Raw genomic sequence first — 135,261 nt, forward strand, 5'->3', positions numbered from 1 at the left:
TATATAAATCAAACCGAGGAATTTAAAATGTAGTCCACGTTCAGTTATTGCTCCAAATTCTACTTCTGTCACTCCTTGTAATAGATTCAGAAAATTTTTACTAGGGGGAGCAATTCTGCAACTATGGACTACGGGAGCGGTATAACTGCGATTTCCGAAAAGAAACTAACCTCTCTCAGGTGCTGTCCTTTGAAAATTCGAAGGAGTACGAAATAGTACGCTTGGGACGGAAAGGATAAAATATAAGCGCCTGTTACTGAATCAAAGTCAACTGGAGAGGGCCCTAGCATTTATTTTATTCTGAGTGAATTCCTGTGAACATGCGGAAGCTTATTACAAGGAAGCAACTACTCGTTATAAAATTTAAGTATAAGCAGATGGAAGGTATTGGATCACGAAGAAAAGGTTGAGCATCTGCAGATGTATATAAAAAAGAAGGCCAGAGAACGCTCAGAAAGTCTTTCGACTGGTACTTGATATATATTCTCTGCCCATTTTCCGTGGGAAAGGAGTAACAGAGCCTTTTATTGAGGCACATTTCAAGGTCCTCTCACGAACTCCGCACATGGCTGATGGGTGAGGAGGCAAATTAGAAGACACAGATGAAGGAGAAGGGCAGCATGCTTGCCAGTGGTGCGGTTTGAAAGAAATAGATGCTTCACATGGCCTTGACACTGGTGGCTGCCGAGATTGCGTCATGCTCTGTGGGTTTCGGAGATTTGGATGTTGATCAAATAAATGGGGTTAACTATTTCATATTCCAGCCAGTGTTAGAGGGGATTGGAGCTTCGGCTGAGATTCGTTTCCATTAACCATTTCTTGCAGATATTATCAAAAGCATCTCCAGGAATCTCATCTTCTGATCATGGCAGCTAATTGCCTCTACTGGGAAGACGACGAGTATCTATTACGCTTATGATGGGGCTGGTCGAAACCACTGCATGAGGGAGAGCTTCGCTTTCTGGAAAAATCAGCGTCGTCCACGTTCTATCTCAGACCATCAATCCTCATCAAGTCAAACATGAGTTTGTTTATCGGAAAATCAGTTGGGCGTCATGAGGCAATCATTTGTCAACTAAACTTAGTGTTCAAGAGAATTGGTCAGGACCTAACCCACCTAAGCAAAAAAAAAAAAAACCATGTGGATTCGGAGCAGGTAAGAGTTTTCATTAAAACTATGAATCTGTATGAAGACACTTGAGGAAAGGAGATAAATTAACTAGAATGGGTCATAGGCTGCTACGGGGATAAACCAGGGATACCCAAGAATAAACAAGGTGAGGGAACTGGGAACGGGCAAAGGTTAACATTTTTAACCCGATCACAGAGACTTGCCAGGGCCCTTAATCAAGGGGTTTGGAGGGGGGGTTGCTCTCTTCCCTCTTGGCACTAAGGGACTCCCGCAGTCCTACTGCCGCACCTCTCCTATGCCTTTTTCTTATCACATCACATTGCCAAGACAGGGGGTGAGGATATTGTCCCATTCTATCAAACTTTTACATTTTACTTTTCCCATGTATATAAATGAACAGAAAGATCAGCTACATTCAAATTCACAAGTATATACGTTGTATATCATTATTACAATATCTAAGAGGGCTGTGAGTGAAAATTACCTTTTATTTTAGGTCACTCAAAATGCTTCTTATGAGACCGACATTCTGAACTTCACATATTTCAACGAAAATCTCATACTAGTTTTATTTTGCATCACAACCTATTGACACGAAATCAAAGGATATGAAAACTGATTTTCTTCCAGTTCATGAGAAACAGAAAAACAAATATAACAAACATAGAGTGTTCAAGAGAAGAGCTGGTTCTTAGATTGTACACCAAGCCTCATTAACGTGTATTTTTTTGCAGAACTGACAATCTGTTATGAAACCACTATATTTACAATGCCACTCTTTCAGCTTTCAGGTACTACACCGAATCATCTGAATCACTAGACCAACTTTTATCAGGCTCACCTGTATTAGTTCCTGCTTCTACTTCAGGAGTATCTTCTAACTTGTGCACTCGTTTGGCTGGAATCTTCTTATGCTCCTAACACCCACCCTCTTCCCCCTCTTCCCCTTGTTCAACACCTGCCTATAAACTTTCCCTGCCAATCAAGGAAGCACAAAAAGCATAGACACAATATTTAACTTAGCAACACGAACACCCCCAGAGTATAAACGTTTTCCTTCAATTCACCACTCCATTGTTCAGTGCTGGAGCTGCAAGTGAAAACAATAAACTTGGATCTAGCCAAATAATGAACTATTACATGAAGCTAGCAATCTTAGGGTGGAGCTGGGTTGCGGCCTGGGGCATTTTGATAGGTGTGTTTGTATACAAATACTTAATAAATATATGTACCAACATTTTTTTGGATAAAAAGTTCTGTGTGAGTAGTTTTTTTCACACAGAATGGAGGTAAGAGAGACAGAACTCATGCATCCACAAGCCAGTGATGCACAGTATATATTTCCAGTAAAATGTGCTTGAGTTTCAGATCTAGGAAAGAGGACAGCTACATACAGGATATCAACACTTTCTAATGTTCCTCCTGCCATTATGCTTAATAGATCTTTCTCAATCTGCAAACATAGGTCTTGTCACCACCAGAAGCAAAACCAATGAGATGAAAGTGAAAAATGAATAGACAGTCAAAAGGCCAATAACTACATTCAGTTCAGGTTCTTGCCGAAATCATCACAACATAAGAATTAGATCATTAAGATGACTTCAAAGTCATGTTAACTGAGAATAACCAGAAAGGTCTCCAAGATAAGGTAAACAATAGTACATATCTTAAACCAGCTTCCCACGGACTCCACCATGATACATTCAGGTTAAAGATGAATACCTACTTTCAAATTTGAGAAAAAAAATGCAATGATAGAATGTAGCTATCTGACCAATGTTGGCCACTTTAATTAGCACATTATCATCATATGTTTTGTAAGCCTCCACAATGCAGGGAAGATCCAACTGAAAAGCAGGAAAACTGTCATTTCCAAATAGGAACGTACCATTTCATCAATCCTCTACAATAGAAGTTATAAAAATTCCACTTTAGTCAAATGTTCAAGTCAACAAGTAAGTGTACAAGATTGATACTAAATTAACTAGTTTCATTGAAAATAACTTGAAGCAAAAGTAATTTCAGAGAAGCATTTTTTTTCTTTAATCTCTAAAAGATCAGTAAAAAAAGGAAAAAGAAGTAAAAGGCTACATGTTTAATCAATGACAGCAAAAAGATTTGACACATACCAGAAAAGCAAAAATGTGATCTATCCGCCTGGCTGTGGATGAAGGGACTCGAAGTATGAACTGTTCATTTATATTCCAAGATCTTTTAGTTGATCAACTCACAAAAATCGGCTCTTTGAAACCCTAAAGGAAAGAACAGAGATGATATTTTTTTAAAGTTCAATAAGAACTTTATCATCATTATACAGACAATACGAAAGAACCATATATGCTTCAATGAAACCAATAAAAAGGAAAACGACAATTGGGTATGATGATAACAAACAGGTTACCAAAACTCAACCCCAGATTAATCAGTTTCTTCTGACAATCACAATTTTTATCCAGTTTGACATTTCATTGCAATATGACCTTCAAAAATCCAGAAAAATAGGAAGGAAGGTCTGACAGAAAATTAAACTAGAGCATTTTCAAGAATCCTATATCTAAATGGTGTTCCAAGGCTATCTTTTCCTTCCTGGAGACATCAGCAAGCCTTTCATCATATCATGGACATTGTATCTGGTTTTCATTGTTTTTTTATTAATGTATCAAGATCGGCTAACCATGTTGTTGACTCATTGAGGGTGTCCCTTTAATCTCTTGTTGTTTGGGTCCTCCTGCTTAAATTTCTTCTTTTAGGCTTTGGGTTTTGGAAGAAAATTTTAGCTTCTTAAAAAAAAAACAAAGAATCAAGTGGGAAACTAAGGAAATATGAATACAAGACAAAAGAAAGTGACTCCTGGTTTTCACAATATATGCAGAGAAAATACTGAAAAGTGACTTGGGCCTTTGGTTGAATGGTCACAATAGGATTTCCAGTGTAAGCCTCAGATTCAGGTCTCACTAGGGGTATGGGGGTGTGGGCAAAAGAAGTTATTTTGAAAGGAATTTAGCAGGTGTTCTGAGAAAGATAACTCCTTCTAATCAAAATTTTGTAAGTTGCACCAACCATCTTTGGTTAAAATCAATTGCATCAGATATATTCAGCTGTCAGCTAGATTTACTTACCATACGAGTAAAACAATGTACCTTTTTATCAATAAAAAAATTGCCCATACTCACTTTAATAACGAGAGAAATCCGACTAACAACTCATTATATATTATCCTGCATCTATCACCCTAATCGGCTTACTTACATCCGATTCCAGGTTCCTATAGTTTGACTGGATTGAAGAATCAGTCCAAGTATAAGTAATGGTAAGAGCGAGATTGGAAATTTGCTCTTCGCTGCTTGATCAAAAAAATAAAAAAAGTAGGCAAAATTTCTTACGAGGATGGTCCAGTGATGAGCTGTTTTGGTCACTTTAAAAATCGTCCATCTGAAGTGCAACTGGGAGACTGGAGACAAGGGCTTTTTGGTCGTCATAATCTCTAATCAATCTCCACGGACCATTGAAGCCGGTCTTGTTGCTACTCTCCAAGGACCACATTGCCAGTAGCATTCGAAAAAACAGAGTGAATTTTGAGGGAGAAGAATACTAAAAATGGCAAAGTTTCAATCTTTCATTCGCCTATCAGCCTTGGGCTTCCTTACAGCGACACCTGCAGCGCCGTGTACAAGACTTCTGCAACATTTAACATACCACGTAGCCTGCTCTGCTTAAACCATGAATTTCATCGGTTTTTTTATCATGACATGCAGATGGTATTGTTTCTGGAGTTTGCAGGTATTGAGGGTGAAGCAGGGATGTACAAACAGGACAACCGTTGCAAAGATGTATGAAGCAAAGGGAATGACAGACGCAACAGGGACGTACCAGATGGACGCGATGGTTGGGCATCAAGAAGCTGCGTGCGGCGCAAGTCTGGAAGCACGGACAAGACATATCCCAGGGGTGTCTGTCGCCAAGAACAACGGCATCGTTTAAGAATGATTCTCTTCACGCCTGCTCAAAATTGGTTGAACACTAAAATGGCTGATTTACCCACGCTTACATTTCCATTTACGATGGCTGAGCGAAAATTGCATTGAAATGAACGGTGTACTATAATTAATGTTGAACTTATGGTAAGAAATAAACATAATAATTATAATAAATTTCTAAAATATGTTTAGTGATTAATACTTAAAAATAGTTAATAAATTATTTGAGTGGTTAAAATGAATAATTGACTAAATTTAAATAATTTCAATTTAATAATATTATTAAATAACGAACTATTATATTATGCTCTAGTGTATATATATATATATATATATATATATATATATATATATATATATATTAAGTTAATCACTTTAATAAATTAAAATGATAATATGTATAGAAAAGTATATTAATAAATTTAATAATATTTATAATGATATTAACTCTTATAAAAGTTAAATCTATCCAAGTATTTTTATATATTAAATTACTAATTTAAGAGTGATAGTTTAGATATGTAGAAGTAAGAATTTGATCAAACATCTCAAGATTATAAAACTAAACATATTTGCTTAGGTATTTTATTTTTATTTTTATAATTAATTAAATTAATTAATTTATTTTACTTTGTAATTATCTTTATTAATTTAGACTAATAAACAAAAACAGTAATTCACTTTCACTTTTATTTTTACTTTCACTAATTAATTCATTTTTACTTTAAAAATACACTAAATACAAATCTGGTTTATAAAATGTAAAATGTCCACACAGAGTCCACTGAAGACCCGTTAATGGAAAAAAATCAAATAGCTGGGATAAATAATCTTATCTGAGTCTACCACGGCAGCAAGGCCATCTTCACTGCCATTCAAGGAAACGTATCTCAAATACAGGTCCCTTTCTCTACCCTTTTCCTATCCTCCTATGGTAATATAGCTGCGGCTATCCATGGCAAGTACGTCTCAGACTACTCTCTAGTCTCTACCCATTCTCTTTGGTGGTGGCCTGTTTGCCCTCTCAGGAAATCAACTCAGATAGTGCTCTATTAGGGAGAGAAAGCCCTCCTCCTCCTCCTCCGTCAAGGAGGGAAAGACAAACAGAGATGCTCGCAAAACCTCCACTCTATCTCCCCAGGCAGCTCTCACAGCGTTTCCCAGTCCCTCAAAACTCTCAACTGCTCCGCCTAGATGCTGCTACCAGGTGGTCCAAACCCAGGTTCTCAATTCGTTGTGGATACACAAAGAAATCCATCGGGACTCCCGGAGCTTATCAACTTATCGATGACGAATCCGGAGAGAAGTTTATTGTTTGGGGAGGTGTCGAGAATGACGAGGCTCCAATTCCTTCCAAAGAAGTCTTGTCGTGGAAAGCTGACTCCGAGCATCTCAATCGTACCAGAGGAGGTAAGCAGTCATGGAAAAATTCACTCTTCTTTTTCATAGCATCGCCTTTTTTTTTTTTTTTTCAACGGAAACGTGGTGCATGTTTCTGTGGCAAGTCCCAGCAAAGAGAAAATTTGCATTCAGACTGCCGTTTGTGTAAGCAAGTGGGAGAAATTAACAAAGTTTCAGTTAGTTTATTCTTCTAGGAGAAGCAGAGTACTGTCGAGTTGGTGAAGAGAACCTCATCATTTATGTGTCTTTTTCTTCTCCTAAGCTACAGTGCCAGTAGACTATCGATGTCAAGCTAAACAATCTAGTTTGTGTTGTTTGCAATTTCTTTGAGCCTACCATTTTCCACGTATGGATTTGTTATCTTAGATTATGGAAATTTTGATGCAGCCGGAGTTAAGCTAGCAACAATTGATGCTGATGGTGATCAGGTCACTCCGAGTAAGGGCACTTTGGCTTCAAGTTTTGGTAGATTGAAGATTCCTCGTATAAAAGCGTTAACTAAAAAGTCACCTCGAATTAAACAAGAAAGTGCTGATAATAGGAGGGGCTTACTATCAGAAGAAATTCTTTCAGATGATGCAAATTCTTCAGACTCAGAAGTTGAATTCACGGGAAGAAAAGCAAATGAGTCTTCTGTTGGTTATAGTGAGAGATTCCAGGCAAAGGACACTTGGAATGAAGAGAAGGTAACAGAGACTAATGGCTATGACTTTCGGCAAGTTAGTTCTTTAGAGCCAACTGAGCAAGATTTCAAAACCACGAAATTGAATGATTCTGTTCCAAAACGCATATCTTCTTTAAGAGGTTGGAGTCCTCCTTCCAGACAGAGGGGTATGGCTGATTTTGGAGATCCTTTCAAGAAGGAAAAACAAAGGGGATATGAAGGTGGATTTTTCAGTAGGAAATTGTTTAAAGAATTAGGCTGTAATGATGATATGATCAAGTCTCTAATGGCACAGAATTTTCTCCGTCCTTCACATATTCAGGTATATTCTAAATATAATCTCTCACAACACTCAATGCTATGGAATGAAAGTCACTGCTGCACTTTAGGCAATTGTTCTGATTATATTATGGGACTGTAGGCCATGGCATATATGCCAGTCCTGGAAGGGAAAAGTTGTGTTATAGCTGACCAGAGTGGTTCTGGGAAGACTTTGGCATATCTTGCTCCAGTTATACAGCATATGAGGGAAGAAGAACTCCAAGGGTTCAGTAAATCTGCAGCAAGGCATCCTCGAGTGGTTATTCTGGTACCAACTGCTGAATTAGCTTCCCAGGTCAGTTGCTTCTTCATTCTTTGGACCGCTATGCATCTACTCTTCTTTCAGTCTGTAGTTGATACTAACTCCACCCTAGAGTCATCATATTGGAAGACCACTAGTGCTTGAACCTATGCATGTGAAGCCGACTGCAAAAGTTTAATATCTATTCACTTTCTGGATGTGGTATTTTTTTTTTATCTAACTCATCACTTGTATGTTTCCTTCTTGAAGTCAGAGGTTTTGTCAAAAATTTATGCGTGTTATTCTATTCTACTATCTGCTTTGAAACTTTTCAAATATTTTCATGCATATGTATTGCTATTGACACATAAAATAACTTAATTTTGTAGGTGCTTAATAACTGCAGATCCATATCCAAATATGGTGTTCCTTTCAGGTCTATGGTGGCAACTGGTGGTTTTCGGCAAAAAACTCAACTGGATAGTCTTAAGCAAGATTTGGATGTTCTGATAGCAACACCTGGTCGATTCATGTTCCTTCTCAGTGAAGGCTTTCTAGAGCTATCTAATCTCAAATGGCAAGTCACTCAGAATTGTGTGTTATGGTCGTTTTAGTGATATTGTATCATATCTTTACCTCTACCACTTGGTGCTAATTTTCTTCCATGCAACCCATTCTCAGTATCCCTATCTTCTTGCATGTACTTGGACTTCTTGCTTTGAATTGATATAGAAATCTAGGTTGCTTGGTCTTATATCTGATCCTGTCCCTGAGCATTTGACATCCTCTAAAATTTTGCATTGGTACATGCTCAAACTTACCCAATTGTATAGAGCTGGCAAAAAGTTTCAAACAAACGGAGTATGAACTAAGATTGATAAAGATTGCATTGCAATCTCATCCATACTTCTGTTTAATGAAAAATATCACCTGCTTCAGAAGGGGATGCAACTCAAGCCTTTGCTATAGAAGCCTTCTCACCAATTGCGGGTGTTGATGCATTTTAGTTTGTGCTGCAGTGCTGTGCTGGATGAGGTGGATATTCTTTTCGGAGATGAAGAATTTGAAAAAGTGTTGCAAATTTTGCTTGATTCAGCACCTGTTACAACACAGTATCTTTTTGTTACTGCAACTTTGCCAATTGACATATATAATAAGCTTGTAGAGGCGTTTCCCGATTGTGAAGTTATCATGGGACCCGGCGTGCACCGTACAAGTTCCAGACTTGAGGAGGTGAGCTCATCTAGTTTTTCCCTTTATTCGTACATCTGTTCAGAGATTGTCATTCAATTCTTTTATTCACGTTTTGTAGTAAGAGGGAAGTATTTACACGATTTAGCCCAGAGGAAGCCTTTACAAAACAACAGACTTTTAGCTGAACGAATCTAAAAGAAACCTGGACCTAGGATCAAGTCAGCATAAGCCAGAGTACAACCAGTGGGGTGTTCGCTGCTCAAGTCCCCAAAGTGTTTGCCAATTGGAGGTTTTAAAAGTTAATAACTGCCTCTACTTTCCATTGAGAAAGTCCATATCCAATACTGATGAACGCTAAGAGTTGAAATTTAAAACCAACTGCAACTATTATATTTACCAATATTACATCCATCTACTTATTTTTCTTCATATAAACTAGAATAGACGAATAACAAAATCAAGAATTCTTAAATTCCATTTATAGATAACATGAAAGACTGAAAGGAATTATTTCAGTATTTACTTGGGACTGAGTAATGTCCACCAGCATGTATGCTCTGGAATACCTGTTTGTATGAAACATCTCGTTACTTGATTTGAGTTATATTTCCAATGTTCGAGATCCCCCATAGATTGTGCTACTGGTTCTAGTTGACTGCATGTATTAATCAGACTCTTCTTGGCTATATATCCAGATTCTTGTAGATTGTAGTGGAGGTGACAGTGATGAGAAAACTTCCGAGACAGCATTCATGAACAAAAAGTCTGCTCTTCTACGACTTGTGGAAGAAAATCCAGTTCCCAAAACTATTATCTTTTGCAATAAGGTTTGTCTTACCAACTAGTATGTTTACCAATGCTGCTAGTTCTCTTGTCTGCTGTGATTTCTGTGCTTTCAAATTCAGTCTTTTGCTTAAAATGGTCTGGCTGTGGGAAAAATAAGCAAGCTCCTATAGAATGTGCTGTAAGTATCCAATTTTTTAATAATCCTTGAGTGAAAAGGTTAAAAATATAAACCAATTATTGGAACAGATATTTGGTTGTTCTTCTTTTCTATGGAACTTTTCTATGTGAAGTTGTCTTTTTGTGTCAATATTTTTCGTTATGCAGATTGAAACATGTAGAAGAGTTGAGAATGTATTAAAACGCTTGGACAGAAAGGAAACACGCATGCGGGTGTTGCCATTCCATGCTGCTCTGGGGCAAGAAGTGCGTCTTGCTAACATGAAGGAGTTTGTTAATTCACAATCAGATGATTCGCTCTTTTTGATCTGTACTGATAGGTACGACATATCAGACCTTTTTTTGATTCGCTCTTTGGTTTAATGTGTGAGATCTGATTGGAACTCATCGGGAATATGGCAGAGCATCACGTGGCATTGACTTTGCAAATGTGGATCATGTTGTCCTATTTGATTTCCCGCGGGATCCAAGTGAGTATGTCCGCCGAGTTGGAAGAACTGCCAGGGGTGCTGGAGGGAAAGGAAAGGCTTTTGTATTTGTGGTTGGTAAGCAGGTTTCTCTTGCACGAAGGATCATAGAAAGAAATCTGAAAGGCCATCCATTGCATGATGTACCAACAGCGTATGAGTTAAGCGCTTCAGCGCTGTAAATATTGTTCAAGCCCTGCTCTTGTTGTAGTTCCCCTTTCTGCTATTTTATGTTGTACCAACCATGCTTCTCATCGGTAAATCTACCAAAAAAATACTCTGTCAACAAGTGAAATCCTCGGCCTGACAGATCTTTTGGCAGTGAGCTGTTGGAAAATGGGTTTTTATATCAACCTTTTTCTTATATTGAACAACAGAGCAACATCAAGGACTCATGCTGTTCACAGTGCTTGCTTTAATTTTGGGAATCACGGATGTTCTGAAGGAGATACTGGACTTTATGCAGACGTGCACGGATCTCCTCGTTCGTACAGTCAAGTAAACGTATCTCTTTAATCTCTTCGGTCCATTTCTCCATCTGTTCTACATGCATTCTGTATAGGAAATAAAAGATGTCTCAATACCAACGCCATTAACAGTGAACACGTAAAAAACCAACAGAAGATATAAAGCTCGCAGCTTCCTCACACTAATTAACGAACAGCTACCTGATCAATTTTTCTTCTAGATCATCGCTCATTTCCTTGAACAGTTTCTTCCCTGCCTCCAGCAGTTCCGATACCTGGAGATGCAGGGACTAATGTTATGTGACAAAACAGAGAGCCTTGAAAGCGGACAATTTACTATATAGAATCTATAAATCAATACAGTTGCATTCGGAAGCTTAAATGGTTATGAGTTCACCTTTTATCACCACTGACGTAAGTAAATCATTGTTATTAAGGACTCAGGGACATAGTTTGACCATGAAATTCTTGTATGCAGTATTGCACACAACAACGAGAGGGGCAACTAGATAAAAATTGGACCCTCGTCTGAGTACTCCCAGGGCTGATTTCCTACCATTCGACATAACTCTTAAATCCTCAACAATGATGTGAATTTCACAGTCTACTTGATCCGGAAACTCCTATTTGTCGTTTAAAAAATTGAATTTTAAAATTTTTAATCCGGTAGCCTCAGTCTGGACTCTGAATTTACTGAGGCAACGAGCTAACAAACTGAAAAAACTCGACAGGAATCACGTACAGACTTTGATTACATTGGAGCCACTTATTACTAGAGAAAGAAGGTCGTATAATCTGTTGAATTTAGCATGAAGACATTCGTATGTTAAGTCTACTTACTCGATCAGTGAAGTGCTCGATCTTCTGTAAGATGCGACTGATGCTCGCCTCCATCTCCTCCGACGCCATCGAAAGCGATTCCTTCTCCTCAACCGCCTCTGACTGCCCATTTCCTTGCCTTCCCTCCTGTTTTTTTTCACCCTCAGGACTTAGACAATCAGATCATACTTGAACGCAAATCACAAAGATGAAACCGCATATGTTATTTTTCTTAACTTGAAACAGATCTGACAGGAAGCAGAAGTGAAACAAACCGTTTCTTTCTTGCGCTTCCTTACGGATTCAATTTCTCGGTTCTCCATGAAGATCCACCTCAATTTCCAGGTCAACTGAGTACTTGGAGCTTCTGTTCCGTCACTGACGCAGTAAAAGTTTATCAAACAGGAAAAAAGAAGATCTACGGAATCAGATTATCATGGAACGCAGCCGTTACAGGAGGAGTCTTAACACTTACCGATCTGAAAGAGATACAAGCGAGAGAACTAGAGATCGAGACAAATGGTACAGAGATCGAGACAATTAGTGCACTGACAAATCCGATAACATTGATCGTGTTAAGCAGAGACTTAGGGAAGGTAATTAACTTGGAATTGAGGTGTTGAAGCTACTCTGGGAGAAATTTTCTCCAGAAAATTACCTAGAAGAAACAACTGCAGTCTGCAAGAAACGAAATATGGCGGACGTCAACGAGTGAACTAAATCACCCTCCTTTCCGATGATATTGGCGGCAAATAAAAAAAAATTGATGTTTAAACTTTAAAGTGAAAGCACTGGCGGGTCAAAACGAAAATTCTAGGTTCGTTTGAGTCGGGTGGTTAAGGACCTCGGACGTTCAAACTATACACGAAAAAACGAACTTGTCGCATGGACAAATTCTCACGACAAACCACGAGCAATTAACGTCCATCGGTTCATGCAAAAATAACAAGATCCTTTCTACTGGACTGTCTTGGTTGGCTGACCGATCGTTCAATATCCGTGAACTTGAACTTAAACAATAACTATCGACAGTGATTAGTTTTCAATATCCGTGCCCGAAATCTGAATCAGATCCGAACTCCCACACACTAGATCCTGAGAATTGACAGTACGAAGTCAAGCTTGTTAGCTTCGATTCGTTCAATCATTCATTATAAAGGACGTGACGCTGGCCATCAACGGAAGAAACCAAACCCGTAGAAGAACTTCAACATCATCAACAAAAAATTGTCATACTCTAATTGATCTAAGTTCATACAGCACTTTAATTTACTACAGGAACAGGAGGCTCTATAAGATTATCCTAAAATGCAAACAAAAACCTCGTCAAGGTAACAGTCTGGTTCAAATAGAGATACCTCTCCTCAAGCAAAATAAAATGAAACAGACTAACGTAAAAAATTAAACCCTCCCAGCCTTACTCAGATTGACCATACGAGCTGATGCATCATGTTGTGACCCCCTCACTGCTGAACCCCCATGGTACGCCCTTCCCGCACTTCCATATGCTTCCTGATAACGGGTATTCTGATAGCCTGATGCATATCCGCTAGTCCCACGAGGTCCCTGCCCAGCGCCTCTATCCCTGGAAACTCCTCCCAATCCTTGGGAATAAACTCCCATCCTCCCTCCCCCACCATAGCCAGTCCTTCCTCCATAGCCTCCCTGCCTTCCTTGAGAAGCGAAGTTATCTTGCCATCTACCTGCACCTACATTTGCATAATCCTGAGTTTCCCTTCGCCTTGGAGGAAGACCATCCAACCCACCACCAGTCCTTGCCTCAAACGCCCTCTCATTGCTATCCACCAGAATAGATAGCTTCTCTGTGAGCTGGAAGGCTAGAGCTTGCAGTCTTGTGTGTTCCACATTGTGGAATACAATACAGCGAGTTGGCTGGTCCCAGCTAGCATGAAGTTCTTCTACTATCATCATTTTGCTCACAATGCTGTGAACATGAGCTTCTGATAGATCAAACAGTGCAGTTAGTTGATCTAAGCTCAAAGAGTTGTAGCTCAAGGAGAATGTAAACAAGTAGGTACGCATGGCCTCTTCCTTAATTTTAGTCCTCAGCATCTCAAGCACTTTCTCACGGTTTCTAATGAGCTTCCAGACTTCAAGAGAATTAATGACATCAAAAGCTTTTTGGAAATCACCCTTGCTCAGGGCCCTAGTAGCAGCCATAACATGGTCCCTCACATTTTCAGGTGGGCCTGTGAAACTCTGCTTCTCACTCACCTCAAGGAGCCTTCTGAAAGTCTTGCTGATGATTTTGCGCTTGGCATCATGGCTGTTGGCAGCCATGTTAGGGACCTCTAACAGCATAGCACATATCAGATGGACAGCCTCCAAAAGCTCCAGGTTTATGTGCATATGGTATGGCATCTGCCTTCTCCTTTCAGCTTTTTCCTGCACAAAATTAAAAGTCGTGATTACTAAAAATTTGACATCAATACTTGAAATACATACCAAAGGTACTGATAAGTAGCCTTGAAATACATGCCAAAGGCCACATTTCTTTTTAAACTTAACAAAATACAAATTAAGATTTTAAATTTGTCCGTTCAATCATGAAAACATAAGATGATGGCTGAGGTGCCCTAAACAAAACAATGTCATTGGAGCAAGCATGTGAAGGAAGAACAACATTAAGAAACAACCATTTTTCTAAGAACCAGTCCCTTCAAATGCAAGTGAGAGACTTCTAATGGTTGTTTAAAATAGATGTTCTTCAGTAAGAAAGTGAGAAAACCATTTTGGAGAACTTGATTAAATGAACGGAAGCAAAGAGAAAGCTGAAGCTTCGAGAAATATTAAAAGCCTCTCCCCCAAAAAAATAGAATATTAATACCTGCTCAGGAGTTTTGTCATGGAAACGGCTCTGTGAAACACCTTGAGCCAGTAACTCTTTCACCCTTCCACCAGCATACAACTCAGAGAGACACCCATGAGCTTCTATAACAAGGCCTACCCTAAAGGCACAGAGACCAAGTTGAGCCATTGCCCTATTGAAAAGTATCTGCGTTGATATGTCCATATGCTGAACTCCATCCTGCAAATGACTCATAAGCAACAAATCCCGAGCTGTCGAGAACTCATCCAAGATAGCATGCTGATAAATATCACACAGCATTGCTCGGGCTTTAGTACGTTCATCACCATACTTGTATATGAGAGATACAAGTTCATCCATCAGTACCCGACTATTATCTGGGAAAGTAGGCCTTCGAGGAACAAGCTCAGGAGTCACTACAAATGCAGGAGGGCCTCGAGATTCCTCAACTACTTCAGGCTCCTCGTCACCCTCTACATCCCCATTTTCTACACCCTCAGTACCATCCCCTCTCTGCTCGCCCAGTTTCCGCATCGCATCATATACCTCTTGAGGCTTATAGTACACAAGCTCAACAAGCTTCAAAGCCACCTTGGCAGCTGATTTGAAATCCCCGATCCTTTCTAAATAGTCCTGAACATTTTGTGCAAGTACAAAGAACATAGGCTCATCTCTTAGCCTCTCAATATACTCTTTGGTGTGGGGATCAATACACTGCAAACTCTTGAAAAATTCAACATCCATCCTTTCAAGAAAAGCCACCAAATTGCCCCAAACACGAATAGTCCCCTTATATTCTGCACCTTTCTGGGTCTCATGCTCATCCTGCTCTACTGAGTCATCCACCACAATATTTGGGTACTGCTCAAGGATGTCAAGTGTAATTAATAAGTTCTGCACACACTTCTTCCACACATTTATGGGCATGTGACCACTCAAACTAGGGTTCACATCAAACTGTGCAGAGACCACACTGAAGAGAATTTCAAGTTTCTGAGCTGGAGTTTTGGCAACTCTTGTCAAGAATGTGAGTTGTTCCACCTGCTCGACCCTTTGGGTACCCTTCTTACCCCTTGCAGCAATAATCTCCTTAAGCTTCTTATCAACATTCTCCCACGTTATCTCACTTGGATCTTTCATAAATTGCTTGTCCATGAGCTTGTCTTTTTTGCTCAACTGCTTCACCCATGGCCCACCAATCTCACTTTGAACGGCATCAGGATCATCTTCTTCAGTATCAATTTCTTCATCTGATATGACTGTAGGATTTTCCTCGATCTCTGAGACATCATCCTCATCTGGCTCCTCTTCCTCTTCTCCGTCATCTTCACTCTCTGGGTCCTCTCTGTATTTGTTTATCAAGTCCTCAAACTGCTTATTGTTTTTCTTCAGCTTCTGTTTCATGGAATTTAAGGCCTTAGCATTGCTACTACTCATCTTTTTCTTAGCATCTTTATTTGCTAGAGCCTGGGCCAAAAAGTCCTCCAACATCACGAGAGCTTTAATATACAGGTTGGGCACTTTCTCTGATTCTGTAAGTCGAACCACTTTCTCTAGCTGTTTATTTATCTTATCAAAACTCTCTTGGAGACTGACCCAATCATTAATCTTCATTGCATTTTTCATCTGATCAACAGTGGCAGACATCTCCTCAAATCGCTTGTCCTTTGCAGAACGTACCACACGCCTTTGACCATCAGAATCATCACTGTCACTGTCACTGTCCCTTAAATACCGGCTTCCAGCCGTAGCTCCAGTAGGTTCTCCAGCGCCACCAACAACCTCCACCTCGTCATCAAGCTCCTCCTCATCCTCCGTATCACTGTCACCCTGTAAATTACAATATCGATTTTCACACAAGCGCATAGATGGAATCGTCTAGCTAAAGAGTAATAGGCTCGGATTAGGTCACTTACGCGTGTCCAAAAGCGTGAAGCCATCGTGAGTGAAGTCCAAGCTCAAGAAGCTGTAGAGTGAAAAAGCCTGCAAGCGGAAAAAAAAAAAAAAAAAAAAAAAACTAGAACGTTCAAGAGTAGACGAAAATATATAAATCGAATGTTATCAGATCTAAAGCAACAGCATTCATAATTCACAACAAACGTGACAAACAATTCATACCAATGAATAAATAACTGGAATTCTTCGCAGAAAAGTAGAAAAACAAAAATACGAGAAAACAAGAGCAGAAATTACATCAAACAAATCCGCTTATTTGAATGATTTTGAAGAGGGAAGACAATAGACGAGGGAAAAGAAGAAAATTAACATGAGAGGAAATGCTTATATTTCAATTAAGGACGATTCACAGAGAAAAAACAATAAGAATGAGCAGAGAAGAACCTTAGCAGACAAAACTGTAAAACAGAGAACAGCCGCACAGAAAGAAGGCAAGTATAAACCCTCCCTTGTCTTACGAGTTTCCCCGCTGATGCTCCTCTTCTCAAACCTCTCGTCGGTCGTCCTCTCTAGGGTTTCCTACGAGAGCGTGCAGTCCGCTATACGGGGAGGGAAATGGAAAGTAATCTAGACTCTTTAACGGTTTGAGATGTGTCCAATCTCAAGTGATCTTTGGATGTTGGCTCGTGAACCGCAAGATCTTCGACAGCATTCCCCGTGGGTGGGCTCCAACTCCAAAGAACGGTGCCAGATTCCACACACCGCTTCTCTCAGTCTCGTCTTCGTTTATGAAAATAACATTCCTGTTTTTGTTTAGGTTTAGTGGATGTAGGGAAGTAATTGGTGGTTTATCATCAGAAAAGTTATTAATCCTTTAGAAAAAACTAAGTAAAAAATAAGAGAAATGAACTTTCAAATAAATGGGGAAATTTAAGCACGAATTCGAAGATGTTTACATCAACTTTACTAGGCCCTATTTATATGCCAAAGATGGATAAAACCCTTTATCCATTATTCAAACTCTAACCAATGATAAATTACTACAGGCAAATCTTAAAATCCCTAAAAAATCCTATCCACATCCCGTGTGGCATGCCCTAGCCTCAATTTTTGAATTTTGAACCTATCAGCCAACCAACCAACAACCATAGTGTGCTTCCCATGCCCATAGGCTAGCCTAGGTCGTGTGCACTCCTAGACCATGCGCCTGCATATCATTCTCCCGCTACAGTAATGCATATGTCCTCATGGCATTACCTTCCTTGATGACCGAGAAGAAACATCTACCAAACAAATGTGCTCCCCCGATCATTCGGCAAACCTCAAAGCCAATTGGGCTCCTCCCAAACTTGCTCGAAAATGTGTCTAAGTGACACAAGGGTATGTTGTCCTGTTGCAAACGCCTCCTCCGTCGCATACTCGTTCAGCACGAATATGAATGTACTTAAGTTAGAAAACTAATCTGTTGGCTCATCCTCAAGTTGCTTCCGACATGTCTTCACATCAAAGTGGATTTGTGTCAAAGTTGATATTTTTTGCACTCTGATTACCCCCGAACATGTTTACAACCTCTTTCCATGAAATTAAGCTATTTGGCAAATCTTTTGGCATGAAATCCTTCTTTAGGACTACTTACTCTTCAATCAACATCGATCGACCTTCAATCCATTGTTCGTCATCTGCCAAATAAACAAGAAGATTGGACTTTACACCGTTAAGACCCCTCTTAAGTTGGAGGTCTAAAAGCATAACCGTGTTCCCCTTTACATAGTCCACTACACCGAAAATTACAAAAGGTTCTTCCTCGTCCATAATCTTCATCATTCCTATATAGGGCCTTACAAAGGCCTTATTTTTATAGAGGAACTCCACCCCAAATATTACATTAAATTGTTCAAATAAGCTACAACAAAGGTTAAAAATCCAACCCACTTTCCAAAGATGAGACGAACATACTTGACCACCCCAAGCACGACTTTGGCTTCCAAATTGACAGACTTTATTCAACTGTTTACGACTTTCCACCTTAAGTGGAATCTTCTTGTTTTCTCCTCCGAGATGAAGTTGTAGGTTGCTTCTGAATCAACAAGAGTTTTCACATTACCATCATTTAGTAAAACATCTAGAAAAATCAGTTTAGGACTTATCGATTTCTCGACCATTGCTCGAATTGAGTTGAGTAACATCAACAAACCAACTCAATATTCTTCAACATGTTGATCACCATCACCATCTACTTTGATAGCATTCAATAGCTTATTTTTACTTGGACAATCCTTCAGAAAATGATCTCCTTCATAAAGAAAACAAGTAATCTTTCGATTTTTTGGATTACCTTTTTCTGTATAGTTTTTCTTATCTTTTCTATTTTTGTGGGTCCCTTCGTCTTTTTCAGAAGTCCGTTTTTAAGAAGATTTATTTTTATAGTTCTCATTGTTCTTGTTTCTACCCATGGATATGGCAGCATTATCATTGGATTTTATCTCAAAATCCATTAACTTCTCTGCAGTGGCTAAAGAGGTTGCAAACATTTTCATCTCTCAATGCCTCAACTCTTGTTCAGCCCAAGGACGAAGTCTCGCAAAAAAAAAAAAAAAAAAACTGATCCTCATTGGTCATGTTCGGAATGCTTAACAATAAAGAAGTAAATGACTGCATACACTTACGAATCATCTATTGTCATAAGAAGTTCTCGATCGCCTTCAAATTTTGCACGCCCTCGTAGGGTTTGGGCTCAAGAATCTTGATCTTCAAGTATATAGGAACCATTTTCCCATTCAAAACGGTTTACTTGGGAATCACCATTCTCGTCTACATCTCTTCTAACTTCGATTTCATCTCGTTGAGATCATTGCGAGTATTCGCCTTTAGAATTGCAACGACGAAATGTGCATCGTCCTCTTGCCCTTGAATTCCTTGAAGGCTACATTCTCAGACATTCATCGTCTCTTGAATCTCTCCTCCTAACTCGAGCATTGACATTCCACCTTCTTGAGTCTAAATTCAAAATAAGTTAAACGAGATTCAATTTTAGAGATTCTCTTCTTACCTTTGTTCAGTTGAACCTCTAACATCGGTTTTGAGGAAGTCATGAGGGGATCATATCTGCTCTGATACCGTCCAAAAATTTACCTTTGCTCTGATACCAACTATCACATCGCTAGATTGAGCAAGAAAAAAATCTTAGTTCCTCAGCATAGGGCATATCTTACTTTGGGTAAAAAGTAAGTTAGTTAGCCTCTCTTTTTAGACGAAACAAAGCCAAAAATGACCTTTTCCGAAAATGAAAAACTTTAAGCATGAATTTTGAATATCTTTACTTCAACTTTACAAGACCTTATTTATATGCCAATGAGGGATAAACCCCCTTATCCTTTATTCAAACTCTAACCAAAGAGAAATTGTCACTTAATCAAGGCAAATCTTAACTTTATTTAAATTCAAATAAGACATTATCTCACATACTTAAAATCTCTAAAAAAATCTTATCCAAATCCATCTGGATATGCCCCTTAACTTCAAATTTTGAATTTTGAACCCATCAAAGCCCGTTGCAGGCTGTTGCCCATGTCTTGGTATCACTAGGCATGGTCCAATCAGAAATTCTTGAAAATTGACCAACAATCTATTATGATAATGGTGTAACTAAAACTAAAAAAAAACTCTAGCTTCTTTCATTTTTTTCACTTTTTTATGCTTTGAGAAATAGTTATGACCTCCTATTTTCTAATTTGATTGGTCATGGATTTCTCTCAAATTCTTGTAGTTGATGATGTGAAATTCATCTCTTATATAATATATATTTTTAGGCATGGATGGGATCCTTAAATATTTGATGTGTATAGGCCCAAACACATTATGTATTAGGAAGGTAGCTCCTCTCTCCAACAAAAAAAACTTTTAATAGAAACATGAAATTGTAAGACATTGTCAGGATATAGTTTTACTAACTGATTTTTTATTTAGATTTTTATTATATGGTATCATTGTTGGTTCAACCCGTTAATTAAAACCAGTCACCTCACAAGTTACATTGCATGAATAGAGGCAAAGATTAATTTTCTTAACCAGTCATGAGAACAAACTGGTCATTACTGTGTAAGAGATTAGATTCCAGAGCCTTTTTGTGGCAATGGTGAAGGCAACAAGCAAAATAGTAAAAATTATATAGGTTAATTACGTACATCAACTTGAAAACCACTGGCGAAGCAAGATTAGAAGGAAGCACCACTTGTGGCCTCGGAGGCGCAGGAAAGGCCACTTACTGAGTGGGTAAATCCGAGAGAGAGGAGGCAGCACAGTTGGACAGTGGGCAGCAGACAAACATCGATGATGGCAAGTATTATATATTCTTCCAAAGCGAATGGGCCTTTGCCGGAACGTTTGGTCGTCTGTTGCTGAGATCGCAAGTCTTCTCAACCTGCATGATGACTTGAATTGAACAACAATGGAGGGCGAAGAACCGTAAATGGCAGCAGGACCCATCGTCCATGAGGCACTGATTGTGGGAGGCTGGGAACTGGGATGGATCCGAGTGTCTGACACTTGCCATAACCCGTACACGTGATCACCGCTCTGCTTTCTTTGTTGGTATTCGCCAGATTTCCTGTCGATCTCATCTCTGTTTCTCTCTCTCTTTTCTCCAACTGATGCCCTTTCTCCGCGACCGTACCTCGCGACTAACACGTATGGCCTGCCTGTCCCGTGGCTTCTCTCCACCTGCCATTCATTGTTTATACCCGATTAACCTTTTCTAGAGAAGGAATTATTACTACTAAAAAGGAAACACTTTCTGCTTTCGTCGCTCTGCTTATCACTGGTGTCAACAGTAGCATTCAACTTCCAATCACCGATCACCCCTTTAATAAATACTAAATCCTTCTCAGTCTCTCCCAGCGTCGAAGGAGACATCCGATTTCCGCTTATTCATGTCTTGGAGAACGTTCTTTGTAATCTCGGAGAGGTATGTCAGAATCCCGGAAAAGTTCTCCTCGAAAGTTTCTAGTTCTGTGTATTTTTCAAACTGTGACCTGCACAGCAGCCAGATTTTAGAACTTCTTTCTCTCTCATAAGTGGTCAACCAGTTATTGATTTTTGGGAGGTGGGAGTTGTCACGGGTTGTTCTCGCTGCTTTGTTACTATTTTCGGCTTGTAGCATGTAGTTCTGGCTTAAGAAGATACTGAGTTTGGATTTTGATTTTGTGGGTTTGGACTTTCAGCTGTTTTGTGTAATTTGTTCTCCTTCCCATGGTTTTCTCTGCTACTTGTTGAAGCTTTAGTCTCGCAGCATTCTTTAAAAAGGCAGAGTGCCGTGTTTCTAATTGTAGTTTCTAATTTGGGTAATTTTTACCTTCACGGGATGACTTACTTCTGCGTTTATGTATTGTTCTCCCGTGTTTTTTAAACTTACCCTGGAATTTGACGCGTCCTGCGTTAGAAATGCCTTTTGACTTCTGTAGGACATGCCCTTGATCTTCTGCTTCTGTTTTTCTTTTTTACAGCTGGAGACTTTAACATGCAACATATGCTATTCTTTTTTAAGCCAGTGTTTGTCTCAATTCCAGAACGCTTGATCAGGGAAATCATCTGTGTGGGCCTCACTATTTGGTGTAAAAGAATTGCCACCTTCAGTTTGTAGGCCTTTTTGGTTAATTTGTATTGTCTTTTTTACAAATAAACATGTCGTCTTCAAGACCTGCCGATCAATCATCAACCAGTTCTACAAGAAGCAAACAGAGTGCTAGGATCATAGCCCAAACCACTGTGGATGCAAAGCTTCATGAAGAGTTTGAGGAGTCTGGCAGTTCGTTTGATTACTCAAAATCTATAGCAGTGAACAGCTCAATTGGTGTTGAACAACCACGATCGGATAAAGTGTCAGCGTACCTTCATCACATCCAGAAAGGGAAGCTTATCCAACCTTTTGGTTGTTTGTTAGCTCTCGATGAGAAGACCTTTAGGATTATAGCCTTTAGTGAGAATGCTCCTGAGATGTTAACTATGGTTAGCCACGCAGTCCCAAGTGTTGGAGACCACCCTATACTTGGCATTGGAACTGATGTGAGGACTATTTTCACTTCACCAAGTGCCGCTGCCTTACAGAAGGCCTTAGGTGTTGCGGAGGTCTCTCTTTTGAACCCCATTTTAGTCCACTGTAAAACTTCTGGCAAGCCATTTTATGCAATTATTCATCGTGTGACTGGGAGTCTAATCCTTGACTTCGAACCTGTCAAGCCTTATGAAGCTCCAATGACCGCAGCCGGAGCTCTGCAATCATATAAGCTTGCTGCTAAAGCTATCTCCAGATTGCAATCATTGCCAAGTGGCAGCATGGAGAGGTTGGTTGATACTGTGGTCCAAGAGGTTTATGAACTTACAGGCTATGACCGGGTGATGGCCTATAAATTCCATGACGATGATCATGGTGAGGTTATATCAGAGGTGACCAAGCCAGATTTGGAGCCATATCTGGGGTTACATTACCCAGCCACAGATATTCCTCAAGCTGCTAGGTTTCTGTTCATGAAGAACAAGGTTCGGATGATTTGTGATTGCTATGCAAAGCCTGTGAAAGTTTATCAGGATGAGAGGCTTTCATTTGATTTGACATTATGTGGTTCCACACTGAGGGCCCCACATAGTTGTCACCTGCAGTATATGAAGAATATGGGTTCCATTGCTTCTCTTGTCATGGCAGTGGTTGTGAATGAAGGTGAAGAGGATGATAACCCAGATACCAACCAAGAACAACAAGCACAATCAAAGAGAAAGAGGCTTTGGGGCCTCGTGGTTTGCCATAATACAACTCCTAGATTTGTTCCCTTCCCTCTGAGATATGCATGTGAATTTCTCATGCAAGTTTTTGCTATCCATGTTAATAATGAACTTGAACTAGAGAACCAAATACGAGAAAAAAACATTTTACGGACACAGACACTTCTTTGTGACATGCTCCTTCGAGATTCCCCGTTGAGTATTGTGAGCCGGAGCCCAAACATTATGGACCTTGTCAAATGTGATGGAGCAGCCCTCTTGTACCAAAACAAAGTTTATACACTAGGCGCTGCTCCAACTGAATCACAAATCCATGAGATAAACCGGTGGTTCTCTGAATACCATATGGATTCCACTGGTCTTAGTACAGATAGCCTTCAGGATGCTGGATATCCTAAAGCTCTTTCTCTTGGTGACATAGTTTGTGGTATGGCAGCTGTGAGAATAACTTCAAATGACATGCTTTTCTGGTTTAGGTCGCACACTGCCTCTGAAGTCAGATGGGGTGGGGCCAAGCATGACCCAAGTGATAAAGATGATGGGAGAAGAATGCATCCAAGATCATCATTCAAGGCATTCCTGGAAGTGGTTAAGAATAGGAGTTTACCTTGGAAGGATTATGAGATGGATGCTATTCATTCATTGCAACTTATCCTTAGAGGATCAACCAAGGAGACAGAGGGAGTTGACACAAAGACCATGATCAGCTCTCGTCTCAACGAGCTCAAATTAGATGGACTGGAGGAGTTGCAAGCTGTGACTAATGAGATGGTTCGTTTGATTGAGACTGCCACAGTGCCAATCTTGGCAGTTGACATGGATGGACTTGTTAACGGATGGAACACAAAGATTGCTGAATTAACTGGTCAGTCAGTTGATCAAGTCATGGGGAAGCATTTGCTCACACTTGTGGAAAACTGTTCCACTGAAACTGTCAGGAGGATGCTTTCCTTGGCACGAAAGGGTATGACCTGTTTTATAATTGTTTTGATCATCTTCTTTTAGTTGAAAAACTAATTTGACATATCCTACTTGACATGTTTCTCTTTATGAAATAATTTGACATAACATACATGATGTGTTTTTCTTTCTGTGCTTTGTCATTGTTTAGGTGAAGAAGAGCAAAATGTCACCTTTCAGTTGAAAACCTATGGTTCTCAGAAAGACAATAGCCCCGTTGTTTTAATCGTTAACGCATGTGCTAGTCGGGACATTCACAATAATGTTGTTGGAGTTTGTCTAGTTGCCCAAGATATGACTGCTCATAAGCTGGTGATGGACAAGTTCACCAGGATCGAAGGTGATTACCAGTCAATAATACAAAACCCAAGCCCACTTCTTCCCCCAATATTTGGCGCAGACGAGTTCGGTTGGTGCTCTGAGTGGAATTCAGCAATGACTAAATTGACTGGTTGGAAGAGGGAAGAAGTGATTGACAAGATGCTATTGGGTGAGGTGTTTGGATCACACGCGGCATGTTGCCGTTTGAAGAACCAAGACACATTTGTTAATCTTGGTATTTTGCTTAATAATGCGATGATTGGTCAAGAAACAGAGAAATTCCCATTTGGATTTTTTGCACGAGATGGTAAATACGTGGATTGTCTTCTTTCTATGAGCAAGAAAGTGGATAGTGAAGGTGTGGGCACAGGTGTTTTTTGCTTTTTGCATATCGCAAGTCCAGAGTTGCAACAGGCACTTCATGTACAGAGGCTGCTGGAGCAAACAGCTGTGAAAAGATTGAAGGAATTGACTTATTTGAGGCAAGAGATAAGGAACCCTCTATCAGGCATCATGTTTTCCAAGAGGTTGTTGGAGAGTACAGAATTATGTGAAGAACAGAAACGAATTCTACACACTAGTGTGCTGTGCCAACGCCAGCTCAACAAAGTTCTCAATGACTTGGATCTTGAATCGATCTTGGACGGGTACGCCTCCATTCACCTATTCATGATGGTTATGGTACTTTGCAGTTCAATTTTTTTATTTTTGCTTGTTTTATTCTTCTTCTTCTTCTTCCTCTTCTTATTCTCTAATCCTTTCTTGTCTGTTTTTTTGCTATTATTGGAAACTCGTAAAGTCCAAAAAGAAAATGAACTTCAATTTTTCAAGACTGAATTGATCGATCTGATGAAAATCTGAATGGCTCAACTGGCTTCTTAAAAGGAACTTGCAGATATAAACCTACTGTAAGTTTCTGTATTAATTGATGGTTTTGACTTTTTCTGTTTGGAATGTCAAACAGCTATTTGGATATTGAGATGGTAGAGTTTACTCTGCAAGATGTTTTAGATACTGCGTTAAGCCAAATCATGATTCAGAGTGAAGCTAAGGGAATACAAGTTGTATATGACGCTCCTGAGGAAGTGATGAACACAAGTTTCTACGGAGACAATCTGAGACTACAACAGATTTTGGCTGATTTCTTGTTAGTTTCAGTGAAGTTCGCACCAAGTGCCAGCCTGATTGAAATCATTATTGGCTTGGTCAAACGTCAGTTGGGGAAGAGTCTCCACCTTTTGCATTTGGACCTCAGGTTTTACTTTCTCAATATATAAATTATTCTTAAGTCTATGTTTTCCTTGAATTGTTGGTGAATTTGATAGTGCTTCTCTCCTTCTAGAAACTTATCAATTATGTCTCTCACATTTTATGACACTTTTTTAACGTCATCTTCTCTTCCTTTATGTTAACATTTTCTGTGAATCAATTTTCGTCTAACTGGATGTGCTATCTAGGATTCAGTAGGATTTTACCAACTTTTAATTAGGATTGCCCCTAGTGTTAGTTATTTGGTAGCTCGTGATGAATTTTATCTGAAAAAAAAAAAAAAAAAAAAGAGTTGCAAGAGATCTAATTGTAGTTTTTTCAGCACTAGTTATGTGATTCAAATTTGTTAAATCTTTCATAAAGCATCAGAAGTATATATGTACATATCGGCATTCAATATAGTACCTTCTGATTTATGTTAGTTGTTGAGATTTTCAAAGGCACGTAGTTCATCAATGTCGGTGCTGTATGTTTGAACACTGCAACTAGCCAATGGAGACCAGGATGCTAATCTGGGCACTTTTCCATTGTTGTGCATAAAAAAATTTAAACATAAAACATATATACTATTTCAAGCTTTGCATTTGCTTTTGAGCACACAACTGATTGTGTAGTGTCATCAATGTTTGTAATAAGAAAACCCCGTATAGTCCCTCTCCATCAAGTTAAGGGGAAGACAATCTTGTGAGATTGGGCAAAAGGGGATTTCTTTCTTTCTTTCTTTCTTTCTTTTCCCCCGATCTCAAAAAATTTACTTCTTCAATTATTATTAGCATATACAGCCGTTTACATACATTCAGCTCATCCGCAACGTACACTCTCCGGTTTTACCTTCAGGATCAGCCACTCTGGCTCTGGAATACCAGAAGAACTACTCTCACAAATGTTTGAGAGTGACAAGGAGACATCTGAGGAGGGAATTAGTCTTCTTGTGAGTAGGAAATTGTTGAAGCTAATGAATGGGGATGTACGTTATCTAAGAGAAGCTGCTAAGTCAACCTTCATCCTCTCTGCTGAACTTGGTTCTGCCCCTACCAAGGGAAAAACCTAAGCTTCTTCCTGAGGTTATGGTTGTCTCGGTTGTATGAACTGCAAGGATTATGGAATGTTGAATCATGCTGGCTATGTGATGTCGTTTTTGTCTCTCTTCTGCTAATAGATGCTCTTCTGTTTCTCTTTTATCCTACTTGCTGCTCTGAAGCTTTAGTGTACCCATAAGATCTCCATGAAAAGAAAAAAAAGTTGTATTTTCCATCAAAAGAGAGAAAAACTAATGGAAAACAAGCATTTCTGTAATCTATTTTTTTCTCCGAATGACAAGAATGGCATCACTTGTATCTTTCATATTTATTGAGGGTGGCATTTTTCTCTCGTTAAACAGGTACTTAGACCCATAATTCGCTAATTTTATATCCAAAAATTATTATGATATTTAGTTACAAATAACATATTATATATCATAATAAAGATTTTTTTTAATCTTTTTTAATTATTTTATCATTTTTTAAAAAAATTGGCCGAGTCTCCTTGTAAAAACTGCTTCTGATTGAGTCATCGTGTAGAACCTTAGAAGGACAAATGGATACATAGACCAGGGGTGAGCATAGGTTTGATCAGGGTCGGATTTCTCCAAACCCAAACTCAACACTAATCCCATACCAAACCCCAACAAAAAAAAAAAACAGAATCGTCAAACCCAATCCTGATTAGATAACCCTGTCCCTGCTCTATTCCCATAACCCTAGTTTAAACTCACTCATCTATGTAAACTTAACCCTTCCCAACCCCTATTTTATATCTATGTCTCAGGGTTGGATTCGAATCAAATTAAATCCATCATCTACCAAAAACTTGGCAGGTTTTTTGCCCTCCATGTCCCCAACCCTCGAGGTCAAACCAAAATCTCAAAGCAGGGGTTTTTGTGTTGATCGGGTCGGGTCAGATTCACAATAAAACCCGATCCAATGCCAACCTTTAGGTATATTTTAATAATATATTTTGTATCATAATTAAGATATATTTATTTATTTTTGTTCTTTTTATACTTTTAAATTTTTTATTTATGACTGAACCGCCCCGGACCCGACTTGGGATCAGAGACGCCCCAATCTGAGTAGCAAAACCTTTGTCCCCAACAAAACCTGGACAAGAGATTCCTGACAAAGCAGCCATGGAGGGCCGCGTGGCCTTCCTCCCACCTGAAAAAAGCATAGCAGGAGATTCTCCTGGCATGATAATGACATGCTTAAAGCTTTCTTACACCTTAAACTAAAGATCTCGCCCATGCTTTGCTGAAAAACAAAGCAAATTATCAGATGTTTACAGCAGCTAATAAGAATCTTTTCCCCGTATTCGTTGAGCTCCTTATTTCCCAACCAACGCTGTTGCTTCCTCATGATCCTGATGAGGAAAACATCTACTAAAATTTGTTACCACTCCTCCCCGGATTGAACTTTGTTGATATTGTCTTTTAGCAGCAGTGAGATTGTCAGAAAGCGATGGGATAACTTTGTTGAAATTGTTAAGACTAAAAATGGCTGAGCAAGTACTTGCTCGAGCTCTGTTAAGGCGACAGCGTAAGGGTAGAAGGACACCCACACCAACCAATGTGCTTTGCATAGAGCAATCCAACAAAGTAATAATGGTTTCAGTACAGACTTACGAACCATGATTGAGCAATAATGGTAAGTCTACTATTTGTCTCACCTGTCTCGACGCGGTGCTTCTTACAGACAGACATTTACAGGTTATTATTTATTTCGTCAAAGAGCAAAAGCTACGAGTGAAAGAGAGAGATGACGCAGAAAAGTAAAATGATTCATTCCTAATTTTTCAAACGAAAAATGTTAAACAAATCATTATGTATCACCACCTCAACGGTATCTGGGCTGGCGAAACAATCAATTTCATGAATAAGGCGGGGAGCCGATCGAGCGGGTGAGAGACTAATTAGGATTTCTTGGGCGGGGCGAGCTTGGCCCTGATCTTGTTTATCTCCTTGGTGCCGACCTGGAAGGCCTTGGTGAGGACATTGTCAGGGACGGGTGGGTTGGAGGTGAAGAGAGTGGCGGCGATGGACTGGGTGCCTGGTAGTTGGCTGTTGAAGGCGGCAATAACGGCAGCGGGGACCTTGCCGTTGTTCTTCTGGAAGTGAACGAGTCCCCTGGGGAAGACGAAGGTTTCCCCCTTGTTGATCGTCTTCGAGATGAGAACATTAGCGGTGGTGAGGAATCCCACATCGAGTTGGCCCTCCAAGACGAAGACCATCTCAGTGGCACGGGGGTGGGTGTGAGGTGGGTTGAGGCCGCCCGGGGCGTAGTCGATGCGGGAAATGGAGACGCCGAGCGTGTTGAGTCCCGGGATTTTCTCCACGTTGGCGCCTGTAACCACGGAGCCCAAGGTGTTGTTGGTCGCCCCCGGCTTGGCCAGCCCGTCGAAGAAGAAATCCGTGGCGTTCACGGCAGAGGCAGCCTTGCAGGGGAACCCGTTCACCTTTGGAACTGCAACCATTCATTCACAGAAGAGAGTACAGTTTCAAGGGGGAGGTAAAAGAATAAAGAAACAATGTGTGAGGAATGGAAGATGGGATTTCGATTACCTGCAGTGAGATCGGCGACGCAGATGTCTTGGAGCATGTCGGGATCAGCGATGACGTGGGTAGCGACGATGGCGAGGAGGGGAGCGAGGAAGGTGAAGGAAGAAGCCATGGCTGCGGGTGGAGAAATGACTGGAAGGAGAGGCGAGTTGATTTGGGACGAGAGAAGAAGCGAGGGAAGCGAGGTATATATATATATATGTATTCAGAGTTACAGGGGGTAGAGGTCCGAGTTGGGAGAGTTGTAATTGTAAAGGTGGTTGATGATGTATGACTCACTCAAGGCACGAAGATGGGAGTAGTTGATGATGACTTCAGTTTATTCATTGAAATAAGCAAATCCCTTTCACCAAAGCAAGAATTAAAGGTCCCATTAAGACACAACTAGAACATAAGCCAAAGCCTAAATATTAATGAATATTTTGTTTCTTAAATTACATCAATCTCTAATTTTTGTACTCTTATAATCATGAAATTATTTTATTTTGCTTCATGCTTCATGCTCTCTCACTCCGCCTTTCCAGGGTCGCTGCAACCACAAAATCTACAGATTTTTTTAAAAAAAAAATAAAAATAACCAAAGCGAGAGGATTGCCTTTGACGGAGTGGCATCGGTTCAGCTCTGTCAACAGTAAAAGCTTGGCATGTCTGCAAAGTTAAGACGGAAACGAAAACTTCACCTTATCTTCCAAGTTGGTCTGCTTTCGCCTTCCATTTCCGAATACGTTTTTCCTTCTTCTTTCTTCTTCGTAGCAATCAAATATCTTCTGGGGCTGAAAGCCTAATCCACTCATGAATCATCACACAATTCAATGGATGCTTCCGGAGCTGCTTTCCCAATTGGATTCATCCAAGAGGCAACGAATTCAATCTTTGGGAATGTTTCGGTCTGTTGATTTTTTTAAATCGGAATATTAATCGCCGTTTTTTTTGGGGTTGTACTGTTTGATCTTTAATAAACAAGTTTGGAATGCGACCGGATGGGACGAGGTGGTTGGAGACTTTTTCTTCTCGTCTTATCGTTGTTGTTCAGCTTCCCGGAATCCAGAACAAGGGCGGCAGCCGGGGAGTTTTCCGTTCCTATTTTCTCCTTCTTCGCGTCCCAAAATGCGAAGAATGGAAACTTTTGTGTTAACTGGTCAGTGGAGGACTGTGAACCCAGAGAGACCATCAATGGTAATACAGCATAGGATGTAGGACATTTTTTTTCACATGGAGTGTAACAATGTGCGTGTTTATGCCATTTTAGCCTTAAACCCACTACCCATGTGCCCCTTAAGTGGGGTATCGGTCTTAGGGATAACCTAAAGATATAGGCCCTGTTAGTGCCTAGCATATTTCACTTACGACTGGGTAAAATATGCTAAAAGCTATTATGAGTGCGTAGCACAAGTGCAGGGAAAAAAAGTAAAATATAAAAATGTATTTCACTTTCCTCAGTTTTAGGCATAACGGAGAAAAAGTGAATTAAGAAGGGTCGAGCTCTAAATTCACTTTCCCTCTCTCAATTACATCGGGCTCGGGTCGGGAAGGAAAAAATATTCTCTCTCGCTCGCGACTGACCTTCGGCAATTTCAATTGCCCACTGTGCGACCTGTCTCCGGCATTCGACTCCTTTCCTCTCGCCGTCCCCAGCATCGACGACCTTCGGCAATTTCTCTCCCCTATCTGCAACCTCTCCAGCTCCTCTCTCACTCGCGACCTTTGGCGATTTCAGTCACCCCCTATGTGACCTCTCCTTGGCGCTCAACTCTTTTCCTCTCGCCGTCCCCTGCATTGACGACTTCTCTCCCCTCTCTGCAACCTCCGTTATTCGTTCAACTCGCTATAACCTTCGTTATTCGTGCCACTCGCTGAGCTAGGAAGACGAGCTATAGTAACTCAATGCAACGCACGCCATAATTACTATTATTAATTTTTCCTTTTAAATAACCATTGTTATTATTTATGTTCTATTTTTTTTTATAATCTGGTTTTCCTATTTTTTATTTTATATTCATATTTTGGACTTTTTCATTATGCAATACTTATTATTTAATTACTTCCCAATTTTATTTTTTAATTATAAAGTATAATTAAAACTAATAATTTATTTTTATTTTCTTTTGTTCCTTTTAAAATAATTTTAGCTTTGTTAATTTTTGGGTCAAGTGGAGTTTCTAAACACTCAACCTAACCTCGGGCCGTATTTTTAATAACTCAACTTGACCCCGAACCATTGACCTTAAACCCCAACTTCTAATTTGACAAAAAAAAAGGCTAAAAAAAGAACCTATATCCACCCAGTTTCTCCTCCCTAATTTGACAAATATTTTGTGTGTTGTATTTTTGTATATACAATTGTAATTTTTTATATTAAATAAGTGATTGAATTATATTTGTATTATTTTTATATTTATTATTACGATGTTTGTGTAGTACGTTGTGTAGTACAATGTTTGTATAATTATTTTATATTTAGATATTACAAAATTATAATTTTAATAATATAAAAGTAAGCATTTATTTAATTGTTATATTTAATATATTTTATTTATTAACTAATATTAATTTAATTTTCTAAAAGTTAGATATATCAAAATATTTTATTTAATAAATAATTTATCTGTACTTTACACCTCACTTTCTATTGTGCACACTAACACAAACAAATAATTTACACTGTACTTTACATTGTGCACACTAACACAAACAAGTACTTTACACTGCATTTTTCATTGCGCACGCTAACACAAACAAGTACCTTACTTTCCCTAAGGAAAGTACTTCACTTTCCCCTTGAACTTACACAGTACACTAACCCCCCCATAGGGTGTATTTGCCGATATAGGAGAGCCATATTGGTCAATAATTAAGCTGAAAGACACATCCCTGGTCTTGCTTGAATTTTGGAAATATGGTATGATACATGTATTTTTATTATTTTACTAATTATTTTAATATGATATGAAACTATATAAATCTGATACACAATGCCTATTAGTATTTTTCCTTCCCTTCTTGTGTGACGTATGAAATGCCTGTGTGTGTTTTTATTCTTATCTTATAAGTTATAGCTCTATGTCTAATGGGTTGGATGAATTCAATTCAAATCTTGAAGCCCACGGTGAAATGGTTATTCAAAATTCAAGATGAAAACTGGTTAGAATTAAGATATCTTTTTTCTTTCAAATTTGAATTTAAGAGGACAAAAAATATGAAACCTACCCGTCTCAGAAGATGATACCCACGAATTTTTAATTGCCGAACACAATATCATAGCAACGAATCTGAATGGATATATATATGTGCTTCAGTAGTATTCTTGTCAGGGCTTTTCTCAACAAAAAAAAGTGAAAAAAAACTTTCTGGTATGGAATGAGTTCCTTACGCTTTGTAGAGGACGGAGAAAACCTGCAGGTTCTGTCACCTGGGCTAGTGCAGAGTCGTGTAAATCGGTTGTAAACAGGGTAGAAGAGTGTGTCAATGCCGCTGGTTGATTTTGGATATTCCTCTCTACGTGTTGTTTTCCTTCTCCCTGATTCTTCTGTTTGGTTTTCCTGACTCTTTGTATGAAACATTGAGAGTGACTTGCCCGATCTCCGCGACTGTAAACTAAACAAGTGCCGGAAATTCTGTGTAGAGGCGGCCAAGGAAGATGTCTCCGTGAGTTCCTGCTAACTGGATCAATCCTTTTGTATATTCTTTCGTGTTACCGTTTTAGTGCTCTTCTTTCATTTTTAGATTCGTCTGCAAAAAATTATTTCTTTGGTCTCAAGCCAGTCGTTTTGTTTTGAAGTGACTCGACTATCGATATTTCTGAGTTTCATTGATAAAATCAAAGCCTCAATAGCTTTCTATAGTTGTGCAATTGATTGGAGGTTATGGGGGAGCTGGGGCTTGCTGGTGCGCGCCACTGGACCCTCTGTTTTTTTTTTTTTTAGGGCAAATGGGCGTACTTAAGGGAACCGTAAGAACTATAGATTCTCCTTTTCAGGCCTTCTCTCTTCTTTCCCTTTTTTCTCAAGCCCTTCCCTCTTGCTTTCGCTATAGATGTATGTTGGTGTGCAACCCGTGAAATTCGTACGCACTGGGAGAAGTACTATTTCCCGATAGTGCACCTGGAATCAATTAAGCTAGTAATCATCGATTATCTTTAGATTTCAGATGAAGGAGAAACTGTTTTAGTCGGAATTATCTATTTTTAGACATAACACTTCCAGTGGTGAGTAACTCTTCTTGACGACCTGCTGCACTCTGATTAAGAAGTGTCTTCATCTCTTTCTTTCTTCGTCCTTTTAAGACAGAAAACCTGAGACCCATCTGAGACTGAAATATATAAACAAAAATGTGTGCCTTCTTTGGAGGCATAGCACTTCTTCTATATAAAGGCAATCCTTTATCATCTGCAGTGTTCCTAGTCTTTGTCTGTCCATTGAAATTCTTCAAAAGGTCTTGTCTGAAAGGACCAGCCACCTTTGGTCAAGCTAGAATGCAAACTTACTGATATGAACTGAGTGCCATTTGATGAGTCACTAAGAACAAGGGAGAGGGAAATGGAAAGGATGAAGTAATGAAAGAGGAAATCATTGCTAGTAGTAACGACTTGTCACTATCCATTGGTTCATATAGAATCCCATGTCCTAGGTGCTCAAAAAATATTCTTTCACTAAGCGTATATAATAAAATAGAGTGAAAGTGGCTGCGATAGAAAAAAAATGCCAGAATGCCAGTTGTCATCAAGGGGAAAAATGCTTGCCTTCTCTGTCCATCCTATCTGGCCTTTCTCATGAGGGTGAACCTTATTTATCAATATAAGAGGGTTAGATGGAACTATCCCTTCCCTGTTATGGAAGATTGCAATATAACATAAATAGTCAATGGGGCATACACGCGTGCATGCTCACACACATGGCGCAAGAGACATCCATGCCATGCACAACCACCAGAGTGTTATTTCTCAGTTCAAAGTTTTGAAATTACATTCCTCTGATTTGTGCAGCTATCTCATTCAATATGCTCCCTTTTTTTTAGATCCTTACCATTTCGATTTTTGAGGGCCACATCATTGTTGGTGATACCCTCACAGAATAAGTTTTGGAGTGGCTGCATGGTCTTTTGGGGGGGTTAATTATCACCTCCTTGAAGAATATTGAATTTGCACCTTCCCTCCTGCAGTAAATTTGCTTACCTTCCTGGTTTTAGAAACTTATCACACTCATACTTTTGGTTAAGAATAAGAGAGGAAGAATGGCATTTGTATAATAGGACTGTTATAGCTTAAAGACATCAATGGTCCTGAGAAAATATTAAACAACAATTTTACCTTAATTTGATTAAATATTAAAATCTCTTTTAATTTTTTTTCCCTTCTTTTTCGAAAAGAAGACAAACAGAGACTATTTCATCTTCTTCCTGTACACACAAATCTGCTGGCTTCTCTCAAGTCAGATGGCATTGCAGGTCTCTGTGGTGGATAAAGTATTTCACTATTGGCATTGCTGTGTACTATGGAAATTCTTATTCCATGAAGCTTCTATACTTTCAATTAGTGCTGGACTGTTGTTAAGTTTGATATTTTTGAGCAATGACGAACCTAGTACAAATAAGATCTTTGGATGCATCTGCTGAATTCTTGAAAATGAAGGACCAAGACTCTCTTCAAAGGTGTGGGTGCAAATGTCCTCTGTGTAATTGCAGATGTTGGTTTGCTTGTGAATTATACAAGGTCGTTTGTCTTTGAGAATAAGTATAGAGCTGACGGTGCCCAATTTTTCTTAGTATCTACTTAGACGTTTCTCGAAAGAACTCAGTACTGATTCTACAGTTTGGACATTCCCATTCAGAAATGTTGCCATTTAAATTAATTTAGACAACATTTTCGAGATTAGATCCTCGCATTGTCTTTTAATATTTTCCAAGATCGGTGAAAATATTATTTTAGCTGACTCTTCATTTGTGTCCCTTATTGAATGAGTTATGTTCAGAGTAACAAGGTCTTGTGCTTTTCTACTTGGAAATTTTTTACTTGCTAATCTTTAGGTAATATTAAGAAAATCTGATCGAAAGAGAAATGTCCAAAAGGAGCTGTGAAGAGAATAATAGCATCCCTTCAATAGAACACCTTCATCCATAATGAGGCAGAACTTAGTCATCAAATTATCTATGTGAGATAAATCATCTATAATTTGCCAAATATGATGATGAGATGGTGCAAAAGGGTGAAGGTAATTAAATTTTAAAATCATGGGGATAGTGATGTAAGAGTAGAAGAGTTTCATGGTTGTCTATGTGCCAAAGACGGTCAGCTTTTTCTGAGAGGTTGAAAGCTGGAGATGCTCAAACTACAAAGAACCAGCTGAGGAACATATCTTGTCATTAAATCTTCAAAAAATAAAAGGATAAAAAACCTGTCATTTATGTGAGGATGGTCAAAATCCATAAATTATGTAGTCAACAATCTCTAGACAAGTTACTGATGTCAAAACCTTCAGCAGATAAAGACGCATCTAATAATAAAAGAAAATATGAGCCACCTTGAATTAGATTTTTATTAAATCTAGTAAGTTATTTGGCAGTTTCTCTGCTTTTTGTGTATTGACTCATATTTAGTTAGTCTTGAACCAGCTACTGGTGCATGGGTGGCATCTGATTTCCATAAAAAAATTCAATTTCTTGCAGTACGTTTCTTTGTTTTATTTGTGCCACTTAGGTAGCTTTTTTACTTTCATGGATCTTGACCTTCACAACTTAATTATTTGTTCAGTGAAATTTATCTGCTATTTCTTTCCATCAGGCAACCTGAAGTGTTGATTCCTGGATTGTGTGATGATTTGGCTTTGAGATGCCTGGCAATGTTGTCACATGGGCATCACGGAGTCCTAGAATGTGTATCCAGGAGGTGGAAAGATGCAGTGAGAAGCTCAGAATACACCAACATCAAAGCTAAAGAAGGATGGTGCGGAAATTGGTTGTTTGCTCTAACAGAGGAGCAAATTAATACTCAGTGGATTGCTTTTGACCCTGATGCTGATAGATGGCATCCTCTGCCTAGAATACCAAGGGCTGATTATATAATTGAGCACCGTGGATTCTCATGCATCACTGTTCATAATCTGTTTTTTGTTATTGGGGGGCAATACTTGTCAAATGACTCACTTCTGCAGCATGAATTTCCTTCAGTAACAAATGATGTGATGCAGTTTGATCCATTCAAGAAGCGGTGGAAAAGGGTCTCCAGCATGAGGACAGCAAGGTCTAACTTTGCTTGTGCTGTTGTGTGTGGAAAAATTTATGTTGCCGGAGGATGGAATTCAGGGTCTGAGCGCATTGCCAGTGCTGAAGTATATCATCCACTGGAAGACAGGTGACTCTACTTCCAGGTTTTTGATTCATTGCAAATGACTGGTTTCATCGTTATACTGGTTTATATTTGTGTGGCTGCTATTCATGCCAAAGGAAATCATACTCTTATGGTACAGTGTTAGCAATTTGCACAAAATTATTCCTTGTTAGTGTTGAAAGATCTGCTGTTACAGGTGGGAGGACCTTCCTGAAATGACCATGCCATGCAAGGACTCTTGTGGCATTTCGTATGAAGGCCAATTTTGTGTTTTTGGAGGAAAAATGGAACAGGATCATCAGAGCATTACTGAAGTCTTTGTGCCATCAGATTGGAAGTGGCATGCTGCAAAGGATGTCAATCCATTTGCTAGGACGACAGAGTTTTCTCTCACTGAGGTTGGGGGCTGTCTTTATACCATTTCAGAGTGGCAAAACTCCATCAAAGCTAAAAAGATGGACCAGAGGGACTGGACTGTCATAGGCTCATTGCCTCCTGTCTTTCTTCCTGACCACTCCCGACCATTAGAAAGTTTTGGATTTGGCCTTGTTGGCTTGGGTAAGAATATTTATGTGTTGGGAGGTAAGGTTCTCAAGTTTGCGAGGTCAGCAGCACCCAGATTTGACATCGCAAAGCTGGATCTTGTGAGAGTCTGTGATCCAAGGGCCATGCCATTAGAGTGGAGAGAGATCAGGTCTATGCGAGGAGTTCGAGGTGCTGTAGTTGGATGTTGCTCCTTGTATCATTAACTTCTTTTATTGGTTGGATTTTGTTATGACAAAATGCTCAGAAAGCGTCATAAAAGGCATTCCACAAGGGGGAATTTTGTTGAAAGAAAAATGAAATACCATGAGAGACTATTGGAAGTTCCAGCCGGTGAATTGCGACAGTTGACCTATAAGCTACTGAGGGTAGATGTAACACATTCATTCAGAGGTATGCAAAATTGACAATGTAATGGTATGGACCTTGAACAACATTATCGAGGGCCTCTGATCTATATGGCCTCAGTTACAAATCATGATGCAAAATTATGGTAACTTACCCTTGTCGGCATCAAGGAAGAGAGCTCACCTGCAACTGAAAAGTGAAAACTTTCTCTATCTAAGGTGATCAACGTGGTAAAATTATTAGATTATAAAATGGTAGGACAATATGACTTTATATTGAACAAAAAATATTTTCTATGAAGAAAAAACAAAATATTTCTTAAATAATGGTCTTATTCACACATGTGGAGCATTCTGGAATCTGCATTTGGAAAATATATTTATTGTTCTGGCAAAACATGTTTCAAATAGCGGTATCCTTTTCAAAACCGGGAAAAACTGGTCAAAACAAGGACACTTGAAGGGAGATAAGGAAAAGAACAACACTCAGAGCAATAACCTAATGCCCATATTGACAACAGATGGAACCCATAAAATACCCAAGCACCCCTGCATCCTACAACTTTAATACAAGACGGGCAGATAACCAAAATTTCAACAGTGTAGGTCACCGAGGCAATCCTCCCTTTGCTCCTCTACATCAATCCGTGTTTTCCTGATACACAACAATCATAATTTCACATTGACATCGGCAGCACCGGCAGGGAATGAACCTAGATCATCCCCGAGTTCATAGTGGCTGAAGTGGTTCACTCTAAATTTCCACTCCCCTTTCACAGGGTCATAAGAAACAAACTCAGCACCCTGGTCCTCAGCTTTCTTCCTCAGCATTTCCTTGTACTTTTCCACCTTTGGGCCGTCTGTGTATTGTTGGCCAGTTTTCTTATTAAAGCATTTGATGTTGAGAAGGGTGACCTCTGCAGGCTTGTTGAGGCCCTGGCCCACTGGAGGCTTCTTGCTTTCATCCATGTACACTATAACTTCTTTGTTGTTGAATTGCACAAGGGCCTCTAAATCAAGCCTCCGAACATCTGTCTCCCCAAAGAATTTTATGTTTCCGTACCCATGCCTACCCACCACAAAATCCTTCACATGGCGGCAGTACCCAGGCTCTGCCCGCTCCTTGGCAGCCAGCTCTTGGATCCGAGGCTCAGTGTAGTAGTCAGCATGCCGTAGCTTTGGCATTAGAGCTTCAATGTCAGCCCCATGCTCATAGACTATAGCTGCTTCCCCAGCACGGTGACCTGACAATGTAATGTATGAATCTCCTTTCTGTCCATGGTCTTCATAGAGAACTCCATTTGCCTTCTGTTTGGGTCTGGCCGGGGAAGTATTATGCTGCCCATCAAAGCCATTCTCAGCCACATTTTCTGCAAGAAACAAAGAGAGGTGAGCAAAAAAATTAGCACAGTGCAAATGAACATAAAAAACAAACATATTTTACAAAGAATGATGACCACTAATCAACAGATAACAATGTCGATAATCGAATTTTTAAATAATATAAACATTATTTTGTTTCAACATCTGTACATAAATTGGGTTTGATTAGCTATAGTTCTAAAATGAGACCAAAACAACTGTAGGATAAGAACAAGTCAAGACATTCTGAAACCAGTTTGATGTCAGGACTTACTATCATGATGATCATGACCAAAGGAACCATTTACAGCAGAGGCAGATGCATCCCCGGAAGATTTACCTGAACAGGAAATGCAACAATCAAGAGAAAATTAATAAGGCCATCGAATAGTTCCAGACTACTAAGCAACAGAGAGATGCCAGAATTTTGCCCAATAATTTGGCACCATTTCCTGAACTGAAGGGTGTCCTAAGCCTCAAGCATGTGACCAGCTCTGTCCTTACTTGCTTTTGCAGTATTCTCCATCCAGAAGAAAGAAAAAGAACATACATTGACACACCATGAATTAAACAGAAATTTAGAAGGCAAATACAGTCATTCAGAAGCTTGAAGCTGAAGAGATAAACAAATTCATTATGTGCACTCAAAATACAGAGTAAAACAAAACCTGTAATTCTATATACAAGGATCACCATTTGAATGAACTAGGGCAGAATGACTCAATGAGACAAGTCAGTTTGTTAAAGATGTTGATGTTCAACTAGATCAGGTTATTCACACTCATCTCTGACTAAAGTTCTGCTGCCAAGTTAAATGTTAAGATAGGTAGTGCAGGATGAGGATACAAACCATTTTCGTGAACAGGAGTAGACACATCTTTAAACACAGGTTTTTCTGCAGAAGCTCTAGAAGGCCACTGCTCCATGGGACGAATTACAAGAGCACGAGGGTTTTCCCTGGGGATGAAAAGAGCATCAGCCTTAGGCGTGCTTGGAGCTTCTTCTTCATCGCTGAAGAAAGATATCTGTACAGAGAGGATGTACAAACAATCAGTCAATTAAGGGTTGTTTTGAGAGTCAATAACATTTTTTTCCATGAAAAGATCAGAAAAACTTTAATTGAGTTGATACTTTACTTGTCAAAAAGAGTAAGAAGTAAAGTACTCCTCAATGATTAACTAATCTCACCTTTGGACCATCAATCTTCGGGTGGTATTTCCTAGGAGGTAGCCTGGTTCTCCTCTGAGACAAATGTCTCGAAGTCAACAAAGAGGAAACTCTAACAGGGGCCGGCTTGTCTGCAACCTGCAACACCATAATGTGAATTCATGAACTGAAAGTAGAGCTTAGAATAAAGCACAAAATGGTTAAAATACAGCATTTTTTGTTACATGAAAAAACCAGGATTTGTAACGAGAGAATTGACCTCTGAAGCTTGCTACAGCCACTTCAAGCAATATAATCACAATATAACATCACAAAGATGGTTACAGATCATGAGATTCATTTTATGGAAAGACCTCAGTGAAAATGAATTATTGACTTCATTAATTGAGAGAGAACAAGACTTGGTTCTATTTCCCATGAGGGAGATCCTGAATGCCTGTTTGGCTGGTTAAGCCCCCCACCCTTTATACCCGAATTTGCTAGTTTGGTCCTCAATCCAGCACTTTTTTCTTATAAACAAAAAGGAGATCCTGGATGTCTGTTTGGTTTGTTAGAGGCCCCCACTCTTTTATGCCCGACTTTGCCTGTTGGTCTTCAATCCAATAACTAAATAATTGTACAAACAGTGAGAATACTTACAGGCATGCTAGAAATTCCATACTGAATAGAAGGGGAAGAGCCAGCACGGCCAATTGACATTTGTGGCATGGCAGGCAACGTTCCAAAAGGGTTTGAGACTGGTGCTGGTTGTGCAACCAAAGTACTCTGAGTAGTAGCACTGCCATATTAAAGTAACAAGTAAATAAAAAAGAGAGCTTTTACTCAGCAAAAGAAGTTACTGAAGCAACATATAGGAACAGACACATCATGAACAGCTGTTTGAAAGAATAAACTACCACTTAAAGTAAGAAGTAAATATGAAAGGGAGCTTTTACTCGACCAAAATTAAGTTACTGAAGCACCATAAATAAGGGTTTCTTGGTTTGGGGCAATTCACAACCTCCAATTGCTCCAGAGTTTGATCAAAATTAATTCAGTAACAAATCCTTTCGATGGAGGAACAAAGACATAAACCATGCTTTAGAACTATTCAGAAATGAGATATTTTTCATGGAGGATACAGGAGAAAAACCAAGCTGTAAAGACTCATCAGAAACCATGTTGCTACACATCCCAGAGTAGCATAATTCACATGCAACAAATAAAATATACCAAAAGAATAAGTCAGCAATCATAGTTTTAATCTGCAATGCTAATCATTTCAATAAAATAACAAGAAAGATCTTTGGTTTCAAAATTTCACTATAAGGGTCTAATTTTCCCTTTTATTTCAGAACTGTACAATGATTATTAATTAAAATATACAAATAAAACAGTTAAATTTTTCTCAAAATATATTTCAGAGAAGAGACTTACGATTGTCCAAAGGCTCCCTGACCGAAGACATTTGAAACACCCCCAAAGCCACTTGAAGCAACTGTAGACACCAACAAAATATAGTAGAAGGTACAGAAAGCCAGAAAGAACTATATGTTAAAACAAGAACATTATCACATGATATATAGATATGTACCGGATTGTGTCTGACCAAAGTTGCCGAAAGAAAACGCACCAGATGTCTGAATGGGTGCAGAGAATGAAGTTTGCAGAGAAGGTTGCACCTAGAAAACATAAAAATATTAGCAAACAATGACATGAAGTATCATATAACAATTCCCGTAAAAAAAAGTGTCATATAACAATTCCGGTAAAAAAAGTATCATATAACAATTAATGATTGCACAGCTATGAAGTAGAAATCACATAAACTGGAAATAATCTATCTTTGGACTGCAAGGTTACTCACCGTTGTTGGGCCAAAACCAATTGGAGTACTTGTAGAAAGCGGGGAGGGCGAAGAGCTGCTTGAAAACAAATTTCCCCCAAATCCAGTTGCAGGTGTCCCAAAGGGATTAGGCTGACCAAATGTAGAACTAGTAGTTTGTCCAAAAGCAGGAACACTCGACCCAAAGCCAGATGCTGTCTGTCCAAGAGAAGGAGTGTTTGACTGAAAAAGTCCCGAAGACTGGGTGTTTCCAAAGGTCAAGCCAGACCCAAAAGCTGGACTTGATCCAGGTGCTGATGCAGAACCAAAGATCGAAGGGGATGAACTGGCACCAAATGCAGGCATGCTTGACCCACCAAATAAGGATGGAGATGAACTTGCTCCAAATGCAGGGGTAGTTGTGGCCCCGAACAGGGAGGGAGTGGTGGATGAGATTGTAGTCCCGAAGGGGCTTGTGGAGGAAGTACCAAAGGGAGAGCTGAATGACGGTGTTGAAGATGAACCAAAGCTAGTAGAACCAAACGTTGGAGTCTTTGAAGCAAAGGGGTTGGTTGAAGAAGCGCTGGAGAAGGGGTTTGCACTTGTTTGACCAAACGTGCTTGTTGTGCCAAACGGGCTTGACTGTGCAGGTGCACTAAAACCAATTCCACTTGCAGGCTGACTGGCAGGATTTGGTCCACCTGAAATTTTGAAATAATTGGAAGATAAAATAACCAAGAATTGATCAATGCAAAAACGTGCACCTAATGTCAGAAAATTTGTGTGTACAGTTTCTTTTTAAAGGGAATTTGTATGTACAGTTAACTTCATAGTTATGGAAACTATCAAAGTTCTACCTTTGTCTCCTAGTTGATAGTCTTCCCATCGTAATTCTTCATGACTCTTGTCTTTGTAAACAGGCATAGCTGATATAGACTCCAGTTTGCCAGCTGGCTGTGTTCCACTGCCGCCATCCACCTCAGCTGTCGGTGTATAGGGTGCAACTCTGCTTCCACCACGCTGACTCCCAAAGGCAGACTGGCCAAAACCAGGACTGCCAAAAGTGGTTGTTGTTGGCTGGGCTCCTGCAAACACGAATGAAATGGTATGAGAGAAACAAAGATTATTTTCTTTTTTGGATAGCAAAAACCCAAAGAAGAGTAAACTAATGTGAGGTAAAGGTTCTACAGTGCATAAATATAAGAACTGAACTTACCAAAAGGAGAATTCTGGGCACCAAAGGGAGAAGACATCATGCCAAATGAAGTGCTCCCAAATGTGGAACTTGATTGGGCAAATGTAGGTGCAGAGCCAAAGCTAAAAGATGGGGTGCTTGAAGCACCAAAAGCTGGTGTAGAAGAAGCTCCAAATGCAGGAGTACTCGATGAGCCAAAGGCAGTGGCACTAGAAGATCCAAACACAGGAGTACTAGATGCACCAAAAGCAGGGGTAGCTGAGGAAGCAAACACTGGCGTGCTTGATGACCCAAACATAGAGCCTGTGCTACCAAATGTTGGAGTTGACGTAGAGCCAAAAGCAGGAGCCGTGTTCACACCAAAAGCTGGAGTACTAGATGCACCAAAGGCAGGGGTACTTGATGCACCAAAAGTTGGAGTACTTGCTGCACCAAAAGGAGTACTGGAACCAAACAAGCTACTACCAAATGCAGGTTGTGATTGCTGAAATGTACTACCAAATGGACTTGTTTGACCAGCGGTCGAGCCAAACCCTCCAAAAGCAGGTTTCTGCCCAAATACAGAAGATCCTTCAAATATAACAAAGCATTTTTTGTCAGATAAAAAATCTAGAGGAAAGTTTAATTCAGGGAAAAAAAATAAGGCAATGCCCAAAGCATATGGTCATTCCTACCTTAATACAATAAATAGGCATCCATTCTAAACTATTTTTCCACATATCATGTCTTTCTATAATTAGCAAGGAATTTATGAATTCTGCACATTCAGAGATCCTGCAACAACTTAATTTTTCATGAAGAAATACTCTCTGAATTCAATCAAGCTATCTGCCAAGAATCTGACAAAGCATCAAAGTGTCGTCAACCTAGAGGTCTAAAAACTGATATCTTGACCAAGCTACATGTTTTTGCCCTCATCACTTGGATAAAAGGAGATGGATCATTTAGTGGTAGAGAGATCTTCCAGATGACCTACCCTTGGCACATTTTTTTAACTTACTATCCTGGATTTTCTAAGTTAGAAAAAAAGAACAAACAGCTTTTTATGTCCATTGCTAAACCTCCATTACAGAATAGCCACTCTGATTCCCCAAAGCCTACTGTCCTCTCCAATTCATTTTCTTGCTTACATCTCACAATTGGTAGAAAAAAAAAGGAGAGCATTTCAGTTTTTAGAATTATCTCTTAATCTGAGGTTGGTCAGAGCACTCTTGAGTTTCTGACATTATTACCAGGAATCAATTGGACGCTGGTACAAAATGAACATTAACCAAAACAAAAATAAAGTAGGCAAGAAAGGGCATATTCAACCTCCAAATGATGATGAGCTATTTCCAAATGCTGGTGTGGATGAAGCACCAAAAGCAGAGCTCCCAAAAGTTGGCGTGGAAGAAGCACCAAATGCAGGAGTAGAACCTAGAGGTGAAGAAGATTGCGTTGCTCCAAATACACCAGTTGATGTACCACCAAATATGGAACCACCCGTTTGTGAACCAAAAGGAGTAGTACTCCCAAATGGTTTAGGAGTAAAAGGATTATTGGATGCATTACTTGCTCCAAAAACTGATGAAGTCCCAAATGGGCTACTTGAAGACTGCCCAAAAGCTGCACATTAGAAAAAAAAAAAAAAAAAAAGGATTAATTAGAACTTGCCATCACTTTAGAGAAGCTCCAAATATCTGAGAAAAAGCAAAGCTGAATGACCTCACAAACTCAAAGCTTGTGGTCAATAAAAGTACTAAAGGAGCCAATTCTATATTCTGGAAAAAGAACTTCCAGACAGTGATTGATCAAAGAGAAAATAAAAAAAATATTTGAAAAGATTCCAGACCATAATAATTTTTCAAATAAGCAGACTGAATTAAAAAACCTCAATGAATTTCATTTCAAAGCTTGATGAGCCATACAGGGAAGGAAAAATCAATATAGTAAACGCATTCATAAGTAAGACCTTTGGATGAAAGGGGAGTTCTCATATCTTATCAGTTCTCTGCTAGTAGTGCTCCAGTCCAAGCACTTTCAAACTTAGAAACAAACAGCATAATTCTGAAGGATTCCAACAACATATTTATATACAGTTTAAATTTAGCTGAGAGAAAAAAACTTAACACGAGATAACATTTGAGGAGAAAAATGAAAAAATGGAAATAGAGGTGAGTCTGTGCGGGAAGGGGGGGGGGGGGGGGGGAGAGAGAGAGAAGAGTGACTTGCTCTAGAACAATTCAAGAGCTCAAACAATAAAATAGAGGAACCAAAAACAAACTGACTGGCAGGTTTCAGGAAACCAGAGTAAACTAACAGCTATCAACAATAATTGCACGGATTCAACACACAACAATTCAAGAGTTCAAACAAAATAAAATTACTAAAAACATACCGGTAGGAACACCCCCCACTCCCTCCCCCCCCCCCCCAAAAAAAAGTAACGATAACTGCAAGAATTCAACACACATTCAAACAAGACAAAGACATTGTCTCGGGCAACAAAGAACAGAAAACAGGGGAGTAAAAGAAACTGCCAGACTAAAAGGAACGCAGGATCTCCATAGTCGAGAGAGAAAATGAGAGAAAGAAAGTTGCGAGCATTCCTACATTAAACCTCGCAAGATTCGTACTGCCAAATGCCGCAAAAACATGACAGAGAAGGATCAAATAATCCTTAGAAGACCCGGTAACTATGCTTTGCGGTAAAATGACGATTAAAGAGGAAAGGAAAAAAAAAAAAAAGGATCGCATAATAAAAAAATTGACAAGAAGTCTAAGACAGATTAGCAGTGACTGAGAATTCAAGGAGGCGCATACTAACAACACTGTCCAAAATCTCTCTCCTACAGCAGGTAAGAAAGATCAAATCCAATCCAAACAGAGAAGAAAAACTTAATGTCCAAGAAAGAGAATCGAAACGTACGATTAGTTGAGCCGAACATCCCTCCGATTCCGCAACCCAAGACGGATTCTGCAAATGAAACCCGTGAGTATAAAAAATAAAAATAAAAAAAAATTAGCAGTTCACACTACATAGCTGCTTCGCTCGATCAGCGTCAAGCAACCTCAGCTTAATCCAACGCAGACTCCCAAAAACGACGACAAAAAAATTTGGAAAAGAAACATACCTTGTCACGCGTTTGCTGTCCGCACAGCGAAATTAGAGGAAATTTACAGGGAAAATATTAGAGCATGGCAAGAAAGAAGGGATTTTTGCTCGGGGTTACCGAAGTGGAGATGGAGAGAGTAAATGGGTATATGATCCCTTTTCCGCTTCCATTGAGTGCTTGGGACGAGTCGGTTGTCACAACTCACGAGGCTACCCAAGACGGTTCTGCTGCTTAGGGGGCTTTTGGTTCTTGAGTTATGTTTGTAAAACTTGGCAAGGCCACTCATGAACCCTAGAAAGGCTTACTCTGCTCACCGGTCACCACTCCATTAACCCAAAATTATACTTAATATCACTAATTTTATTTCTAAACTTTTTCTAATATTTAGGTTCTTATTTTTATTTTATATTATATATATATATATATATATATATATATATATTGTAGTTATATAATATGGCTAATTATTAAGATGAATTTCATACACAATCAACTATTTAAATTTTTATAATATAATTTATTTAAATAATATTTGTTATTATTACTAGTTTATATATTTATCTCATTACTCATTCTACCCTTTTCTATAGCAATTTCATTTATCAAATAAGTAGTATATATTTAAAAAATATATATATATATATAATAATTAATTCAATTTACATAAAACCTAATGTATTTTTAATTGAAAAATGTTATTGCAGCTTTTTTGGATTTTCTTCTAGATGTCAGATGTCATCACTTCATTTTTCAAAGGTAATTTTGTGAGAAAAAAATTTACCATTTTGAAGCTTATCATGGTTAGGGATCTAAAAAAGTTAAAAAGAGTACGGTTCAAATGCTTTTTTCTACTAATGCTTCAAAGAGAAGTTTTCGTTCCCTCCACTCGCAAAAGAAATCTCTCGTTTGACAAAGATATTTGAACAAATAAAAATGTTTTTCTTTTACGATAAGAAAGATACTTACCAGGTGAGCATAATGGAATTTGAAACCAAAGTACACGGGTACGATCTCCTTCTGTGCAGTTTTAGAACATGACTGAGATTCTCTAGCTAGCTGGTTGCAAACTCCGCTAACCTAGATTAATGAAGACCATAATTAGACCAGATACGATCCTTCCCCAATTCCACTGAGCTTATCTCATCCTTCTTTCTTTGGCTTTTCAATCTCCTCCGGGCTTTGAATCGTTTGATCGAACCTCGTCTGCTCCTTGGAGCAGTGATAAGATCACAGCGGATACTGCAAGCCTGAGCGATGCAATCTGGGGTTTCCTTACCTTATAGCTTTTGTATTTGGAGGGGGTAAAAAGGAAGGTCGATCTTTAGGCATACATATTTGAGGCAGATTTGACAGTTTTCTTTTTGGTTGCTATTATCAAACTGTTATTAAACATAATAGCAAGTTTCTTGAAGTATATCAGCTTGAAGATCAATTTCCAAAGGAGTTGGTATTTAACTTAATGGTATGTGCACTATTTATGGTTTTAGCAAATTCTGTTCACATTGCACTATTTATCTCTGTTCATTTCCCATCGGGAAAGTCATATTCTATCTTTTCAATCTTCTTCTCCTTACATATTTTAGTACAGAGTATGCTTGGTACTTGGAACCTTCACATCCACGAGCAGGTGGTACTCGAAAAGAGTCTTTACAAAGCCAGTTTCTCTAGCACTCTAGGCACGGCAATCCAATAGGGAAATTCCTCATAAAACTACCTTGTGCCATTTCCTTATGAGCTGCGTTGTTATGTTCTTCATTGGTCATGCACTAGAACATCTTTGACAAGGTATGACTGGCTGAAGTAGATAGGAGCTTCACAATCTTTTTCAATGTATGTTTCACATCCAAGGTATTGTAGATTCCACTCGAAATTAGTTTCAGTAACAGAATTCGGGCATGTAGTCTCTAGATAATAATTCACTTTGTGTACCACCCTCTTTAAAATGCTGTATACTAAGATGCGAAATCATGGTCACTTCTCCAAGAACTGCAAAGCCTAAACTGAGTACTTGAACAGGAGAATGCAAGTTTAGAACAGAAGACAAATTTCTAAAGCTGATTAATGAAGTAAATTTGACATTTAACATGTGACATATATTTTGGGAGATTTGACTCTTCTGAGCCCAGGGAAGGGGGAAGTCCCGGAAGAAGAAATGTCCAGGGCAACACGACTGTTTCTCATGGTATTGGACTCAGGTCAGCGGCTATTGTGCAACAGAGTAACACATACAATGAGACGGGATGGCCTTCAATTTTAGAAAATTACTCTAGCCCAGTAAAAAGCTTCATCATTGAGCTACTGAGAGGATGTATTGTGGAACCTAGGAACGCGCAAGGGAAGAAACAATATGTTTGAGAGGCAGCACATTTTGAAGCAGAAAAACCTTGATTTCTTTTCTACCTTGCTCGAAAATGTTGACATGGTTTGATTCACAATAGTAATAATCATCACCCCGATGATCTCCAAATCCTACCTTCAAGTGAAATCACCATCACTGAAACATCATCATGGTATTTCCGTCGATCTCCATGAGGAATATCCAACAACTCATGAAAATCCATCCCTACGAAAGTCAATTAATTTGTAAGCTCAAAAAGAACAAATGAGCATCTTTTGTTAACTAGCATTATCTAGAAATTACAGGGAAGAAAAGAACACTGCATCCAACTGACCATTTTTTTTGGCAGCACGGAAGAGAAGCTCAGCGATTAGATACTGTGCAGGATCACCTTCAGGGACATTCTCCATGAACCATGCAACATGAGCAATCACCTCTTCATTACTGAAGTACTGGTACAGGCCATCAGATGAAAGAACCAAGAACCCGTCATTAGCACAGAGCCGATGGTGAACAACAGAAGGAACACAGCTCACATATGGGGAGGTTCCAATGTAATTGATTCGAAACATCTCTAGCAGAGTTTCATTGCATCTGGGCTGCAGCCAAGAATCACAAAGAACTTATAAAATATCCACTACACGAGCACACAGAACCCAGCAGATACAAACAAAAGCAAAGAACTTAGAGAAGATGCTCTGCAAACTGACCTTCTTTAGAAAGCCTGCACCAAAGGCCCGAGTTACTTTCAACTGTCCCTTCACTCTATCATTCAGGATAGCTTGCTGATCTTCGGGATGCTCACTTTTTATCCTAAAAACTTCCTGTAGCATTTGATAAAGAAGACAGGGTCACTGGGTTGCTTCTTCTATGTTTTAAGAATTTAAGTCCATAATCACACTGCAGTCAAACACAAGTATCCTTTAGTTCCAAAATTCTCATGAGAAATGCTACAGTTTTGTCTCACATGATACATATAAGGTAAGCCTAAACATAGATCCACGGTCCGCACAGAGAAATCCCACCTACCAAATGAGCCACATTCTCCACAACACAACATAAACTATTAGGATTAACAGGGATCATCCTGGTTCCAGGCAAGAATTTTTTAAAAGTTTAGAATGCAAATAGTAAATAATTCAAGCAATATCCATTTCATTCTAGGAACTATACTGACCAAATAACCAGATCAAATATAGCAGGTGCCATATTTTCTAGAATAGTACCAACTATTCAAACAGATTTTGTTATTTCTTAAATAGTCTCAGGTCACATGAGGTGCCAATCTACACATGCAAAAATAGATGCAAGTCTCTGCCTGGTTTATATGATGCAAATGATACAGACCGTTTCACACAGTCACATTATAATCTCAAAGAAGACAGGAATACGTGATAAATAAGAAACAGGTAGTATTAGAATACCTACCAACCTTCACATGATTTGATAATTCAGATAGGAAAATGAAATATGGGTAATGTAATTAAAAGAAAAAAAAAATTAGCGAAATGAAACACATCCACATTGCCATTTCTGGAAAATCAAGAAACAAGAAATATAAGAAACAGACAACCCCTGAGTTGCTTAGGGAGGAAATATCACACTAAGCTCATGGTTTGATAAATTGGAACAAGGCAGCAGATTGGTTAACTCTAGAAACGGAGTTGACCAATTAGAACCAAGTTCAACCATTTCTGAAAAAGGAGTGACTGGAATTTTGCTGAAGAAGACATTTAACACCACAAGGAACATCTTTTTCTATATAAGCATCTATATAGCAAGAAGGCAAGGGATGAAGGTTGAGTATCCGCTGTCTATGGTTCAAATAATCTCTCCTCATACTTGAAAAGAGGGAAAAAAACATTGAAGGTTTGACAGTGTGTTTCAGAGGCTGATTATCAGTGGCATCACCACCGAGTGGCAATGTTGAAAATGGTGGTTGACAGCTGAAACCTGCAAAATTCTACATCTATCTAGAATTAACTGCGTCATGGTAAAGGAATTTTCTTTCTCTGTCCTATAGAACCTGAAATTAGATTAAAGGATCAGCAATTATTTATTTATTTATTTATTTTTAAAATGGCCATTAGCTTTTATTGATAAAGCAATGAAGAACAATGTTTGATTTGTGAATGATAAAATTCCAGAAGCAAGGCAGTGAAGCGTAAACAGCTGTAAGAGTGGTTAGGAGGTTCAGAATGTTGCTTTGATAGACAAAATACAATACTGCTGTTAGAGCTACTATCATGAGAACATATTGCAGCCATCATTATTAATTGGAAAGATATGACTCCTTATGTTCTACAAGTAGTAACTACAGCAGCAATATTGTTGGGACCTTTGCCATAGACTAAACAGTTCCTTATAAAAGATGCATCTATTCTTTACACATGGACCATCCACTCTAGCATTCTCAGATGGCCTTCCCAAACTGCAGTTACGTATTTTTTTATAAAATATTATATATTACCATTACAACAAAAGCCCCTTCACCATCTCTTCTTTTCTTTCATTTTGAGAAGGAAAAGCCACTATTCTTTGCACATGGACCATCCACTCTAGCATTCTCGGATGGCCTTCCTAAACTGCAGTTATGTATTTTTTTATAAAATATTATATATTACCATGACAACAGAAGCCCCTTCACCATCTCTTCTTTTTTTCATTTTGAGAAGGAAAAGCCCAAGAATATGAGCACCTTGCATACAAGTTGAGAACTCCCTATCAAATAAGAATATTCATGCATCATTAACAATTTAATTTTTTTTTTGAAGTGTAAAAAGTCCCCCAATCTAGAGTTATTTAGGCTCCATGTTTCAGCTAATTCACGAAAGTGAGTGTCATTGTGCGTAGGAGAATAGCATCATACTAGTCTAGGTTTGAAAAGGATCCTAAAGCTTGTTGGATGGGAAGAAAGCTCTTTAACTTTGGCTATTTATTTTGACAGGAATAGTTCCAATTTCATCATGGTACCAGAGCTAACCCAAGTCCATATCCGTGCTCTTTCTGGCCTCTTAGTGTGTTCTCTATGGGCCAGATGTGTATTTTTCATATGTCTTCAGCCAGGTGTCTATTTAGGTTTGGAAATGAGTGTTAGAATATAAAAAAAAAACAGTCTATAGTTTTATGTGTTCCATGTCTCAAGCTAATTATTTAAAGTAAAGAGTTATTTTGTGTGCAAGAATAATCTCTCATTGGTTTTGGCTTGAAAAGATCCTATACTTATTAGTTGATAAGAGGTCTCAAATTTTGGCAAGTCATTTTGGGAGAAACCAGCCCGACTATAAAAATCCCAAATCCACCAGTGAATTGACTAGCAACTTAAAACCACATTGGCAAATTGAAACTTAAGGGATAGAAACACAATAAAGTACAATAGTTAACGGGAACTTGGAATACAATACTCTCATTCAGGGGTTTTGTTGATTAAGTTGGATATTACTTCAAGTTGATAACATAAAGCAACCATGGTTCCCAAAAGCAATTTGCATTTCAATCTTTTCAAATTGCTACAATTTTATGGTTTAATGAGCTGCTATTGAAAAGAATGCACTTGAAATAATCTCATATTATATCTTTGCTAATCCCTCAGGAAGGAAGCAAGAATCTTTTAGTAAGGTACACTAAGAATAAGTGACCTTCCAAAAGGGAAACCAATGGTGCAGCAGATTAAGGTTCGGAAACATGCCTGCATGAACAGTTTTATCAAAATTTTTACTTAGCAATAAAAATCAGATAATAAACACATAAAAAAATGAAATGACCAATATCCCATGCAGCATTAGAACAGAAACACTGCTGATAGTTTACAGCACCCTACCAAATTTATTGATCCCATTTTTTCAATGCCTTGTCCTCGTCTGGGAAGGAAAGTGAAAGAAGAAAAACTTCAACATCAAAAGAACTGTAACAGTATTTTTGAATGAGGTTTTCAAAATGCATCTTAAAGGAGTGTTAGAAATACCTACATTAGAGGATTTTAATAAATTCTCACTAAATTTAAAGCTTAAGCACCAGGATAAACAAGATTGACAGGATAACAAGATAACGAAGGTCTCCTGGCACTAAAGATGTAAGACAACGGATATGCAACTAAGCTAGAACAAAAGAATAGGTAACTCTCAGTGGTTAAAGGTAGAGCAAGGCTTGCACTAACTTGTCGTGAAACAACACCAAGCTAGTAGTAATCCCCCAAACCGAACAGTCACTTTTCTAGCAGCTAAAAGTCCATTTACTTAAAAACCAAATTGTAGCTTTACACATCGATGCAGTTCCAGAAGAAAATCTTAACACATCCATGCACCAAAAAGTTAAACCAAAAGGATGCAACTCTCTTAATTAAGACATTGCAATAGGTATGACAAAATTTAAAACAGTAAACAGTGACCACTGTAAGTCCCAAAGGAATCAAATTGGAAAGCATTTTGGGATACTTGGCTTGAGAGTTCAGAGGGTTGGCCTAGTCAATTTTCACCTTTTAACAGACTTTTTCATTAAAAAAATAATATGATTGAAAAAATGCAAAAATAAGGGAGGGGAGAAAGAGATTTGGAAGAGAGAAGAGGGAGAAGAAGGAGAAGAGAAGAGACTCCTCAAAACTGAGTCACGTGACATTTACAAAAAAAAAAACCTATTCACTTAACATACCTTAGAACCCTTATATCTCCCACAATACATATCAGGTTACATGAAAATTGAACCATAGACTAATCAAAACATGATGAATAAGATAAAGTACACTCAGGCTATCAAATAGCAGTAAAATGACAAAACTACCCTTCTATAGTAATTTCAACACTCCCCATCAAACTAGAGCATATATGTCCATAAGGCCCAACTTATCACAGAAATGGTTAAACTCTCGTCTGCCAGCTTAGTGAATACATCTCCAAGTTGATCAGTAGACCGAACATAGGGAGTAATAATTTTTTTTTTCATCACAACACCCCAAATAAAGTGATAATCTACTTCAATGTGTTTAGTCCTTTCATGAAATATTGGATTTCCAACAACAAAAATGGCTACTTGATTGTCATAGGTTCACCCTTCTGCAAATCCAACTCACCAACCACAAACTTCACCCACTTTAATTCATTGATTGTGTGAGTCATTGCTCTATATTCAGCTTCAATATTGGACTTAGCCACCACATTCTACTTCTTACTTTTCCAGCTTATCAAGTTACCTCCCAAGAAAACACAATAGCTTGTAGCAAATTTTTTGTCAAACTTAGATCCAACATAATCTGCATATGAGAAAGCTCTTATTTTCAAAAGATCATAAGGTATAAAAAATAACCATTTTCTGGGTGATCCCTTCAAATATCTTAGTATTCTCTATGCAGCCTCCAAATGAATTTTATGAGGATAATCTATAAATTGACTAATAACACTAACAACACTAACAACAAAAGAGATGTCTGGGTGAGTGACCGTGGCATATATCAATTTACCTACTAACCTCCACTATACAATCTTAAAGTCATCACTTTGTTCACCAAGAAGGTCATGGCCAACCTCCATGAGAGTCTCAACTGGCTTAACACCAAATATTTTATACTCCTATAGCATGTCTATAACAAATTTCCTCTGAGTCAAACCAGGCTTGCCTTACTTCTAGCTACCTCGATCCCTAGGAAATACTTCACAGAGCCCTTGTCTGAAAATGTTTTGCAAGTTTCACCTTTAACCCCTCTATTCTTGTTGTATCACTACATGATAAAATAATATCATCAACATATGCAAGGAGAACCACAATGCCACATTTTCTTCTCATCACAAATAACAAGTGGTCACTATTACTCCTTGAAAAGCCAATAGACATAACTACCTAGCTAAATTTGTCAAACTAGACTCTAAAGTCTGCTTGAGACCATATTATGCCTTCTTGAGTCTACATACCTTATTGATATTCCCTTGAGTAACATATCCAAGAGGTTGCTCCATATAAACTTCTTCATCTAAATCACCATACAAGAAGTTATTTTTTTATATCAAACTCAAAAAAGGGCCAATTTTGATTCATAGCCACAGACACCACTATATGTACCGAGGTCAACCGAGCAACAGGGGAGAAGATCTCAAAGATATCCACACCATATGTCTGAGTATACCCACTGGCTACAAACCGTGCCTTATATCTCTCAATAGATCCTTTTGCCCTGTATTTCATGGTATAGACCCAACATCATCCAACTACTGTAGCACCAAGAGGTAAATCACGAAGTACCCATGTACCTCTATCCTGGAAGGGATCCATCTCAACATCCATGGCCTCCTTCCACGGAGGAAACAACAAGGCATTTTGCACAGATGAAGGAATTGTGCAAGAAGACAAAGAACAAACAAACTGTTTATACCGATCAGATAAAGGAAGCAAATGTGACAAAATCAGACCAGGGGTATTGAGTTCCTTACCCTTACGAACACCCTTCCAAAGTCTAATAGGAAGGTGTAAGTCTACATACCTGAGGATCAACTGAAGGAGAGTCATGATCCGATGTGAGAGAGGTGTTCAATCCTGTGATGGAGGGACACATTGTCTATCATATACCTGAAAAGACTTCTCTGCAGTAGTACCAAGTGAAGAAGTAGGAACATGTTGGGTATACAACCAAAGTCCCACATTGGTTAGAAGTGGGGAAGGTCATGGATATATAAGTGTGGACACTATCTCCATTGGTATGGGGATTTTTGGGGTAAAACCCAAGAGCAAATCCATGAGGGCTTAGGCCCAAAGTGGACAATATCATACCAATATGGAAATAGGTTGTGTCCATAGTCCTTACAAATGGTATTAGAGCTATGCCCCAGAGTAAGCCATGGTGGATGGGATCCTCTAAATGCCGAACGAAGGTGGTGGGCTTCAAAATTAGATCGCAAAGGGATCCTTGGATGTGCTCTATTGGATAGGTGGTGTGCTCCGGATTCTTCATGGACGTATCCTGGTCCCAATATGGTGAAGAGGAGTTGATCTGGATAGAGCATGCTCTCGAGACAGGTGGTACTCCATGTAAGGCGTCCGCTTCCAACACATTGGAGTGGAAATTCCAGGTTGGTAGAGAGTGGACAGATGGATGATTGTTTGAGGGGAAGCTCGGTGGTCCTTTGTTCGAGGGGAGGATTGTTGGGTATACGACCAAAGTCCCACATTGGTTAGAAGTGGGGAGGATCATGGATATATAAGTGTTGACACTATCTCCATTGGTATGAGGCTTTTTGGGGTAAAGCCCAAGAGCAAATCCACGAGAGTTTAGACCCAAAGTGGACAATATCATACCAATGTGGAAATAGGTTGTATCCATAGTCCTTACAGAACATCCTCTACAGGAGTAGGTATGACTGTCCCATTACTTGTAGGAGATGGAACAACATCGATGGAAGAGGAGGTGAAGAATGGAGTATCCTCAAAGAGGGTCACATTAGCAGGTAGAAATGTTTTCCTCGTAGAAGAACAAAAGCATTTGTGTCATTTTTGCATATGTGAATACCCCAAGAAAATACATTTGACAGCAAAAGGAGACAGTTTATTCCTAGAAGAACCAACAACATGTACAAAACACACAAAAATAAATACACAAAGGGTCAATGGAAATAATGTGACAGATGGTAGTAGGAAATAAAAAGGTACCTTTCCCTCAAGGACCAAAGAAGGCATCCTGTTAATGAGAAAACATGTAGTAAATACTGCACCACCCCAACATGATTTAGGAACATTCATATGAACCAACATGGTACAAGAATAGTAGCCTCAAACTGATTTTTATTTTCATTGTAAATTTTTGGAATACATCAAATACTCCAGTTATCTCCATTAGGAGATATACCCAATACATCGACTGAAATCATTAATAAATGAAAGAAATACTTATAACCAAATATACTAGATACTGGATAAGGTCCCCAAACATCTGAATGAACAATGTCAAAGAGTCGACTACTTTTGGATTGACTCAACGGGACCGGTGTTCGGTGATGCTTGCCCAATTGACACAACTCACACTAAAACGAAATACTGGAGGGAAATGTGGGGAAAAGCTGAACTAGTTTTGTTGGTGAGAGATGAACTAACAACAAGTGCCATTGTAGAGGAGAGACTGAAGAATGCAACGCATAGGAGGCGTCACGTGAGTGTCCCTCCAGGTAGTATAATTTGCCTCTCTCACACGCGGAACCAATCGTCCTCTTCATTGTGATATCCTGAAACACACAATGAGACGAATAAAAAGTTATGGAACAATTGATAGATTTAGTGAGCTAACTAACCAACAAAAACTTAAGGGGAAACTTTGGAACATATAAAACAGATTGAGGTGTCATGAAAGAGGACGAAAATAGCGTAGTGATGTCTTGAACTGATGTAAGAGATCTATCAGCTAAGGTAACATGTCCAATAGTAGAAGATGCTTATAATTCTAAAAAAAATGAAGACATACTTGACATGCGAGTAATTGTTCCTGATTCAAGTACCCAGTCGGAAAAAGGACGCACATGAAGGGTTGACATACCTAAGTTAGCTAGAGGGGTTGTAGGAATGGAAGCATGAACCATAGATGCTAAGGAACCTGCAGTCAGTTGTGCTAGGCGCTGAAGTAGCTGTTTTATTTCATTAGATGCCTCAGGTGCACTATTTACTTTAGACTCCATAGATGCTTCAGTGCTCTCATGAACTGTTGAATTAGCCCAAGCAGGTTTGCCAAACTTTCCCCAACATTTATCACAAAAATGGTTGAAGCGGCCATAATGAATGCACTTTCTGTTAGGTCGACTATCAACTCTACCTCTTCCTCGGCCCTGATTGTCTCTGCCTCTGCCTCTAGTAGATCCACCTCGACCTCTGGATGAGTCTGAGGTGCCTAGGGTATCAAGCGCATATACATGAACCCCAACTCCATCCTTGTTGCCCTAAGACATAATAGCTGATTTTGCATGCAGTACTCTACTAAATGCTGTAGATAACGACTTTACATCCCCTGAGGCTAACAACTGTACCCTAATAACATCAAACTCTGGCCCTAAACCGTCCAGAAACTTTGCAATATGTAACTGTCCCTATTGCTTTCTAGATTCCCTTTCATCTATAGTAAAAGGATGAAAAGCATTTTTTTCTTGCAAAATACCCACTAGTTCACTATAGTATTCTGTAACTATCCTTTGACCTCTCTTGAGGCCAAACAGCCTGGTATACAGCTCATATATTCGCGACAAATTGCTCTCTTGATCATAAACAGATTCCAAGGATCTCCACATTTCTTTGGTTGTGTAACAATCATAACTTGATTCCTCAATTTGAAATCAATGTTGTTGATCAGCCAAGTAATCACTTGACTATCTTCAACCTCCCAGTCATCATTCAAAGGAATTGAGGAGTAATCCCGAATAAAGTTGGACTTTCTCTTAGCTTTCAGATACAATTTTACTGACTTTGACCAATTGAGATAGTTCTGGCCATTAAGTCTCTCATATGTAATTAACATTGCATCTTTCCCTTCTGAACTTCCAGATTCCCTCAAAGGGGAAATAATCTCACCAGAACCAGCCATCAAAATAATAATAGTGTGCACTTAATCCTTAATTTCACTTTCCCAAAGCTTGTATGAAAAAACCGTAGGTGGGCCTCACTCTTGAAATTAGGGTAAGGTCAAGACTGGTAATGTGCGCCAACCACAAATGAATAATCTCAATTTCAACAATTAAAAATCACACTTCATGAAGAATTCACAAAAGTAACGCAGACTTCAAACCTGGAATTGGGTGGGCACAAACCAGAAAAAGAGTAGATTTCTACTCAATAATCTCTAATAGAGTAGTAGTTGTGCATTATACTGCCTAGATTGCAGTAGAAAGCATCAACCCTAGGGTTATGGCAGAATAGGAACACAGACTCAAATTTTTATCAACCAGTCACTTGTAGGTTTAAAAGAAATTTGAGATCAAACCCTTCAATGGCAGGAACAAAAGAATATGGAAGCGTCAGACTACAATCTACTGCTCTAATACCATGAAAAAAAGGCAAAATAAGGGAGGAGAGAGAAATTTGAAAGAGAGAAAGAGAGAGAAGAAGAAGAGAAGAAGAGACTCCTCAAAACTGGGTCGCGTTGGGGGTCGAGCTGAATCCCAATATTCTTATTAAGTGAGATATAGACATTTACAAAAAAAACCTATTCAAACATACTTTAGAACCCTTATATCTCCCTCAATACATATCAGAATTACATGAAAATTGAACCGTAGACTAATCAAAACATGATGAATAAGACAAAGTAAACTCAGGCTATCACATAGCAGTAAAATGACAAAAATACCCTTGTATAGTAATTTTAACAATGATGTTTTCAAGTCTTCATCTAAAATTCATGTTTCATTTAACATTCATATGTCACTCTCTACCTTCCACCACTGTTGATTCTCAATTCAAATAGCAGCCTTTCTCACAGTTAGGCTTAACTTTGGTCATAATATACCCCCAATGTTCATTCCAGTGAATGATATGACATATAGTGAACACAAAATACCCTTCAAACTATCAGATGGAAAGATAAATTGAAGTAGACAACAGTAAAATGATGAACAACCAACAAATTACAAAGATATTCATTGTTGACATAAAAAACAATAAAAAGAAAATTTGATTTACATAACATACCTCCTCGATACTAGTACTATGATCCGTGGACAGCTGAATAGCTCTCATCTTTAGTCTGCAGATAGAGATCTCCCTGTTCTTGTTTTTCTTGCACATCACAGTGGTCTGATTATGTATTGGAGACTCCTCTGATATCCTATCTAGCTCCACACGCACAAGTGATTCTCTGGACCTGTTTCTGGATCGGGCATCATCTTTTGATGTGCTTGAATTAGTGTTAGGCCTTTCTTGTGCCAAAACAACACGACTATCCCCAAGATTCATCACATACACATCTTGGTCCTTCATCAACATTACTAAAACACATGAACCCATAAGCGCAAGCTCTGGGTTCCTGTCTAGTGCCTGTTCCACCATGTCCATGTATGCCTCTTCAGTCATTTCAAGTGCCCGAGTCATAGCTTCCAAAACTGCTGCATGATCAACTGGACCTGACTTGCATCTCCTTATGGGCCCCAAAAAGTCCATGATCCTCTCACCTGTAAGATTTCGATTCCTGTGCCAGTCGTAACTCCAAGGGAAGAGCTTTTTACGCAAAGATTTCTGCTTTTTATACATTTTCCTTAGCTTTGCTCCTACCAAAGATGTCTTTATTTGTTTGTGCCCTGGAACAGAAAAAGAAGATGGAGTGTGGTGTTTCAATTCCTCTTCAGCACTGCCCTCGTCCTCTCTCATAAATCCTGTTCCTTTGCTAGTGGAGCATGATGGGGCTTGTGCTGATGGGATCGTTTCCCTTGAACATAAATCTTCTAGTGCTGGCCGTAGGTTCCATGGAGTCTTTTGGTTGACAATATCTGATACAAAGGATCCATTTATCTCTTTGTCCTCCATCTGGAGCAACTCATATAGACGCTTGCTTTTCCTACCTGGGCCACCCAAATTCTTCGATGATACATTAAAAGCTACATTTTTTGAGATGCCACTAGGTTCTGCAGTGTCCACATTTACACCTAAGTTTGGTTCTTGATCAGATTTACTATTCACTTGCAACTCAGTTACATCCACAACCTTATCCCTCTCCTCAACTATTTCCCCAGTTTCTACTGATTTTGTCGTATCAGCAACCTTATCCCTCTCCTCAATTATTTCCTCTGTTTCTACTTGGAAATCAGTAGACTTCTGGAGCCCCTCATCTACAACAGTTTTGTCCATGTTTTTTTTAGCATTCAAAGTTTCTACTGGAATGATCATAGGTTCATCTGAAAGTGCACCAATTTTGTCATTCTCAAGAATCCCAGAAGAAGATGGATTTGTCTCAGTTTTTTCTTCATAATCCCAAAGCAATCCTTCTAATTCTTTATCTATGGCCTTATATAGATTGCTCATTAGAAAATCAGGAGCATCAGGCCCACTAAAACCATCATAGATTCCAACAAATAGCCAGCCTTGTTCTTCTGACAACACAACATGAACCCTGTCCTCGCCAGCCTTCCCATGCGCCCACTGCAAGTTACGAGTATTACTATACTCAACCTCAGAAGGCCCTGCCTCAACATAATTACGTGGAGGTTCTGAGCGAGACTTTGCCTCCTTAGAATGCCATACAAACTGGGTTACTGGCTGCAAGAAGAACCGTTGCATCCAGCCAGGCCCAACAGAATGCCTCGAAAATGTTCTGGCGAGTACATTTCTCATAGGCCTACCCACTCTACTCATGTTCCTCACCAGCCGACCAAAACCAGGTCTCCTCCTAGCATATACAAGTGGTGCAGAGAAGTTGGTTTTGTCGGTAGAATCAAGGGGACCTGACATGAAGCCGCTCTTCTCAATGGGCCCCGACATGAACCCACCTCCTCGTTCTAAAGGCCCTGAGGCAAACCCTCTTTCGAGGGGGCCTGACAGAAACCCATTTAGAGGACCAGATCCACGGGGCACCGGTTGTAAAGGAATTGCAGCAAAAGAAGATGTGCTCTCAAATGAAGCTGCAGGCTCTTGGACATCACTTGCAAATAATGCACTGTGGTTGACTGATCGAGCAGTGGAGACATTGGCACTAACTGAAGCACCAGATATAGCTCTAAATGTGGTCTCTGGAAAATTTTTGCTGGGTCTTGGGAAGTTTAAACCCGCCAGGGGCTCATCCACCATCTCTCGCCGGAAGGACCCACTCTGTGTTTCTGAATCTATGGTACTCGAATCTACTGTAAACCTTTCAGAGTTGGATGGGGTTAAAGCTGGAGAATCAGCAATGACCGGCCTGACATAGCAGAAGGAGTGCCCCAACCCTTCATCTAGTGGCTCCAAGAAGTCCAAATCAATGCCATCTTTTGCATGGCCCGCCGGTACAAAGCACCCAACAACACGAGAAGTACTGTTTCCCATAACTGATAGAGCTAAACAAACGTATGGTTACAATACCTTCGGTTTGAGGGGTTTCTGCGGCTCTGCACCATGATTAGGTGCAGAAGAGAAGGACTCAGACAAAATGTCGTGGTGGAAAATACAGAAAAACATGAAGGTCCCTCCATCCAATAGGTTCCATGGTAATAACCATGCATCATAGTATTCCTAAAAGCTAGAGCATCATCAACTTAAAAAAAAAAAAAAAAAAAAACATAAGGGGAACCGAAAAAATTAAACGTAAAAGCAATAAAAAATCTGACCTTCGAGAGAGCGTCGAAACTTGTCCGCGATATTTGCATCAGATACCGGAGGGGATAGATCTAAATGTGTGATATTGAAGAAAGAGGCAGCCCGGTGAACAAACTTGGAAGGGAAGGGAGAGAAAGGAAAAGGAACAAAACCCAGATAAAAAAATAACAAAAACGAAACAATGACAGAGCAAGAAAAAGCAGGGCTAAGACGAGATTGGAGCGACGAGTGAGAAACAGAGACTCGAGGAGCGAGGAGCGAGGAGCGAGGAAGCAGAGCTGAGAGAAAGAGTGTTTATTGGGTGTGTAAGGTGAATCAGTGTGAATGACAGAGTTCAACAAAGGAGGGTCTCTTTCTCGGGGTTTTCAAATGGTTTGGGAGGGTAAAAGGAAATTAAATACAGTTGAAAGTTGGAACAGTTACAATGTTTTTTTGTTTTTTGAATGATCGGTGGTGTTGGTGCTATTGGAGTCGAATAAATATAACCACTACCCATCATCATCACTATCATTACCCATGACCATCAACTTCATCATCATGATGCCCATCAAATCGAATGCGTGAGTGGACTTTCAAGCTTCAAGGGGACTAAGAATGAGGCTGATTTTCATTATAATAAATCCCAAATCTCATCTGGGCAAGAGAGAATCCATCAAGTGATATTTAATTTAAGTTGCTCCACACAGAAGAAAGAAGCAGCAAGCGGAAAAACACAAAGATCTAGCAACTCCACTTGCCTGCAGAAGTCTCTCTCTAGTAACAATTTGTTGAGTAGTTTTGCAGTTTAATTCAAAATGCATAATAAAACAACTGTTAAAATAGGCAGGATGTCTTCAATCTCTTCCTCAGATCTGACGCTCGAAAGTTTTCCTTCCCTGAAAACAAACTGAAGAAACTGTACAGGAAAACAAGCTTATACACCGAAAGGTTAAGAAACACCTAATGAAGTGTTCCCGTTGACTCTAAGAATAGTCCATGAGCAGCATCGGACCAACCGCTTGGCTGTGGATTTAGATATTCCGGGTACGACTGCCATCAGACACTCAACTAACAACGACCAACAATTAAGTCTGGAAATTTTCTTTCACAGTAGGAGAAGGAAGTTTCTGGTCGTTGTCTGTCTCATTTCATGAATGCTGTGCGTTTTTAATGCAACCCACTAAAGATCTTAATTATAAGTAATTCCCTTATCCATTTCGATACATTTCTTGAAAGAAAGTTTCGATCTTTTTGCTTTTCCTTTTTGTTTTTCCCTTCTGGTAAGTAAGTTTCTACGGGACTCGTTGACGCGAAATTGGCCGCTCGACTGAAAATAAAAAGCTCGGGGTTAAATCTCCATTTTAAGACGGGGGAGAAGTCCGAGCTGCCAAGAGAAAGGGAAAGAAAAATGTAAAAGAACAAAGAAATTTCTGCCCTGTTTACACAAACGAAAGAAGTCAAGATTCCCATTTGACATTTGAGATATCTTGATCAAGTTGAAGGGATAAATCGTGGCGGGAGAGTGGCCGAAGCGACAGCGCGAAGAAGAAGACAAACCTGACTTTACAGTAATCACATGTAGACCATAGCCCCATGTTACATCTATGTATCAGAAAGCAGAATCACGGGGAATACATATCATCGTCGATTGTAATTCTCAGCCGGAGTTCATGGGAACCCAGAAGGTCCATGAGGTAAATCTGTATGCCCCCTCAGTCGCCATGGGTGTTTCATGGCCATGCATCACCGATGCATAATTTAATGGAATTACTGGTTCTACGATCAGTGAGAACAAACGAGGCTTACAGCAGTAAACTGTAAACAACTCCATGAATGCTGAAATGGGTCCAAGCAGAAATAACAGGAAGAAGATCGGTCGGTCTTCCCTCCCTCGTCACCTTCTATTCTAATCCACAACACAGTACATGTATCGAGTGGGACCCAAGAGAAGCAAGCATCCAAAAATGAGTTGCACCAGCACCAGGAAGCTCCATGACCAACAACCCCATCAGGCACATCAGTATTTTGACTCACCAGACACCAGATGCAGCCACTGGAGGATGACCCACGAGAGCTGGTCTGCTTTCCCCTTTTCAACAGCTACAAATTGGGAAAAAAAAATTGAAAAGGGAAGGAAACCTTGCTATCAGATACATGACGCAATATGTCTTTTTTGCTGTTGTTTCTGCAAAGAACAATTTAAAAGAGGTTGTGGACAAAAAGTGACTCAACTGGTTGGCGCCTCCCCAAGTCTTAAAAAGCTTATGACATTTAATTGACGGGGGCTCTAAACTGATTACTCAGTCTTCCCTCAAGAACAAGAAAACCTAAATCAGGGCCATCACTAAAAATTAGGATTTCATGCACCAGTATTTACAAATATTGAGACTTGAATCCAAGTCTCACCAGTCCTCTCTCCTCTTTCCCCCCACCCTGTTCCACCGACCTTCCTTGTCAATTTTCACATCTGTTCACAGAGCGACATGGACATGAAAGTGAGGAGCCAACCATGTCAAAGAGACGGGATAAAACTGTGACAGTGTCACATCTCCAGACCAGACATCACAAACGGGGCAACATCAGGGATGCAGGTCAAAAAAATATTTACCCACCTCATCCAGCAAAAATTCAACATTACCAGAACCGGATTGAGTTTCAGTTTACATCACTCGGGAGAAGAAAAAACTTCCTTGCTTTTTCCGTTTTTTCAGATGTCAAATCGTGATTCCATAGTGATGTTTACACTTTTGAGCCAAATGCACCGAGATTAGGTTGAGACCTTGTTACCCAGATTGAGAGAATTCAGAGGTTCAAAAGCCTGCAAATGGGAAATTAAATATGAGTTTCCTCAAGCTGGAGTAGGTGCCTTCCCCTAACTAATCTTCTGATAATGACAAATGTACTGAAATTTTGAAGTAGTTACGATTGTTTTCGTAACTAATCTCACAAGCTCCCACTGATCCCAATATCTTAGACCGAGTTCAAGGGTCATCTCCAGTAACAAGTAGACAAAGACTCGAGTATTACATCACTTTGGCACTATTCTATTGCTAAGACGACATAGATGCCACAGTGATCTCAGCTTGCTAAGATGACATAGATAGCAGAAGCTTACCTAATTGGAGAACCTAATTAGGAAAAGAGACTTTCTTTTTCTTGGTTTGAAGGGATCTCAAAGTGCTTACGGAGACGGATCAAACATCGGTGACTCTTCTAGATGAAGCCCAAATATAGATTTACAAGCTCTGGATACAAAACAAATCAGTATCCTCTTAACTGAACTGCATATGCAAGCTTCCTCCTTGAATATTACATATATGCCATGCTTCCTAGAGTGATATTTTGAAACATAACTTTATAATTGATTTATTTAGATAATTAAGTTAAATTTGTTACTTTTATATAAATAATTTTTAAATATTTATTTTTTAACGTGCCAGCATGTAAATTCTTTCTTTATAATTTGTACTCTTTCCGGGGAGGAGGCTTGGGGCAGTCAAACGACCCGGGTTCGGGCGGATATTCCAACAAATCCGACGGGTGAACCAATGACAGCCTCACTTGCGCACACGGCGCACTATAAAACTTACTTATCCAGCTTCACCTCTCTCGCATTTGCTCCTTATCTTCGCTGCTGCGCTCTCCTGCTTCTCTGCTTCACTGCTTCACTCGCTCTCTTCTCTCTTCTCTCTTCTCTCTTCTGGAGACAATTTCTCCCCCATCCGACCATGGCTTCTTCTGCGTTGCCTTTCCAAATGTGTACTCGCTCGTCCCCTCAGGTTCGATTTCTTTCGGTTCACTTACTCAATTATCCATTCATTCTCCCGCTTATCTTGCGTCAGGACTCGGGAGAAAGTTTCATGTCCAATTCTTCTTTTACTGATTGTATATTTCTCAGTGTAACTCCTTAAGTTGGGGGAAGCCTTATATTTGTTCACGGATGACGCCCGGTGAGAGCAACAGCTTAATTGTTCCATCTGTGAGTTGTCTTGGGAGTGTTTTGTCTTCAAAATGTCAGTACTCTTCACGACTTCGCATCAAGCAAATTTCTAAAGCAACCCCCGCGAAGTATCGAAGAATGGTCTGCACTAACTCGGCGACGCCTGTAAGTTTGCGATACATGTGAATTTGCATGTTTTTCCTTTACTTTTTTTCCTACTTGCTTGGTCTCAGTGATGCTTGGTTCTACAATTAGCATTCATTTCTTCGGTCGGACGCATTGGTCTTCTTTTTCTTCTTTGTTATTGTACTCAATTGAGAGGATGACCAGCACATTTTGGTGTTCGCTCTGTGGTTCTTTTGTCCGTGCATGTTTTAGGGGGTAGAGCTGCAGGCCAAAGTAACAAATAAGTGCTTCTTTGATGTGGAAATTGGGCGTGATCCTGTCGGTAGAATTGTTATAGGTCTATTTGGTGAAGTTGTTCCAATCACTGTGGAGAACTTTCGTGCTTTGTGTACAGGTATTAATCATTTTTATGTCCCCACTCTTTTTGCCTATGCTGCGGACAACTGAGTTCTCTGATTTTATAAATGCAGGAGAGAAAGGATTTGGTTACAAAGGATGCTCTTTCCATAGAATTATTAAGGACTTCATGATCCAGGGTGGGGACTTTCAGGAAGGAGATGTGAGTTTTGGACATCTAATCTGTTTGGGACTTACTCTTCTTGAAGAAAGACTTTCTTATAGTATCTCAAAAAATGAAAAAAATTAAAATATCTGACAAGCACAGTTTACAGGACTTGAGGTGTCCTTTATACTATGAATGATATGGCAAACGAAAACTCATGCCGTTAGACCTTCGAAATTACATCAAAATAACATGTTTCCCTCCAGCAGTGTTATTCAAATGTGCATTGTGGTATGAAGAAAGTAATCTTCCACATATATTAATTTCTTAGGAAAAAGCTTTTATTGGTGCCTTTTCATTCCCTTGAAGATAAAACTTTGTTATAAAACCTATCTTCTAGTCCACAGTTCTAGAAATATAAGCAATTATGAGAGAGAGAGAGAGAGAGAGAGAGAGAGAGAGGTTTTAAATAAAACATATTTTCTTATTTTTCTGGCCAATCTTTTAGTCCATTTCGGAAAAATCTCTAAGTCAGACAGCTTATGAGCTGTTGATCAAGCCTAATACTGGAACAGATTATTTTTTATTTTTTTTAACAATGATACCACAGATCCAAAGCAGAACTTAAAATTCTGATATTATGTGTTTCTTGCCAATCTTCTGACGTGACATCATTATGTGCTTTCAATTTTCTACAGGGCACTGGTGGAGTGAGTATATATGGTTCTCAGTTCAACGACGAAAACTTCAAGTGTAAGGAGCAATTCTTTTACACAACCCCCTTGATTCTGCTGACCATAGGATGATTTTTCTATCTATGTTCTGAACTAATTAGACTAATTAGCTGACGCCTTAGTTGTGTTCTGCCATTTCAGTAAAGCATATTGGACCTGGAGTTCTGAGTATGGCTAATGCAGGTCCCAACACAAATGGAAGTCAATTTTTCATGTGCACAGTTAAGGTGAGATGTCTTTCTTCATAACAGCATTTCTTGAAACAATGTGTGATTGTGATAAAAATGATAATCTGACAAATTGCTCTGAGCTCATCAATGCCCTGCATTCTTATTGTCTTAGGCTTGTATGGAGCCTCAGACCCACTAAAATCCAATTACTTGGTCTTCAGCACCTCAGAATCATTTTTTTCTGTATGGTGCTGCTGGATCTGGAGCTGTCTTCAAATTATGTGACTGCTTTCCTTTTGCCAACACATTGTATATATGACTGCTGATCTATCAGTGGCTACAGTTTTTTCTGGATTTGCTATTTGGGAAAAAATCTCGATCATCCAACATGTTTCCCCATCCCATCTGAGACAATTGTTTCAGACCATTAATTGTCCATTTCAATCTCAAATAATGACTTAGTATGTATTTTCCCTTTGTATTCATATTTTAAAAAATCAATGAGAATAGAAGTAGTTTAAATCCTGATCCTGAAGCAGGTCTTTGTCAAAAGACATGATTAAATATATAAAATCCAACTTGTATTTTTATGTTCTTGGGAGCAAGCTCCACTCTAGGAACACATTTGTGGTGCATAAACCAAGATGACCTATTCAGTTGTTTTACAATAGGCTGGTCACGGTTCAGACATTTTGAATTGAACCATAATTTTGCAATCAAATACTGGCAGGTGTAGGGATCAAAACCACTCTCTTTTCTACTAACTTCACAAAATTGGATGACTAGAACTGACCAAATTGTGAGCTACATTTGCCAGTGCTGCAGTTTAGTTGTTGGTTCTTGGATTGAATGTGTACTGATCTGATTTCAATTTTAATGCATGTGAAATAGACACCATGGTTGGATAACCGCCATGTTGTGTTTGGGCACATCATAGAGGGTATGGATGTGGTGCGGAAGCTTGAGTCCCAAGAAACAAGCAGATCAGACTATCCAAAGGTGCCATGCAGGATTGTCAACTGTGGAGAGCTGCCAATGGAGAGCTGATTAGCCTTCCATATCACATATTGGAGTTTTCTCACTTGATCTGCTCTTCTTCTGAAGCTTCACGGGTTCAAACTATGGCTTCACAATCTGATGAGCTCAGAGGCTTCACTGGATTCCATCATGAATGTGTATTGATGGTCTTAGAGGAATTTACTTTACCATTTTCCCATCTACATGAGATGTGTGTTGGTGAAGGAACCCCAACCAATTGCACATGTTTGAGGCATGTAACTTATATATGATTATATCTTTAGACAATGAATTGAGTAAGAAATATCTTGATAAGCATCAGTGAATTTTAAGTACCAGGTTTGCCTTTACCTATTCTTATACATAATAATAACATTACAAAGTCACAAAAAATCTCTGCAGGAACACATTCCATCCTTGAAGTGGTGGAACCGGATTCTGTCCCTGACCACTATCTCTCCGTCAAATGCTTTTGATATAAATTTCGTCAGCGAATGGCAATCTCTACAGACCCTCAAATTCTTCACAATCCGGAGGGTTGTCCCTGGAGGTGTTCTTGCCAAGCCAAAAGCAATAGCCAATTTCTCACTGTGAGAATGGTTTGAGTTTCCCATCCACTCTTCTGAACATTCTTCAGTGGGTTGAACCCCTATGGCTAAAGACTTCTCTTCTACATATCCGGCCAATCTTGCCTTCTGAATCACGTCCTTCAACATACTGTGAATTTCTTTGATATCTTTGTGTGACTTATCATCTACAATGAATTTATGAACGACGCTGGCAATATCAATCCTACTCCAACCTGGGGTTGTCTTGATTCCTTGATACTTGATCATTTTTCTCATCCTGGACACTCCTTGCCTATCTCCAGTATCAGCATATATCCCAGACATGAGAACACAGTCCCCAGCATTTTGGCAGTTCGCTCTAATCAAATTTCCCATTGCAACTTCACCCATCGCCACATTTTTGTAAATCCTGCAAGCATTTAGCAAGATCCTCCATAAGACAGGATCATCACTAGCATCTGAATTTTCAATGAACTGAAGAGCATCTTCAAATTTCCCAGCACGTCCAAACAGATCCACCATGCAGCCCAAATGCTTTATACCAGGATTGAAGCAGAATTCTGACCTCATCCTGTGAAAATACTTAACTCCCTCAGTGACCAAGCCTTGGTGGCTACACCCAGATAAAAGACCAATAAAAGTGATTGAATTTGGCCCAACTCCTTCCCCAAGCATCTGCCTGAAAAACCAGATTGCCTCATCTCCACAACCATGGACTCCCAGTCCTACTATTATCGAATTCCATGTAGACAAATCTTTCCTTTTCATCCTGCTGAAAACCTGACAAGCCCTTTCCAAGCTTCCACACTTTGCGTACATATCTATAAGTGCATTTCCCACGAACACATTGACTGTGAAGCCATTTTCTTCAGCAAATTTATGCATTTCAACGCCAAAACTCAAAGCTCCCAAGTGGGCACAACACGAAACCAAGCTAACGACAGTAAACTCATCTGGTTCCACGCTCGAAGTTCTCATCTGATCATAGAGTTCCATTGCCTCAGTATGCAAGCCAGCCTGAGAGTAACAAGAAATCATTGAATTCCATGCAACCAAATCTTTCTCAAGCATTTCGTCAAACAGTTTTTTTGCCGTCTCCACCGACCCACTCCCCCCATAAGATCTTACGAGATTTGTATATACAGACACACTAAAAAGGTACCCATGTCGGATGATTGATCCATGAGCCTCCCTGCATTTTCTGTCAACTTTTGCCGTAGTACAAGCCTCGAGGAGAAACGAAAAGGTGTACTTATCTGGACAACAGTGGCCATCTTGTATCATTCTATTATAAAATAAAATGGCTTCCAGGGGGAAAGGGCTTTGAGAGGAACCTCGGACGATCGAATTCCAAGCTGATATCGATGGGTTTTCGATTTGGCCAAAGAGAACGCGCGCGTAACTAAGATTTCCAGATACCGAGACTGCACAAAAGTTGAGCAGCTTTTTAATGATGGATGGGTCGCTGTGGCAGCCGCTAACGAAGATTTGAGCATGAATTTTTTTGAGCTTTTGCATGCTGTTGCATCCCTGCAATGAAACGAGGAAATTGTTTATTTGGATCATTGTGCATTGTCCGTTTCTCTCCTGTTTGCTCTCAATTATCGACGTAGATTTACAACTTCACTAGATGACCTTACTTCTGATAGGCTTAATATAAACCGGACATACTCCCCGAGTATGAAAATTTTACTTTTGAAGTAGAAGGCTTGGCAATTTATTCGAGGCATCAAGTCTGTATATCGTCAAAATCACGATTCACAGGACACAAGAAGCTAGAAGATAAAATCTATTATTTGACTTATTACAACTAATGTTCATTGTACTGTCATGAACATACATCTCTCCCTTCCTTGCAACATCAGGCTCTTTTATATCTAGAAATCAAGCAAGAACAACAGTTTCAACAACACTGGATTGAATAAGTGCCTCCATCTGCTCCCCTTCTTCAGCGTCCCATATCTCTGGCAGAGCTCCTTTTATGTTGTGGATGCTGTTCAGAGCGTAGTCAGCTCCGGGGACAAGCACTGAGCTCCCCACCTGCGTGACAAACACCATGCTGTCATATAAAAGGAGAAACAAGTGAAGATATCATCTGCCAAAATTTGACTGGACTGTATCGGAACAAGTTATTAGGATCATACAATAACGGTATGAAGCCCTGCAGCCTTTCCAGCTGCGATGTTACGACTGCTGTCGTCAAAGAAAACCTGAAAAAACGAATAAAAAAAGAGATTACTTCATTACTACCTTCATAATGAGGAAACCAACAAAAAAATGGTGGTCAATAGCCCATGTTATTACAGTTTTATCCGGCTCAATATGGGCAATTCGAATAGCAGCTTCTATTGCTTCTTGAGATGGTTTGCAAAGAATAAGATTGGGCCTTGGACGGTTCATATTGGTGATTTCGGTGTTTTCAGTCTCTGCACTGCGCTCACTGAAGAATGTGGTTTCATCACACTCGACAAAGTCACTTTCAGATTTAGGAGGTGGATTAAGTGTCTCGAAGCAGATAACCCCTTCAAAGCAGTCTTCCAAGCCCAACCTACTCAGAACTTGAGCTGCATGAGCTTTGTCGGCGTTTGTAAATATCTGTAAAAAAGACATTAGGACAGGCAAATAAAACAAGAATCCATGCAAATTTGTTCAATAGTTAGCCCAAAAAAAAAATGATTAGCCATTTAAGAAACCTATTTTGCCAGTTAATAAAAATAAAATTTTTGTATTCACTAATGTATGTGGAACTATCCTTATCACTCCCCCTCATGTGTAGGCACGTGGATAATTTGGGTAGATGCTCACTTATGAGAATCTTGCTTTGATACTATGTTAAAATGGGTCGAAGGCCCTATCCCAAAATAACTAGCCACTTAAGAAACCTCTTTTTTCAACTAATAAACACAAGATTTTTGTAATCACTAATGTATATGAGACTATCCTTAACACTGACATTGGTTGCAAAATGAAGTAATATGAAAAAGAAGTGTTGACGTACTATTTTTCTCTGTGTCATGGAAAGCAATAGGTTCCTGAGCACAGGATCAGGCTTCAAAGATTCATAAGGTAATCGGCCATGAACATATGCATGAAATTCATCATTGTCAAACTCATAGCCAAATACCTGCAAGGAGAGAACAAAATCAAATGCCCTCAGTATAAGCATCAACAAAGTCTTCCTTCGAGAGAAGGTGAAACATAATCTGACAGGGAGGCAGAAACAATTGATGTACCTTGAGGCCAGCCATGGTTGTCCCATACTCCTTGTACAATTCCAAGCACATCTTTGGCACTTGACTTCCTTCGATTTGAAGATGGTGCAGCATGTAATCTGTCGTCATTATTCCATTAGCAAGAGCAACACTAAAGATTTTTCAGCAGTAGCTGGTCATCAATTTATGCAGAATAAACCCAGAAAAGTTGATTCAGCCACTTGTTATCAGAGTCCCGTTTCCACTCTCATTACAGGGTCAGTAAGTTGTTACTGGATTCTCACTCCTTACTCTCTTTTCCGGTAAGACTAAAGGCCGGAACACTGAACTCTAAAATAAAATTTTGCAACTATCAGTAACGAAACTGTTGAATTCACCTTCAATATTTTTGCGGCAGGCTAAGTTGAGGCCAGAGCTCATTGGATAGAGTGTGTCATCCATATCTGAACACAGAGCACATAACACAGGAAGGCATCGGATATCAGTTTAAATCTAACAGAACAATTTGACAAGAATCAGTTAAACCTCTTGACACTTTCAAGGTTGAAGAGATATTGAAGTCAGACGTACCAAATAGCAAGCATTCGTACTTGGCTTTGTTTGATATCCCTCCAGCATCCATTTTCGGAATTCAACTGAAGTCTGAAAAGACAACCAATAAGCCAAAGAAAATAGAAAAACAGGAAACTAGTTCATAAGCTTTTTTCATTCATACTAAATGATGAAAGAAGAAGAATTAGCAAAAGAATCAACCAATTCTGCTTGCTGAATTGATTATTCAACTTATAAATAGTTTCTATAAAAAAAAAAATGGTCTTGTATATTAGAGTTCCATCCATAGTCAAGCATTTCCAATTCCCAAAAGGCTGTTGGCTTGAGTTCAGTAATTTGAACAACCCACCCATACGCCAATTCAGTCTTCACAACGAACAAAAATTACAATAAGCAAAACATGATTACAGCAATGAAACTGAGAGTTCAGAGAAACAAAACTTTCACTAGCAGAGGAACAATCAAGATGACGCTCAAAATCCACCAATTAATTTTACAAGTTTAAATCTACAGTCACATCTCAAATACAAACAACCCCTAGCAAAAGAAATCGCAAAACGCAATACAGATTATGGAGAGAAAGAGAGGAAATGATAGTGCAACCGATACCGGAGCCCAAACTCGTATCTTAAGAAAGAAGCAAAACATTAATGTTACCTGCACAAATCCCCGAATGCAATAACCTCTTTCAATCCGATTCGATCATTCAAACCTTCTGAAGGCCTATTTAAACCAAAAAAAAGAAGGCACCCACTTGAGAAAATGTTGGAGGCGACACTTACAACATCCTATGGGGAGAGCATATATCTACGGATCAGAATTTTTTAATACGTTTGTCTTCGGTTAGTGGTCTTTTTCTTCCATCTCTCAGTGCTCACGAGATACCCCATCTTCTCACATTCGTCTGCATATTTTCTCTTCGCAGGAGGTCGCGGGAAAGTGACAAGACTCGTATAGTTCAGCCATTGGAAGCAAACCATTTCAAATTTATGACATGCACGGGATTTCGAGAATCGATAATCGAAACAACCTACACATGGGTAGCTCGTGTCAGTCTCAAACACTAAAATTCAAAGTATCTGTAAAACGTTGAAAAGCCGTTGAGCAAAGAAAAAGAATGTCGGGCAGGAGGATGAGGTTTATTCTCTTAAAGAAAGAAGAAATGTACCCATCACGAAACAAGTGTCGGGAACAATCTCATTCTGATTCTCATCTAGAATAGGATGGTGGGATCTGGAAGAAACAGCTTTCAGTTATCAATCAACATATGCTGTCCATGGATAGCAAAGGTAGTATAGAATTAAAAGCGAATACCGTTACTTATCCCCATCCAAAGGAGCGTTATTTTAGTTAACGCCACTGCAATTATTTGTTAGACCTTACCTGAGTTCTTTAATGGATGGGAGGGGCTAACACTGTTGGCACGCTCGTTAGCCTCTCAAATCATTCATATGGGGCCTCAACTGACTATTTATGTAGAGAAGGCGACAGAGACGAGCTGAAATGGTTTTGAGAAGTTACTGTAACATACAGGTTTTTACGTCAAAGACGGTCGGAATTTGGAACCATTCCCTCTCGCAACTTAAAACTAGACACCTCTCGTGCTTACAGACGCAAGTTGGAAGTTGGGAAGTTTCCTCTCTGGGTCTTCACAAAACGTGCAATACTTGTCTTCATTAATGTCAGACTACACTAAACTGTAAGTTAAAGCTGGGAGTTAGGCAGAGGGTCAGGAAAGGATTTGGAGAATATCAAGCTCAGCTGCCTCCACTGTGGTGCATCAGATTCGAGTTGTGCAAGAAACAAATTCCGAATGTCGTATGCACCCGGAGAAGGGTAATGGATACGATACCAGAAACAGAAGAAAGCCTTTGCGTGGTGGAGCGCAGTGTGGGAATCATCAGCTCGCACCACTGGAAAACTGATAGACAAGCGCTGACATGAACAAGAATAGTACTGGCACCGACTGTTGGTGAAATTTGAACAAAGGTTGCACTTTGGGATTGTGCTCTTCTAATTGCAGCCACATTCGATGTAGAGTGGGCACTAACGGTAGTGGTGCTGTTGCCGGCGAAATAGACCTTGCTCTGCCTGATGTGTGACCTGGAAATGATCCACTCAATGAGTTGGCCACAATACTAATATTTTCTGATAAAATCCTTCAAACACTGAGAAAGAAAGACCCTTGTGAGTCTGGTTTACTTCCCTGTAGAATGACGCTAAAAAAACAGGATCGGTAAGGGCACTTCGTGTCAGGTAGTAATGGGCAATTGTCAAAGCTGGGCCCAAGGGACCCGGATGACCAATGGAAAAACAATATCTCTCTTTGGAACCGATAGAGACAACCAAATACAGGTCTCCCTAGGGATTGATAGAGAGAGGGGTCTCGGAGAGAGGTGACGCTCATCCCCAGAAGAAAGCAGCTCGGGACGAGCGTCACCTGTGCCAGAAAGAGGACTCGACGCTGTGAGCACTGCCATGCAACGCTGTTGCCGTCGCCGGAAGAGAGGGTCTCGGTAGATAGAGAGACTCGATAAGGACGATGCCGTTGCTGTCACCGGTGCCGGAAGATATGAGATTTCTCACCGTCGTGAGAAGCGACACCGCTGTCGAAAGAGGGTAAGCTCGGGATCTTGTATTTGTGCCTGTGTGTGTGGCAGGAAGACGATGCAGGAGCTTCGGTCTCGACAGGAAGATGAAACAGTGAGCTTCGGTCTCGCTAGGAAGACAAAGCAGTGAGCTTTGGTCTCGTTGGGACTCGCTGATGCCAGAAGAACAGGATCAGCGTTGTCCGGTTGACGCTGCAGGGAGAGGCAGCAAAGAGGTGTCAGTTCCGATGCTACTGAGAGAGGCAGCAGAGAGGCGTCGGTTCCAGTGCTGCTGAGAGAGGCAACAGAGAGACGCCAATTCCGATGCTGCTGGCAAAGGCAGTAAGGAGGCTTTCCAGGGGTTGCTGGCAGAGGCAGCAAGGAGGCTTTCCAGGGGCTGCTAGCAAAGGCAGCAAGGAGGCTTTCCAAGAGTTGCTGGCAGAGGCAACAAGGAGGTTTTTCAGGGGTTGTTGGTAGAAGCAGCGAGGAGGCGTTCCAGGTGCTGCGGGTAGAGGCAGCAGGGAGTCGTTGCTACGAGAGACAGTGGGACAACGCTGTTGCTGTAACAGATAAGTCTCCCTATTGTATTGTGATCCTCAATTGATTTGAAATAAAATCCTTTACAGCTCCCGTGGACGTAGACAATTTACTGAACCACGAAAATATTGTGTCATGCATGATTACCTGTCTCATTATGGTCATTTTTTCCCTAACAATTGCTATCAGAGCTGAAGTTCGGGTCTGAGGGAAAAACAATGGCAACAGAGAGGGCTCATAGGCAAGTGGGAGTTGGCCAGCAACTTCAGTTAGTCTTCTAGCATGAAGACGGGGGCAGTAAGTTACAGAGGTAGAGGATATCATGTTTGAGGAATACCTGTTACATTGATATGTGTGAATACAGATTTAAATTAGTCTTCAAGTGGGAGATTGTCAGGTAGTAATGGGAAATTGTTAGAGGTGGGCCCAAGGAACCGGGATGACCAAGGGAAAATAAAGTTTCCCTTGTTGATAATTATCTTCCTTATTGGGATTTACCAAGACACAACAGAAAAATAGTATCTCTCTTTGGAATTGATAGAGACGCAGCCAAATACAGGTCTCCCTAGGGACTAACAGAGAGAGGGGTCTCGAAGAGAGGCGACGCTCGTCCCTAGAAGAGAGCAGCTTGGGATGAGCGTCCCTGGTGCCAGAGAGAGGACTCGACGCCATGAGCACTACCGTGCGACGCTGTTGCTATCGCCATAAGAGAGGGTCTCGGCAGACAGAGAGGCTCGATAAGGACGACGCCGTTGCCGGAAGAGATGAGATTTCTCACTGTCGTGAGAAGTGACACCACTGTCGAAAGAGGGTAAACCCGAGATCTTGTATTTGTGCCTGTGTGTGTGCCAGGAAGACGAAGCAGGAGCTTCGGTCTCAGCAGGAAGACTCGCCAAGAAGATGAAGCAGTGAGCTTCGGTCTCGCCAAGAAGACAAAGCAGTGAGCTTTGGTCTTGTCGGGACTCATCGATGCCGGAAGAACAGGATCGGCTTCAGTGGGAGCTGCGGAAGAAAGGTTTCGGCCTTTGACTCTCGTTTGGTTGACGCTGCAGGGAGAGGCAGCAAATAGGCGTCAATTTCGGTGTTGTTGAGAGAGGCGCCAATTCCGGTGCTGCTGAGAGAGGCAGCAGAGAGGTGTCAGTTCTGGTGCTGCTAAGAGAGGCAGCAGATAGGTGCCAATTTCGGTGCTGCTGGCAGAGGCAGAGGCAGAGGCAACAAGGAGGCTTTCCAGGAGCTACTGACTGAGGCAACAAGGAGGTTTTCCAGGGGCTGCTAGTAGAAGCAACAAGGAGGGGTTCCAGGTGCTGGGGTCGAGGCAGCAGGGAGTCCTTGTTGTGAGAGACAGTGGGACAACGTTGCTGCTGTAACAGACAAGTCTCCCTATTGTATTGTGATCCTCAATTGATTTGAAATAAAATCCTCTACTGCAGGCAATTTGTCGAACCACGAAAATATTGTATCGTGCATGATTACTTGTCTCATTATAGTCATTTTTTTCCTAATACTTTGACCACCTCAATGTGGTACGTGCATACTAGTACTAGTGGAATTACGGCAATTAAGAATACAGGAAGTCGGTGGCTCTCTCAAACCAGTCCTCAAACACTGTACATGGTTTTCTCATGGACTCCAATCCTGCACCTTAGGCTAAAGTCTCATCCTGTCCTCATTTTAGTCTAGCAAGCTTTTTAACAATATTGAGTTGGTTTTTATTTTTCCTGGTAGCATGGAGGTGTCCTTAACCCATTTCTATTACAGATTCTCCCTGTTGCTCTAAGTGTTGAACATTTGATATGGATATAGCCATACAGGGTTGGGGACTCCCCTAGTGATTTGGTGATAGGCCTCACATTACATTAGAAACTCCCCTATGTGACAGTACTTGTTTTCACTAGAAGGGATTACTGAAACATTTAAACAACATTGGATAGGTTAAGTAAGGACTTCTGTATGGAGTGTTATGTGATGGACACTTGCTGAAAGTGTGAGGGTAAAATTTTTTAAGACAAGTATCTGTACCCATCATATTCCATGGAGGATAATGTTGTATAGTGAGAAGTTACATGAGAAATTTTTAGGATGATAAAGGTGTGGGGAAAAAACAAGGTAGAGGGCTAATCCAATATGAAAAGTTATTTGGTGCGAAATAGTTATCTCAATCGTCTAATCAAACGGCTATCTCAGCCATCTGTTTCGGATGTTTCGCACCAAATGATTTTTCATATTGGATTATGAAACAAAGTAAAAACAAAATATAAGAATACTTACTGCACTGTTGGGTAGGAAAATGAGAGTCTTCTTCTTGTAGTGGTTATGTTCAAGAGAGACGTCATTGTGCCTAGAGACAAGTGTTGTCTTGATATTCATTGATGGACTCACGGGAAATATAGACTTGAAGAAGGCTTACCAAGCAACAAAGCTAACAAAAGAAAGAGCAGATGGAGTGGAGGATTTGTCTCTCTCAGCTTAAGCTAATTGCTAGAAGCTAGCATGATGATTGTTAAGTTGCATATCATTCTTTCAGTGGCAACTAAAATATGAGGCAACTAACATAGAAATAAAATTTAGGCCGGTTATGTAATTAAAATTGAGTGGATAGGTAGATGCAACCTTAATATTAACAAGCTGATATGTTTAAAAAAAGGCATTCTAGTGTCTAAACTAGGCTATGTGTTAATCGTATTGGATTAATCGAAATCTAATAAATGGTATGTGTTATAATAAGGGTTGTAACGATTGATGAAGATTAGTCTCTTCGAACCGCACCTGAGCCCCCCTGGAGTCAAGAGGGCTCACTAGGTCTGACTCAGGTTCGACATGGTCTACAAAGAAAAAAGTACAAAACCCAGATGTCCCTTTCCCTGAACCCTTGCAAGAACTTCGGGTCTCTGGTGAGTGACGAAATGTCCGAGTTCTCTTCTTCTTCGATCGTTGTGTTCTCTCTACGTTGCGTTCCTTAAATTTTCATCAGTTCGATTCCATCGAGTCCCGCAACTGGAAGAATGGAACCGACCTTTTGTTTTTCTCTCTGGATTCAAGTAGTCAGACTCTGCAACATCTCTGCTCCGACTCTATTCTTCCTAGTCACCGTATAGAAAACAAAAGTTCGTTGACCACTTCCTGTGCCCGCCCTACCGAGCTTCCGATTCGCCATGGCGCCATCGTCTGAGAAATGTCGTTTTACATGGCCATTCGTTTTGATATGTTTCCTTCATTTGCTCGCTATTTTGTTTTTCACCAGAGGATTTCTCCTCACTCGAACCGAGCTTTCGTCCTCTAGCAACTGCTCCGATACATCTCAGTCTCCCTGCGCTGTTCCTCATCCTCCTCCAAACGTCACCGGATCTGATCGAAAATATTCTTCCAGTTGTTGGACGAAACCTGCCGTCGATCGTCTCGTTATTATCGTCCTTGACGCCTTAAGGTCAGTGCAACTCACTTACTTCACAGCTAAAGTGTGAAGAACTTAGTTTTGCAAGAAATACGCAGCGATATGTTAATTTTCTTAATCCGCTGTACTTTTTTATGCCGTTAGATTGAATTCTTGGCTCTCACGTTCCGCCTTTGTCTTGCAGGATCGACTTTGTGGCCCCGAGCTATTTTTATGAAGGTTAATGGTTTGGATTGGTTCTGCTTGTCATTTTTCAATCATTACCTGTTGTTTGTATGTTTTGTAGCCAAAATGAAACTTTGAAAACTCAAAAAAAAGGGGCTTCTTCACTGTGGCGAAGTATTGTGCCTAGGCTTCGCGTGGTTATTTACTTGGAATGCTGATAAACGAAAATTCTTAGTTGAGTTGAAGCAAGAAGTCGAGTTGATTACCTTAATAACTTCTTATAGGATGGGGGATCATCCAAACATTTTCTTCCAGAGGAAAAACCTTGGATGGACAAGTTAAACGTGTTGCAAAAGCTGGCATTTGAGGAAGGGATATCTGCCCGGATTTTCAAGGCTATTGCTGATCCACCTACTACCAGTCTCCAACGTCTAAAGGTGTCTGTTCTATCTTTATGAATGGATCCAGTGTTTGATGCATTCCAGTTATCAAAAAATGGGAATTCTCTATGAGGCATTTTAGTTTTCAGAGAAAAAAGACATTTTTGTAAATGAAAAGTATAAGGAGAAGTTGGACAAAAAGAAAAAAACTGAAATTAAACAGAGAAAGCAATAATTCTGATTGTAGAACATACAAACAAAATGTAGTAAAAGATACACGTGTGCCATTGATGTCAAGTGGTGATTTGAACCTCAAACACAGATTCCATTTCCATAAATATAACTCTCGTATATTTCCAGGAAAAGAGGCATTTACAATAACATCAGCTGATAACTTTGTGTTTTTTTCTCTTCCTTTTAATCTCAGAATCTCACTTTCCAGAAAGAGGTCGTAATCCTCTTGGTGAAAAAAACATTTGAACTATTGCAGTGTAGTAACTATGATATTTTTCTTTCATGTACTATATTTATACAAGAGAGGTTAGAATTTCCAATGTTGTTTAAATTTATCAAAAGGCAACAGAGTAAATGTTTTTCAAGTTTTATTGTTAAATCCTGGCTCGTAAGTTTTATTTGAAAATTATCAACCTAAGCACTGTACCGACACTAGGGAAGGCTCTGATGAAAGCTTATCTAATGCTATATTAACTCGTATTGATAAGCTTCATAAAGTTTTTCATTTAGTATAACTTTTCTATGCTTGTGCTTGTAGGGTTTGACAACTGGTGGGCTTCCAACGTTTATTGATGTTGGTAATAGCTTTGGCGCTCCTGCAATTACAGAAGATAATTTGATATATGAGGTTTCATTTCTGGATCCTGTGTTACTTCTTTCTTTCTGCACAAATTCTGTCTGTGACTCATCCTTTTGTCTAATCATAACTATGTGTCATTATTTTATTTTATTTTATTTTTTTGAAAATGATGAGAACTTTGTTAAGAAGGAAGAACACACATAAAGTTACAATGCAACTGGGAAAAGTTCCAGAACTTGCCATGATTTTATTACACACTGAAATTATAGATTGTGAATTCTTGTAGCTGGTTAAAAATGGGAAGCGGGTGGTGATGATGGGTGATGATACCTGGTTACAGTTATTCCCAGATCATTTTGAAAGATCTTACCCATTTCCATCCTTCAATGTTAAAGATCTTCACACGGTGTGTTTCAAGCTGCTCATTGTTTTTATCTTACTTATATTGTAATTGTGTTTCCTGTTGAAATTGGAGGGTATACAGTTATATGGTGTTTTCTCGCAGGTGGATGATGGTTGTGTTGAGCACTTGCTCCCTTCTCTGTATCAAGATGACTGGGATGTTCTTGTTGCACATTTTCTTGGTGTGGTATGTTGTCACTTCAACTAGGAACTGTTAATAGCTTTGGAGAATTTCAGTAAGTGTAATGAGACTTTCCTATCTGCTGGTCCAGGATCATGCTGGACATATATTTGGAGTTGATTCTACTCCAATGATTGAAAAGTTGAAGCAGTACAATAACATTCTCGAGGTAAATGCCTTCAATAATGCTGTCAGCTCTCAATATCTGAACTTCGATACTTCTTATTTTATTTTATTTTATTTGTATAAACTCACACAATGAAATCCATGATCTACTTGCAGTATACTTGATCTGAAAAATACTTAAATAATATTTTTTTTGAATGGTAAACTTTTATTACTTTGTTAATTTTGAAATATTTTCATTCTTGAGAGCTACTATCTTATTCTTTTGCAATTAAATCTGTTTCTCAAGTTATTAAATTTGCACTGTTGCACTTTCCTATGAGCATTCTGTTTTGAAAACTTTGAGTTGTGCTTGTTGTTTTCTTTCAACTAGAAAGCCATGTCTGCTGTTTCTTTTGCAGCAAGTTGTTGAAATTCTGAGAAATCAGTCTAAACCTGGTGGTTTGCATGAGAATACTCTCCTACTTGTGATGGGGGATCATGGCCAAACAATAAATGGTGATCATGGTGGAGGAACTCCTGAAGAGGTCATGTTTTATTTTTTATTCAACAATAAGCTAATTTTTGTTTCCTATAGCTTCTTCCAGAATTGAATGAGAAAAATTAATCATGCAGGTTGAAACATCTCTCTTTGCGCTGAGCTTAAAGAACCCTCCTACTACCGCATCATCTTTTTTTGACAGCTCTTTATGCCGATTAAATCCGGTACTTATAACGCTTTGTGAAATTTTTGCCAGTTGTAATTATTTTATTGGGTTTGCTCAACTGAGTAAAAGTGCCACAAAGGATGGGGAATGACATACTAGAAATCATCCTTTCTTATGACTCTATATGAACTATTATGAGTTTCCGAAACTTTTGTTACTCTCCAGGTAATGTCATCTTGTTTACTCTGCTCCTTTTGGTCATGGGGATGCTTTAGTGGAGTTAAGGGCTTTATTGCAGGGCATTTGATTCCACGTGGGAAGATTCTCTACCCCTGTACTTGTTGAAGGGGACTCTTTGGTTGTCATAAGTTGGGCCACATTAAAAAATCGCCCCAGGACATTTTTTAATGTATTTTGATGAAATTGAGGATTTACGTAGAGACATCAATGTAACTTGGCTGCGAAACTCGGAATGTGACAACAGGTTAGCCCACACGTTAGCAAGGGAAGGGGTCTTTTGGCAGTACCTCACTGTAGGAACCTCGCTTCCTATCTGACCTAGCCTTGGCATCATGTTTTGCAGGGTCCTGCTTTTTGTTTCCCATTTCCCTTTTCTTGTGCCTATTGCTTGTGTGCTTGTCCTGCTCCAGAAGTCTTCTTAATGGGACCCTCTTTCTAATTATCATTGAAAAATAGTTTATGTATGAGGAGTACATTGATTTTCATCCTGACCTTTTTTCTACTAATGCTCATATATTTTTATAACTTTTTGCAGGATGGGAAGGAAATTTGTGTTAGCACAATGCAACAGGTTAAATTATTCTTGTCCTTTATAAGTAGTAGGTTTTACATCATTCACTGCATTCAAACTTTTAATCCTTTTCCTTTCCTGTGCTTTGCAATTTCTTCATACCCTATCCTCCGTGCAGCTTGATTTTTCTGTAACAGTGGCAGCCCTGCTAGGTGTTCCTTTTCCTTTTGGAAGGTGTGTTAACAGTTGCATCTTAGTTCTAGCTTCTCGTTTGGTCCATTCTTTGTACTAGTTATACCTGCTCATATGCTGAAATTTCTACTCTGAGGATAATTGTTTTCAGGTCTTGTTTATAATGAGAACTACAAAATGGTTCTCTAATCTTTCAGTTCATACTATATATTCCATTTTTCTTGTGGTTTTTGTTTAGCAATTTAAGTTGCATGTCATTGAAATATGGAGTTGTTCGTCACAAAGTCATAGTTTAGTGTCGGGGAGAGGGAAGGTGCAAGAGTCGTCATCTTTAGGATGGGTCTTTTTTTTTTCTGAAAACCATGAGAGACAGTTGCATTAAGAGGTCTTTGACATGAGCCTGAGATCTTCTGAGCTTTGTCCCATTGCAATGGAACATCTGCCCTTAATTTTTTGTTGTGCTGATCGGAGAATTTTTTCCAGCATTGGCACTGTTAATCCTGAGCTCTTTGCATTAGTGGCTGGCACCTGGAGTGGACAGAACACAGATGCTATGAAATGTGCATGTTGTTCAGATATGGAATTATGGATGCAAAATTATGTCAATGTGCTCTGTATTAATAGCTGGCAGGTGATTTCTCAATAGTTGATTTAACTTTATTCAGTCAATCATTGAATGGTTTTGCCTGGTCAAATGGGTGTTAGAACTTGTCTTCTGCAGTGTGTTGTATAGTGGTGACACATATTTGCTACAAAACTTTTGGTTGTGGACAGCAGATGTTCTTGAATTTGCAGTATTTTTCAGTCATAAGTTAATGGTTCCTTGACTGATCTAGGTTAAAAGATACATTGATATCTATTCATCATCATCAATTATTGGATTTTCGAAGGAGGACATGCTGCATTTAGGAGAGCTATATGCTCAAGCTCATACCAATTGCTCTGATAACATAAGGAGCAGTCACTTATTTCAAGAGGAAGTCCCAGTTGAGAACTGTGAGATCTCATTATCAGTTCTGCAAGGACAAATTGGTGCATATAAGAATTTTCTCCATGGTGTTGCTGTGCTTGCACGTTCCAAATGGACCGAGTTTGATACAATGATGATGGGCATAGGCTTGAGTATTTTGCTAGTTTGTCTTCTGATACAATTTTTCTTGGTAAGGAGGGTAAACAAACTTCACCAGTTTGGTGATAATGGAAGTTCTGTAAGGTTCTTTTTTCCACTCCTCCTAGTGACAATACGAGCATGTAGTTTCCTCTCAAATAGTTATATCTGTGAGTTCTCTTACCTTATCCTTTTGTTTTTCCAATGTATTTTGTTGTTTTCTTTGTCACTTCTCTTTTTGTTTATGGAATTGTTATTTCCTTTTTTTTAAAGGATAATTCATTAAAGGCCAAAGGCCAAGAAAGCAAACAACAACAGCCTAACTGTAGGGATTGATCAAAATGACAAGAGATTGGAGATCAATTCCACTTTTTGCTAACTTGTTATTTCCTTTTGTTCAGTGGCAGAAGGAAAAGTAGCAAAGTTTTTGTTAGCAACAACTGCGATGGTTAATTTAAGACACTCAGTCATGAGAGGAAAGGTGCAAATAGAGGTGGGTTGGGATATCTTGTTGGTGTTTTCTTTCAACAATGAGGTGCATTGAACATCTCACTGTAATAACTCTTAATTGTCTTGATTTGGCTGTCTGTGATTTTATGTGCAGGCAATTATTTTTCTTCTACTAAATTTCATTCTTGGATTCGGTGTTGAGCACGGGTTATCAAAGCAGTCTCTTGATTCACCTTTAATGAATAACACAACTTGGATGTTTTTCTATGAGGTTGCTTCAATTCTAGCTCTAGTTTTATTGGCATTTTTGCTGTATAAGAGTACTGCTGAAAAGCCTTGGTGTCCATTTATGAAATATTTCCTCTTTGGTGGGACAGTTATAAGTTATATTCTCATAGCAGTTTATTGGACATTAGAGAGCAAAACCTTCTCCATTCCAGTTATAGTCGAAGGCATTGAAAATAATTTCATTCCTCGAGTAATTTATTCTACTGGGTTTGGACTACTGGCAATATTAGTAACCCATTGGATGCTTAAGCCGGAAGTTGTGACTTCTGATTACCAAGAAAGTGTTATCATTCGAGCAGTTGCAATGATATCTGTATGGAGTCCAACAGTCATGATCATACTGGGGAGACAAGGTCCTTTTGTTGCTTTGGTGCTCGTTGTGGGAGGTATTTTCTTTCCATTGAATTATAAACTTCTTGCAGGGATTTTGCGTTTACGACCCTTAATGTTTTATTTATTCTTCTTTCCTTCTGTTCAGAATAATCAACAAAAGCTTATCACCGTTTTAAAAAATAAATTTATTCTTCTTTCCTTATTGGATCTGATTTGAAACTGAGTATATTGCTTTCCTTTTTTTGCTAGAGCCTCTTCAAAATGTTGCCAAGGGAACTTAAGCATAATATGGGTAGGCTGTAGAAACTATTCCATGATGTTTATGGTGGGTTTCACCCTTAGCCTTTAACAATATGCTGTACTACCTGCTGAAAATAAAATGACACCAAGGGATGTGGATTTCATCTTTACTAGTTTGGAAGTCACAATTTGTCTAAAACGTGGTCTGGAGCTTTTATCCAGTTTTATCCCATATAAAATTTGGATACTTCGTTGAATTTTCACAAGTCGAGTAACCATCTCTGACTGATTCCATGATTGGAGGCCTATATGTAATGTCCAAGATGACCCTGGTATTACATGCACATTAATTGGTTAAATCATGCGCAAGTGACGGTAATTGGTTATCTGCAACTCTGCCTTCTCCAGATACCTGATCTTTAGTCTTTCTGGTAACTTAGTGCTATTTGGTACGCTTAAATCAACATTGGATTTGATCTTCATGTTATTCATGGATGACAGTGTGGTGTATCACTAGTTTGCAGAAGGTTGCACAAGGCACTGTGGGTGACCCTGCCATCAGATCATTTGTCTGTGAACCTATTTCTGTGACGCAGATGAGTCTTCTAGCAGTATGCCTATTTTTCTATACAGGTCACTGGTGAGATTTTCCCTCTCTCACCAATATCATTTGCTGTTTCAGTTTCCCCTTGTCATTTTCCTTTCTGTACTTATTGAATTGTCAGTAGGTCTCAAATTTCATTTTAATAGGTGCTACTATGAACATTTGTATAATAGTATTTTACATATCACAAATTGTACGACAATACTAATATTGCTTGGGTCCTTTTTGAAGCTGGACTTAAAACAGGCATTACCTTTTTTCATAAAAAAAACAGGCATTACCTTTTCTACACAAAAGAAATGTTTTATTTTGGAAGAAAAAAAGTATTATTGTTATTCTTTAAATGTTATTGGAGCCATGTCATTTTTTTCTTTATTTGGTCGTGTGCTATTAATGAAACCAAAACTAGAGAAAAAGGGGTAATACTCCACAGATGGAACCGTTTGTATATGATCCTAAAAATTCTCTTGTAGGTGCACTTTCGATGGCCTCCGTTATGGTGCAGCATTTGTTGGGTGAGTTCTCAAAAAAATTGACGTTGAACTTCTAACCATCTATATGCCACACTTTATTTTTTATTTTTGAAGTGAGAAAAAGATGGGGCAAAGCATTTTAACTCTTGGCTAGATTTTTTTCAGGTTTGATGATTTTAATATAGTGCGACAAGGGATCCTTCTTTCAATTGATACATTTGGTCTTTCTCACATCCTTCCCATTTTCAGCCTACCATTTTTGGTTGCATTGAGATGTCCACTTGGTAGCCAAGGGAAAGAAATTCTTTCTGCGAACTTGACTAAGGTATATCATGATTTTGGTTGTTTGGTTTGGTGCTTTTTCTGTTCAGAATTTCAGATATTATTTGATTTGCTAAGTGGTCTTCTTTGGAAGTCTTCTACAGGTTTCTTGACAGTGTAATACAGTCTCTTTATACTTGCATACTTCAGGTTTTTTTGATGTATGGACTCATTACTGCTGTAACTACGACCTTTACTATAATATGTGTCACAATTCATAGACGGCATTTAATGGTGAGATTTTTACCCTGAACATAATTATTTGCTTATGACTTACTGTGCAGTTCTGTCTGTTGTGTAGACCATTTGGTTTTGCCAAATTTTTAATACTGAACCGGAGAAACGAAAAACCTTGCATCAACTGTTATAATTGGAATTTCAAAACTAACTTCAGGTTTCTGAAGGGACTTGTTGCTCAAGCAAATAATCTGCTTTGTCAAAAAAAGGCATAATCAATTAGTCTAGAGAACAGCAGACAGGTGATGCTATTTGTCTGTGCATGTGCCCATTGGTGCCAATTTATAAACATTATAACTCAGCGATTGGTCCATGTTCTTTGGAGCTACATTGGTTGCACAGTCACCATTTATGAGGAGGAACTAGCTTTTATTCTAAGATAATAATTTGCTGCTATATAGATTCGTTAGTTTTGATGCACACTGATTTCTTACTGCAGGTGTGGGGGCTGTTTGCTCCAAAGTACGTTTTTGATGTGGTGAGCCTTATCCTAACAGATGTCTTGATTTGCTTGGCTAGTCTCTTTTATTCCTGAGGGAGGTTTTTAGGAATTTGATTTTTTTCCTACAGAATATTTGATTCAATTTATGGATAATCTCTAGCTCTGACTTTCCTGTAATTCATGAACTATCGTTTATTAACAGCTTTTTGTGTATATTATGTTTTTAATTTACCAACATTTCTTGGGATCCCTGTTGATTTGGGGTGGTAACTTTTTTTTTTTTAATTGGGGTAGCTCATATGAGCTATACAACTATCTTGAGCGGTATAACTTGACCAGTTATGTTATTTGGCTTTGCTCCAATGACTAATGCGCGTAATTCGTCAGTGTGATAGTTATCATTTTGTAGGTTTAGTAACTCCACACATGCAGATAATATGCAGGGCTTTTCATATATAATGTAACATTTATGGGAAATGTCAGTCAACACACATCTAAGGCATTTTCACTGCCCCAGCAGCATCAATTGCCGTACAGGTCTTCCAGCTGGGTTGGGCTAGTCATTTCTGCCATTTTCACGGCCATAACAGCAGTGGAAGAAAGAAACGGAACGCTCTGGTCAATCGTAGCGACCAAATTATGTCTCTGGGTTCGCCGACATGTTTACTATGGTGGATTTATGTAATTCTTCTGCTCCGGAGACCGAAATCTCTTTCAACAGCATTCGCCTGTCTTACGCCGTGCATTGGCTACTACCATGAGCTAGGCCTTTAGAGCTCACCAAGTAGGTGACCCAGACCGGGAGGGCGGATTGATAAACGGATTCATCGACACACAAGGAGTTGTTTACGTCCAACCTTGGATTAAACAAACAAAATGAAAGTATCAGGAGTCCTATTAGTCGCAGTCGTTTGTCTGGACAACATTCATCATTAGATTAAAACATTTAAGATTGTGATATTTTGTCACTGGAAATTTTATTTGCATAAATCTGGATCGCTCTCTGTCGTATCCGGTGGATTGCCGAATTGAGATGTCCCACATTCTCAGGATAGGATTTGGTAATGGTTAACTTCAGGGAAGATACCGAATGTCGTGCTCCAGCTGAGGCGGTGACGGAGCTGAATTCGAGGTAGAAAGTAAACTCCCTGGAGGGTTCAATGGGTGAGACAACTTAGCTCCTCCTCCATGATCATACTTCTCTTTGTAAGAAATCCCTTGTTAAACTTAGTTCCACATGGACCAAAGTATAGAAAAATTTGTAATTTTTAGCTGGTTAGTAGTTTTAGATTTAAGTTCAACTCGATTTTAACATAGTAATAAAACAGATAAGTGCGGATTTACATAGGCATTATCGAATCTAATTTTGAGATTAATCTCATGAATGAAAACGAGTCTCATCTGAAGGACCAATCGCGTGGACATAAAACGATCCCGTTTCGATAATTTCGGTGCCAAGTAACTGTTGGTGAGAGTAGTCAATCTCATTTCAAAAATCCCGTCCAGTTTTGACCTCACGCGCAGTTATTAGAAACCAGACTGTATATTAGACAAGCTTGCAAGCTAACAAGAAACAAGGTGGACAACTACAGTAAAAGCATCTCATGATGGCTACGGCAATCCACAGGAACCTTAAACCATATTACTTGTCTCACTAGCTCATATTAAATGAACGAATAAATTTTAAAATAACCCTTGTTTGCTGCCTTATTGGAGGCTTCTGTGTTTTTCGACCCTCCCTTTGTCCCTTTGTGCTCTTATTTTGAATATTAACATCAAATAAAAAATGCGTTTTTTGTCTTTCTCATTGATGATGTGAAATATATAGAACAGAATGCTGTGAGCCTAGTTGGAATTCTATGGTATAGCGGAGCTTAGCTTGCCGGCGAACGAGATTCTGATCGAGCTGACATTAAACTTTTTTCTATCCTTGCTCATGAGAGATGGTGATAGAAGACAATGCTGCGGTGAAATCTAGTCCCATCAGCGGCGCCTACTAAGCTTTCAGCACTCCATAAAACTTTCACGGTTCTTCTTCTTCCCGTTGCTCTCTCCTCCTCTGCTCCTCTCTCCCGTGTCTTCGTTGGTGCAGCCATGGTAAGTCTCTGAAGCTTTCACCCACCATGGCCACCATCCATTTCTCCCCCACTTCAATCGTTCAGTTTAGTACAGTACTATAAATTTTTAATCGCGTATGCTGTTTTCAAATTATACTCAGGCCGAGTCAGTGCAAGTTCAGGAGAAGGGCCTCAAAGCCTGGAACAAATGGAAACCGGAACAGGGGGGATTCAGAGCCACCAGTTTTCTCTTTGGTGAGAATAGTAATGAGATCTCATTCTTTTCTTCGATCCAAGATGGAGTATTGTGCATGGTCTTGCTCACTGAGTTTGAATTCTTCTTCTGCATGCAGTCATGATAGGGCTGGAGAACATGGGGTTCATCGCCAACATGGCGAGCATGTTTCTGTATTTCATGGGTGTGATGTACTTCGACTTGTCCGGCGCTGCAACAACTCTGACGAACTTCTTGGGCTCTGCTTTCCTCCTCTCAACAATCGGAGGTTTCATCTCCGACACCTACATGACCAGGCTCAACACGGCTCTGATCTTCGGAGTCGTTGAAATTCTGGTAAGCGCACCTGAGTCTCCAATATTCCTCTTTTTTCGAACACTATGATTAAGGTTGGTGATCAGGATACAGAACCGGTTGCCATGTAGGGTCTGATGATGCTCACAATTCAAGCTCGTTACAAAAGTCTGCAACCATCGCCCTGCGTTGCTCCTCCTTGCATCAAAGGCAGAGATGCTCTCTTCTTATACTCCACTCTGGGTCTCATCGCCATCGGTTCCGGCGGAGCCAGGGGGTCTCTGCCGGCCATGGGAGCCGACCAGTTCGACCCAAATGACAGAAAACGCATTTCTACCTATTTCAACTACTTGTTGTTAAGCGTCACGCTCGGAGCAACCGTTGGAGTCACTGCAATTGTAAAGATCAGCAGAGACAGTGGCTGGGACATGGGCTTCTTCATCTCGACGGTGTGTCTCTTCGTGGGTCTCGCCGTGCTTGCCCTCGGGAAGCCGTTCTACCGTGTCCGAGTACCAGGCAACAGCCCCATCATAAGAGTCTTGCGGGTTTTTGTTGCTGCTTTTCGAAACAGGACGATGCCGTTGCCGGAGAACTTTGACGAACTGTATGAAACTAACGACAAAGGAGAAGGCTCAGATCATACACAGAAGATTCCGCATACTGCACAGTTCAGGTGTTGTTCAATCACAGGTCGTTTCCGAGGTCTGTTTAGAATAATCAATCAATCGAGTTGGTGTTTCATTTTCCCTATATTTTTCTGTCGTTTTGAACATGGAACAGGAGATTGGACAAAGCGGCAGTTCTGCGTGAGGGGATGGAACCAGAGCCATGGAAGGTTTGCACAGCCACCCAAGTAGAAGAAGTGAAGGTACTGATAAGGATGATGCCGATTCTTCTGAGCACCATCATCATGAACACATGCTTGGCCCAGCTGAACACATTCTCAGTGGAGCAAGGCAACTTGATGGACCTCAAGCTAGGGAAGCTCGTTGTCCCACCAGCTTCCATCCCCTTCATCCCCCTCGTCTTCATGAGCATCCTCATTCCTCTCTACGAATACTTCTTCGTCCCCTTCGCCAGAAAGTTCACCAACCACCCCTCCGGCATCACTCCCCTCCGAAGAGTCGGTGTAGGCCTCGTTCTCTCTGCCATTTCCATGGGTGTTGCAGGCGTCGTCGAGGTGAAGAGGAGGAACGCCATGAACAACGAGTTCAAGCAGATAAGTCTGTTCTGGCTCTCGTACCAGTTCGGCATCTTCGGTATCGCAGACATGTTTACGCTTGTGGGGTTGTTGGATTTCTTCTACACAGAAGCTCCCGCAGGGATGCGGTCTCTTTCCACTTCATTCACTTTCCTCTCGCTGTCTTTCGGCTACTACCTGAGTAGCGTCTTCGTTAACGTTATAAATTCAGTGACGGAGAGGATCACACCCAGCAAGCAAGGGTGGCTGCAAGGCTTGAATTTGAACAAAAACAACCTGAATCTGTTCTACTGGTTTTTGGCCATCCTCAGCTGCATTAACTTCTTCAACTACCTCTACTGGGCTAGCTGGTACAAATACAAGAATGCTGAAACAACAGAGGACTATGAGTACTGCGAGAAAGACGTTCATGGGTCAGTCGCTTCTGAAGAGACGAATAAGGAAGCAGAAACCAAGAATGCCTCTCCGGGTGGCGATAAAGAGACCTCTCAGAATCAAGAGGTAGAAGCGAGTCAATAACGAGATTGTTGAAGAGTCGCATTCAAATTGATCTTTGGGTAGATTCAGATTTTCATACGCTTCGATTCATCTGAATAGATCGAAGCTGTAGCATGGATGCATGGTTTCTCTATTTCCTATCTATTTTCCTGTGGTTGTCAAGCTACGATCACGGCTGTACGATCAAATAAAAGAGAAGAGAATTAAAGGAATCGCTTGGAAAACTCACTCAATTAAGCAAACGGTTAACCATTTGCAACTTATAATTGAAGATTTGCGTAGGACGCGACGAATTGGATGGTACTGAGCCAACTGGTGGTGGAAGAAGTTTAGTGAAAGTGCCAGGAATACTGGAGCAGACCCACAAACCAAACCCTAAAACTGATCTTAACGCACTTTATACAGTTAAATGACTCCAAACCCAACACAAATTCGAGACAAGGTTAGAGACTTGATAGCAACTCATGGGTCCATTTTTTATTTCCAAATTTGTGGCTCCACAACATGTTGCATGTTACATACATAGAAGTGCACCTGTCACTTCCACACAGCACTTCTACACTACCCCTTACAAACAAGGAGTTTTGTATCAATTTCAATTTATCATTCAATTATCACTTATTCCTACCGGAAATTGGAATAATTAAGGATTCCACCTGGTTTCATAAAATCTATACAATTTTTTTTTCCGATTAATCTCTCCCTCTCTCTTTCTGCTTCCTAAGTTTCAAAGTTTTAGTGAAGCAGAGATCGCGTCTTGCGGCATGTGATCTCCCGTCTCCGAATCGCCGCCGCAACAGAAATACCCAAAATTCTCTCTGTTTTGCCCTTCGGAGTTTTGTGTTCTTCCCCTGATATTCAATTCGGCAAACAAGTTAATCCTTCTCCTATGAATTCACGCATCATTCCCACTAAACAAAAAGCCTCACGGTCTTACGACAGAGACCCATTTATCTTCTTCCGCTTTAATCAGTTTTTTTTTTTATTTTTCAACAAATCCTGTCTTAAACACTCCAAATCTGTCAATTGCTCACCAAAACCGATAAAAGAAAGAAACACAGCATCACATGGAGCTGTTTTAACAATTGTCGGCAGGGGAAGTTGAAATCAATCCCACATCCTCCACATATTTTTTTCCCCTCTTCTGCGTTGCATCTTCCTGGACGATTCCTTTCAAAGCGATACACCAAGATACCCATTTTTACGTACAATTTATCTAGTTTGTGTTGCTTTCTTATCTAGTAGTATTCCTATCGAGAGATGCCGTCCCTTGGATTTTTTTTTATATTGAATTTCATTTAAGATTAAAGTAAGATTAGATTGATATGTTAAGAAAATGAGGGGTACTATAGCTGCGAAGTACATCCGCCATTATTTGCGTTTTGAATATTTTGATGCTCTGGTCTTGACCTCCTTTGACTTTGTTTCGGAAACTGATTTTCGTTTAAACTTTAATAACGAAGGAGAGCTCTGCACTGAAATTTCTTATTAGCTATCAGGGGTTCCTAGAAAATCAGCAAATGGTATTGTTGTACTGTTCTGGGATTTCAGTAGAAAAGGAGAACTGGGTTACCTCTCTTCTTTACTCAACGGTGATTCCCCGAGTTGGCTCATCGGTTCTTTAGCTGTTCAGTTTTGCTTTCGCCCCTTCTTTAATTTCTTCCGTCCGTTATAATGTCATATTAATTATAGCGGCGGGATTCTGAGTTTCAACTCTACTTCCAACACGGGATTTCAAGGCTAAAGGTTAAACATTGATTGAAAAAATCAAATAATCGATTAGACGCCATTGTAGCCAACTCACAGTCCACACAGGTTTCTCTGAGTAATTAAACCGCGCATTCAAATAGAGATAAAAAAAAAAAAAAAAAGGAAAAAAGATACGACAGAATGCGAATGGGTTGTGAAAACAGCTGGAAATCTGCTTCACGGATTCCTTCCCACCATTTTCTTCCGAGTGCGGTCTTGTCTTTGGAGTTTATAGAGAGTTTCAACCCATAACAGGGGAAAAAGATCTCAATACACGACAACAGTCCTTTCTTGCTTGGTCTCTGAGAGTTTCCTCAGAAGATTCTTTCGCCACTTCTCGTTTTTCTTTTGGGCTCGGCAGGCGTTTCCTGAATGTAAGTAACCGATACCGACGTTAAGTTTAATACGTCTCTGTTAGTTTGGTGAATCCATTTTGCTTTCTGATGGGATGATCATGGGTATCTGAGGCTTCTCTTAGTTAAGTTCGCTACTTGTCTTCTTCTCTATTTCAGAGCAAACGCCTGTGGGGAGGCGCAGCAGGGCACTATGAAGATTCTTTGGGTTTTTCTCTTTTTTGGCTTTGGTTCTGCGACATGCATAAATGCTTTTGAGGGCCTCAATGCGACAGAGGTTTTGTTCAAGGACAGTAAGATTTCTCCACATCCTTTGATGGTGGGTCTGACTCTAATTCAAGGAGCAGATAAAAAAGGAGCAGGTACATTCTGAACATTTATAGTTCGCACCTCGATTGGAAATATTTCGTTGCTTTCTTCTCGTTTTTTTCTTTATACTCACTTTTCCTGATTTTGCTTATATTTCATTGCTTTTTCCGATTTTGTTCATGTCTTCTCTTCTGGGCTGTTTGAAAGCTATTTGCATTTTCTTTCTCTCGCTTGCTCTAATCTTGTGGCATATATGTATCTTTTTCATTTCGGCATTGTTGGCCGTCTAAGACCTATTGCAGAGAGAGCAGATATGTTAAAAACTTTGACATTTGTTATTATTGCTATATATTGATCAAAGAAAAAAAGTGTTTTTCATCGTTTCTTCACTTGCTGCTCCACTTTATATTGTTGTGACGCTGTTATCGTTGTTGCAGTATTTTCATGGTTCTGGTAATAGCATCTGCGAGTCACGAAGCTTTCGTTTCAATCCTTGTCTTTCTGTTTCATGAACTTCAACGTTTAGGTTCGTTATTCGCTTTAGGGCAATCGAACAGAAAGTTCATCCATAGAATTACATATTTTTGTTGCAAATATGTTAATCGATACTTGGTCCGATTGAAAGTCTTATCCGAGGTTTCTGAGGATTCTTTCTGGTTCTTATGCCTTTATTCTGTTATTATTCTTATACCGCTGAATTTTTTTAATAATTTACATGCTGTATTTTATGTTAAATTTTGATTTGTTTCACCTGTCTTCGTGATCTTGTGAATATTTTTTTTATTATTGTCATTTTTTAAAGTGATTGTTGGCAGCATGCTAGAGAGTGAACCACAATAACCCATTAACAAAGTTACATAATTGTGAAGAAAATGCATACAACTGGTACTTGGATTGGTTCACCTGGTAGTTCATTTACCGAAATATATCCTGTAAAATATTTGCCAACCTTTAAAAACTGAATATCTCGGACTCAGATATTTAACTCTGGAAATTATGAGCTCTGTTTTGGGCCCTCTTAGTGAATTCTTCATTCTTGTTGCTCTCAAAAAAAAGGGACATTATGAATAATACATGCTGATAAGAATCACAAACACAGTCGGTTGCATGAAAGGAATAAACTGGCATCATCCACTTTGAACCCTAATATGAGCTAATTTATTTTATTCTGCCTTCATATGAGCTAATTTAGCTGCCTTCTCATAATTTTGGATTGGATGATTTCTGCAGTATGTCTGGATGGGACATTGCCTGGTTATCACATACATAGAGGATATGGATCTGGTTCAAACAGTTGGGTCATTCATTTGGAGGTGGACCTGTTTGACAAATCAGCTGATATTAATGTTTAACTGAATCCTTGTGCTTCATATGTAATTGATAGTTGACGTGCAGTATTCTGGTTCTTTAGGGTGGAGGCTGGTGTAATAATGTCAGGACTTGTGTTTACCGCAAGAAAAGTGGACGTGGTTCATCTAATTACATGACAAAGGAGATTGCCTTCACTGGAATATTAAGCAATAAAGCTGAAGAGAATCCGGGTTTGTTTTCAAATTCCATTTTTTTGGATGTTGTCCTTCTGAGCATGGAACTGAAAATTTTCACTGAACTTCATTCTTTGTTTTTTTGTTCTTGTAGATTTTTTCAATTGGAACAGAGTTAAGGTACGGTACTGTGATGGGGCGTCCTTTAGCGGCGAAGGTGTAAACCAGGTAGTTTGGGATAATTGTTTCTATTTATTTTCTTGTTTCCAGTGAAAACAACCATAATCATCCTTGCTCTAGACCAATTCCTACATATATTTATTTCCTCTTTTCTATTTAGGCTGCGGGGCTTGTGTTTCGTGGGCAGCGAATTTGGTTGGCTGCCATGGAAGCTCTGATGTCAAGGGGGATGCGCTATGCTAAGGAGGTTTGATCTCTCATCTAATGATTTTATCACTTCTTTTGTGTAAGGACTTTAACTCAAAATCTTGAAATTTTTGGTGATTTTATCTGGTTGGCGCATTCTAGGCTCTTCTTTCTGGTTGTTCTGCTGGAGGTTTATCATCCATACTGCATTGTGATGAGTTCAGAGAACTCTTTCCAAGATCAATAAAAGTCAAGTGTCTTGCTGATGCCGGGATGTTCCTTGATGCGTATGGCTTGCTTTTTTTCTGGTCCTTTTCTTGTATTATTTTTATCATGAGGGGAATCAAGGAGCCATGGATCATGCTCTGTTCTAAAGGTTTTTATATCGATCAAATACTACGCAAGCATGAAATTATGCCAAGGCTCTTGATTCGGTGCTTGCTTCTTGCTGACAAATGACCTTCCTAACTGCAAATACTTCAGGATCATCATAAATGAGCACAATAAATGAGAATCGATATGCAGAGACCTCTTTCCTGCTTTTGTTTCTCCCGTTTTACTGAATTGTCTCTTAATATTTTCTATCATCCTTTCTCCTTGGAATTGCAGTGCTGATGTATCCGGTGGGCATACCCTTAGATACCTTTATGGAGGTGTTGTAAGCTTGCAGGTAATATACAAGAAATCAGTTGCTGATAAAGGAACAGAACCTAACATATCCTGCAAATGTATCCCTGGATACTTTTGTTAGTGGAAAATGTTCTCCTTTTTTTGTTGATGTTGCCAAGAAATTTGTCTAGGTGGAAGGATTCTTCTGCTTAAGGATCTCTTCATGCAAATGCCCAATTTTCTTTTACAACTACATTCTCATGAAGTTCTACGCTTGTTGCAGGGGGTGCAAAGGAACCTGCCATCCTATTGTACATCGCATAAGGATCCAACTTCTGTAAATTCATCCTTCTTTATTATTCTCTCTTTTACACTCACATAAAAACATATAAACTGGAGATTGATGTATGTGGTTCCAACTTTGTTGCAGTGTTTCTTTCCTGAAAATTTGGTGGCTAATATTAAGACCCCACTTTTTCTTCTGAATGCTGCATATGATGTTTGGCAGGTAAACTTTTGTAGATTCTGAATGATCCTTTACTGAATATGTCTGCTTATGTTTTGAATGGTTTCTTATTTGTTTTTTTTTTTCCAGGTACAAGCTAGTTTGTGTCCACCATCAGCTGATCCGCATGGAAAATGGCATGCTTGCAAGTTAAATTATGAAAAGTGCACACCAGGACAAATCAGATTCTTCCAGAGTACTTCTCTTTCACTGTTATTCACTTTTGTACTTGTGTCATTAATGTCAATAATTGGCCTCGAAATGCCTTTTAAGCTTTGGTGTTATCTTCTTAAACAGATTTTAGGAATAAAATGCTTTCAGCTATTAAAGGGTTCTCAATGTCCAAGCGAAATGGGTTGTTCATAAATTCATGTTTCGCCCATTGCCAATCAGAGAGGCAGGACACATGGTTTGCCAACAATTCTCCTGTCATCAGGAACAAGGTATTAGGATTGTCTCTCCCTCCCTCTGTCAAACTTAGAGCTGATATGTCAAGTGGGAGCCATAGCCAGACTGTTCAGTTTATGGGTGTGGTTTCAACGTACTGTATCTATTTTAATTTTCATTCACCAAGTTTGGAGAAGAAAAGAATGGAAAGTGCTTTGGTTCAAAACTCTGTCACTATTTTGCTCTCAGATTCTCATTGAAAAACAAACATCTGAAATTTGTTGACTGCAGAGAATCGCTGTAGCCGTCGGTGATTGGTACTTTGACCGAGCTGAAGTGAAGATGATAGACGGTGCATACCCTTGTGACCAGAGTTGTCACAACCTCGTCTTTCATTGAAGAAGTCAGCATTGGATCTCTTCACCTATTATTTGCACTCGATTCAAGTGCATATTCAAATCATGAAGATTTTGAAGCAAAAAGGTGTAATATGAGACGCAGTAAGCATCTGGCTGTTACTGCAGTGTCTGGCATGTTGTAATTTGCATGTCAATTCTTTTGCCCTTTCTAGGAATCTGCTTCCCCCATGCAAGCAATGCAAAAGAGGGAAGCTATTGTTTCTGGTTTTCCAGTGAAAAGGGTAAATAATAAGACATGTATTAATGACCTGATTAGTATGGGAAATAGATTAATAAGAATTTTCTTGAATATATGTATGCAAGCTCTTTTGTTCTTTTGTCTGATTTAGAGTGATTGATGATGATAAATAATAAGACATGTATTACTGACCTGATTAGTATGGGAAATAGATTAATAAGAATCTTCTTGAATATATGTATGCAAGCTCTTTTGTTCTTTTGTCGGATTTAGAGTGATTCATGATACGTATAAGAATAGGGCTATTTGTCACTGTAGAAAAAACATAAATGACAGAAAAATTGCTTTATTTTTATCAAAATTTTCTTTCTATTGGTATATAAATTCCCTAATTAGTCCAGTTGCTTACTATTGAAGTACTAGGAAGTTTTTTTACTTGGAAATTATTTTTTTCCCTTTTGTGGGATAAATGCTATAAAATCTTAGAACTGTTGGTGCAATCAAAGAAAAAACCAAATGATGTTTCTATAATCCTTTTGACCATTTTTTTTCTTATTAGAAAAATATCTATTGATTTGTTTTATTGAATTTATATGTAGCCATAAGAATTGTGAAGGAAGAAGGTGAAAAAAGGGCCTCGCATCTAACAATTTCAGACCTGAGCTTTTTAGTTAGTTTTTCTTTTTCTTAAAAATTTAAACCTCTCATTCTCAAATTCAACTGGAATCGCATTAGAGGGAAGAAAAACATCCATTATCCATTTCCTAGAACGAAACAAAAGAATCCAATTCCATTAGATAACCGCTGTTCACTATAACCTATCCTCGTTTGATATTCCACTGTGATATATGTACAGGCAGAGAACTGCAAAAAAAAAAACAGACTCTCATACATGGAGATGAAGTTCGAAAACTGGAATGAAGGCTAAAAAGGAAGAAGGGGAAGGAATAGATAAGAGAAGCCAGTGACAAAACTTCTGAATGGAAGTGCTAGGCATTAAGATGGGAGGCAGATGCCAGTGCCACAGCCTGTGCCCAGACCTTGAGCCTGGCCTTCACGTCCCTCGGATCGTCGCCTGCATCAACATAGACATCAAATCTCAGTATGTCTAACAAGTCAATGAAAGTGAGAATCTGAAGCTGGCAATCTTCTTTGGATTTATGCAGCCAAAAATTGATTTAAGAATGTTGATCTTAGGTGAAAACTGTAAAAAAGGGTCAGAAGAAGTCAAAAGATTAAATCATGTTTTGGAAAATAAAGGAGCATTAGCTGTGTGCATGTGATCCTCTTCCCCCTCTCTCTCTCTCTCTCTCCCCGTCTTTATGCACAATTAATAAGTTTGATTGCATTGGAAAAGTAATAGTGTTGTTCCCAGGTTTTTGGATTCCAATGGGGAGAGACTGAAGATCCAGTTTTTCTTTTCTGTGAAAATAAAATCGGACAGAGAGGGTAGCTCACCAGCACTTGCTGCTAGTCAATTTATCAGAAACAAATATGGGGATACTGTAAAGAAACAGAAATGAATTAAAGTAATCACATTGTTGACGGCTTCTATAACAAAACAAAAAGTCATATTCACCAGTCTCAACTTACACCCAAATTCCACAAAATGGATTTTTGTTTGGATGCAGAAATTCCCTGGATACTGTTCTTTCTCCCACTTTTTTGAGTTATTTTGGCTAGGGTGTTAAAAGAAAGAAGAAAGCTCCAGACATAGGAGCAGGGGAGGTAAGCTTGTTTTTTTCTTGGGTTTGATTTGGATAACCATTTTGACCCTAATAACCCGGATGAAATCTAGTTTAATCATGAAATGGGTCTCTGGGATTCTTGTATCTGGTGGTGAGAGGTGATGACATCTTTGAATTTATCTTTTTAAAACAACAAAATCATGACATAAGCTGCAATTAGTCTTTGACGAAGATGGAAGCCAACCAGACTGCCACAGAGTTGATCTTCACCCTCTTAAAGAGTGGATTCGCTGTCAAATAACTCGGGAGATGAAAGAACTCACCGGAGTTAATTTTCTATAAGTTCCCTGTTTCACAACAATGCCAGAGAAGTCTCTGAAATCCCATCAATGGTGGGTGATCCCATGATCAGCAGCTCCAAGTTCAGTGGTGTCACTGGAACCTCAGACGAAGGCAAGCAGCTGTTCTGAATCAACCTTCTAAACCAGATCGCTTCATTCACGATTCGTTATTTTTTAATTTTATAACTTTGGCGATGAAAAAACTGCGATGAAATGAGTAGTGATGAAGAAGATGAAGATTGTGTTAGCGTTTCTTACCAGGGCTGGAAATCCTCCAGTTAGCAATAGGGGAATTGCTGCCGCTGTCAGTGTCGGCTGTTGACGGAGTGACCCGGCTGGGAATATCGACGGTCCACTGGCTCTGGAGGTCGAAGCCGAGGTCTCTGCAGGCCTTGACTTCCTCCAGGTCCATACACAAAGACTTGCCCCCACCTTTGGGCCGAGCAATGACCACGCACTCACTGTCCCCGCTCTCAAACTCTTCATCCACGGCCCGGCACTTCCTCATCTCCCACGCCCTTTCCAGACACCGCTCCCGCGATCTCGTCGACTGGCTCCTTCGCCGGCGCCCCACCTCACCGCTCCTCGCCTCGTCCTCACTCGCGTAGTCCTTTCCCTCCGCCGCCCCTCCCAATTGCCGCCGGAGCTTCCGCCGAGGCGTCGACGGCAGGGATAACCAACCCCTGGCGCCGGTGGCGTTGATGGTCATCGTCGTCGCTATCGTCTCTTTATCCGACTGGTCCGAGGCGTTCAAACCCTCTTCCTTCCCATCCGACAGCTCCCCGTCGGCTTCCCCCTCCCAATCTTCATGAACCGACAAAAGAGACAACTGGGTCATCACCGTCATACCCTCGTCGTCTTCGTCATCATCATCCCCACCTCCATGGCCGTTCGGGGAGCACACAGACAGGCGGGAGAAGTTGTAACGGTGTTGATCGTGTTCCATATCCATCACATCGTCAACATCCTCGTCTTGGTCGTGCATCGACGAGTGAACCGTCATCGTATCATCCGAAGTCATCAGCTTATGTTTCTCTCAGTGGAAGAGCAAGCGCGGCAGAGCAAAAGACTGTAGTCGTGCAATGGTCGTGGGTGAAGAGAGGGGGGATCAGTTTTTATAGAAACCCTGGAGAGTAAGAAATTACCGAAACACCCATATCTGTTGTGAGTCTAATATGAGGTCGATGCCAAAATGGACTTATTAGATAATAATCAAGCAAAAAGGGTGAAAGAGTAGAGAATACTGTATTCGGTTAGTTAGGGCTTGTGACCCATGATGACACACGACTCGTTTGAGCTTATCACACAACTCCCTTTGGTTTCCTCTGCTTAATGCTCACCACCCATAACGAAAGTGACTCGTTTCCTTTCATTCATCACAAACAACAACTAGACCCAAAAAAAACCCTATCCAAACCCGGGCGGCTGTCCACGAACCGAACAGTACACCCAACAGCGGGTCCCGCGTGGTCCAGCACTTCAACTTGCTCAGGCTTCTCTCGTCTAATTAAAATTATTATTATTTTTTTCTTCGAAACCGGGCTTATCAACATTAAAAATTATGCCGCTCACCGACCGTTGATTCATCCCTACAAGTCGCCTTTACCGTCGATTTCCATGGCGAAAGGACGACTGCTACGTGGCCTACTTCTAGACCGAGTGGGCCCATTTCTGCCCTTTCTTGCAAATAATACCCAAGCGACGTCACTCGCGGGCAAAACTCGCGTTAGAGATAAGGAGACGTGGCGGCTGTATGTGACCAATCTGTACTTATTTTGTCGTTTTGTGGGTTTCACGGTGTCCGGTCTCCTTCGTCTTCCGAGTCCTTTCTTCCATGGCATCCTTTCGTGCTGGCGACGTCGCAGAAGGAATCAAAAGATAATGGAGATAGTATATCCAGTTCTTCGATACCTGACCGAAATAACCCAGATTACTAACAAATGAGAGATCCGGTTTGAGAGTTAGTCGATCGTAAATAGCCATTAACGAACCACCTTGATCTCCCACGTCAGTCAAGTCAACACGGTTTCGTGGTTTTCATCAGAGATGTCTGTAAGATTTGAGATGGATAGTAAGCCCTTAAAAGATGGAAAAACGTCACGGTCGGGGGCTTTCATTTCATCCCTACGACTTTACCAAACCGCCGCTCGAGAAGACCATCTATTATGTAACCTTTTTTGCTGCAAAAGAACACGCGGGGCACCCTCGTTGCGCCATTATTTTTATCAGAGAGACATAAAAGTGCAGCAAAGCGCGTTCTACGTGTCCAGCGCACGAGTTTTTTATATTTTTTGGCGAGAATGATTCTAGAGGGGGCATCGAGGTGGCGGGATTCGTCATCTTATACTTGAAAAAGAAGACGATTCCACTCCATTTTGAGTACTGGTCACCCATTTTATTATTTAATTTGATCGGCGAATGTTGTTCGTTGTCCATAGAACGAAAGGGAGTCTGTACCTTGTAATCTGCCATGGAAAGAGAGAAACGGCCTAGTGGTGAGAAGTGGACCACACGGAATCGAATCTAATTGCATGGCTCATTAGAAAGAGTAGGAAGGAAAGGGAGACATCTTGGGAAGGATGTGAAAGCGCTCTGTCGTCGTTTTTTGCAAAAAAAGGGAGGAAGGAAATCGACAAAGAAGAGAGTGGTGAGGAAGCCTCCATTGATGGATGGGTAGCTCAGTATAGCTTGGTCAAAGACATGGACTAGAAATACATTAATGGAGAGTAGGTATAGGACGCATTAATACTGTTTCATATTTGTGCTTGTTGGGTGTTTGGTTTAGATCAAGGCTGAGGCTTGGGATTTCCTGCAACAGCTGCGGATAATTCCTGGAATGGAAACATGGGATATCTAGAATTCTTGAGAAGCTTTTCCACACGAGGCAGGCACGGATCTAAGCAAGGAATAGGTAAAGGGTAGAGTTTCACCTCCCTCCGCCTTTCAAATCAAGAGAGGCTTCTTGTTAAATCATATGTAATTTTAATTTGATATTAGCCTGTTCAATCTAAGAGTTCTAAGTTGAATGAATTTTATACTAGCGTGTATCTTGGACGATGAAATTGCCTTCCTTTGCATTTGGGAATCTTGGACGATGAAAGACTCCTTTTTTATTTGGACGATGAAAATTTTGTCGGACTAAGAAAAGGCTTTGCCCTTTCTTCTATATAAAGGAAACCGGAGAGGAAGGCCCCCCCTCCTTTTCTTTGTCAGATTGAAGCCCATGCGGAGGAGGAGCGTCCCCCTCCTCCGCTTCCCATGTGACCCTGGTGGCTTCTAGTAGAGAGAGAGAGAGAGAAAGAAACCAAAAAAAAAGCGGCGCGGCCAGCCCTTCCCCTACTGTGCCACCTTTCCCCGAGTTCAGTATGCATATGCCCCCACGAGACAGGAATTGGCTGGACTCTCGTACTCTTAGCCCACACAGACTGCACATGTACAGGCCCAGTGACTTGGTCTAGAGACCATGAAAGCCCAAAGCGGAGACGTTTCTCCGGCTTATTAAGAAATCTCTTCTGTTTACTAATGCTGAACGGGGGAATCATGTTTGCAAGTTTGCAGGCTAAAAATGGAAAACGCGGGTCCGAACGGCGTAAAACTAACTAAACGAATTAGACTTCCGACCTCCGTGGCGCGCCATCTGGGTCTGTCGGAAGGACTACTTTCATCTCCTCCCTCACGATTTCCTCTCCAGCGTACCGAAGAAATGAACGAAAGAGGAGAAGATCAAACAACCGTCCTATCAACATGCAAATCCATCCACTTTCTTGGACGATCAAATCGGTTCTTCCGGGCGGGTTTCGTATTTTCCAGCCCCCAGGTTACCCGTTTCTTCCTTTCTTCTCTACATTTCGCCCTCTACTTGCCAAGCTAGAGCGCCGGGCGTTTCTGCCTTGCTTCTCTTTTTTCCGTTTTCGTTGTTCCATGGAAAGGTAAGGTACCAGAAGTAGCCGTGCGTCTTTGATTTGGTGTGTAACTGTTGCTCGCTGGATGTCTAGTACTTCTTCTCAGGCTTTGTTGTTTCTAGCCGATAAATGATTTGCACACTAGTGTCTGGAATATACGTTTTCAAATTACGATTTTCCTGGTCCAGTTTTGTTCATTTTTTAGTAGGTTCACCCTAGTACTTTATCTTGGATCAATGGTTCATTATGACGGTTCGCAGTAATTTCTGTGATTGCTCGTGGGTTTGTATACTCAACTTCTTCTGGTGACTTTTTCATGGCGGAGTATAGCTGGGATTGGCACTCTGATCGGGATGCAGGAAGGCCCTAATTTAGTATCTTTGCTCTTATTTTATTCAAGAAGGCTTCACCCTCTCTTATTTTCCCATCCCAATTCGTTTTATGTACATTGAAGAAGCCCTTTTTTTCTGTCTCATATCACTGTTTATTCTCATTAGCGGCAGCTTTATAGTAGCAAAATGAAAACGATTTCTTGAACTCTTGTAACGAGTAGGACTTCATACTCTCTAGCTGTTTATCTTTGCAATGGACATGAACTAAAGGAGAACACTTACGCCACATGCACTATTTTAAAAAAAATAAAATTGTTCCTTCATTTTAGTTATTGTCTAGTTTGTGGATTTTGTATATTGTTAATTAGCTTTAGGCAAGAAGGATTGGAAGCTTTACTTGAAATATCACATTTTTGGGAGGGTGCTCTACCTTTGCTGGTAATAATAATCAACATAATGTGGCAATGAGGAATGCTGATCCAAAATATATCCTGGCTTCAGAAAATTCTGCACAAACTCAACTCAAATGATTGGGTTGTGATGCTCGATGGATTTCAAGAGGGAACAACTTGGCGTCTTATCTAATAATTCAAGCAACTTTTCTACTCCTCGAGCCTCCAGGAAGTTACAGTTTGATGAAAAGGTTGAATTTCTGTCTAAACTATGTAACTGAATTCGAGTATGATTTTATCATTTGGCTTGTTGTCAAAAGTAGTTTTTTAGGCCTATGATCCTCTTCAGTTGCTTTACTAGCATTGATGTCACGAACGTCTTGGGCATCTCAGGTATTTTTGGAATTGTCTGCTAATCCTCTTCACAAGTCTGTGCTTCATTATTCATCTTCTGGTATTTTGGGTAAGAAATATCAAAAAGAAAGAAGCAACTTGTCTTTTCCTTCTCTCTCTTTATTTGAACTTTGATAAACACATGGCAAATTGTTTCTATTGATGCTCTTGATTAATTCAGACTGATTCTATGTGTACAGTTCAAGCGCGGCCTAAAGATGGTTATGAGACACCAAGAGTGTCAAGTTTAAGGTCTTCTACTTGGAGAGAAAGGGTTTCACAATGGAAATTAGCACGAGAAAAAGTTTTATGTGGGAGCAGAAACCAATCACACGATGCAAAAGAGTGTTGTGCTTTGAAGGAGGTTAAATTCGGAGAACTGGAAATGTACTACTCTGTCCACACTCTCGGTTATTATGATTTACATAAAGGAAATGGACATCTATTTTTCTTATTATTTTTCTTCTTTGTCATGATGTTAGGGACAATGAACTCAGACAACCTCTTTCGAGAAAATTGAAGATACCTTCCTCAATAATAAACCCTTACAGGGTTTTGATCCTCCTCCGTCTTGTAATCCTGATCTTCTATGTCCAAGATCGACTACTGAATCCTGTCAAGAAAGCATATGGGCTCTGGTTAACTTCAGTTATCTGTGAGATTTGGTTTGCACTATCTTGGGTTCTTGAGCACCTTCCTCGTTGGTGTCCTGTTGATAGAGAAACATGGCCTGAACGGCTATGCTTGAGGTGAATGATCATTGTAATACTACGAAAATGAAGATTTTGTTTGAACAGAAAAAAATGTTTCTATTTTTTAATCCTACCACAGGCTTATTCGTGATATTTATATATCTCACGAGCTGGTGTGTCTTTTAGATAATCCTTTTGACCATCCAAGAACATCCCTTTAATCCAAGAAAATATTGGCAGTCCCTCAATTGACTGACCAAAAACAACAAAACATTGACCTCTGCTCTATTATTTCTTAACATGTGATTGGAGGAAAAATATCTCCTTATCATGTCATGCATTTCTTTACCTTTTTTATTTGGATTAATTGAGTTCTTTTCTTATTTCAGGTACAACAGTCTAGGGAAAGAGTCCCACCTGGCTTGCATTGACATATTTGTTTGTACTGTTGACCCTGTGAAAGAACCACCCATCGTCATAGCAAACACTTTGCTGTCGATTCTTTCCGTGGACTACCCTGCAGAAAAAGTTGCTTGCTATGTATCTGATGATGGTGCCTCATTATCGACCCATCAAACACTTTTAGAAACTAGTGAGTTTGCAAGGAAGTGGGTTCCATTCTGTAAGAAATATTCTATTGAACCTCGGTCTCCTGAGTGTTATTTCTCGCAGAAGGTTGATTATTTGGAATGTAATTCAGTTCCATCGTTTGCCAAGGAGAGACGAGCAATGAAGGTAATGCAATGTTTAAAGTGGTGCCGAATGGTCTTCTTCTTCTAGTTCTTGCTCTCTTTTAGACTATTGTGACCCAATTTGAGCATGTTAATGCAATATATGAATTCATTTCCCTAGTTAGGACTCTTTTGTCTGGCAATATCTGTTGGTAAAATGAAATTATACTTATTGGAATGAATGACTAAAAATATGCTGGGATAGCAAAACAGTATTATGATGACAAATGGTTGGGGAAAATGCATTTCATGCATTTAAGGTTAAGATTTTTTCAACTTCTATTACTAGTATTATTGAGATTATTGAGAAAGTCTCGTTTTAGTTGATAACCTTCTAGAACTTATTTTAAATTTTCTTCCTGGTTGTAGAGGCAATATGAGGAGTTCAAAGTCCACATTAATGATCTTGTAGCTCAATTTAAAAATGTGCCTTCTGATGGGTGGACCATGAAAGATGGCACTCCATGGCCAGGAAATAACACTGAGAACCATCCTGCTATGATACAGGTGAATATCGTATGTACAACATGTGCTTGGGTTTCTACAGTTAGTCGATGAATATGATTAATAAGGAAGGGCTATAACGGATTCTCTATTTCAGGTGTTAATGGGCCCTGGAGGACAAAATGGTTATGATAAAGAACTTCCACAACTTGTTTATGTGTCACGAGAAAAGTGTCCTGCTTTCCAGCACAACAGGAAGGCGGGTGCCCTGAATGCTCTGGTACATTTATTCAAGTGCTGGATCATGTAATGAGCTGGTGCCAAACTAGGATTAGTATGAGTTCCAATGTAAAAAAAAAAAAAAAAACACTAAAATCATATATTCTTTGTCTAAATCTTCAGGTTCGAGTTTCTGCCATTCTCACAAACGGGGCATATATTCTCAACCTTGACTGCAATCATTACATAAACAACAGCAAAGCTCTTCTGGAAGCAATGTGCTTTATGATGGACCATGATGCCAGGGAGAAGATATGCTATGTTCAGTTCCCCCAGAGATTTGATGGTCTGGATGCTAAGGGCCGTTACTCTAGCCCTAATACAGTTTTCTATGATGTGAGTTGTCACGTCTGTTTTCATCACTTCATGTTATCTTCAAGACGTTTGCCACGTATGTGCATTTGACAGAGTCCTATCTTCCAACATCTGGCCTTAGTGTCTACTCCAGACTTCTCTTTATGCATAAATGCTTTACATACAAGCAAACATCTGATTTTTGCAGTTAAAAAATATCTGCAGATTAGCTTGAAGTGTCTTGATGGAATACAAGGACCTATGTATATTGGGACAGGGTGTGTTTTCAACAGAAAAGCGTTGTATGGTTGGGATCCACCTTTTGGCCGGATTAGAAGAAAAGAGCATCCTTCTAATTGTGCTTATCTTGAAGAGCATAAGAGTTTACTCAACACTACTGAACCAACTTCTCTAGAGAGAGAATTCCCTGCCACTTTTCAAAGCTTGGAGAAGTTCTTCGGTCAGTCAACTTTCCTTCTTGCTTCTACTCTTGTAAAGGACAATAGATATTCTCGTTCTGCAAGTTGTGATGAGCTTTTAAAACAAGCTATTCATGTCCTAAGTTGCGACTATGAAGAAAATACGGCCTGGGGGAGAGAGGTACATGTGCATTTTGCCAATTACACTTCTTAGTTTTTTATGGTAGTGATAGTGGGCTAGTATACTTTGTAGCATTTCTTGAGGATTGCACATAATTGTTGCTTTTGAAGTAAATTAATTTTTATTTTCTAATCTTTAAATAACATTATGCAGATTGGTTGGATATATGGGACCTCAATGATGGACATCATTGTCGGTTTTAGAATGCATGCCCGTGGATGGAGATCAATATATTGCATGCCGTCGGTGCCTGCATTCAGGGGGTCTGCACCCATCAATCTCTCTGATCGTTTACATCAGCTGCTGTGTTGGGCCACTGGTTCTGTAGAGGTTCTTCTTAGTCGACAATCTCCAATTTGGTATGGCTATGGTGGCAAACTCAAATTGTTACAGAGAATCGCATACATCAATGCTACTATCTATCCTCTTACGTCTATTCCCTTGGTTATTTATTGTACTCTACCAGCAGTCTGCCTTCTAACCGGAAAATTCATCACCCCAGTGGTAGGTTTCAGTGATATGTGATAATTTTTTTGCGTGCAATATCATATGGTTTTCAAAGGTATGTTTCTGCTACAGGTAAGTTATGCTACTAGCATCTGGCTTCCACTTTTCATTGGTGCAACTTTGGCTACTCGAGCTGTTGAAGTGAAGTGGAGTGGGGTTAGCCTCCGGGAGTGGTGGAGACATCAACAGTTCTGGGTTGTTGCTGGAGTTTCTTCCCATTTCTTTGCTTTCTTTCAGGGGTTACTGATATCTATAACAAAAAAGTACTCGAATTCAGCTACAAGGGCGAAGAATTTCCCTGACAATGCTGCTAGATTGGAGTTCCTCGCATTCAAATGGACCCCTCTTCTTATCATGCCCGCTACATTGATTTTCATCAATTTATTGGCAATGGTTGCGGGAGTCTCTGTTGCTCTGAAGAATGGTTATCTCTCTTGGGAGACATTATTCAGTAAACTCTTCTTCTCTTCCTTTATAGTAATGCATCTCTATCCATTCCTTGAAGGGTTGCTCGTCTGCAAAAATCACATTCCAACGGCAATCACTATTTGGTCTCTCATTTTAGCTTCCTTATTTTCTCTGCTGTGGCTAAGGGCGAATCCCTTCGTTACAGTGTACCAAGGCCCTGATCAAGAACACTGTGGCATCAACTGTTGACTGCCTTGGTTTCTTTAGCCTTACATAGCTTTTGTACTCTTGCTTGCAGCCTTGGTCTCCACTCATCAATGTCACTTTTAGCTCGCAGCTGCAGTGTCAATCTCGTGATACTCTTCTTTAATGCACTGTCTGAACCAGTAGCTTTCAGCACTCGTCTTTACCGGGAGATAACACAACTTTCTTTATGGTAATTCGTACTTCAAGCGCTTATCCCAGAGACTTGAGGAAATTGAGATGCCGGTCGAGGTGAGGCAGATACTGGCATAAAAACGAAAACTTGTACCTTCATTTCTATCGTTGATCCAGGCTTGAAAAGCGTAAGCCTCAATCCTGAAAGCAACGGACTGGAAAACCAGAGTATCGGTTACGAATTTCTCCGGGGAATGATTGATGGATCATGAAAGGTAGCTCCAGTGGTTTTTTAATCTGATTGACCACTGGAAAGAGACGTTGTGGGTGGGCTGATCCCCACTAGTGTGAGCAAATTCGTGGCCAGGAAGACTGTCGGGAACCAGTCGACCCATCATCAAGGTCTTCATTCTTCCCACTCTGCTTGTGACACGACTCAGCTTCTCAATCATCCACGTCAAAATATGTATCAGTTCGTATTAGAGAAACTTTAAAAAATTATTATCCTTAAGATTCGGCAATCTCACCCAATTATTTGTTCTATAGCAAGATATAAAGGAATTTTTATTTTTTTTTTGTTGATGATTTAATTATATTTTGTACGTTAAGATGATTCAAGTCTATGTGATATTTAGCTAAAAAACTCCTCGCACCTCACTAGTTTCAAATGGGTAATGAGATTAATAAGATACTGAGATGAGGTTCCAGGAATAATCCCTGTCCCATTTCGATTATTGAAAAGAAACCAATGCATTTTGTTGCTTCATTTGGTAACTTGATTCTCGAGTTGATATTCTTCCTTATTTAAGAGGTTGAAGACGACCCCCTCCAGCCTCCAGGTTCTTCTTTCCGCTAAGGGGACTTGGTTGTTTCTTGGAAGTATGGTCGCTTTTAGCTTTCCCCTCCTTTCAATGTATCTTTGTCTTCATTTCTGTTTATTCTTTGAAAGATCAGTCGCTCTCCTCCTCATCTTTTCTTATAAATAATGGTTCTGGATTTTTTTCCGTGATACGTAAGCGATTAGACTGCACTAAACATTCGTTAGTACACACCATGACATCAGTCTCACAACATCAGGAGTAAGCAATGGCCTGTCTCAAATGGCTCTTCTAACGGTGCCAATTCAGTTCACATAAGTCAAAAGCGTTTTCCTCTTCATTTCCATTCAAATTACTCGATTAAACAAAAGGACCCAGTAATTTGGTGCACTTGGCAATTCAGATGTGAATGCCAAGACCCAAGAGGAACGCGTTAAGAATGATATAACCCATGGAAGATTTGTAAAAGTTCGTCTGCTTATTATTCTTCTGCTGGTCATTTGAATTTGTCTGGGGAAATGGCTCGGCAATTTCACATGCATGTTGGCCCATCTCCATCAATCCTACATTGGTCAAGAAACTCCGTCTTGGCCTTCAAGAAAACGAAGAAACCAAAACCTTTTTTGAAATGGTTAAGATTCTCCTCTGGAATAGACTCTCAACCGAGCTTTTCTCCTTTGGTTGCTAGAAAAAAACACGTCCACTTCAAATAATTTTCTTCTGGGGGAGCGTTTATGCCCTACTCTTTCACCAACAGAGCTCCCTCCAAAGTCTTTTCCTCCTAAAAAATGGCAAAAGTGGGCGTGAGCCGTTGGTCCAAGAAAACCCTGGACAGACCGTTTGATCCTGATTCATGAGATTGGTCAGTGAATAAGACCTGCTATCTTGAACGTAAAAAGGTGAATAGATTTCCGGGATCAACAAATCCTCTCATCAGAGTCGGTGCTCATGCAAGATTGTGCCAAGTCGATGGCTTGCCAATTTAGGGGCCCCAGCAACCTCTTAAACAATTAGACAAGTTTCTGCCTGAAACTGCAAGTTTCTGCCTGAAACTGCAAGTTTCTGCCTGAAACTGCAAGTTTCTGCCTGAAACTGCAAGAGTGGCCATAGTAAGCGAGGAAGCCAAAATGACAAAAGTGCAGATATTTCCAACAACAGATCGACAGGCATTTTTTTTCTCTTCTGTTGCCTTTGTTTCTTTGGTGGAAGTAGTACAATGCTTGGGCAGGAGGAAGCCCACCAGTTCAGACTTCAGAGCCCTTTACTCCCCAAAACCCTCTGTCTCAAAGTAAAAGGCTGGATCTTAAATCCTACAGTCCAAAATGTCTTTGAGATCATTTATCTTTCATGGAAAGTATTACTTGTTATTATTTGTTATTACAGGATTTATAGGGGAGAGAGAAAAAGAAATAAGAGCTGAGAAATCTTAAAATCAAAGTAGAGATTTTTTTTACTGTTTACATAGTTACAATCAATGCCCAAACGATGAACAGAAGAAAAAACAGAAAAAAAAAGGAAGACACTGAAACAAGCTTTATTGTGCACTTCAGTCCACCACCTCAGAACACGAGATGGATCTGCTCGTTTCTTCACAAATATTCAGATAAACTGAAACTTTGTATCAGACCTATATACACTAGCAAAAATCTATGGCACACCCTGTAATTAGAAGCATTTATTCAAGCCTTGTGTTCTTCATTTTGAATTAGAAATTTCAGTAAGGATTTGATGCTCTATCGTTTCCCTTCCCTCCCCCCATGAATGCAGAGGCTCAGCTCACCCGCGTATAATCTGCTAAAGGTGATTTCCATCTTTGGAGAAATACGAGTTACATTTGTTCAAACGCTGCAGCAATTCTCTGGAAATCCTTACCGTAGAAATCCGCCGCCTGTAACGGTGGCTGCTGGGTCTGATGCCAAGTGCTCAGATTATTGATATTGAATTGGCTTTCGGTTTTGATCTCATTGTAGAGCGGTTGGGTTTGCGCCTGCAAAGAGTGGGTGATGGAGAACGGAGGATGGAGATACTCAGCCCATTTGATGTCTTCGGGCTCGCCCTCCAGTTGATGAAGTTGGGCTTCTTTCTCCGATGTTATATCAGAAGACTCCACCCGGCAATCTGCTAATCCCCATGAGAAGACAGTGCTCTCAAATAAGGAGCTGTTGTTCTGCAACTCGATGCTGCTGCTACTTCCGCTCGTGCTGCTACTGGAACTGGAAGTTCCGGCCTCCCAGTATTGGACTCCACCGATATTAATCGATGAATTGGGGTTGTTGTCTGGAGGAAGATTGATCAAGCTCTTGAAACCCATTTGAGTAGACAGGATGGGGCTTGTTAGAGACGGTAGAACAGTGGATACCGAGTTAGAATTGAAGTCAGGATTAAGCTCAAATTGCCGACAGCTCTGGTTAAACCAGAGTGAGGAAGTGTTCTGGTTAATGGAAAGGCCAGCCGAAGCCGTTTGCGTACCGGAATTGGTCCCATAATTCATGTTTTGTAGCGGGTAGTACCCCATGGAATCCGAAGGCCTGCAACTAGTGGAGCTGGAGCTCTCGTGACTGGCCACAAACCTGTCTAAGAAGAAGTCCTTGGTTGAAGCCATTGAGCTGTTGCTCGAAGCTTCCACCTTGAATTTTTCTTCCAATAATGGAGGCTTCAAGTCGGGCACCGTCGGTTTTGGGTTCTCGATTGTCAGAAGCTGGAGCTCGCTGGAAGCAGCTGAGGCCTTCTCGCCGGCGGTGGGTCCTTTGCTGTCTTCTGCGTTCTCGACCTCCGAGAGTGGTTTGTGGGTATTTGGGTCGATGCCTCTCTGCCGTAGCTTTTTCTTAATGCACGAGTTCCACAGGTTCTTGATCTCATTATCTGTTCTTCCGGGCAACTGCGCGGCTATCTGAGACCACCTGCGTTGCCAAACCGGAAAAGGGCCAGAGTTTGAAATATCTGCACAAATTGGGGTGAAGAAAAAAAGAACCAGCAGAAAAGAGAGGCGAACCTGTTGCCCAGCACTGCATGGAGCTCAATGATAAGGTTCTCTTCTTGTTGAGAGAATGTACCTCTTTTAAGATCAGGCCTCAGGTAGTTTATCCACCGCAATCTGCAGCTCTTTCCGCACCTCTGGAGACCTACAAAACGACCATAACGGGAATATTTATTGGTCGGAATCAAAGAACTCATCGAAAACCATTATCCATCCTGCCATTGTCTCAACTGCGTTGTACATTACAAGACCAGACCTGCTTGTTTCGGCACAGAGGACCAACAGCCATGACCGTATTTGGTAATATGCCTGAGAAGCTTCTCGTCTTCCTCCGGGGACCAGAGGCCTTTCCTTAGCTTCTGCTTGTAGCAGCAAGAATGCCTCCCCATTTGCAGCAAAGCCTCCGCAGCTTTAGTACCTGAATTCGGCTGGGAATTGTCAGCACCAGAAGGAAGTGTCGAGTGGATTCTGGAATTCGGGGCTGCGGGCTGAACCCGAGGAAACGTGGGAGTGGAAGCGAGAGAAAATGAAATGGCAGCGAGAGAGAATTAAGAGTGGAGAGAAGCTCATAAGAGAGAGGTCGCAGTCAAGAGGGCGATTGGAGTTTTGAGGTTTTTTGAAGGAAAGAGAGAAAGAAAGAAAGAGAGAGAAGGGAGTTTAATCTGAGTTGCAAATGTCTCATCAAAGGTCTGAGAATTAATGTCTGATGCCTCCGCAGTGGGGCTGTTTATCCTTGATATTTTATTCGAGAAGAACTGATCTGAGAGATGAAACATGAAAGGAAGCGAAACCAAGGAAATCCAAGCCAGTAAAAACAACAGTACTCGGGGCAGCTGAAAAGATTATAAAACCCAATTGGAGTTGCATAAACCAGGAAAATACATAGATGATGTCTCATATGGGTCTCAGCGACTTTAAACCCAGTCTCAAGCAAATACCCTTTTTCGTCTCCTCCCTGGCTCTAGTACGAAAATGAACAGAAGAACTTTTCTGTAAAAAGGAAAAGTTTTACAGAAAAAAAGGTTCATCCATGACGAGTAATACCCATGTTTGGTTAAACTTTTCCAGTCTTGAGTCTACTACCAGAAGGGGAAATATGAGAGGCTTCTGCATTTCAATCGCAATTACAAACACTTCTTCCTCCTGAGAAAAATTAAATTAAATACAGCCATGGAATTTTCTGATGCTTTTTTCAGAGAGCAGAAAGGAAACGGAGACCTTTTAGCTTTCTGGGTAATTTCTCGAAATCATGATCGCTTTGAAAAGTTTCATCATTACGTGGAAAGAACAAAATACATTGGACGTCTTCTAAGATGGAAGAGTATCTTTCTTTTTGTTGGAAAAATGGCCCAGTCCCTGCAAACTCCCTTTGTAATCTCTATTTTCGATTTAGAAAAAATACCCATCTTTTTCTTTTCTTCCACACAGTGCTCTCAGAGATCGTTTACAAATCCGCCCTGCACGCTTCCTCCCAAAACTGGAGATGCAGACAGAAAATCTCGCTCTCTGAATAAACCTCTGGGAAGAAGAGACAGACTCACTTGGCGAAATCGCGATAAGAATCACCATTCATTATTATTTTCCCATCTTAATCTTTCTTATCCTCTACTAGTTAGCAGCATAAATGGAAGATAGTTTATCCAGCTAAACTCGGATTTACAGTTTACGGTTCAACTTATTTGCTCACGGTGGAGTAAACTAAACAGTCGGCAAAAGCTGAAAAGGAGATAAAGAGGAATTAAGAAATGCATGTGAAAGGTATTGGTACTGCTGGTAATGGTAATTCCGAACTGTGACATCAACATCAATGAAACATGGGTGAAGATGAAAGGCATGGACGGAGATGAGACTAAACGAATAAATTTATTTATTTTTCTTTAAAAAGAGAGATTCTGCATCCAGACAGTATCTTTGGAATTAATATTACCCTCAATGATTAGGACAGTACAGTATAACGAGTTCAAATGATTCTGAATAATTCCATGGTTTGAGAAAACAAAACCCGGAAAATGAAATAAAATAAGAGTTCTGGACATGTTTCATGGGTGACTTCGTGACAAATTACAGGTTTTGCATTTCAACACTTGGATGTTCAGCAATTTGTATATATGTTAGCATATGCCTGGTTTTCGATTAAAAAATGTATGAAGAAAGTCTCTGTAAAAAAAAAAAAATCGTCTGATATGATCGAAAAACCAGTAGTACAAAATTCAACATGAAACCCAGGATTTAAATACTCGATTAGAATAATGAGAAATATGAGTTGTCGTCCCTGCCGCCGCCGCCTCGATTTTGCGACAGCCTCTCGATTCTGTTTCGAAGCATTAAAAAAATTTTTTTTTGACAGAAGGAAACATTTATTTTCCACCAATCTTCTGCAATATGCCCCCGTATTCTTGATTTCTTATCAATGAATTCTCGACCCCTTACCAATCAATGTAAAAAAACTCTCTGTGCAAGTGCGGAAACAAATGAAGAATTCGTAAACCATTGAACATCTCAAACAATACACGTTTTAAAAAAGTCGAACTTGCTCACAAAGAATGTTGGTGTCGGTTCTTATTTTATTTTACTCCATCGTAGACTCTCTTACAGTCTGTCTTTCGTCTGTAATTACGTTACAGAGGAGAAGATTATCATAAAAAATAAAATAAAAAAGAACGGATATCGCAATCTCTGCTATTTTCGTTAAAAAATAGTGAAACTGGGCGAGAATTACTATTCCTCGTGGGAAGGTCATGGGTTGTTTTGTGAAGTCAAGAAATTCGGAAAATGGTATGATAATGGGTGAATGTCGTCGGCTGCAGCATTTTGATAGACTTCGCTGCGAGAAGAATACACTGAAAGAAGATTAAAGATATCTGAATCGATTTTAAAGGGTCCCACGAGAGGTGATTGGAATATTTCTTGTACTTCTCCACCGACACAGAAACAAAGAGAAAAGGTCATCCATTGCCGCCATGAAAGTACTGGAACACCCTTCTCTCCCTCTGTTTCCTCTTCCTATCGACTTAATTAATCGCCATTATTTGCGTGCAGTGAATTCTCAACCCAGCAGGATTCACACATGGTCCCTTCAGTTGTGCCTAGCTGAGCTTGTGTTCGTTGATGGTGATGTATCAGACTCACCTTTTAGTTTCGGCTGTTTTGTTCAGACTTTTTTTAGCATGCTTGGTTGTGCATCTTGTTGACCAGAGTCGGAGCGAGTTACCTCATGGCAAAGCGTCGTCTTGTCTCGTGTATGTTTTGTGAGTTCCCCTGACTCATCCTGAGTTCAAATTTGAAGTAAAACAGTTCCTATTTCTTAGATAATTTTATAGCCATTATCAACCACGAGACCCCTGCATTTAATAAGTTAAAAATAGGAACTGTAGGACATATCGCCTCCGCCAAATTGCTTTTAGGAAATAAGAAGTGGGCGTTTACAAATCAAGAAAAAAAAAAAACGAAGATTGGTCTTGAAGGTGTGCATGGAATCGCGACAAGAGGTGTTGAGGAGGGCATCTTCATATCCTAGACTTTTGAGGAAGAAGCCCAAAGAGAAGGATTTAATATGTTTTTTTCTTTTTGGGATTTCTCTGCACTCTTATTCACAGGGGAGGACTTGACCTTAGCAATGTTCCTACTGGGAGCATCCCAGATAATATATAATCCCATTGTTTAAGCCGAAGAAAGAACAACGAAGATGTGGCCACACCCAAATGTATCTCATCATCAGCTTCTGACACCCTATCACAAGTATGCAAAGCACATGCTCTTGTTTATAGAAGTCAACTACACGTTAATATGATTATCATTAACAATATTTCCTGTGAAATGCCCACATACTGTTTGAACAAATTCCCCACTGAGAAACTCGGTCGCAGGGATGCATGGTGAAGGTCGATTAGGTGAGTCTGTATCGATAATTATTGGGGGGGGGGGGGGTGGGTGAGCTCTACATCGAAACCAGGCAAGAAATGGGGCCGGATGCCCCCCGGATGATCATGGGTGATCCCTTTGATCTTGCTTGGAGCCTTCCTGAGACGTCTACATTCATTGTTCTGCTTATCTTGATATCTTTCTTGCGTCGATCTGAAAAAGAAAAAAAAGAAAAAAAAAAGTTTGTCTGAGATGACAATATCTTCCCGGTGATCGATGGCGGGGGACCCACGAGGGAGCACGTAAGGGCGCTTCTTGATGACCACTGTCATGGACGTCTCTCAGGCCAGGCTCACCTGTCATGACTCACGAACCATAACAAAGAAGAAAATAGCCAGAGGGGAAGGAGGAATTAAGAGACCCATGTTATTTTGGAAAAAGAGAGATGCTCTGTTTGCTCAATCATCACCAAGGGGGAAACGGGTGGAGAGGAAAATGCCAAAAAGAAGTTTCCCAGATGGGATTTTAGTAAGTAGAAGCAGTGTCTACGTCTGGGTGGCCTCAAATGTGATTTCTGGGTAGTTCGTATTAGCAGCAGAATCTCAGCCATGAGCTGGTGCCCGTGCGAGACTGATAACTGGTAGAGGGAGAAGAAGAAGGGAAAAAAAGACAGAGAGAAAGGATTCGTGTTTAAGACAAGCCAATGATACAGGCAATCGTCCGAGCAGTCTGCAAGGGAGGCTTTTCACTCGAGAACTGGGGCCGGAGCCACTGAATAGAATTGCTTGACAGTGAAGGTGGACCAGGGTAGATTCTTAGGTAATGTCATCCCTCCATGTCAAAAGTACATTTGCCAACACAGCGCGCCCAGAGAGAAGCTTCAAGTACTTTTTTCTCCCTTTGAATAATTTTGTGGGGATGGAAATCAGAAACACAACCAACCCAGAAGCCATCTTCGCCATTTCCTGCGCAGAAAGAGAAATTAAAATCGGAAAATCTTCAGATTCTTCACACCATTCTTTCACTATCACTTGAAGAGTTTTCAGGAGCAGAGGTCAGAGCTTGGTCACACAAACTCGAAAAAGCTGTGGAGTCACGACGATAATCATCGGTGAGGTGGCCAACAAGTGTGACATAAAGGCTGTGTCTGCTCCTTTGGCGGGCCATCGCCCTATCTTGATGGATCAATTGCGCTAATCTCTGCATTTATGTCCCGATAAGCCCTCTTACACCATCACACAAATTTCCTCTATAATTTATATATATATATTTTTAATAATGGAACTCCATTATCGACGATTCCGCTTTCTTCCGTTAAAACTTTATCAAAGGGTGGAGAGGAAAGAGAAAATGGAGCCGTGTCAAAACTTTATCAAAGGGTCGAGAGGAAAGAGAAAATGGAGCCGAGGGAGCGAGTGGGAGTGACAGAAGGCGGGCCCACCAGCTGGAGGAGGCGTTAGGCGGGGACGGTTAACGGCTTAATGATTGTCGTCGGCTTTCATTTCACCGCGAGTATCAGTTCAACAGAGCACGTGTGTCGGACGATGGACCCGCAAGAGACAGCCAACTGTACCCTTTCAATCCACGTCCATCCAGTCTAACCTCTCCGTACAGTGTCCGGCATTGACAGCTTTCGCACTCCAATTGGAAGGCTCATACGGTAGGTCCCATCCCACACACCGCGTCCCCGTAGCGTTCACACGTTTCGTATCTCTTGTACGTCAGCGTGGACAGGACCGTAACGGTACCGCTATGTCGCTTCCCCCATACGTCTAGGCTCCTTTTGTCGCATTCTAGCGAAATGTATCGCCCGGTACACCGTGCGGTTGTCCTCTTAGGCTTTGTCCGCGACGGCGAGACGTGGACCGTTCCCACGGGAGCGGAAAATAAAAAAAAAAAATTATTATTAATGATTTCAATAGTAATTCAACATATGGGAAGTGATAAAATTCCAATCAAATTGGTTTTCAAAAGCTGGTCCAAAAGCTGGATGTATTAATGAAGTTGATCATATTGATAGATATCTTCCTCGTTTTTTCGTCCCTCCTTTCTCACTTTGTTCTTTTGAATCTTCTTCTTCGAACATCCATCTTTCCCTGCCTTTTTCTCTAAAAAGTAGCCGCAACTAGAGCAGGGTTGCTGCTTTTAGGAAAAGAAACAAGATGTAAGAAGAAAAAAAAAAAGAAAAAAGAGTCGGCAAAGGGATCGTATGTGACATCACAGGAAAACAAATTCATCTTCTCTTTGACAAATTTTCTCAATGGAAAAGTTTTTTTTTTTATTTTGTTGAAAGAGAGAGAGAGAGAGAGAAGAAGAATTACCAACACTGAAATATGTACAGCAATAGTATAAAAGAAGCTCTTTTTCTAATCATACAAGTCTGTATCTGAACTAAAAACTCCACCCAACAGCACTTTTAACAACACAAGTAAATTCTAAGTAAGTGACTCCAAATATTTCTATTTTATAGTCCTCGATGAAACAGTATATTAGTATTCCATGACAAAAGGTAACGAGTGGTCTGACCTGATTCAAAGTCTTCTAACAGTAAGCAAAGGTCTGCAGCATCATCAAATAGTTGCCAGAACTACAATAATATTCCTCATCTTATCTTCCCTTTGTGGTCCTCATTTACCTCCTCAAATCCTTCTTTGCCATTGCTGGTTCGATATGGTGATTCCTATTCACAGGATTGGTACCAGAAGCAGATTTTTTTTTTTATTTTTTTATTATTTTCTTTCTATCCACAAGAGTCCCAACCTGTTCATGAAACATGAAAGATTTAGAAGATCTAATCAAATGGGTGTTTGAAATCCGAGGCATCATATATGAAGCTGTCTTGGAGTTAAAGTGGGAAGAAGAAGCCTCTCTCAACCACGAAGACGACAACTAATTGACAAGAAAGACCAACATATCAAGTGGATAATGAGGTTCAACTTTATGTTCAAGTCGTCATCGGGGTCGTTACTGTCTTGGTAAATGGGGGTGGTGGTGCTCCGATGAGATTAGATTAGACTCGTTTGTATAAATAATTCAGTTTCACCACCTTGAAAATAGTTTGTTGTCGAGGGGGAATGGACATGCCCCCAGATAATGTTCCCATCCTTACTCCAGAAATGGAATGACTAATGTTAAATGAATTTGAAGCTTTCAGTCAGGCAAGTTAGCAGCAGTAAGTGTCTCAAAGTGTCACGATTATATAATCAAACTTGTCGATACATTTAATCATGACACTGGATGACAAAGCTAATCAGTGTTTGTCAGCTTCATCTAACACAGCACATGGCTTCATGTGATCTCATCTTCAAAGGCTTTTAATTGCACCATAATCACGGGTGAGTTTAAAAAAAAAAAAAAAAAAAAAAAAAAAAACTGTATGAAGGGAAGAGCCACTAGGGATCAATCAGGACTCAAGAGGCCTCAGCTGGATATGATCATATGAATGAACTGGTGATTAGACGGTTTGTGGCACATTCAATGCTTGCTTCAAGGACGTTAAAAGAATTGAATGACGTTTTTAGTCTTTTAGTCAGTGTTAATGGGTTCTTGATGTGGGATGTGGAAAAGTGGGTTAGCTTTTGGTTGATGAACAGTAAAAAGGTGGATTATAATGGCATTTGACTTTAGTAAGAAGAAACATAACACTAGAAGAAGGTTTTAAGCTCATTTAACCTATCAATGATCAGTCTTTTGTCTGGTTGAAATGCTCCTTTGTCCCCCCCCCCCTCCCTCTCTCTGCATAATTACATTTCCTCTTTTGTGTTAGTAGTGGGGGAATGATAAAGTCGACCTTTGATCTCACATTACATCATTGACTTCATTTAGGGGGAACTTACCTCTTTTATTTATTTATTTATTTATTATTATTATTATTATTAAGAGATTCCTATACAGATATTTGGTCTTCTCCACCAATGATTCTAACTGGTAGGTGTCATGTTGAGATTAGACCATTCCTTTATAATAATTTAAAAAAGTTTTCTAATCAATCACTTAACCGGGGAAAACATCTACAGCATAAAGTTGATTATCTTTAACAGGAATGATATTCCCGTCGTCCCCTTCAACTAAGCCTTTCTATTGCTCTTCTCTCCCTTTTTTTCCACACACTGCATTCCCTCATGAATCCAGACTACCTTTTATCTCCTTTCCTCTATCTTTTTGTTCAGATATTGCTGCTCTCTGCTTTAAAGCTGCTGTCTCTAAAGACCTCTGCCCCTATGTTACAGATGAAAAAAATTTATACTATCGTACCTGTCTTCCTTGAATGCCACTCAAAACATATATATAACAAATAGCAGGATATCCTGCTTCACAAATACGAACCCATTCAGACCCTTATCCTGTTCACCTTCAGTAGACTGATCTCACTGTATCAACTTGAAACCTGTTGCAAAAAATGCAAGCAACTACCGCTACTACTACTCGAACAATGAAAGCTTACCTTTTCGAAAGAGAATTTCCACAAACAGAAACTACTGATGAAGATTCTACCTGTCGTACAATTATTTGAAAATCGGATAGCTTACCCGAGGATATCGATCTCTTTTTTTGTTGTCGTGAATAATATCACTGTACTGGTAAAAGATGTCAGTCTGCTACAGTTTCATTTCTGGGGAGTATCCAAGTTTTCATTGGCTTCACCTTCTTATGTTCTTGGATGTATTCAACTGTTCTGTGCATGATGTAGTATTTATTTTATTTATTTTTCTGGAAACAAAAAATCTGGGTTACTTCAAAGTAAAGCGCAGGGAGAGTAGAGAACCTCGGAGAGCGACATGCGTAGAGACATTCAAAAGAGTCGGCAGACACCATTTGCACACAGAGACAAGCTGGAATCTTTGGAATATCAGTGGCCCATTTTCCAAAATAGTCGCCAGTAATGAAGGTTTATCATTGCAATTTTACACATCTCATGATTCAAGCTTAAAAAAAAAAAAAAAAAAATCATATTCTAGAATCCTTCACCTCCATTTTTTCCCCATGCCGTCAAACCCAGCTTCCACTTGTAAACTTCAAACTTGTAACCAGCAAGACAGAAGAAAGGAAACTGGTTCCCAATTAAGAGAAGAAAACTCTATTCATCTTAGACTAGTTAAGCATATCATGCAATGAGAAACTATCATGATTCAGATTTACCCGTAAAACATATCATGAAACTACAGTGAGATGCTTCCACTTTACATGAGTGCGCTCGGTGTTTTTTAAAGAGCCTAGAATGATGAGAAGAAGCAGAGAATATAGGCTTTAAAATGGTTTCTGAACATGCTAATTGCTAACCGTTTCGGTCAAATCTTCCGCGGGAGAAGGAGTGTCACTTTATCAAGTATTCACCAAAACAAGCAGCAACTACTACGAGGACAGCATCATGGCGTTCCAACGTCAACGAGAACCTGATATCTCATCTTCTGGACAGTCCTGGCTTTTCTCCTCTACAGCTTAACTTTCAGGGTAAATTTTGGTGACAGGATTAGATGGTCAAGACACCATTAATGTGCGTAGACTAGGGCTTTAATCTCAATTAAGTTCTCCCAGATGCAATTGCCAAACTTAGTGTTTATTTCCTAGAAAAGTCTATGAATATAAACCTAAGTTTTTGCCTAATTAAAAAAGGTCCAAGTCCAAATATGAACAAAGACCAAAAGCTGGTGTCAATCAAAGTTAGAAGGGTGGTTGTCCATCCCATCATTTTACTTGTCCATTTAACATAAGATATAAAACAAAATTCTGGATCCATGTAAGTGCGTGTACCATTGGTTGAACTCTGCCTTTAATTACATAGACATCTTCTACCCCAAATCATGTAGAAAAAAATTACTCTTAGATTTTTCCTGAGATCTATGGAGGTAGTGGAGGGATCAAGTCTATTAGGGCTTGGGTGCAAGGGCCACCTCCCTGCAACACAGACACGTTTAATCATTAAGGGGTTTCATTTATATATTTGGATGTAATATTTTCTGTCTTGAACGGTGGCTAGGGTTTGAACCTGTTAGGTTTTTTGGGTTAAGTCCAATTCCATTCCAAAATGACTGATTTATTAGACGACCTATTGCTCAACATTCTAACCCATTAGTTTTTCTTCTTATTTGTCAATGAGATTTTTTTTTCACTCAACACTCCTCTTCACTTCCAGGCTTATACATAACAAGTATGAGACATGGGTACAAATCCTCTATAGGGGCACTTCAATGGAGCCCATAAAAAAGAGTAATGATCCACTTTCACTCATGTTGAATAAACTAGGGACGGGGTTCCAGTGGATTGGTGATAAGGTGGAAAAAAAACCCGTTAGATTGGAGTGGTTCCGTCCACTCTTGTTAGAGTTTATGGTCTGAGTTAGGTACTTGGTTTTCCGCACCTTAAACTACTAGTCTTTTCGGATTGTATTAGTTAAGTATTTGACTTAGAACTCCAAAATTAAAACTTTAACAACATGGACAAAATTGGGTAGGGATAGAGACAAAGGTTGGTTTTCCAACCTTTCTCGGGTATTGTTTTGCGTTTTGGGGTCGGAGTTTGTGTTTGGGTTCTGGGTTGGGTTGTCAAAAAACTAACCAGTGGTCGTATTTGAAAATCACTAACTAGTTTCTCAGTTCTTTCTTCAGCTCACCTGCGGGAGGGGCTAAATAAGTTCACCTTTTGCATTGAACTGGTCCACCTTTTACAAATAAAACAAAAAAAAATTAATAAAAAAAAAAAACTGTAGTGGATGAGAAGTACATAAACTTGTAATTTGCAAATAGAAAAGAAGTTTTAATTGTTCTATGTTCAGATATTCTTGATGAAGAAGCCAACTTCAGGATGAGATTTTTGAAGTTGAACCATGAATTATTCAGATAAGCTGCTATTAGTCTGCTTAATGATCCATAAATCTACTCGACTAAGTACAGAGTAAAGCTTTCGCTTTAGCATCTCATGGTATGCGCGTCTTCAACTGCAGCTCATCAACTGGAAAATTTGTCAATTAAACATTTTATTAAGAAACACAGTTGGTCTCATAATAATTGGCAAAGGGTGAACTAAGAGGTCATACAGGACAGGAGCCTTTGCTTTTCATTTGGTTTAGAAGCGCACGCAGTTATATGGGTGATAACTGAGCAAAATTGCGTAAGCAGTGTCATGAGAGATAATGCATTAATGACCTGATAATGCTCATCAGCTTTTGCTCGACTGATCATTATGAGCTTCGGCACTCTCATCAACTTTGGCCCTTGAGTTCATAATCACCTGAACTTTATGAAAGAAGTCATTAGCCAGAGGAAAAAGCCAATGCTTGAACACAAATGCCAAAAACTGCCCACACAAGTTCTGACCTTCCTCAACATGGTATTTTCATTTATCAGAGTAGAAATCTTCTCTTCTAGTTCAGAACTTCGGTCTTGCAACTCTTTGGCCCTTGATTCAAGATCATTCGCATAAACCTTCTTCCTTTCTCGTGCCTGTTGAGCAGACACTCTGTTCCGCAGCAATCTGATTCATAAACGGCAAGTTTGATATTTGAAACTGCATAATTGATAACATCAATCACACGTTAACATGAGAGTTGAAGCTGTTTCACACTTAGCAGCTAAATAGAGTAACATGAAAATATGCTAGCTTGTGTTAGAGGAACCAATATGGAAAATATAAATTGTTCTACCAACACACCAAGATGCTACAATAACTGCATTTTGGCACGGCTCATTGGAGCTGAAAAGCAGCTCTTTCGACCGAGTTATTCTAGTTCTCAAAACTGTGCTTTGGCCAGCTTCCTCTTTGAAAGTGTTTTGTCTTCCAAAGAGTTTTAAATGACCTCATTCATGAAAATGCAAAATGAAACTTCTTCAAAGAGAAGATATTTCCCTTTGCAAATAGGAGATAACAAATACTCATTTGACAAATATATATATTTTTTGTTTTATAAAATTTCATACAGGTACCTCGTAAAATGATTGATATTGTATGAAACTCAATTTTGACATGGGTTCATCCATCTCATGCAGGACCAACTTTACAAGTAGTACATAAAATGGGCCAACTGAATTTGTGTCTAAACTAGTAACATGGGACCCACTAACCTTACAAGCTGGTGGGCTAATAATCTAGCTTTTAAAATGGTTATGCAATTTATTCTACTTGTTTTATCATAAAAATTAAGGTACAAATAGAGGTATTTTAGTAATTTATTTTTTAAAGTCATAGTTATTACTAAACATAATACAGGACTTTGGCAAGTAATGTGATCTTTCAAAATAGTTGTAACCGAACAACTATTCATCTTCTAAAGAGGTCTTTATAGAGAAAAAACTCTTCAATAAAGGCCTCAACAGAAGAGGGGCCCAAACACAGCAAAAGTCTGTATGCTTTTTCATCAAACAGTGTACCGCTAGAGGCAGGTAACTAGCAAGTGTGGCGAAAGAAAAAAGTAGAAAAAAAAAAAAAAAATCAGAATCCCTACCACCCATATCAACAAGGAAAAAGTAAGTTAAAGAGTATAATGCACAATCAATTTATTGTGTTTTTTTTTTAACACGTAAACTCCATGACATTCTCATCTCTGTATCTTTCTAGTCAAATGAACTGGAAAGTAATAACAAGCTCCTCAAGCTACATTCCCAATCTTGCTCCTGGCTTCCTCTCCCAAGGGGATGGCCAAAACTAAACTCTCAACAAGCACCACAGGTCCAGCTAAAGGGCGTGAGTAAAATACTCCTTTTTTACTCTTCTTTCTTTGGTCAAGGGGATGCAACTATGGCTGTCAGCCAACTCCAACTCTATATATGAATCCCTAGTCGTGAAAGAGATTCAGTTGTTGTCATTAGTTGTGCCAAATGGGGCAAAAATGTCCCCTTGGTTGTTTCTTAATGTATTTTGATGAAATTAATGTCCTATGTGAAAACCTACACATATCTTGGCAGCACACTCCTAAAAATGCAAATAGCATTGCACTAGGGAATTAGTTCCCTTACAATACCTCACTGTAGGAACAATCATTGCCCCTCTGATCCCCCGCCTTCTTTTGTGTCTTTGAGTTCTTTTTCGTTTCTTTTTGTGCTCTGTTTGTATCTTTTTAAAATCTTTGCACCCTTGCGGTTTTCTTTAGTGAATCCTCTTTCTCATTATTATATAACGAATAAAAAAACTATTTCATAGAAAATGCTCTCAATCACAATCATGAGAAAGCAAAACCACCAAGGCTTAAGTTCAAGTAAGGATCACCATAAAATATAATTATTAAGTCCAACAATTTTTCTATCTTAGGCACAATGATATGAACCTACCTAACTCCTCCACAAAAGCTAACTCAGAGGGGAGGTTTACAAACCCATATAAATAACACCCAAGACCACCCTTGCTAACTGATGTGGAACTAACCAGGACTCATCATACCCGACCCCTTTAAACTGCACGTCCTCGTGCAAGGAACTGGCGTATAGGCCCATCGACCAGCCCACCTGACCAGTCAAGGTACGGCTCTGATACCAGATGATATGAACCTGCCTAACTCTGCCCTAAAAGTTAGCTCAGAGGGGATGTTTATAAACCCATATAAATAACACCCAAGACCACCCTTGCTAACTGACGTGGGACTAACCGGGACTCATCACACAATCTTCTAGCATAACGACAATCCCTTCTCTAGAGTTCATAAATGCATGTTTTCACTTAACCAAGAGAGCACAATTACAAAGCAATATGAACTAACAATCACAAAAAGGGTGTCCAAGAAAAGATATCAATGGTCATTTTGTGGTGTTATAAAAGAGCTTGCCAGTGTTGTCCTGAACTGTTCCAACATCCTAATCAACTGAATAGAGTCAAATCTTAAAAAAGTTCAATGATTGGATACATGTGGCCCCAGGCATGAGTAACTAACTCTAGAAACTACTCTATTTTGAAAAGTGATAGCTTGCCCTGCAATATACTTCAAAAATCAGTCATTACTATAATGCTGATTCTTCTTCAAGTTGGATGGATTTGCTCATCCTTTATCGGTCAAAGCATGAGACAAATATAAAACATGCCACACCTAGCAAGGTCAAGTAGACAAAGGGACCGAAATAGACAAACTAGATATGAAATGCACAACTAAATGACAATACTATTTTCTATTTCTTTTTTTTCTAAAAAGGCACTATGTAAGTAAGAGGAGTGAAATCGGATAGAAAACGTAAGTAGAGACTACAGGAGCCAGCTCAGAAGAAGGGAGTTTCCAACAATGAGTGATTGCATAGGAAATCCACTTCTAGCTAAAGAATCAGCCCAATGAGTGGCTTTTAATAGCATGAGCTTCCAAGAGATATGCAGCTGAGAACCGATATCTCCATTCTCACCATAGTAGCTGTACAGAGTACAGGCACTGGAGAGGTACCCTTTGAACCAAACAGATGACCACTACAGAATTGCCCACAACAAGCAAGGTCTTGATGACAGACTCAAAGATTTTTAACCTTGAAGAGAGATCTCCAGTCCATCTCAATTGTATCTACCATCCAAAATGAGCCAGCAGATATAAGGAGGATCTTTCCCTTCTCATTGTCAAATACACCCCATTAACTGCAGGACAAGGATTTCTCCTGATCCAGGACTAACCATGTTGCGCTTGCACAGAGTTAGGCCAGGTTGTGAATCCATGCCATGAATAGTAACAGAAGTATTCTCTACAAGTAGTCAGAATGTGAAACTCATATGGGAAATAAGTTTCGACAACCAAGGAAGTACAACGCAGGTACATATGGGGTGTACACACCATGTTTATAGCATAGTTATATGCAATGCCATGTAAGAAACTAGAGAAAATTTTATATGGTGCACCATTTTTTATTTTTTAAATAGAAAATGTGGCCCACGTAACCTACATGAATGTAGCCTTCCATCAATGTATACATGTCAAAGAAAAACAAATGAATGGTATGCCTTTACTAGTTTATCCCAAAGAAGACCGTGCCCCGAAGAAGAACTTGCTGTGTATGATGAATTGAAAGCACAAGGAGAAAAGAACTCTATAATCATACAAAAGAAAAATGCTCCCTATTGGACTTTCTCAAGGCACAAAAAAGAAGACCACTGCAAAATAAACAAATCTTCAACAAAACGAAGGAGAACAAAGAAGTATTTACTGTTGATAGAATGATTTAAATGGGTATTGAATTCCCATATCTTTCGGAAGCTGAGGAATAACTCATATCTTATAACAGTCTTAAGAAAACAAAAACTAAATGGATGGGGATGCCTCTAGTCCTCCAGGCTGTGGATGTTGACTGTAAAAGCAGGCATGTCTAGCAACCTTCCAGCAACACAATAAGCAAATACAACAAGTAAAATAGCAAGGCAAGCCTAGATATATCTTTCTAATATTAAAAAGAAACAAAGAGATGATGGAGATGATTCATAGTTTCCTTTGGGCCTAACTTGCCTTATATTATTGACATCAAACAAAGTCATGAAAACTTTTAAATCTTGTGGTGTATCCTGTACTTCGTATTTGCTGTCTGCAACATTTTATTTCATTTTATTTACAACAGAGAGAAAGAGAATTCCTTGGACAAAGCTTGCCAAGGAGACAAAGCTTACTAATTAAGGAGAAAAATCTGTACCATTTTATATTGGATAAAAAACCGACACATCAATAGGAGGAATAGATGTTCTACTAGGTTTATGGTCCTTGATTCCATAAAATTAAATTTCCAAAAGCCTGCAAAGCATTCTAGTGAAATTCTTTATCCTTGCTTAAAGCAACTCTAGAAAAAAGTTGATTCCCATTCTTTTCTTTCTTCTATATCAAGTTTCACATCGTTATTTATTCATAATTTATCTAAATATCACCTTTGGAAGATCAAATATTTCCTTTTTTTTTCTATAACAATGAGAAAGATGAGAGGATTCAATAAGAGGGCTCTGGAGAAGCAGAAAATTGCAGTAATTGGAAAGATGAAATAAAAAAAAAAAAAAAAATCTCTTCAACCTGATTCAGCACTCCTTCTTTTAAGCCTCTTATGAGTCTGAAGATCAGCATAATTGAGACATATACATTTTCGTGAGAAGCACGAGCTTAGCAGTTGCATTTCCACTCTTTTCATGAAGACATTTAGACAAACAAACACAAGGAAGTTTACGCCGGGGATGAGAGGAGAAGGAAGAAAGACACTTGGGAAAATCGGTGTAGCAAACAACCCACTACTAAATCAAGATCAGTTCAATCACAGTTAATATTTGGTCCAACATGCACCCACTGTAGCAACGAGCCTAGAGCTGATTTATCCGTTCAAACGAAGAGCCTAAATTGCACTAAACACTCAAAATTTTCAAGAAAACTAGATAAGAAAGGATCAAAACAAAAGCAAGACCAAAGTTCAGGCACAAACACCTCTTAAGCCCTTTGTACTCTCTATCCACCGCATTCCGTCCTCTCTTCCGCTTCGCAGCAACGCCCCTACCATTAACCTGCCGAACCGCCGAAGCCTTACTCGTTCCACTAGGTCGCGCCTCCACGTCCGGAACTGTAAAAGGATCCTCATCGCTTTCTTCTGTGAAATAGAACACAAGCTCACGGATCAAACCATCAAACCTTGGACAGCAAAACCCAAACCACCAAAACGCAACTCAAGACACAGCAGGCAAACACGAACCTACTTTATTCTTCACGGTTATCAACTGACAAGAAACATTCTTCCAGGAACCGTCGACACACGGAGCGGCCCCACTGGGGTCGGGAAGTGACATAGAAAAATCGAGGAAAGTAAGCGTAGCTCCGGCGAAGTAGTTCCAGCGAGGAATGAGAGGGAGAGGAGGCAGGTTTAGGTATGGGGAAAGAGGAGAATAATGGCGGAGAAAGGAGAAACGTGGCGTCCTTCATCTTTTCTCGGTCGCAAGGGAGGGTGTGGCATGCGAGAGAGGAACACGTCGATGTTTCTAGCGTACAAAACCACGGCCGCTTTCCAGACTCCAGGACCAGGCGTTGGCGCGAAAATGCCTGGTGTACCATAGGTTTCAGCTTTTTCCTGGAAAATATAAAACAAATAGCACCGGATATTTTCCTTTTCTGATGGACTCCTGTTCTGACCCCTATTCGGACCGGAGTGACTCGGTTCGAATAAAAGTGAGTCATATCCCCGATTCACTGGCCTTTCTCAAATTTAAGTCAACTCGAACGAGCCAGGTAGGACACTGGTCACAGTTCAAACTCGACCAATAATAATATATTTAAAAAAATGTATTTCATTATTTTTATTATAGTTATTTAATTGATATATTTGAATTATCCTATATTTTGGGCATAATATTAAATATAAGACTTTGTGTAATTTATATAATTTTATTATATTAATTTAATCTATTTTATAATATATTCTAAATTTTATAAATTCAAATCACTAAGCCATGGGTTAAAATGAGAACCCCAAAGATCTTTCAAATTCAAGGACTATCGAGTAGGGAATCACCAAAATTATTCTTTAATTATATATTAGATATAATAACAAAAAAAATATTACTAATATTTTCTAGTTTTTATAGTAAAAAATTATTTTTTGTTGATTTGCAACTGTATTTTCATATATCTTCCTATGGCTTCAATATGAAATTTAAGGTGTTACAACTTTGATATACATGTGTGGCACATTAACCATGGGAGAAGCCTAATTCATAAATAGCTAAAATTTATAATTTTGTATTAGTTTCGATTTAATTCTAATTTTATATTATTTTTTACCTTTAAGATAGAAAAATATGTGAAATTGCACCTCATTTAGCTAAGAAGTGTGATTCTAGTGAGTCAAAATAAATAAATGATTTTAAAATTAATATTTAATATATTAATTTCTTTTTTTTTTTATCAAATTCGAAAGGAGAATTGGGTTTCGACCCATGCTTTTATGGTTTATGTATATGTTAGTGTGCATTAGAAACTTTGACATATAGAAAATAGAATTTATGTACTTGAATTTGTTCCATTTATATTTTTTTCAACCTACATAGAGTTATAAATATATTGGGTACCGATTTATTATTTGACCTGGTTAATACAATGGTCAGATTCGAGTTTGAGACAAGGACCATGTCAGAGGTGGTTCCGGTCTACCTCTTTTGATTAGGTTTATTTTCCACACTCAATCGATTAATCTTTTAGGTTGTATTGGCCTGCCTCCTAATATGTCCTAGTTTAATTGATTAAAAAAAATAAACATTGGATCAAAATGGCTTGGTTACGGTTCTATATTTTACACCTGTTTTTAATAAATAAGTTAAGTTCTGGTCATACGGTCCAATTATATTTGAGATAGAATTCGCTTCAAATGGACTAAAATCAAATCAAATCAAAGAAAAGGTGAGAAGACAAAAATTTCAAATTTTCTGAATTTTTACGATTCGAGATTTCGTTTTCATTGTAAGAGGTGGCTTAAAAAAATCTCAGAAAGGTATCGTTAGAAAAGGTACAGGTCCAAAGCCCCCAACAAGCATCACTCCGACCACACCGGTCCCTGCACAAGCTGACAATTAGCCCTGCATAATTATCATAAATCTCCAGTAGCATTAGGTCGAAGGGCGACATGGAAATCATAATCAGCTTGAACTAACCCTAGCCATTCGACATATTAAATCTAGTCGAAAAGAGCTCCGTGGTCTTTCCTCCTGCTTGCTCTAAATCAGTGGCGTTTTATCTGTTAATCTGTCGAAATTTCAGAGGAAAGACAGGACCCTTTTGGAAGATCGGTTGTCAGCAAGAGTCAATTCTGCAGAAATTTCCGTTGGTACATCACACTGATGATTGACCTTTTTCATATTTTCTGCTGTTCCATCGTCGCCGAACTCGTCTAGAAAACTACTGAAGCAAACTGCAGATCCTCGGTAAAGCCCGGAATGGATGGGGACTCGAAGCAAGGAGGAGGTGGGCGGTGGGCGGTGGGTGTTGGGCGTGAATAGAAAATTGCCATCGCCCACTTGGGTCCTTCAAATAATGCAGAGAATCAGAGATGGACCCATGCCAGGCTGCTACACGAGCAGTCCAACACAGCACAGGGCCACGAGAACGACCGTATAATTTACCTGATAATGATGAACAGTAGAGCTCCGAGTCAGTGCTGCTTCGCCCCATGAGAGATTACCCAGTGAAGCATCTCCCTTTAATTCTGCTTGGTCCATTCAGGAACTCGATGAACTGCGAGGATTTTTGGAGATCGAAAAAAATTCACATCGGTCATGGTTGAACCAGATAATTGTAAGACTAATTTTTATGAGAAAGGATCAAAAGAAGTGATTTTTACTGGAGTTTTATCTGTAAAAGGGATAAATCTAAAACGACTGTAGATGTTTCTGTTGATGGGTTTCAGTAGAAGCATCCGGTTCCTGAATTTAGTAGATGCTCTTGCCATTTTTTAATCGCTCGCACCCCAGACAGATATAATGGCTCTTAATCCCGGAAAGATGCTGATGCCGTTGCTTTCTTCTCTAGAAAACTGCTCGACGGGTCTCACAGTTCCCTTTTTCCTTTCAGAAGCCTTGTCCCAATCGACTTGTACTGACCGTGTATACCTCACGTATTAGCTATTTTCGATTAACAGGGTTCCGTTTCTTTTTCATATTTTTTTTTTCTATTCTCTCAGCCGGCCATCACCGGCCGGCCGACTAACAGCATCTCGTTCCATTTCTGGAACATTAGTTAATCGGATAGAATTATCCTGCAGTGGATATTGCTTTCAAGAGTTATTAGACTTCGTATCCTGACAGGATTCGAACACATTGAGAAAGTCAAGAAGTTGATTATACTACAAGAACCATGAATCGTATTTCATATTTTAAAAAGGCCATGAAGCAGCAATACTTCTCAACTGTCGAAGGGTATAAGAATATCGTGATGGGTCAAGTCTGATCCTTCCACAGCCTTGGAGTTCATCTCTCTCCATTAGCGACTGCAATTGACAGTTCTAAAGCAGCTCTCTCAAATACGCGGAAAGAGGGTGTGCATGACTGGAAAGCACATGTCCATGAGCTCCTGTCTGAGTCCATTCAGAGAAAGGTCCCTGAAGTTTTCCAAAAAGATTTAAACCGCCAAAGCGGAAAGCAACAAGAAGGTCCCCTCTCGCCTCTCCCATACTACAAGAACCATGAATCGTATTTCAAAATTTAAAAAGGCCATGAAGCAGCAATACTTCTCAACTGTCGAAGGGTATAAGAATATCGTGATGGGTCAAGTCTGATCCTTCCACAGCCTTGGAGTTCATCTCTCTCCATTAGCGACTACAATTGACAGTTCTAAAGCAGCTCTCTCAAATACGCGGAAAGAGGGTGTGCATGACTGGAAAGCACATGTCCATGAGCTCCTGTCTGAGTCCATTCAGAGGTCCCTGAAGTTTTCCAAAAAGATTTAAACCGCCAAAGCGGAAAGCAACAAGAGGGTCCCCTCTCGCCTCTCCCATACTTCCAGCCCACATGCCAATTCGATCATGGCATCTGTCCTGTAACAACCCAGACAATAAAAAAATCTCGTCCCTGTTAATAATTTCATTAATTTGCAGTTTAATGTAATGACAATTTGTGATCATGCACAGGAGAATATTTTAGTATATTTTATGGAGTCGTTACTGTTTATTATTCAGCAACTATCACTCATAGCAGCTCATGTGACCGTCTGTTCTTTATGATTTCGCTTTTGGGTGTGGTAGGCTTTTGAGCAGCCATTAACACTTTGCTATTTCCGTTCTTTGCTTTGTTTAGTTTCCTTCACTTTTTTCTTGAATCCGAATAAGAGGTTTCTCCTTTCCTGGTCAGATCTGGAAATCGAAGGCGAGTTATTTTCTTCATTGAATCATGGCGAGTGAGACTTCTGTAGTAGAACATCAAAATAGCCAGGAGGTAGTCATGGAACAAGCCCTGTTCTTCTTTTTTCTGTTGAATTCTCTGTTGCTTTCAGTTCTAATTGTTTTTATATCCGTGATCACGAGATGGTCAGCCTTTGACTTTCATATGATTAAATCGAGAAAACTTCTGTCGTTTTGGATTTAGATGTCATGAAATTGGTGTAGAAGAACCGTCTTATTTCATGTTCGTGAAGGATTCTCTCTTTAACCTGTCAAACATGGGAAGTTTAATCGTTTTATCTTTTTCTGTATCTGACCTTCATTAGTTAAGTTTTCTGGGAAAAAACCCAGTGGAGATCTGCATAGTAGTAAGGAAACATCTAGCAAAGCCAATCTACTTCACTCCTTTCCATTAGTTATTTAGTAGTAAGGAAACATCTAGCAAAGCCAATCTACTTCACTTCTTTCCATTAGTTATTTGCAATCCGACTTTTTTTCTTCAAAGATAGTAGCGAAAGCTGTGTTAGCATCCTAGACTCTCTGAAAAGAAGGTCGGAGTTGATCTGGTAACACCAGAGGAGACCGATCTCTCTGGATTTGACTATATAAAACTGTACTGTGAATTCTGATCAGGACCTATCGGAGAAGATGCTTTTTTTGAAGCAGCAGTCTGGTTTTAGTATTCCAGGACATCGATAAAATTTCATTGATGATCGCTATCATGTTTGTTATCTTCTCACCTTCGATTTCAGTATCGAACTCAAACTTTTACCTAAACCAACCCGAGAGTAAATTTTAAATACTGGGAACAAAATTTTGGCAAACTTTGATGAGCAGAGGTTAGGACTTCTATAAAGTTTCTACGTTTTAATTCACAAACAGAATTTTATGAAAATATTCACTGTGAGGTTTTTTCATAATCTTTATAATCTGGTTAAAAACTCTTTGATTTTTTATTTTTTTTCATTACGATCATGAGCAAAGATATTGTCGCGGGTCGACTTGAATCGGCTTAGCAGTCTGGAATAATTGTCGGATTTTTCTCAGAATCTAAATTCATCAAGACAAAATAATCTTTAATTCTTATTCCCTTATTTATTTGAGAAGACTATTAAGGAAATCATATTTGTTATCGCGGGATAGTCCGTGCATTTTAAGTATATGAAGAACTCTCTTATTCCAATTCTTAGAATACCCAGTTGCAGTTTCACAAAATTCCAACTTTTTCTTAGTTTGAGTTGTTCTCGTGCATTACTCGATTGTTCATTCTGTTTCTCAAGAACCAAGCATTGCTGGGTTCCAGCTACGGTTTGCCTCTTTTCCTGGATTTCCAATGTTAGGCGTTCATAACCAAAAGAAGTTATTCTGGTCGCTCACACAACCTTGAACTGAACTTTGCAGCAGCGGGACGAGAGAAAAGAACCAGAAACTACGTCTCCATCTATGGGTTCTGCAGAAATTGGTGAGGAACAGAAATCCAAGATGGAAGAACAAGCTGCCCCTGAAGCGGCACCAACTGAATCAGAAATCAAGCCTGAAGATTGTAAGGTCGACCAACCAGCAGTCGTGGAGACAGAAAGTGTAGAAGAGGGTGACAAAGCTCCCGCGTCAGATGTTTCGCTTGATAAAACTGCA

The 135,261-nt window shown here is 39.7% G+C and overlaps 19 protein-coding genes and 1 long non-coding RNA gene across 36 annotated transcripts in view; 9 read left to right on the forward strand and 11 right to left on the reverse strand.

Moving 5' to 3' along the window:
• Positions 1–2,083: 2,083 nt before the first annotated feature.
• LOC137957358 (uncharacterized) lies at positions 2,084–5,074 on the reverse strand. Its single transcript, XR_011113342.1, has 3 exons — positions 5,003–5,074; positions 4,516–4,810; positions 2,084–3,384 (listed from the first exon to the last, which is right to left on the reverse strand). It is a non-coding gene; the product is annotated as an uncharacterized lncRNA (long non-coding RNA).
• Positions 5,075–6,038: 964 nt separating this feature from the next.
• Positions 6,039–10,753, forward strand: LOC137957355 (DEAD-box ATP-dependent RNA helicase 50). Its single transcript, XM_068805117.1, has 8 exons — positions 6,039–6,519; positions 6,898–7,496; positions 7,596–7,790; positions 8,126–8,313; positions 8,756–8,969; positions 9,626–9,757; positions 10,041–10,213; positions 10,296–10,753. The coding sequence occupies exons 1-8, from the start codon at positions 6,219–6,221 to the stop codon at positions 10,540–10,542; spliced, it is 2,049 nt and encodes a 682-aa protein (XP_068661218.1). The 5' UTR covers positions 6,039–6,218; the 3' UTR covers positions 10,543–10,753.
• A 1-nt stretch (position 10,754) lies between these two features.
• Positions 10,755–12,382, reverse strand: LOC137957357 (uncharacterized). 3 transcript variants are annotated; one of them, XM_068805119.1, is made up of 6 exons: positions 12,305–12,382; positions 12,122–12,194; positions 11,922–12,024; positions 11,668–11,793; positions 11,029–11,102; positions 10,755–10,914 (listed from the first exon to the last, which is right to left on the reverse strand). In XM_068805119.1, exons 3-6 carry the CDS (start codon positions 11,967–11,969, stop codon positions 10,776–10,778), a joined length of 387 nt encoding a protein of 128 aa, XP_068661220.1. In that variant the 5' UTR covers positions 11,970–12,024; positions 12,122–12,194; positions 12,305–12,382; the 3' UTR covers positions 10,755–10,775. The 3 variants fall into 3 exon arrangements, with proteins under 3 accessions (XP_068661220.1, XP_068661221.1, XP_068661223.1); XM_068805120.1 differs by lacking the exon at positions 12,305–12,382 and having other exon boundaries at positions 11,922–12,013; positions 12,122–12,285; XM_068805122.1 differs by lacking the exons at positions 12,122–12,194; positions 12,305–12,382 and having other exon boundaries at positions 11,884–11,956.
• A 477-nt stretch (positions 12,383–12,859) lies between these two features.
• LOC137955568 (eukaryotic translation initiation factor 3 subunit C-like) lies at positions 12,860–16,973 on the reverse strand. Its single transcript, XM_068802567.1, has 4 exons — positions 16,817–16,973; positions 16,393–16,459; positions 14,495–16,306; positions 12,860–14,052 (listed from the first exon to the last, which is right to left on the reverse strand). Exons 2-4 carry the CDS (start codon positions 16,414–16,416, stop codon positions 13,048–13,050), a joined length of 2,841 nt encoding a protein of 946 aa, XP_068658668.1. The 5' UTR covers positions 16,417–16,459; positions 16,817–16,973; the 3' UTR covers positions 12,860–13,047.
• Positions 16,974–20,748: 3,775 nt separating this feature from the next.
• Positions 20,749–27,040, forward strand: LOC137955724 (phytochrome A-like). 2 transcript variants are annotated; one of them, XM_068802817.1, is made up of 5 exons: positions 20,749–21,335; positions 21,874–24,110; positions 24,258–25,074; positions 25,392–25,682; positions 26,534–27,040. In XM_068802817.1, the coding sequence occupies exons 2-5, from the start codon at positions 22,052–22,054 to the stop codon at positions 26,745–26,747; spliced, it is 3,381 nt and encodes a 1,126-aa protein (XP_068658918.1). In that variant the 5' UTR covers positions 20,749–21,335; positions 21,874–22,051; the 3' UTR covers positions 26,748–27,040. The 2 variants fall into 2 exon arrangements, with proteins under 2 accessions (XP_068658918.1, XP_068658919.1); XM_068802818.1 differs by having other exon boundaries at positions 21,937–24,110.
• A 1,452-nt stretch (positions 27,041–28,492) lies between these two features.
• LOC137955867 (germin-like protein 5-1) lies at positions 28,493–29,444 on the reverse strand. Its single transcript, XM_068803049.1, has 2 exons — positions 29,295–29,444; positions 28,493–29,196 (listed from the first exon to the last, which is right to left on the reverse strand). The coding sequence occupies exons 1-2, from the start codon at positions 29,401–29,403 to the stop codon at positions 28,646–28,648; spliced, it is 660 nt and encodes a 219-aa protein (XP_068659150.1). The 5' UTR covers positions 29,404–29,444; the 3' UTR covers positions 28,493–28,645.
• Positions 29,445–32,633: 3,189 nt separating this feature from the next.
• On the forward strand, positions 32,634–37,596 carry LOC137956937 (F-box/kelch-repeat protein At1g16250). The gene is made up of 3 exons (XM_068804608.1): positions 32,634–32,936; positions 36,067–36,636; positions 36,809–37,596. Exons 1-3 carry the CDS (start codon positions 32,929–32,931, stop codon positions 37,359–37,361), a joined length of 1,131 nt encoding a protein of 376 aa, XP_068660709.1. The 5' UTR covers positions 32,634–32,928; the 3' UTR covers positions 37,362–37,596.
• A 372-nt stretch (positions 37,597–37,968) lies between these two features.
• Positions 37,969–47,147, reverse strand: LOC137956017 (nuclear pore complex protein NUP98A-like). Of its 3 annotated transcripts, none has more exons than XM_068803304.1 (13): positions 47,092–47,147; positions 45,939–45,986; positions 44,342–44,635; positions 43,052–43,600; positions 42,693–42,920; positions 41,878–42,536; positions 41,605–41,692; positions 41,448–41,508; positions 40,671–40,809; positions 40,053–40,169; positions 39,715–39,889; positions 39,139–39,204; positions 37,969–38,872 (listed from the first exon to the last, which is right to left on the reverse strand). In XM_068803304.1, exons 2-13 carry the CDS (start codon positions 45,955–45,957, stop codon positions 38,172–38,174), a joined length of 3,096 nt encoding a protein of 1,031 aa, XP_068659405.1. In that variant the 5' UTR covers positions 45,958–45,986; positions 47,092–47,147; the 3' UTR covers positions 37,969–38,171. The 3 variants fall into 3 exon arrangements, with proteins under 3 accessions (XP_068659405.1, XP_068659406.1, XP_068659404.1); XM_068803305.1 differs by lacking the exon at positions 47,092–47,147 and adding an exon at positions 46,144–46,334 and having other exon boundaries at positions 41,644–41,692; XM_068803303.1 differs by lacking the exon at positions 47,092–47,147 and adding an exon at positions 46,144–46,334.
• A 471-nt stretch (positions 47,148–47,618) lies between these two features.
• On the reverse strand, positions 47,619–62,046 carry LOC137955933 (protein phosphatase 2C 32-like). Of its 2 annotated transcripts, XM_068803161.1 has the most exons (5): positions 61,711–62,046; positions 59,108–61,491; positions 49,174–49,287; positions 48,798–49,062; positions 47,619–48,688 (listed from the first exon to the last, which is right to left on the reverse strand). In XM_068803161.1, the coding sequence occupies exons 2-5, from the start codon at positions 61,427–61,429 to the stop codon at positions 48,573–48,575; spliced, it is 2,817 nt and encodes a 938-aa protein (XP_068659262.1). In that variant the 5' UTR covers positions 61,430–61,491; positions 61,711–62,046; the 3' UTR covers positions 47,619–48,572. The 2 variants fall into 2 exon arrangements, with proteins under 2 accessions (XP_068659262.1, XP_068659263.1); XM_068803162.1 differs by lacking the exons at positions 47,619–48,688; positions 48,798–49,062 and having other exon boundaries at positions 49,197–49,363; positions 59,108–62,046.
• A 3,288-nt stretch (positions 62,047–65,334) lies between these two features.
• LOC137955418 (uncharacterized) lies at positions 65,335–68,502 on the forward strand. The gene is made up of 7 exons (XM_068802351.1): positions 65,335–65,457; positions 65,577–65,783; positions 65,997–66,138; positions 66,215–66,303; positions 66,945–66,999; positions 67,122–67,207; positions 68,042–68,502. The coding sequence occupies exons 1-7, from the start codon at positions 65,407–65,409 to the stop codon at positions 68,195–68,197; spliced, it is 786 nt and encodes a 261-aa protein (XP_068658452.1). The 5' UTR covers positions 65,335–65,406; the 3' UTR covers positions 68,198–68,502.
• Positions 68,489–70,302, reverse strand: LOC137955417 (pentatricopeptide repeat-containing protein At3g56550-like). The gene has a single exon (XM_068802350.1). The coding sequence runs from the start codon at positions 70,300–70,302 to the stop codon at positions 68,551–68,553; it is 1,752 nt and encodes a 583-aa protein (XP_068658451.1). The 3' UTR covers positions 68,489–68,550.
• A 210-nt stretch (positions 70,303–70,512) lies between these two features.
• On the reverse strand, positions 70,513–73,557 carry LOC137956356 (uncharacterized protein C24B11.05-like). Its single transcript, XM_068803823.1, has 8 exons — positions 73,158–73,557; positions 72,519–72,590; positions 72,326–72,391; positions 71,970–72,067; positions 71,735–71,860; positions 71,041–71,331; positions 70,881–70,946; positions 70,513–70,776 (listed from the first exon to the last, which is right to left on the reverse strand). The coding sequence occupies exons 2-8, from the start codon at positions 72,568–72,570 to the stop codon at positions 70,621–70,623; spliced, it is 855 nt and encodes a 284-aa protein (XP_068659924.1). The 5' UTR covers positions 72,571–72,590; positions 73,158–73,557; the 3' UTR covers positions 70,513–70,620.
• Positions 73,558–78,469: 4,912 nt separating this feature from the next.
• LOC137956260 (uncharacterized) lies at positions 78,470–87,486 on the forward strand. Of its 4 annotated transcripts, XM_068803668.1 has the most exons (20): positions 78,470–79,049; positions 79,201–79,235; positions 79,497–79,618; positions 80,334–80,423; positions 80,662–80,781; positions 80,881–80,964; positions 81,050–81,127; positions 81,486–81,611; positions 81,700–81,789; positions 82,507–82,542; positions 82,661–82,716; positions 83,158–83,305; positions 83,511–83,952; positions 84,184–84,275; positions 84,387–84,906; positions 85,595–85,733; positions 86,171–86,212; positions 86,336–86,495; positions 86,642–86,725; positions 87,168–87,486. In XM_068803668.1, exons 1-20 carry the CDS (start codon positions 78,778–78,780, stop codon positions 87,261–87,263), a joined length of 2,832 nt encoding a protein of 943 aa, XP_068659769.1. In that variant the 5' UTR covers positions 78,470–78,777; the 3' UTR covers positions 87,264–87,486. The 4 variants fall into 4 exon arrangements, with proteins under 4 accessions (XP_068659769.1, XP_068659770.1, XP_068659771.1 ...); XM_068803669.1 differs by lacking the exon at positions 87,168–87,486 and having other exon boundaries at positions 86,596–86,682; XM_068803670.1 differs by lacking the exons at positions 86,336–86,495; positions 86,642–86,725; positions 87,168–87,486 and having other exon boundaries at positions 85,611–85,733.
• Positions 87,487–89,364: 1,878 nt separating this feature from the next.
• Positions 89,365–91,476, forward strand: LOC137956221 (protein NRT1/ PTR FAMILY 4.5-like). The gene is made up of 4 exons (XM_068803606.1): positions 89,365–89,482; positions 89,581–89,798; positions 89,888–90,429; positions 90,537–91,476. The coding sequence occupies exons 1-4, from the start codon at positions 89,365–89,367 to the stop codon at positions 91,474–91,476; spliced, it is 1,818 nt and encodes a 605-aa protein (XP_068659707.1).
• Positions 91,477–93,231: 1,755 nt separating this feature from the next.
• On the forward strand, positions 93,232–98,014 carry LOC137956278 (pectin acetylesterase 12-like). Of its 3 annotated transcripts, XM_068803698.1 has the most exons (13): positions 93,232–93,578; positions 93,717–93,919; positions 95,097–95,179; positions 95,278–95,407; positions 95,505–95,578; positions 95,691–95,777; positions 95,879–96,003; positions 96,326–96,386; positions 96,609–96,662; positions 96,756–96,833; positions 96,921–97,026; positions 97,128–97,273; positions 97,509–98,014. In XM_068803698.1, exons 2-13 carry the CDS (start codon positions 93,751–93,753, stop codon positions 97,614–97,616), a joined length of 1,221 nt encoding a protein of 406 aa, XP_068659799.1. In that variant the 5' UTR covers positions 93,232–93,578; positions 93,717–93,750; the 3' UTR covers positions 97,617–98,014. The 3 variants fall into 3 exon arrangements, with proteins under 3 accessions (XP_068659799.1, XP_068659800.1, XP_068659801.1); XM_068803699.1 differs by lacking the exons at positions 93,232–93,578; positions 93,717–93,919 and adding an exon at positions 94,171–94,392; XM_068803700.1 differs by lacking the exons at positions 93,232–93,578; positions 93,717–93,919 and adding an exon at positions 94,446–94,502 and having other exon boundaries at positions 95,262–95,407.
• A 571-nt stretch (positions 98,015–98,585) lies between these two features.
• LOC137956279 (uncharacterized) lies at positions 98,586–100,915 on the reverse strand. Its single transcript, XM_068803701.1, has 2 exons — positions 100,102–100,915; positions 98,586–98,889 (listed from the first exon to the last, which is right to left on the reverse strand). The coding sequence occupies exons 1-2, from the start codon at positions 100,862–100,864 to the stop codon at positions 98,804–98,806; spliced, it is 849 nt and encodes a 282-aa protein (XP_068659802.1). The 5' UTR covers positions 100,865–100,915; the 3' UTR covers positions 98,586–98,803.
• A 2,582-nt stretch (positions 100,916–103,497) lies between these two features.
• LOC137956277 (probable cellulose synthase A catalytic subunit 8 [UDP-forming]) lies at positions 103,498–109,665 on the forward strand. Of its 2 annotated transcripts, XM_068803695.1 has the most exons (12): positions 103,633–103,660; positions 104,579–104,720; positions 104,863–104,932; positions 105,063–105,249; positions 105,345–105,611; positions 105,944–106,289; positions 106,655–106,792; positions 106,887–107,009; positions 107,132–107,344; positions 107,528–107,902; positions 108,056–108,406; positions 108,482–109,665. In XM_068803695.1, the coding sequence occupies exons 2-12, from the start codon at positions 104,625–104,627 to the stop codon at positions 109,064–109,066; spliced, it is 2,751 nt and encodes a 916-aa protein (XP_068659796.1). In that variant the 5' UTR covers positions 103,633–103,660; positions 104,579–104,624; the 3' UTR covers positions 109,067–109,665. The 2 variants fall into 2 exon arrangements, with proteins under 2 accessions (XP_068659798.1, XP_068659796.1); XM_068803697.1 differs by lacking the exons at positions 104,579–104,720; positions 104,863–104,932 and having other exon boundaries at positions 103,498–103,660.
• A 792-nt stretch (positions 109,666–110,457) lies between these two features.
• LOC137955960 (transcription factor MYB61-like) lies at positions 110,458–113,768 on the reverse strand. 2 transcript variants are annotated; one of them, XR_011113193.1, is made up of 5 exons: positions 113,247–113,768; positions 113,006–113,135; positions 111,886–112,913; positions 110,891–111,085; positions 110,458–110,794 (listed from the first exon to the last, which is right to left on the reverse strand). XR_011113193.1 is itself a non-coding variant. In XM_068803202.1 (4 exons), the coding sequence occupies exons 1-4, from the start codon at positions 113,377–113,379 to the stop codon at positions 111,024–111,026; spliced, it is 1,353 nt and encodes a 450-aa protein (XP_068659303.1). In that variant the 5' UTR covers positions 113,380–113,768; the 3' UTR covers positions 110,886–111,023. The 2 variants fall into 2 exon arrangements, 1 of the variants encoding a protein (XP_068659303.1); XM_068803202.1 differs by lacking the exon at positions 110,458–110,794 and having other exon boundaries at positions 110,886–111,085.
• A 9,856-nt stretch (positions 113,769–123,624) lies between these two features.
• On the reverse strand, positions 123,625–129,730 carry LOC137957149 (transcription factor HY5-like). Of its 3 annotated transcripts, XM_068804881.1 has the most exons (4): positions 129,460–129,730; positions 129,198–129,357; positions 124,165–124,321; positions 123,625–124,078 (listed from the first exon to the last, which is right to left on the reverse strand). In XM_068804881.1, the coding sequence occupies exons 1-4, from the start codon at positions 129,551–129,553 to the stop codon at positions 124,007–124,009; spliced, it is 483 nt and encodes a 160-aa protein (XP_068660982.1). In that variant the 5' UTR covers positions 129,554–129,730; the 3' UTR covers positions 123,625–124,006. The 3 variants fall into 3 exon arrangements, 2 of the variants coding, with proteins under 2 accessions (XP_068660982.1, XP_068660981.1); XM_068804880.1 differs by having other exon boundaries at positions 123,625–124,321; XR_011113318.1 differs by lacking the exon at positions 129,460–129,730 and having other exon boundaries at positions 123,625–124,354; positions 129,198–129,278.
• A 3,704-nt stretch (positions 129,731–133,434) lies between these two features.
• Positions 133,435–135,261, forward strand: part of LOC137956144 (uncharacterized) — a 3,940-nt gene continuing 2,113 nt past the window's right edge. The window contains exons 1-3 of one of the 2 annotated variants that reach the window (XM_068803504.1): positions 133,435–133,487; positions 133,598–133,681; positions 135,028–135,261. The exon at positions 135,028–135,261 is cut by the window's right edge and continues 2,113 nt beyond it. In XM_068803504.1, coding sequence (XP_068659605.1) covers positions 133,637–133,681; positions 135,028–135,261 — 279 coding nt within the window. In that variant the 5' untranslated portion in view covers positions 133,435–133,487; positions 133,598–133,636. The other variant, XM_068803503.1, reaches the window with a different exon arrangement.

The sequence above is a fragment of the Aristolochia californica genome, unplaced genomic scaffold, assembly GCF_029961685.1.
Source record: "Aristolochia californica isolate CCGP_79_NKW_82.1479 unplaced genomic scaffold, dmAriCali1.0.hap1 SCAF_2, whole genome shotgun sequence".
NCBI lineage: Eukaryota > Viridiplantae > Streptophyta > Magnoliopsida > Piperales > Aristolochiaceae > Aristolochia > Aristolochia californica.

Excerpts from the sequence above, each read along its gene's own strand:
- LOC137957355 (XM_068805117.1), top strand. The coding sequence starts at position 6,219 with ATGCTCGCAAAACCTCCACTCTATCTCCCCAGGCAGCTCTCACAGCGT. Across the intron at positions 7,791-8,125 it reads CTGCTGAATTAGCTTCCCAG|GTGCTTAATAACTGCAGATC; the intron begins GTCAGTTGCTTC and ends TTAATTTTGTAG. Across the intron at positions 9,758-10,040 it reads CTATTATCTTTTGCAATAAG|ATTGAAACATGTAGAAGAGT; the intron begins GTTTGTCTTACC and ends TTCGTTATGCAG.
- LOC137957357 (XM_068805119.1), bottom strand. The coding sequence starts at position 11,969 with ATGGAGAACCGAGAAATTGAATCCGTAAGGAAGCGCAAGAAAGAAACG. Across the intron at positions 11,794-11,921 it reads GGAAGCGCAAGAAAGAAACG|GAGGGAAGGCAAGGAAATGG; the intron begins GTTTGTTTCACT and ends GAAAAAAAACAG. Across the intron at positions 11,103-11,667 it reads TCGAGCACTTCACTGATCGA|GTATCGGAACTGCTGGAGGC; the intron begins GTAAGTAGACTT and ends CTGCATCTCCAG.
- LOC137955568 (XM_068802567.1), bottom strand. The coding sequence starts at position 16,416 with ATGGCTTCACGCTTTTGGACACGC. Across the intron at positions 16,307-16,392 it reads CTTCACGCTTTTGGACACGC|GGTGACAGTGATACGGAGGA; the intron begins GTAAGTGACCTA and ends TGTAATTTACAG. Across the intron at positions 14,053-14,494 it reads ATGACAAAACTCCTGAGCAG|GAAAAAGCTGAAAGGAGAAG; the intron begins GTATTAATATTC and ends AATTTTGTGCAG.
- LOC137955724 (XM_068802817.1), top strand. The coding sequence starts at position 22,052 with ATGTCGTCTTCAAGACCTGCCGATCAATCATCAACCAGTTCTACAAGA. Across the intron at positions 25,075-25,391 it reads CTTGAATCGATCTTGGACGG|CTATTTGGATATTGAGATGG; the intron begins GTACGCCTCCAT and ends AATGTCAAACAG. Across the intron at positions 25,683-26,533 it reads CTTTTGCATTTGGACCTCAG|GATCAGCCACTCTGGCTCTG; the intron begins GTTTTACTTTCT and ends TTTTACCTTCAG.
- LOC137955867 (XM_068803049.1), bottom strand. The coding sequence starts at position 29,403 with ATGGCTTCTTCCTTCACCTTCCTCGCTCCCCTCCTCGCCATCGTCGCT. Across the intron at positions 29,197-29,294 it reads CGTCGCCGATCTCACTGCAG|TTCCAAAGGTGAACGGGTTC; the intron begins GTAATCGAAATC and ends GAATGGTTGCAG.
- LOC137956937 (XM_068804608.1), top strand. Across the intron at positions 36,637-36,808 it reads TATCATCCACTGGAAGACAG|GTGGGAGGACCTTCCTGAAA; the intron begins GTGACTCTACTT and ends CTGCTGTTACAG.
- LOC137956017 (XM_068803304.1), bottom strand. Across the intron at positions 41,693-41,877 it reads TTGGTTTTGGCCCAACAACG|GTGCAACCTTCTCTGCAAAC; the intron begins GTGAGTAACCTT and ends TATGTTTTCTAG. Across the intron at positions 39,205-39,714 it reads TACTCCTGTTCACGAAAATG|GTAAATCTTCCGGGGATGCA; the intron begins GTTTGTATCCTC and ends TTTCCTGTTCAG.
- LOC137955933 (XM_068803161.1), bottom strand. The coding sequence starts at position 61,429 with ATGGGAAACAGTACTTCTCGTGTTGTTGGGTGCTTTGTACCGGCGGGC. Across the intron at positions 49,063-49,173 it reads GTGCAGGCTTTCTAAAGAAG|CCCAGATGCAATGAAACTCT; the intron begins GTCAGTTTGCAG and ends TCTTGGCTGCAG. Across the intron at positions 48,689-48,797 it reads CCGTGCTGCCAAAAAAAATG|GGATGGATTTTCATGAGTTG; the intron begins GTCAGTTGGATG and ends TGACTTTCGTAG.
- LOC137955418 (XM_068802351.1), top strand. The coding sequence starts at position 65,407 with ATGGCTTCTTCTGCGTTGCCTTTCCAAATGTGTACTCGCTCGTCCCCT. Across the intron at positions 66,139-66,214 it reads CTTTCGTGCTTTGTGTACAG|GAGAGAAAGGATTTGGTTAC; the intron begins GTATTAATCATT and ends TTATAAATGCAG. Across the intron at positions 67,000-67,121 it reads CAACGACGAAAACTTCAAGT|TAAAGCATATTGGACCTGGA; the intron begins GTAAGGAGCAAT and ends CTGCCATTTCAG.
- LOC137955417 (XM_068802350.1), bottom strand. The coding sequence starts at position 70,302 with ATGATCCAAATAAACAATTTCCTCGTTTCATTGCAGGGATGCAACAGC.
- LOC137956356 (XM_068803823.1), bottom strand. The coding sequence starts at position 72,570 with ATGGATGCTGGAGGGATATCAAACAAAGCCAAGTACGAATGCTTGCTA. Across the intron at positions 72,068-72,325 it reads CTGCCGCAAAAATATTGAAG|ATTACATGCTGCACCATCTT; the intron begins GTGAATTCAACA and ends TAATGACGACAG. Across the intron at positions 71,861-71,969 it reads CAACCATGGCTGGCCTCAAG|GTATTTGGCTATGAGTTTGA; the intron begins GTACATCAATTG and ends CTCTCCTTGCAG.
- LOC137956260 (XM_068803668.1), top strand. The coding sequence starts at position 78,778 with ATGGCGCCATCGTCTGAGAAATGTCGTTTTACATGGCCATTCGTTTTG. Across the intron at positions 79,619-80,333 it reads CCAGTCTCCAACGTCTAAAG|GGTTTGACAACTGGTGGGCT; the intron begins GTGTCTGTTCTA and ends TTGTGCTTGTAG. Across the intron at positions 82,543-82,660 it reads GTGTTAGCACAATGCAACAG|CTTGATTTTTCTGTAACAGT; the intron begins GTTAAATTATTC and ends TCCTCCGTGCAG.
- LOC137956221 (XM_068803606.1), top strand. The coding sequence starts at position 89,365 with ATGCTGTTTTCAAATTATACTCAGGCCGAGTCAGTGCAAGTTCAGGAG. Across the intron at positions 89,799-89,887 it reads TCGGAGTCGTTGAAATTCTG|GGTCTGATGATGCTCACAAT; the intron begins GTAAGCGCACCT and ends GTTGCCATGTAG. Across the intron at positions 90,430-90,536 it reads CCGCATACTGCACAGTTCAG|GAGATTGGACAAAGCGGCAG; the intron begins GTGTTGTTCAAT and ends AACATGGAACAG.
- LOC137956278 (XM_068803698.1), top strand. The coding sequence starts at position 93,751 with ATGAAGATTCTTTGGGTTTTTCTCTTTTTTGGCTTTGGTTCTGCGACA. Across the intron at positions 95,778-95,878 it reads GGATGCGCTATGCTAAGGAG|GCTCTTCTTTCTGGTTGTTC; the intron begins GTTTGATCTCTC and ends GGCGCATTCTAG. Across the intron at positions 96,663-96,755 it reads CGCATAAGGATCCAACTTCT|TGTTTCTTTCCTGAAAATTT; the intron begins GTAAATTCATCC and ends ACTTTGTTGCAG.
- LOC137956279 (XM_068803701.1), bottom strand. The coding sequence starts at position 100,864 with ATGACTTCGGATGATACGATGACGGTTCACTCGTCGATGCACGACCAA. Across the intron at positions 98,890-100,101 it reads CTGGAGGATTTCCAGCCCTG|GCGACGATCCGAGGGACGTG; the intron begins GTAAGAAACGCT and ends ATGTTGATGCAG.
- LOC137956277 (XM_068803695.1), top strand. The coding sequence starts at position 104,625 with ATGGATTTCAAGAGGGAACAACTTGGCGTCTTATCTAATAATTCAAGC. Across the intron at positions 106,793-106,886 it reads ACCATCCTGCTATGATACAG|GTGTTAATGGGCCCTGGAGG; the intron begins GTGAATATCGTA and ends TCTCTATTTCAG. Across the intron at positions 107,010-107,131 it reads CGGGTGCCCTGAATGCTCTG|GTTCGAGTTTCTGCCATTCT; the intron begins GTACATTTATTC and ends CTAAATCTTCAG.
- LOC137955960 (XM_068803202.1), bottom strand. The coding sequence starts at position 113,379 with ATGGGGAGGCATTCTTGCTGCTACAAGCAGAAGCTAAGGAAAGGCCTC. Across the intron at positions 113,136-113,246 it reads CTCTGTGCCGAAACAAGCAG|GTCTCCAGAGGTGCGGAAAG; the intron begins GTCTGGTCTTGT and ends GTCGTTTTGTAG. Across the intron at positions 112,914-113,005 it reads CATGCAGTGCTGGGCAACAG|GTGGTCTCAGATAGCCGCGC; the intron begins GTTCGCCTCTCT and ends TTGGCAACGCAG.
- LOC137957149 (XM_068804880.1), bottom strand. The coding sequence starts at position 129,553 with ATGTCACTTCCCGACCCCAGTGGGGCCGCTCCGTGTGTCGACGGTTCC. Across the intron at positions 129,358-129,459 it reads AACCGTGAAGAATAAAGTAG|AAGAAAGCGATGAGGATCCT; the intron begins GTTCGTGTTTGC and ends TCTATTTCACAG. Across the intron at positions 124,322-129,197 it reads GAGTACAAAGGGCTTAAGAG|ATTGCTGCGGAACAGAGTGT; the intron begins GTGTTTGTGCCT and ends TTTATGAATCAG.